General features: G+C 38.9%; 7 protein-coding genes and 2 long non-coding RNA genes across 10 annotated transcripts; 4 read left to right on the plus strand and 5 right to left on the minus strand.

Annotated features, from left to right (window-relative positions):
* The first annotated feature begins 1,438 nt into the window (after window positions 1-1,438).
* On the plus strand, window positions 1,439-19,197 carry LOC124207533. Its single transcript, XM_046605043.1, has 7 exons — window positions 1,439-2,426; window positions 12,740-13,155; window positions 14,864-15,014; window positions 15,296-15,355; window positions 16,747-16,794; window positions 16,885-17,139; window positions 18,739-19,197. Exons 1-7 carry the CDS (start codon window positions 2,291-2,293, stop codon window positions 18,885-18,887), a joined length of 1,215 nt encoding a protein of 404 aa, XP_046460999.1. The 5' UTR covers window positions 1,439-2,290; the 3' UTR covers window positions 18,888-19,197.
* A 2,767-nt stretch (window positions 19,198-21,964) lies between these two features.
* LOC124207702 (regulation of nuclear pre-mRNA domain-containing protein 2-like) lies at window positions 21,965-25,847 on the minus strand. Its single transcript, XM_046605286.1, has 7 exons — window positions 25,554-25,847; window positions 25,296-25,452; window positions 25,147-25,233; window positions 24,866-25,084; window positions 24,486-24,767; window positions 24,006-24,418; window positions 21,965-23,901 (listed from the first exon to the last, which is right to left on the minus strand). Exons 1-7 carry the CDS (start codon window positions 25,844-25,846, stop codon window positions 23,256-23,258), a joined length of 2,097 nt encoding a protein of 698 aa, XP_046461242.1. The 5' UTR covers window position 25,847; the 3' UTR covers window positions 21,965-23,255.
* A 210-nt stretch (window positions 25,848-26,057) lies between these two features.
* LOC124207703 (CDAN1-interacting nuclease 1-like) lies at window positions 26,058-27,566 on the plus strand. 2 transcript variants are annotated; one of them, XM_046605288.1, is made up of 8 exons: window positions 26,077-26,215; window positions 26,283-26,393; window positions 26,468-26,598; window positions 26,655-26,737; window positions 26,808-26,857; window positions 26,928-27,061; window positions 27,143-27,248; window positions 27,341-27,566. In XM_046605288.1, the coding sequence occupies exons 1-8, from the start codon at window positions 26,112-26,114 to the stop codon at window positions 27,468-27,470; spliced, it is 849 nt and encodes a 282-aa protein (XP_046461244.1). In that variant the 5' UTR covers window positions 26,077-26,111; the 3' UTR covers window positions 27,471-27,566. The 2 variants fall into 2 exon arrangements, with proteins under 2 accessions (XP_046461243.1, XP_046461244.1); XM_046605287.1 differs by having other exon boundaries at window positions 26,058-26,215; window positions 26,928-27,248.
* Window positions 27,567-27,831: 265 nt separating this feature from the next.
* On the minus strand, window positions 27,832-33,590 carry LOC124207701 (nuclear pore complex protein Nup214-like). Its single transcript, XM_046605285.1, has 10 exons — window positions 33,406-33,590; window positions 33,002-33,340; window positions 32,754-32,944; window positions 32,387-32,695; window positions 31,127-32,330; window positions 30,933-31,060; window positions 28,564-30,878; window positions 28,256-28,504; window positions 28,046-28,199; window positions 27,832-27,963 (listed from the first exon to the last, which is right to left on the minus strand). The coding sequence occupies exons 1-10, from the start codon at window positions 33,436-33,438 to the stop codon at window positions 27,936-27,938; spliced, it is 4,950 nt and encodes a 1,649-aa protein (XP_046461241.1). The 5' UTR covers window positions 33,439-33,590; the 3' UTR covers window positions 27,832-27,935.
* Window positions 33,591-38,854: 5,264 nt separating this feature from the next.
* Window positions 38,855-41,599, plus strand: LOC124207676 (probable D-lactate dehydrogenase, mitochondrial). The gene is given in 14 exon segments (XM_046605245.1): window positions 38,855-38,974; window positions 39,154-39,290; window positions 39,388-39,503; window positions 39,505-39,634; window positions 39,703-39,844; window positions 39,906-40,009; window positions 40,071-40,126; window positions 40,189-40,388; window positions 40,470-40,542; window positions 40,634-40,689; window positions 40,763-40,981; window positions 41,057-41,168; window positions 41,240-41,280; window positions 41,343-41,599. Coding segments are annotated over 13 exon segments (1,491 nt in total). The 5' UTR covers window positions 38,855-38,974; window positions 39,154-39,182; the 3' UTR covers window positions 41,477-41,599.
* A 234-nt stretch (window positions 41,600-41,833) lies between these two features.
* Window positions 41,834-60,875, minus strand: LOC124207649. The gene is made up of 42 exons (XM_046605220.1): window positions 60,602-60,875; window positions 58,801-59,058; window positions 57,657-57,822; window positions 57,351-57,564; window positions 57,126-57,283; window positions 56,599-57,016; window positions 56,048-56,233; window positions 55,759-55,919; window positions 55,557-55,614; window positions 55,286-55,467; window positions 54,556-54,900; window positions 54,313-54,493; window positions 54,165-54,220; window positions 53,835-54,029; window positions 53,659-53,762; window positions 53,405-53,584; window positions 51,493-51,906; window positions 50,520-50,645; window positions 50,342-50,440; window positions 50,175-50,273; window positions 49,922-50,119; window positions 49,757-49,855; window positions 49,501-49,692; window positions 49,331-49,435; window positions 49,156-49,254; window positions 48,936-49,079; window positions 48,728-48,860; window positions 48,499-48,663; window positions 48,230-48,437; window positions 48,028-48,168; window positions 47,776-47,924; window positions 47,567-47,708; window positions 47,320-47,497; window positions 47,036-47,251; window positions 46,763-46,777; window positions 46,355-46,618; window positions 45,742-46,281; window positions 45,209-45,673; window positions 44,816-45,140; window positions 44,231-44,575; window positions 43,580-44,166; window positions 41,834-43,502 (listed from the first exon to the last, which is right to left on the minus strand). Exons 1-42 carry the CDS (start codon window positions 60,674-60,676, stop codon window positions 42,915-42,917), a joined length of 8,973 nt encoding a protein of 2,990 aa, XP_046461176.1. The 5' UTR covers window positions 60,677-60,875; the 3' UTR covers window positions 41,834-42,914.
* Window positions 60,876-62,285: 1,410 nt separating this feature from the next.
* Window positions 62,286-64,148, minus strand: LOC124207553. Its single transcript, XM_046605071.1, has 4 exons — window positions 63,894-64,148; window positions 63,691-63,785; window positions 63,150-63,286; window positions 62,286-63,047 (listed from the first exon to the last, which is right to left on the minus strand). The coding sequence occupies exons 1-4, from the start codon at window positions 64,064-64,066 to the stop codon at window positions 62,934-62,936; spliced, it is 519 nt and encodes a 172-aa protein (XP_046461027.1). The 5' UTR covers window positions 64,067-64,148; the 3' UTR covers window positions 62,286-62,933.
* A 1,199-nt stretch (window positions 64,149-65,347) lies between these two features.
* Window positions 65,348-67,362, plus strand: LOC124207570. Its single transcript, XR_006880051.1, has 2 exons — window positions 65,348-66,757; window positions 67,041-67,362. It is a non-coding gene; the product is annotated as an uncharacterized LOC124207570 (long non-coding RNA).
* A 33,138-nt stretch (window positions 67,363-100,500) lies between these two features.
* LOC124207018 lies at window positions 100,501-101,304 on the minus strand. Its single transcript, XR_006879727.1, has 3 exons — window positions 101,218-101,304; window positions 101,070-101,159; window positions 100,501-101,005 (listed from the first exon to the last, which is right to left on the minus strand). It is a non-coding gene; the product is annotated as an uncharacterized LOC124207018 (long non-coding RNA).
* Window positions 101,305-109,010: the final 7,706 nt, after the last annotated feature.

The raw sequence follows: 109,010 nt of genomic DNA on the forward strand, positions 1-109,010 counted from the left end.
CAATCTGTACTGCTGGCAAACTATTATATAGTCACCATTATAAACCCGAGCTGTTAACAAAGTTTGTTACGGTTATATGTTTCGATAAGCAGAAATCTGAAAGAAAAGCATATCTAGATTAATTTCTCGAGAATAGATATTTCAATAAAAAGGCTAAATTTATGTATATATTGAGAGCACAGCCCAGAATAGGTACAAATGTGAAATACTATAATGACGAGAATACAAATAGAAGCCATTTTTAAAAATCAAGAGTTTTGTTTGATGCTGTTTCCATTCTGAAAAAAAAAAACATTAAAAAGTTGTCTTCCTCGTCGTCTATATATTCCCGCACCATCTCCTTTGAACATTATGGGTTTGGGAACGCTGCGATTAGCACCGCACACACACCCGCTCGCTTTTTTAAAACAATAATAAACTTGACTGCTAATGAACTCGTAATAATTGAGCAGACGTCGGCATGAATACACGCAGACGCAGCACAACATACACAGACGCCGAGTCCCAAAAGCCATCCCCCAAGAACAAGAGACAAGAGAAAAGCTACAGACATCTCTATAAGATATTAAGGACCAGAGAAGATCACAAGGGGATCATTTAAGTGATACCAGCAGAGTCAAGTCAAGTGTAATGATCATTGGAAACAAAATGCACAGCGCGGCATGATGGCGTGATGATGATTTCTCTTTTCGGAACGACGACTCTTTTGCGCCAACGTCGAGTTTAGATTACCTGCCATCGCTGGTTCAATTTTTTGTTTTTTTATTATTCAACAATGGAGGGGGAGTTTTGAAGTGCTGCACACACTCGTGAGCTCACAAAAAATTCGCCAGCAACAAGAAAGAAAACGTAAATGGTAAAAATTGTCAAATTGAAAATTTGTCAAAAGAACGGCGCGCGTTAGCGAAGACTGGCCGGGAGCAGTGCCACTCGGACACGGTGAAATTACTTTCTCTTTGATAGTCGCGCGCGTATGTACTTTTTCTTCAACTTCATCAAAGGTTCTTTCGCTTGAAATGCCACCGGAGTCACCCGCCAGTCAGCTTGAACTGACGCAGCAGCATATAGGTTGGGATATACATAGAGCGACGAGAGCTATACATATGTCCGATCCCTTTGTATATATCTAGAGTCTAGACGCTAAGATATACTAAATTTTCGTTGGCTGGATGTGTACCGTATCAGAAAGTGAATGCTTAAGCCCTTGTTGGTCGCGTCTCGCGTCCTCCAGAATGTTCGATGTCTGTGCTCCTCCTGAAAAGGGGGATATCCCTATATAATATCGGCAGTGGATTCCGCAGACTGAAAAAGTCAAGAAAAGAAAGGAGAGAGAAATAAAATGATTTGCAGGCCCCCGTTGGCTGTTGTTGGTGTTCAAAGAAGATGCAAAGGAAAAACGAGAACCGAGGGCCAGGGCGCTTGCGCTTGAATCCCTTTCAGGAGCCGTTCGCAGTCGAAGCAGTCGGGTTGACTAACTCAGTTCTGATTGTGCTACTGGTCCCTTTGCAGCGAGCCAGGCCCTGCCATCACGGTTGGCTTCAGTTGACCCGTTTCCCCCCACACACAAAAATAACGCCGAACTATTAGATCAAACATCCAATAGACTGGTAAACCTTAAAGTGCTGCAGTACACGTACTATACACCGGAAATCTTTACAGTGGAGAAGAGAAATAAAACAAAAAAAGAAAAAAAAAAGCAGTGAAATTGTGTGTCTTGATTATTCAATTTTAGTGAAGGGAGAGGCGCGTGCGGAGAAATCAAGAACAACAGTGGGACAAAAAAAAGGGTCCGATGCAAAATGGAATTGTCCGTCGACGGATGAGCGGTCGAATTCGATGACAATCGGTTTTTGACGGCCCTCGACACTCGTTGGTGTGCACAGCTCTGGCAAGTGGCAACCGATCAAACGCGGCATTATATTGCACCCTGGACAAAAATTGGACGTCTCCCGCAGCTGACTGACTGACTGCTGCGAGGCCTGTGAGTAAGCCCATTGCGCTCAACATGTGACGGCCAGAAAAAGAAAAAAGGGAAAATAGATTGGCCGTTCAACGCACAAAGTACCTGCAGAGTTCTCTGGCTGGCGCAATAAACATCAACGGTCAAGTCTATTACGTTCGACTGAGAAAAAAGACCGTTCAAAAGAATTTGTACGAGTGCACTCGAGGTGTGGTTCTGCGAAAACCTCGAAATTTGAACGCTATATAGCGACATGCGAGTGTAATTTTCAAAATAAATTTCTTTTCCAAAATATTTTTGAAGAACAGAAAAACTTGGAAGACGGAAACCATGTTGAAACCCAGTCAAAGTGAAGCATCGGAGTCGAGGCTCGGTTTCAAGAAAGTTCGATTCGTGACCATCACGTTCGCTTTCACCTGGATAACCCTCAGTATGGCGCAAGGGAAGTCTTCGATCTCAGTCAAAGGTAAACCACTAAACCAGTTCCAGCATACACTGGATATGTTGTATATTATATAAACCTTTACATTTATTGCAATAAACTTTTTGCTTTTTAACCCCGAAGCTCAATGCGGATGAATATATATCCTGCCTTCTATATGCACGGTCTAATATTATCAGATTGAAATCGTAACTACGTACTCTACTATGCTGTCTAGGTATCGAACAATGTACATTTTATGGCTGGACGCTGGTGACGGAGTATATTGTTACGCGCATCACCTACGTCTCAGTTAGTAGTATTCATTCCTTCGCTTCGACTCCAAAATATTTTCAAGAAAAAAGGAATGAATTCTCACAAGTTCAGTGAAACCGTATACAGTTGGCTTTGCTATACAGGAAGTCATTCGCTGACGGTAAATAAAGTATGGGTCACGCGTTCGCTTCAATCACACAGACGGGATGTATATTATACAGTTCCCTAACCTGTCAGTTCTTGATCGTTCTCTTTGCCCTCGTTCACCCAACTTCAATCACCAAGAAAGGAGAAAAGGACTGTGATAATCGCCGTCGTCATTGCTATTTCCATAGCAACCAAGCCGTCTTTTTTGCAATCATATTTTTTTTCCTTCCCAGATTGAAAACAATTAAAAAGGGAAAAGGCAGTTTTCCAAAGAAATTCTTCCCAGACTTCAGATTTTCCACCATTTACTAGCACAAAGTTATATTCAACAGTACTACTTTCCTTCCATGACAGTGCACAGAGAACATAGTTGAGAAACATTGATCTATAAGGCCACCCCCGCGGGTTCTTTGCTGGAGCAGAGTAGTACCAAAGTACCCTTATATATTTTTCAGAAAATTGTATGTAGTATACCCATTTCTTAATACTTTCTGTCTGGATTAAGAATCATTCTAAATGGGTCGCTGGTCTTACGGAGGCCAGCTACTGTCCCATTTCGAGTTAATCTGAATTTACGAGAGAGTATTATTCATCAAATGTCAGACGCTCGCTACTTTGTTTGGGCATGGTTATACTGATTAGATATACAGTGGAAAAGTTCCGAATTCATTCATCAACAAAATATCCAATGGCACATAGGCATATATATATTTATATACTAACCACACTGAACTCACCAAGTCTTATTTATTGCCACTATTCGTCATTTGCCATATCATTTACACTCTTGCGCCTCTTTTTTTTTTAAAGAATATTGTAATGCAATTTCACGCATATTTAATTGTAGTTTTTATTCGTTCCCTGTCTCTGACCTGTTTAGATATAAAGGCAATCATTTCAGTTCATATCAAATACCGCACAGTCGACTATAATTATGACAACTCACAAATAATTACCAACAACAAATTAAGCTCTATAGATGCGAACTGACGGATCCATTCAAAGTAATACTATAGCTACTACTCATATTTGGTTCGACTCTAAACTTTAATGAAGATACATAGACTGTCGTAGTTCGATGACAGAGCAAAATATAAACTGAAGCCTACGTGACGATAAGCGTTTGGCCAGACGTGAAGGTCTCGATTTTCTGGCAACAGTCCACGCAGCAGCCCAAACAAAACTATCGCCCCGCCGTGCATAAAGAAATGCAAGACAAGAAGAAGAGGAAGACGTGTTATGAAAACATGACGAGGCGGCAGCTAGCAGCCCAGCAGTCTATATAGAATCTGCCGGGGGGGCCTTGGAGGGAAGAAGAAGAAGGACGATGAGGGCCGTATGTTATTTCGTCGACGCCGACAAGTTGACGGAGCTTGACAATCTTCGTCTCGGTGGTCGCCAGCCCGATTGTGTGTGCCAACTGCCAAAAAGCTTCACAATATCGCAAGACACGTCAGAAATCTGACATTCAGCAGTTACTGTTACAAAGACTCTGCCTTTATATAACTTCAATGTAGATACGCAAGCCAATTCTTCATGTTGTTTAGTTGCTATACCCATTCCTGTAAATTCCCAACGGGTACACAAACAAGAAAGTGTCGATTTTTTGCGCGCTGAAGGAAGGTCAGTGACGACTTTATTTTCTTAGATGCAATATAAGAAGTTGCGATATTAAACTTTTATGCCAACAAAAAATGGCACGTGTCTTGAAGGAAGGTCCAGTCTGTATATTATGTCATCAGGCAGAAACATGCAAGCCTGTATTTCTTTATTATTTGTTCATCGTCGTTGCCACGAAAAAAGAAAATTAAGTTTCCCGAGATTAAATTCTTGTTCAAGCTAACAACGTCCCAGGAAAAATTCCAAAGAATGCGATTTCGATTAATTTTTAGCCCACGGACTTGTGAAACTATTGAAAACTAAGGAGGGCCCCGAAATTCAGTCGGCCACGCATCTTTCTCGAGTCATGTACGCTCGATGGTTTTCTATTGCTCTCTAATTGGATAGTAGAGACCATCTAGAATATGTGCAGTTCTCTCGAGATTCATTTGCTTAATTTTGAATTTTGAAACGGACACTTGTTAACTACGGGAGCGTTCAATTGGCGATCTCTATGTTGGCTGTCTTGTATATTGTCTGCTGGTGTTTCGCGGCGTGTTTCATTATTAATTAAAAACAGGACCGTTTTAATTTGAAAGCTAAAGATGGTGTCCAGCACGCAATTTTGGGGTGCATACGTATATACTTTTATAGTACTACTTCAACAGCGCAAAACTTTTGCACTTGCTGCTGAAGAATTGTATACTTCATTTATTTTGAGAGACTCATATTCACAATATTCTTTATTTTGGGTTTTGATGCTATTGAAAATAAAGTTCTTTGGCAAGAATTTTTTTTACACAATTATGGAACTCTGATATATTGATGCTTTTTTAACTATCTCGTGAGCTGGAGTACCTTACGGAAATTTTACACATAGCAGGAGATATAACGATGGAGGAACTTCCTTAATCAAAACGACAAACGAGAACTCTGATCAAATCATTTTTGTGTTGTTACATTTTGATTATCAACGATTCCACGATCAAAATTGACACATAACAATATCCATGGTCAGTAGTTTTTTTTTATTACGTAGGTCCTGTCTTTCACTCGCGAGCAATCTTCTCTCGAATTGATTCATCGCAATTGCGAAAAGTTAGTTACCGCGTATCTCAGTTCTACCCCACTGTGTTATAGTACTTTTCCCCTGTCTGTAAGTAAGTGAGAGCCTCTAAGGACGTGGTATAATATATAATACCTATTATGGAGTAACTATAAAAAGAAGTTGTTTGCTGCTGCACCGTCGGAAGAGTGCTCCGTGTTCTTACGCCCCGGTGAAGCCGCTTTAGCGAGTGGTGAATAAAGAATGAAACCGCTAGCAACGATTACACCCCGCGGCTATCACTGTACATATATAGAAGCCAGACAGGCCCAGCGTGATATGCGCTAGTCGGCTGATAACGCTATGCACTATGCATCACATAAGAAGAGCGAAGGTAGAACCTGCAGACTTTTCAAGGAGAATGAAACATTCAAATAGTGTTCCTGTAGACAAAAACGCCATTGGGGCAGAGATAATTATCATTTATACTGCGCTGAATGAGCCTCTACTTCCAACCGAGTCTTTACCTTATTCAGAAAAATATCTAATGTGATGTAGTCTATATATATACGATCCGACTTACGTATAAGGGCGTTGCCTTTCTCTTTTCCACTCACGCGAGTGAACACGTTGGAAATGTATAGCTTTCATTTCTTTTTCATTTTTCTTCGAAAGAAAATTTCAATTTGCATCCGTGGATTACATTTTTATTAATTATAGCGACATCAAGTCTATTCACATGTCGTGATGTCTAGCAATTTGAAATGGTTTTTGATCAATTTGATCGCAGCTGTTGATAAAATTCACTTGTACCGGTTTCCTAGTTTTTGAATCGGTCCGTAGCATAACATTCAATAAAGGATGAATGAATTTATACGTTTAGAATCGATTAGGTAACAGTTCCCCCCTCCCCTAGTTGGTCCTCTTGTTTTACCAAAAGGGGGGATTTATGGGCTCGCCTATTAGTTGAACCATTTTGCCGCTGAAATAGTCTAAACGTTACCGTGCGCTATACATACAGGCACTGTCGGATTTCAACCCCGTTATAATAGAAAATCTATATCTATTAGATGAAGTCCCTAGTGGGAAGTTAATTTGTAATCAAAGTAATGTTAGATGCTGTACAACTGGAAACCGATCAATAAATCGATTGGTGATTTTACGTGACACAAAATGCAAATTGAATAACACAATTAGAAACTTATGTAATTAATAACAGATGTGTAGATTATAAAACTACATTAGACATCGACAATAAAAAAATAAAACATTGGATATAACATCGTCATAAAACCGATATATAAAGCCTATATAAAGCCTACTTGTAAATTGTCTAGCGTTGCCGGGAATTGCTCTCACTGTTTTAATCCCAAACTTTAACAAGTTTGTAGATTCGATTCCCCCGCTCCTTCAAACTTGAAAAACGTAACGGCAAAAGACTCACGACATTCTGAGCTCTTCCGGTTCGCTTTCCCCGGTCGGTGGCGCTATCACAAAATATTCCGCTGTTCTTTAATGACATCATAAGAAATAACACTATAGTCTCTAACCTATTCTTGAGAAATGAAAATGTTCTACATAAGCATCCAGGTCGATATCTCATCTCAGACTGTAAATTTTTAGACAACATGCAACTATAAATATTGAACTTTTCATAAAAGATAATAATGCGCGTCGCAGCAAATGTTACATCCATTTCTGTGAGAGAGAAAGTATTTTCTATAATGCAGTTGGAATTTAACCGACCAATTTTAGCTTGTGATAGGATAGGTAGACCTATTTATTTAGCAATAAGTCCTGAAATAATTTTGGCAGAGCTTAACCAGTTGCAATATTCCATCAGATGTTTATAAACGATATCCCCGTCTTTTTCTTGACTGTTTTATCAATCGAAAGTATAAGGATACCATCGGATAAATCTCGTGCTCGACAACTAGCCTATATGCTTTGATAATAAAATTGTAAGAGACGGCGTAATTTATCTGGTACCAAATTGTACCTCTGACAGAGAACGTAGACGAAAAAAGGGGCTTTCATTTCATCGTGTCTGGTCGAATATATGACGCTGTTGCACTTTGGTACCTGCTATGCGGGGTATTACTGGTCTCCTTGATACCCTCAATATACGTATATACGTTTACATCCAAAAATCGATGGCTGACAATTTATGACTCCTTAGATGGTAGAAGCGACGACCAAGAGTACTTCAACTGCTGTCCACCGGACTATATATGATACATTTCTGTGTTATGTCTTCGCTAACCCGTTTATCGTCTGTATATAGACTGTTTGTCCTTCCGCCTCTTACTTCCTTTTCTTTCTCCCGCTTTCTCGCAGGTTATGTGAAATTCAATAATCCACTCGGCATTAGTAACATTTTACCCGCTGTATTCCTACACTGAATAGTAAATAATATTCCGTTATTTATGCCAGTTAGATTGTAGTAGGACGGTATATGAGGCACCAGCTGTATTCCCTTCAACAGTTCCACGTTAGACAATCAATCTATTCTTTTTATAACTCCCCCCTTTGCCGAGTATAAATTCTTGACGATGACAAATAGCTACGCAAGGTCCCGGCAGCTCCTCCTCTTCTTTCCCTCCACCCCCGAGCCAAAGTACACTGGTGCACAAGTATTCGAGGCGATATAGTTTTTCGGGGCCATTTGCTCTTATATATATTCTCCTACGCAAACAAACCTTGTCTTCTTATTTCTCCGCCAGCGCACGGTTCCTTATTAGTTTATCTTCTTCTCCTTCGCCAGAGAAAGAAAAAAAAAGAATAATATTCAAGAGCGAACGTCACCAGAAAGTGCAACAATGCACATGTCTACAGTATATAAAGTATAGTATATGTATGTGTGCAGTCTGTACGGTGACTGAAAGGCATCAATATTCATCGATGTCCAATAGAAAAAAAAGATTCATCACGACATGGACGACGAACCGGTGATCCATCAACTCGGCCATCTGTGTGTACACGTAAAATGTATGCAGTGTGATAGAGTTCTACCCCCGTGAGTCGTGGAATAAAAAGTGTGCCCACAAAAAGAAAAAGGGGGGGGGGGGTCTAAATCATCCAATTCCAGAGGACTAAATCCCCTCTTTTGAGCTGGATATAAAAGCGCGCTAAATCGCAAATTCGAAGGCTACATTTGAATCAGCACATCTCTTTAATTATTTGGACACGGCGGCGACACTCTCATCAGCCTGTTGGTTGAGCGCTTTCAGGTAGATGAGTCCGATTTGGTTGAACGAGATTGATTTGGGATTTCATCGTCAGTCGAGTTGTTAAAAGGAAGCAGCAATAATCTACATCAACTTTTGATTGTCGGAAGTTGTTCCAAATAACAATTTGGGGGACCAAATGGGGCATTAGTTTACAGTATAGGGAGACGAGAAATCCGCTACACATATTTTTATGTAGGCTTACACAATCTATTTATACAAATATCTGGACAAATATGTATACTACAGATGCGGATCTGTTTTTATACTTATTGGATCAGAAGTATCTATCCGACAATCTATATTGAATCGGATGTGTTTGATATTGAATTATTAAACAATAAGCTGTATTTCCGCTGGTGCTTTGCGCATAGCTTCGATATCGAAACTTTTCTTGTTCGCTATACTTCAACACGCTTCAACATATATATAACCAAGAAAATAAGTTTGGACTCGATCGCCGTTTGCGAGAAATACCGGAGAAATTCGGGGAAAATTTGACTTTGCATGGTTCTTTTACCCGAAGCATAATGTCAATTCACGAGCCATGGATACAATGTCCGATTCAGTTGTAAATTCAGCTGTATATCCATCAACCACCGAATATCAACGGTGTAATTGAGTACGCGGTCTCCGCTATGAACCTATTTGATCGATCGATATCTATTTCGTTGGGAGCAATATCGTCGCCTCAAAGGCTCAAGTACATATAGCACAAGATCTATAGCTTAAAGTCTGTCATATCCTATTTTATAGTACTATGTTGCATGTTCAAGCAAATTGAGAAAAAAAAGGTAATTAGTCTAGGTCTAGTCAAGGGATGCTAACAAAATAGCCTATTAAAAACAACGGTAAAAAGAAAAACTCTGCGTTCGCTCAATAAGATATAGGCCTAATGGTCGCCCGCTTGCCCGCTTGTCTTTGATTAAAGTCGAGTGAATAACGGCCTCGCACTGACAACATCAATTAATCATTTCAGATTCAAACATTTTGAGAATTCCACTTTGTTTCGATTGATTCAAGACTCGACAGAATCCTGCGAAAAATATCAGAAAACATCTCGATTAAAAAATGAGAAAAACAATAAGATCTTATAGCGAAGGCCGGAAAAATCTAAAAAAAAAACTATATTTTTTCACGTTTTTCTCGTATTCTGATTAAATTCCTGTGTTTGTTATTCCAGAAAATGCCTGCATGATGCATTTTTGATTTTTCTCAATAATTTTTTCTAAGAATATTCTGAATTTTTTTCCCCATCTCGAACAGAATATCTGCACTATATTTTAAAGTTAAAGTAGAACCCTAGCAAGACACGCTAAAAATTTACGATTTGAAACTAAGTAAATATACTTAGTATTACTAAAACTATTAAGGTGTTACTGCACGATTATTGAACATCACAGAATATCTTCGTTCATTTAGACCGCAAATTTCGCCAAATCTTCGGAAATATCCTTGACGCGAAGGCTCCATCCATTTTTTGGCAAATTAAAATTAGAAGCACGTACAGACGTAGGGTCTTCACAATAAATGCTGTTTTCTGAAGAATTTATGAAGAAAAAAAAGCGACATGAAATAATGATCACAATCGAAGCTTGTCGTTCCTTTATTTCGTTTAATATAAAATCAATTTTGTCCGAAGAATGTTTCGGAGTGGGTGTCGAAACCTCACAAAGCCTTTACTTTAGGAGGCAGACGGAATAAATGTCCCATTTATCACGATACAAATTTTAAACCGAGAAGGCTTTTAGTTGAAAGGACTTTGGCATTTGCATTCATTTATGTGTTTGCGTCACTGACTCTCACCGCCTTGCAGATTAGCAGTCGGATTAATACAATCCCGTTCCAACTTCTGCTCATGGACTAGCCTACTTGTTAAAATACTGGTAGTGTGTTAGGGTTGAATCTGGTTGAATCATAAGGAGATGAAATATTTTGAAAATGTAATAAACACGAAATTTATAATAGAATGAACTTTATGCTTTGTAAAAAGAAAAAAAATGAAAGAATAAAAAGGACTCAATAAATCAGTGGTGGGGCGAATGAGGAATAGTGCCATAACACGACTGCTGTGACAAACTAGCGTAGGCACCAGTGTATAATTATGCCTGTGACGGGAATTGAGTGGTTCATTTCGTCTTGACAAGGAAAATTCACGCAACACGAGACAATCCGTTACAAATGACATCTGTGCTCTATTTTCAAGAAGCAGGGTATCAAGCAGAATAAGGAGTAGGCTAGTTAGATGTTTGATTAGAATAATTAAGAACTTTCTGGTTCTCTTTCACGTTCCACATTCCTAATATGATTTATTTATATGGGGTTTTCTTACATCTCCAGTCAAAGTTTTGACATTTCAACGAGTTCGTTGTATTTAGGTGCGTGTCGCCATCAAACGGCTATACCTGACCTTTGGACCACTCGAAGTTATCCTAAGGCGCTTGAAAATATATTATAAAATATATATATGGTGGGCAAAACTATATCCTGACACTTTGTGGTGAGCACCGACGGTGAGAGCCGATATAAATTGCCGTGTTGTATTTTGCGATGATATAAAAGCTGCCAACAGACTCCCACAATCTTTCGTAGAGTAACGGAAATCGTTGCCGTGTGCCGACCAAACCCCCACGCAGAGGAAGTATTGGTCAAACGTGGCAGAAGATAAATTATGGCAAACTTCAAATGTCAAGCTCCAAGTTTGGACATTCTCAATATTTTTCACTCTTTTTTCAGCATTTATTTTTGTTACTGTTGCTAGGCATTTATAGTCATGTAAATTGTAAGGCATTGCTTTCCCACTTGTCCAGTTTAGTAGAACACCGTATAGTCTCTGAGGACGAGACTCGCAGACAAACTGTTAAAATTATATCAGCACGCCTTTCTGGTTATAATGATTATGAGATTGAATTTCACAGGGTAACACTAAGTGCATCACACCTGATTCGACACGCCGTCCACGTGAGAAGTGAGTGAACAGGCGTAGCCTATAGCTGGTGTTATATAGATTTCTTGAAGAAAAACACTTTGCGTCCTTGGCCTTTTTTAAAAAACTACTCTTTCGTGGTTCAATATTCAAGCTACACGCCTTATTGCGCAGTTCTTTGAAGTAACATAACATTTTGTTTGTCAAAAACAAAAGCATACCTAAACTTAAAAAAAATATAAGAACTAATTTCTTATTATTTCGTCGATGAATGTGGGACAATGACAAAAAACTTTATTGATCGTCGACAGTCTCAGTATAAAGCTGTGTTAATATTAGTATTTTATCGGTCTGTAGTTAAGACAGTAGATATTATAGGCTAATCGACTATCGTACGAATACTGTAGATCTGAGAATTCTGAAGGCTGTAATATAATTTTGGCATTTTTATGTCTGACGGCTAGTAAATACGTAATTCTCGGAATGAATTACTCTTCTGATCTTCTTCATAATTTGATAACAAATATTTTACTATTGGCTGGCTCTTATGGGAATTTTCGACTAGAATGCTAGATGCGTAAGTATTTAATCAGTTTAGAGCCTTTGTGTTTCTTGAGCACTGCAAGGGCTCCCAGACCCAGAATGGGTCGACTAATACGTATAATAATACGTACTAAACAAGCGCTTTAACAGTTCGACACTAAAAGCGGGAAATTCGGTTCATCTTTTACGTTCAAACTGTGCATATATAAATTTGCATGCCAAACCGTCCTACGTTCCAGATAACCTTCTCAGATATTTGTGGGCTATACTTTATATACAAGAGCCCTTTTGCTTTGCATTTTCGAGTATTAACAGCAGTATTATACAATATAAAGCAAGATCAGATCGACCCGTCGGAAACGTTACTACCCAGCGTATAGGTACAGCGTTACTATACTATAACTGCATTTGACAGATGGCGTGGTGAAGGTTGTGCTTCATAACCAAACCAGTCGATCCGGATGATCGGGCTGCTGGCTGGCTCTTGTAAAGAGGGACATTGAGCATTGAGAGTTGTTTCTACTTTATACACATCGAGATTTGTTGCTGGGTTATTTTCTACTTTGTATTGATCTGCGTGTATATTTTTGTTTAGTTCCCGTGACTGCTGGGATCTGGCGGGGTGATGATGGATTGAATCCCGACGGCAGTTCGCCAGCCGCCCAGCAGCAGCAGCAGCAGCAGCCATGGTCATCGGCTAATGCGATGCAGCTCCCGACACAACTACTCGGACCAATGCTGCAGAGTGAATGGAACGTTGACAGCAGCGTGCAGACTGTCAAACGGATGAAGCGGCGCCACGAGCCACGAATCGTAGATCTTCCTTTGCTGACCGCCGGAAAGGTTGCGGCGGAGGTCAGCGGAGTTGACCCTATCGCCCAAGTCGTTCCCTCATCTTCACTGGCCATCAGCAAACCTTATTTCGAAGCCACTTGGCCGACCAACGTCTCTGTCGTTCTCGGACAGCCGGCCGTACTCAAGTGTCGGACGAGGCTCCTCGGTGATCGAATGGTATTTTCCCTCCTTTGAGATTTTTGTTGTTCTGTCACAATCAGAATGTTATTAGCCAACACTCAAAGACTCCAGCACGTTATTGTAGCCTAACTATATTCAGCTCAAAGGGCGGTAATAAGATCCTTCGTAGGGAAATGCCAAAACTTGGCATCGAGTGAAACGAAAATTTAGGTTTATCAAATTTTATTTTTATAATTGAAGGAATATCATAGATGATTTGCGCAGCTTGCCAAATCCATGGGAATTTTCTGCACTATAGGCAAGCTGTATTAGATCTCTAGCCGGGTAACGAGCTGCATACTGTAGCTTATCTGTAACAATAATTCTGAGCTCTAGACTAAGTACTTTCGTTGCACAAACGAGTGTTCAGTCTAGTCCAAACCGGTCTAAAGCATTGGGAAAAGCTCCATCCGAAATCCCCATTGGGGGGCTCTTTGCAGTTGTTGTGTTGCTGCAAACTGATGCGTAGATTAGTGTGCAAAATCGCCCACAGTGCCGCCGTGTGTTCGTCGTAATTCGTTTCGCGATTTGATCCATGTGCTACATAGGACTATGCGCAAGTCTTGATAATAAATCACCAACTATTTGATCCCTTGCCACGATCTATTTCCTTTTACCTCAATTACGTCCAATCGTTTCTCCGATCCTCCTTCCTACCCTTTTTTGTTCCTCCGAACGAAGCAAAAAGCAAAAAGAAAAGAGAAAAAAAGAAAAGAAAAGAATAAAAAGAGCCCGGCCTTTTTGCCGCGATCCGTTGGAGCGACAACGTTGGACGTCTCTATATATTTGTAAATAAAAACTGAACAAGAAAAGGGAGGCGGAGCGGTAAGTTTGTTGACAATGTCTAGGCTCCGATCCGACTGCTGCCTTTTTATAATGGCGGGGGCCGGGTTTGACGTTTGAGTTCTTGATCTCTTAAAGTACAAGGAAGCGAAGAAGGACAAAAGAGACAAAGATATTGATTGGACCACTTTTTAGAGGTCTCTCAGACTCTAAGAAGCGACGCAATGAAACAAGGATAAAGCGGCCGATCTAAATTCTATACCCAACACTGCATGCGCCGTATACACAGTGACTAGCCTCAGAGAGAGAGAGAGAGAGGGGCGAGTGTAAAATCTCCAGAGTGCTACGGTGTGCTTCTTATCTTCCACCACCCCCGTCGTTTCTTTCTCTTTTTTAGGGCATTAGATTCTCTTGAACTTGCGGGACACACAAAAAAGGGCGTGATTGAGTCAATAGCGAGAAGAAGAAAGACAAAAAAAAAAAAAAAGACTCAAAAAGAACAAGGAGCGAATATTTGAAACAGGATCTCTCAATGGATCCAGTCTGAATGAGCTGTGTCTGATGGAAAAATCTAATTAGTGCGATTTTTTATTTCTTTTTTCTTTTTTACTTTCGTTGGCGGAAAAAGAAATGGCTTTGGCGACGGTAGTTGAAGTTGACAGCAATATTATGCAACCTATAAACAGCAGAGTATATGGGCACGATGAACCGAATACTCCTTTTAGCGAAATGAATAAATCTATTCATCTTTTTTGCATACTACTACAGAATCTGTCCTCAGCTATTATGGTTTCGCTCACTGCTGAATATAGCTCTTTGACCTTCAATGTACATGTCCATTCATATTGAAACAATAAGGCTTTTTTGGTGACCACACGGTAACCATAGTTTCTCATTGTGCTTTTGAAATGAACGTGTTCAGTTGTCATGGATCCGCCAGAGAGATCTCCACGTTTTGACGTCGGCGTTGGTGAGCTACACAAGTGACGGCCGTTTCAGCGTTCACCATCAGCCAACTAGTGATGATTGGGAGCTCAGAATCTCGACAGTTCAAGCTCGCGACGCCGGGTTCTGTAAGCATTTTTCAATTATATGATTGTCAGTTTATGCTCTTCTTCATCACGAATACATCTCGCGTTGCACATGCTGAGCTGAGTGCTTTTATTTCAAGATTATAGAAGAGTAGACTTAGAGATCAATCAGTTCCATCGAACGATGATTAAAATATGAATAAAATAATAACGCAAAAATATCTTGAATTTTTAAAGAAGCGTAAAAGTTTGAAGGAGAAGCGTTCTTCTATTTAGTTGTGTCCCTTTACGTTTTATATTGCAACTTTCTGTTTTCAATCCAGACGAGTGTCAAGTCAACACAGAACCCAAAATCAACTGGCCGGTTCATCTACAAGTTCACAGTAAGTATATAATAGTATATTAGCCTATTCGGATGTCAAAATGTTTCAACTGTATCTGTGGTACGAAAGAAAATATTTGTTTGAATGAGCTACATTCCAAATTGAACCTTATTTATTGTAACCAAAATTGTTGTGTAATAGCTGCTGAGGTAGTGAAGTGCAAATGCAGAATGATCATGTCGTGATAATTTATATACTATACAAAAGTTCATTTTCGGGGTCTTCGTAAAAGTCCAGATTTTGGCGGAATTTCAGGATTTTTTTAAACAGGTAATGTCCTTCTTCAAAAGGTTAAACGGTGTAGCGTGATTTTTTCCTATTTTTTTTTCAATCACATTGATGAGATGGAGCTTTATCACGATGCCAAAGTTCGTAGTACACTCGCGGGTTTTACGGAAATGGGGCTATCTACTTTGGCTGCTTGTCAAAGTTGTCGTAGATATATATTACATAGCAAGAGTGGCAAAGATCCGAAAGGCAATTAAAAAGAGAGCTTCGTTAGTCTTGCGATGAATTTCCTTGCCGTCTTAGGTGACTATTCCAATTTTAATTCTATCCTATTTATTCTAATGTCTTCTTATTTATTTCAAATCAAGAAAATAAAATAATTCTGTTTTTATTTTATTTTTTTTATTTTTTATTGATTAAGCAATATGTTGTAAGGTTCAATGGTCAATAAAATATGACGTAATCGATAATATCGATTATTACTATAGATAATTGTTTGAACGATACATTTGAATTATAGTTTCAAGTTTCTTTTCAAATTAAATTTGTTAGATAAGCATTACATATTGAGAAGGGGATTTCTTTGCTTTGTTGGTGACTGGCAACCGAAAGCTGTTTTGGTCGTTTGACCTTTTTAAAAAAAATCACTTGCAATGACGTTACAATAACATCCACCACAGAGTGCTTCTTTTATAGTCTAAAAAAATAAAAAAATACGGATTTAGTTATTTTTCGGAATTATTGTTAGCTACCCTTCACGACACACGCAAAACATTCAATAGAAACCGAGAAAAAGAAGCTTGTGTAAAGAAAGAAAATCAATACAGAAGCAACATCTGATTATGCTCTTGAGGGGAAATGGACGTACCAGTTGAGCCGCATGACACAAAATATTTAAAAACTATGGCCTTTACGTTCTATTTGCCTGCGCTAGCCTCTGCACTACATGCTGTAAAATTTTTTATTGATAATAACTTTAAATTCTCTTCTCCGGTAAGGGGTTTTCATATATACTTACCCTTTTGCCCTTAACCGCCTTTAGCTATGTGCATAACCGTAAATATTAATAAATATTCCTTTTCTTCTTAATACAATAAAATAGTAATAGTTTGCTATTAAACCAATACATCTTTTAAAAGCATGTTCTCTTTTGTATTTCATAGCCGGGCAGGCGCAAATAGCTGGCCCGTCCGAGGTGCACGTTCGGCAAGGTAACCATTTGTTTATTTCATTTTAAATGTACATGAAGAACTAAAAGAGTCTAAAGTTCCTTTTTTCTTTTTAATTATTTAAAATTGAAGGCAGTACATTATCGCTGACTTGTTCGCTGCGGGGAACCATCATTGGGCAAGATTCTAACCTCTCTTGGTATCACGACGACCAACCGGTGTTACTCGAAACGGCTCGAAACTCACTTTCTCTGGCGACTGAACGAAGTGAACATTTTATTTCGTCCCGATTTCTTTTGCCTCGCGCCTCAGCTGTCGATGGTGGAAATTACACTTGCCGTCCCTCCGAAGCTTTGCCTGTTTCTGTCCTCGTCCACGTCCTGAGCGGTAAGATTTTAATTTTTATCAACTGAGATCGTGAATAGCAAATATATTTAATGTTGTAATTAAATAGTAATTTGTAATATTCCTGACATGTTTACGTAATTTTGTAAATAAGAGAAAATTGGACCCCAATTAGAACTATGATGTTTTGCAATCCCAAAAGAAACGACATTTTTGAGAAAGACTGACATGTCCTTGACACGTCTTTGTAATATGCTATCTATCGATTAGTACGCCCACGCCGACATCAACTCAGAAGTGCAGCTACCTTGTACTTCCGTATTGAGTTCAAACGACATTTCCCAGTCAAGAGGCACACAGCAAAAAAAAATACTCCATTCAATCTCAAAATAGTTCTACTTTTGCTGGGGGGCAATTTTGAATTGTGTGTAGTTGCAAGCATTTTGGCTTTGACCGAGTCTTTGTTATTAAGATTTACAGTTTTTTTTTTTTTTTTTTACAAAAGACTGCGTGACATCGCAGCAAACGCATCCCAAATGTGAAAGTTGCCAATAGTTAGTCTGCAGGGAACTACTATAGTCAATCGAAGTGGGAACGACAAAGAATTGGGCAAAGAAAAACACAAACATGGCACGGATCAATACAAAAAAGAAGCAATTTCGGTCTCCCATGTGTGTGCTACTTCATGCATGGTTCTACAGGCTAATTTAGGGTGTTGTTGAATGCTGAAAATGAATTCCCCAAGATTGCTTTAGTGCACTCGCTCCGGTGCATCCGCCGATGCGTCAGGCACGGTCCCATTTCTGGGAAAGGAAAACTACCCGTAATATATTATTCTTATTTTATGAAATGGAATTACGAATTCCAGAGTCAAACAAAAAAGTTCTTGTTTTGTGTTTTTTCTTCGGGTGTCGTTTATACCTGCGGATTTTTTAAGTTAATGATGTCCTATAGTTTAAAATATATGATTTCATAATAATATTAACCTTTTTCCTCTTTTTCTTTTTTTTTTGTTATGTCTATGTTTTAAAATAAAGGATCGGAGACGACCATTATTTTTGGTCACTGCTCTTTCTGGGACATAAAAATCCTGATAGCTACACCATTTTACGACCCGACACTCTTACTTTTCCTGAATTCCCCCCCCCTCCACCCTCCTTTGTGTGTTTTAGTCCGACCGGCCCAGTAATCGAGAGATGTATAGCTCCCGAATTTAAATGTGTAGAAAATCGATCAGAACTGAGAAATTCATGTCTACGCTGTCTATGGAAAAAATATTTGCGTAATCTCATTTTTCGGCATTCAAGAACGAGAATATATATAGACATTCATAAAATGTAGAAGGCGAGGGGGCTATAAAGCACAATAAATAAAATGCAACTGAAATTTAATTATCTATCTCCCGGTATTTTGTTTTTGTCGTGCAAGCGTTTAACATTTCTGTCTTTTGAAACAAGAGCAAATGTATACTTACTATATAAGTATATATAAACTAACATAGCGTAACGTATTTAGAAATTCTCACAACTTGCTGAACAACACTCTGAATCTGATTAAATAAAGAGTACCGTACCTAGACAATGTACAAAATGTTGACGACGAGTTCTTTTTTCTCTTTCTTTTTTAAAATAACATTTACAGGAGAACATCCAGCGGCAATGCAACACGGCAACCGCAGCGGCGGAGGTGGTTCCTGCTTACCCAACACGGTGCAGGTCATGTCCATATTATGTCTAACTTATTGGACACTACACTGGCTCGGCAGCATCCAATTTCTCATGACAAGATGATCAGCCCATTACACAGCACCTCACCTCTACCTTTAATTGATTCTGGATGTGTATAGAGCGTCCTAATATAAAAAGAATGGATCACAAAACAAAACCAGGCGTAACATATTACATCTATAATCTTTTGTCTTAGTGTCGTTTTCTTTTTCTATGCTGTTATTTTAAAGGCAGATATTCAAATTTACTATGATTGATCGAATGTGAAAATATTGCTGGAGTGAATGTTCTTGTGTTTTTCAAGAGTTTTTTTTGTTCTTAACTAAAAAAAAATTCCGACTCAAATGCGTAATACACAGAAGGGGTGTATTTATCAAGTGCTGTTTGTGTTGATCGACTTACATGAGAGTATATAATAAGAGTTACACCTAAATGTGCTAAAATTTTGACCATAAAATCAGCATTACTTCCATTCGTAGGAAATTTCAGGTAACTTATTGTTCCGTAGGATTCTTTTAATTTTTTTTTCTCTTTAGTTTCGATTTATATATTTGAGAAAAATCCAACAAATGAAGTTTAGGTCCTTTCCCCTCTCGCATGATTCATATTTATTGTCAGCCTTAGCTTTCTCTATCGTCAAACGTATAAAGTTGGTGGTGATGATGGTGATGATACTACGTGACGGGCAAAGTAAAATTTATTTGACAGCCGATCGTCGAGTCTTTAAATAAAACTCGGATAAACCGGGATAAACTAAAAATCGAGAATTGTATTGATCAAAATGTGTGGGTTGCTGGAGTCTTCTTCAGTTTGAATTATAATTTTAATTTGCCATTGCCCGCCTACTGGTATTTTTCGACGGGGACAAAATTTGCTAGTGCACAAATTGTGAGCGTCTGTCCTATTCAACTCAACCAAAAGCCGTAAGTGAGATTCATTAATTGCCCTGACAGCAGCAGCAAACCACAACAAGCTCCGTCAAATGACTGCCCCCAAATTCCCTAGGTAACTGCAAAAGTTATTCCTTTGGTTACGAGTGATTGTTAATTGGTGTGGAGCAAACAGAAAATGACGCATAAATTCTCCAAATACATAATGTTCAGGTTTCTTTACGATATTAATAGTTTTTTTTTTTTTTTTAAATTAATGACGAGACGCTCGTTTTACTATTCTAAATGAGTGATGCACCCACACATCTAAAAAATACTGATGACATATATACGTCTTATTACTGCTATAAATACCAGATTTAAAGTTTCCGAGTATTTTCAGGTTTTATTATCAAATTTGTATTTGCGATCTATTAGTCGTCAACTTCTATTGATCGTGCTGTTTCTGTTTCTCTCATTCGTTTGATCGTTCACTCATTCAAATATTTAAGTTACATCATGTAACTATCTGAATTCACCTTCTGACTAAAGATTGATTAACTATGCGATCGTCATTAATATATATCTGGCAATTCGTTGAGGATCTATTCATCTATAATAATTAGATTGACAAAATGAGTTGAAGTATTTGTTTTGTATGATATTTTTTTGTTTATTTTCTAAACATGCGTGCCCGATCGATTTCAGGCTTGGTTCCATTTTTTCACGTGCATCATAATGTTATGTAACTACTAGCTTACGTCTCCAACATAATGTATAAGTTACATATGCACATAACTGTATACATTTATTTTTCAAAGGGGACGCATTCGCTTCATTTTGTCTTTTATCTCTTTTGTTTTTATTAATTATTTCATTCCCGGTGTGATGTTTCACAGGAAAAGATTCAGTCATACGCCAACCTTTCTGCATATTGCAAACCTTTCTTTCAAACAGCCTTTTGCGGTTTTCCCTTAAGAAGCACAACAACTTAAGTGGCGAGCCGTCGCTAAATTCACCAGCAGTAATAAGACAAACTCTGATAAACGGACTTCCCTTATCGCTGGATTCTTTGAAAGAAACCAAAGTTGAATAGGCCTACATTTTATTTAAGTGAAATTTAAACCCAAACTTCCGAGTCTCGTACACTCTGGCTAAGAAGTTGTCAACCCTTCAGCGAAAAGTAAGCTCTTAGCAAAATTTATTATTTCGATAGTCTCCGTTTGGGGCGTTGGGGCCGTTGGCTTACAAAATTGAGCTGCTGCTACACGGCCTCCCCCGGTACCCCGGTATATATATATATACGTATATACTTGTCAGGAAATGAACGCTACGCGGATCCCCAAAAAAGGAAAATGTAAGCTTTTTTGGGTCGATGGATCGATATATGTCTATTTGACTTTGATCTGCGCCCTTCAAGCGCTCGCCATCGACGTCTTTGTCGTCACGTTGCCAGCGTCACCGTTTTCAGTCTGTCGATGGCCTTCTGCGTTGTCAACGCGTGAATTCCAAAGACTCTCTCCAAAACATGAGAAAACGTTATGGCGACTAGAAGGACGAATCACGCTTGTTTGTGATTCCGACACCGATCGAGTGAAATACAAAATGGAAGGGCGTCAAATTCGCATATACTCGCTGACGATAAGTTAGAGAAACCCAATACTTAATGCAGTTGACTGAAAAATGCAAACAACTGAAATGATACATTTGTACACGCGTGTGAACCCTCAACACATCAGGTTGAGGTATATATGTACCTCTCGTATACACGTATCATCTCGTTTAGATATACATGTGTGTGGTTGGCAAATAATATTAAGTAAGCAAGAGTTTTTTTTTTAAGTTTTAAATTTCTGACATCTGACAGTAACTTTTTGATGAAATTCTTTTTCGCAACAGTCAAATGTCAAGTGAATTGTTTGGAATTTAATAGACCGCTGTTTTTTTTTTGTTTCTGTACGTTACCGATTCATAAAAAATGCATGAATTTTTCGTCGAAAAATAAGTTTGTTTTTGCAATTCGTGAAAAATTCTGTTCCAAGAGATACAACACATTTTTGTTACAAGGCAGGCATAAACAAAAATTTGTCATTTTTATTCACTTTCCATAATAGGCATGAAAAATGTATCACAGATTATGTGGCACTCAATAATAACGTGGGTATAAAAATACATTGTCGGAAGATAGCAGATTGCACTTTTTTACATTCCTGAGAGATCGGCAAAACGTGAGTGTACCCAACCGAAACCCAGGAAAGATGTCAGGTCCCGTAATGAAAGGCATCCTTACTTTATTGTTTGCTTTATCACACAATTGGGGAACTTTGAGAACAAAACTTTGGTCTACAGTCGAAAATAACTATGCATAACATATCACCCTTTAGTTTGGATTAAAAAACTTTAAACGAAGCGTGACTTGGGAGATCAAATGTTTGGAGATTTCGAGATAGATGAAGTTTACGAATACCGTAGAAGCAATACGTGGAGATTCGCGGGCTCGTTCTTACTACTTCGTTTCCTTATCTTAAGGAGCAACACATAATATTTAAAGAAGATTAAAAAACTATTGTACGAATCGTTCCATATTGGCAGTTAGCGCGATTCATCAACACATTATTTATTGAATAACGGGGAAAATAACAACGCGCTTTCACTTGTATCTTAGAATCAAAATTGGCCAATCAAAAACAAGAACGAAAAAAAAATTAAAAAATCGGAACTCAATAACGTATTGCACTTGAATTTGACGCGAAACGAAAAATCACTATGCAATACCATTATGTGTTAAAATCATCTGTTCCGCTACGGTGTTTGAATAAAAGTAATTTACATGAAAAAAAAAAAAAAAAAAACAAGTAAAAAATTACCAGAAACGTAGCCGGCGGTCTTTCAGGAATAGACGATTGATTCGAATACGTTGCGCTCTGTTTGCTTTGGCAGTGCAATTTTCACGTAGTACTAAATTTTTGTTGTGAAAATAATAATAATCAAAATAAAATCGTTCATTCCCCAAGGTGGTGCAGACCAACCGTTGGGTAAACGAGAAGTAAATTGCCGAGCAGCTCTGATCAATGATCCAAGTACTCAAAGTGTTTGTCAACCAGCCGGTGTAATTTGACCATACTTCCCTTCCGGAGGGATTTACTCTCTCTCTCTCTCTACTCTGGCAGCCTAAAGAACCGTTTTACAACCTCATAGTATCTGGTTGTCATCTCATTTTGTTTTGTTTAAGGTAAATCAATCTAGTTTACGTGACTATTTAAAGATAGGATTAGTTCTGTCACATACACAACACACACAGGAGGCAAGCGAATGAGGATATATGCCGCCATGTGGCCAAACAATAAGAATTCTTCTCATGATGCCAGAAGCCAATTCACTTGTTTAAGATAAATGACACAAAACAATGCGAGGGAAAAAAAGGAAGAAAAATTAACAATCTAGTCAGGAAGAGATCCGAAATTCACCGACGACCGGTCCTGATGATGTGCTTGTTTATAAAATTGAAGAGTCATGATAACCAGTAGCGTTATTAGACACACATTTTCGATGTCAACAGCCGCTACCACCGTGATCCACGCGGATATGGTGGGCGGGAAAAACGTGCAGGGCTGAACCCACGAATCGAAGGGCTTAAAGTTGACGTTGCTGAGCTGTTGATGCTTCGGGCTCGTGGCGATTGTTGATCAAACGGGTGACGAGTTGCGCTACTATCCAATCCTGCAGTTGTATATGGGGGTCGATCCGGGTACAACACAGTCGCCATTAGGCTAGGTACTTTTGAAGGAGGATCTGGTATAACAGGTGGGGCCTCGCTACGGGATTGCTCACTGCCAACAAAAGTAGTTTTTGATGTCGGCGTTACCCGGGAGTGGTGATTCGAATAAGGATGGTGAGAGTCGATGAGGCTCTTTATCTTTGTCCCTCCAGCTGGCGTTCCTCCCGACACTTGACCGTCTCGCGACAAAAAGTTGCCTTGGTCATGATCGAAAGAATCCAAAAGATTTAAAACTTGCTCATTCAAATCGGCCGGTTTACGCTCCCTTGCTTCTTGTGCCTTTAGAACGTCTTTGAGCCAGCTTGAAATCTCCTCTTCCCCGATAGAAGGTTCGATACTACTATGGGGATCAGAAGTCGGTGGCGAATACTTATCCGGGCCACTTGTTAGCGAAATAAGATTGCGATGATCGATCGGCCGCTGGCCACTTCTAAATTAAATAACAACAATAATAAAAAAGATGTTAAAGGAAGGTAATTAGGTAGGCAACAAATTTAAGCCATTTATAAATCATGATTAAGGGATGATTATAACCTGAGATCAACGTCTTGAGATGGAAAGTATGTTGACGTATGATGACTATTGATTTTGCTGGTTCCGTTGTTGCTAACTGATTCTTCCATACCCCAAGAAGGTATTCGCGAAGGTAGAGGGTGGTGGACCGGACTGTTTTTCGACCAGGGTTTTGGACCGAGTAGAGAAATCGGTGGCGGTGGAGGCGGTTCTGGTCGTGGTAGATCCTGAAATACGGGAGGCGGCATTAAGGGGGGTGGAGGAGGCGGCGGTGGCGGCGGAACCAATAATGATGCAAGGTTGCCAAAAGGGCTGTTGACTGCTGGATAAAATGGATAGGTATCAACAGAAGGTGGCAAGACAGGCTTGCTTGGTAGGCAGGCTTGCACGTTGGGAGTATCCGATTTGACCGGACTTGCCGACAAAAACGATCCCTAATTCAAAATATGGTCATTACAATTTTTTTTTTAAATTTCTTGTTGATAAGATATTGTTACTTACACCAAGACCCTGAGGACCTGCTGCCAGGAAGGAAGTGATCCTAGAATCGAGATCCATGGCTTGCATAACTTCTTGTTGTTTACGTGAACTTTCACCAGTTCTTCTAGGTTGAACAAATGCATCAGGAAGCTCCAAGTCAGACACTGTCGATGATGTAGGCGACGGAGCATCGATATTTGCCATATGAGCCTGCTTTGTTTCACTTGTTTTGGGGAGACTTTGCATCATTTCCTCGAGCTTACGCTTAACACCCTTTATTCTACTTCCAAATTGCTTGTAAGCCTATAAAACATTAGTGCAAAGAAGAAATATACATATTAAAAAACTTTCAATTGAAAACCACAGAGGAAATAAAAAAACAAAACAAGTTGAGATGTTACCGTGCAAACAACTTTGAACTCTCCTCGCTGTGCTTCGTAAAAAAGATCTGCTTGTTCCAGAAAACTTATGAGGGATGCTCTCTCCCGCGTTTCAACTTCTAGGGCTTTAACGTACTCCTCCATTCTTCCGACACTGGTATCGAACTCATTGAAAAAATCATCGGTTTTACGACGCTCTTTAACACAAGCTCGAAGTACGTCAACCTCAGTTATCTTGACCTAATAAGAACTTTTCTTTTGCAAAACCATTTTTAAAACAGCATTGCAATAATTCTATAAACCTTAGATTCAGTCAATGTCCGCTGCTTCAGGTCAGTATCCTCTTCCAAAGTCCTACACTGGTGGATCTTGTCAATCAGATGGCTGGACTGAAAGAATAAAATACACAAATAATTAAATTGTGTTCATTCAAAAGTATTAAGATTATTACTTCAAAATCAGAACTTTGCTTCACAGTAGGTTTTGTTTCAGTTTTCATAGGAGAATCCAATAACATTGATAGCTCATCCACAAAAGAGTTACTGTAGACATCTCTTTCTTCCCAAATTTTGAAAATACGTAACACACGAGTTCGTACTTTCTCCTCTCTGAATGTAAACAAAATAAATAAAAAATTGCAAAAATAACATAATGATCAATGAATTACTAATTGCACAATAACACATCTATTATTAATTTTCCAAAATACCTTGCATATGGAGTAGCTTCTTTCAGTGCAAATTCCCAAGCTGAAACAAGGTCTAACAAGTTCTTCTTTTTGCTGTGCTGGATGACATCATTGGCGAGGTAAAACAATGTAAGACATTGTTCAGGTTTACTCTTTTTTATTGCTTTTAGCCAACATTTGATGATGTGGTTCAAATCTGATTTATGATTAAGACACCATGTAGAGAGGCCTTGAATGCTTTCTTGAGTATCCTTGAGATTGTTTAATTTTTTCTCGAAATGCGAATCGCTGAAGTGAGTTCCGTTTCTAGCCATTTTTCTACTTAGGAAACGCTCTGATTATTAAAAACATTTCACAAGGAAACTACGTCTATAGTGCAAATTTCCTTCTTCAAACAAAACAATGGATTTTTCTTCAAATTTGCTTCAGTTGTACTTTTACCACATCAAATTCACTTCACTAGTATTATTGTCATGCTATTGTCGTCCATTGAAACACAAAAACTGCAACGATGAATGAGGTAGAATGCAACGCTGCCAAATATAACTAACATAGGGCATATGGGGAAAATATTTAAAAATGGCGCGAGTCATAAGCAAAACAACATACAGTTCTCTATTAGATTCTGTGTATAAATTACCATACAGAAATAGAGTTCAAACCCTGCAAAAGCTTTTTCCGCAGTGAGTAGTTTATACAATTGAAGTAAGTCATTAACCGAAATGAATTGAAATTGAAATTGAAATGCAGGCTCTCAGTCGATACGTTGAAGTGTGTTGTCGCACAAGAATGCCAGAGACGAATGAAGGGCTCACATGGAAGATTAACTACTTCAGAAGCAGTTGAAGTTTTGTACAAAAGGCAATTTAAAAAAATATATTTGTTGGTCTTTACACATTTGTCAAATAACTGATCCTGTAAATCTTTTTCATTAGATATACAAACTCAATATCAATGAGTGAAGAACCAGGGATACTCATAAGATTGTCAGATGAAAACGGGTTAACTCCAGCCCTGCTTGCACGATCCATTATAGAAAGGCACTATCAGAAAAGTGACAAGACAAGTAGGATTGTTTTTTTTACAATATGTTCTCCAGGAATAATATTTCCCTTCATCCAGAACCAGCAAAGCTGTTGGTCTCAACATTAATGAAGAATACTGCATTGATTGATGATAGAGACCTGGCATTTGAGACATATCTTGTAACTTTTCATATATAATTTAAATCAACTCTTTTTGATATCTAATGAACACATTTATTGATATGTGTAGTGCTTGCTTGAAGATGATGAATATGGGCCAATAGCAGAAGCTACCAAACAGTATATAATTTTTCATTATCTTAATAACAGTTGAGATTAACCTCTCTAATTTTTAATCCTTTTTGCGTAGGTCTGTAGGATATGAATACGAAATCCGACTTCGAATGGAATTGGAAAAGTGTCGGGTTTCATTTCTTCATGAAGAACATCTAAGAGTGAAGGGATATGACAAAACACCTGACATTAAATTAGAAATCCCTGTAGGTATGTATCTCACAAACATTAAAGATTTGTATGTAAATTATTATTGCCATCTACATCACATGTTTTTAAAATTCTGTATAGCTGTTGATGGGCAAGTGATAAACTGGATCGAAAGTAAAGCTCTTTTCGGAGACGAAGAAGTTCATCGTGGATATTTAAAAGATCAACTCTATAGCTACTGGAACAGGTATGTTTTTGGGAACACATTATAGCTACTTATTCACACCAAAATAACATTATAATTGAAGAATAATTTTACCTTGATTTATAAATGCGTAGATTTGGACCGGGCCTAGTTATCTATTGGTTTGGATATGTAGAAGATTTAGAGAAAATTCACCAGAACCGAATCATTCTTATAAGAGATGCTCTTCCTATGAACATGATTTTTATGGAACAAAATTCATAAGTACTTATTAAAATCTTGATTTGAAGATGAGTTTTCTTAACAATGGTTTAGAAAAGCGCAAGTTAAAAAATACACTGGAAATATTTTAAATACCGATAAGTTTGTTTTTATCCTTAATCGTTCCTGATACGAAGGCATCAACAAAGCGAGTGACCGAAAGGTAATTTACAAAAATCAATAATAAATGGAAAACAGTTATGAAATCCTGCAATAAAATAGTGGGCCTTGCAGAAGTGCAACGACGAAATGAGAGTATTTGCGTAAGCGAATGACTTTTGTTTAAAGGACATTTAAGATAAAAATGAAGAAAGTACTTTTAGAAATATTTCATTATAAACTATTCAATGCCCAAAACAGCGTGTTTACAAAGGACGCGTGTATTTTCCATTTCCAAAATTTCAATGGCAATCTAAAAGAAAACTATAAGTGTAAATTTGGCCAGAATAGAGGAAGCTTTCAACGAATTTAACGCCACGACGAAAAAGAACTTCCCCTAAAAAAAAAAAGTTGTAGATTCAAGTTTAAGCACTTCAATAGAATTTGAAGACTATGCACAAATTATTGTTCCGACTTACCCTCCAAATGATGGTGGATTGCTTGCTGGAAAAGCTGCACCTCCAAAGGCTGGTTGGGCATTACCGCTACTTGCCAAAGTTTCAAAAGATGGTCCAGAGTTTGCAAGTACTCCAAATGTAGGGACGTTACTGGAAGCAGCAAAGGCACCAAATCCTTTCAAGAAACATTATGAATAAAAGAAAATGGATGAATAGAAATATTATTGTTACCCGCTTCTGGTTTTGGCGCAACATTGCTGTTTACGGGAGAACCAAATGTTGCTCCACCACCAAACGTCGGTTTGCTTCCGAATAGCGGGGAACCACCGAAGGTCGCAGCTCCTCCGAATGCGGGTTGGGCTTGTCCAAAGCCTCCAAAACTTGGCGGTGAAGTACTGCCAAACGAAGAAGCTGGAGCAGCAGTAGTAGGTTGAACACCAAAAGAAGATGGCGCAGAAGTCGCTCCGAACGTTCCTTGACCTTAAATTAGCTTAATCGTAAGAAGATGAAAAAATAAACACACATAAATGTTAAATTACCAGATGGAGTGCCACCACCAAATACAGACGATCCGCCGAAAACATTGCGGTTAGCGTTGGCAGAGGTTGGGGTACCACCGAGTCCCATGCTACCAAACAAACCGGCACCAAATCCTTGGTTGGCATTTGGAGCTGAAGAAGTAGGAGCATTCACAGATGTTTGTCCAAATGTAGATACCCCAAACAGCGGTTTGATCGCGGTTGTTGCTGGAGCCGCACCTTGTCCAAAAACGCTCCCTGCTAACAATCCACTGGGTGTTCCACCACTTGATTGCCCAAACACGGAGGGTGAACCAAAGGATGAAGTCGGCTGTACTCCACTAGCCTGAGCTGGTTTGGCAAAGCTTGACTGTCCAAAGACTGAGGTGCTTGATGTAGTCGAAGTTGTTGAAGTAGGCTGGGCAAACCCAATCTGTCCGAAGGAAGATGGGAAAGGTCCGGCAGTCGTTACAGACTGACCGAACAAACTTCCAGGGGCTGCTGATGGACGACCAAAAATTGTGGTGGTGGCTGGTGCTGGCGACAAGGCGGAAGGTGTGCTAGTGGGAGCAACTGCCAGTCCAAGAGCGGATTGAGTGACAGGGGCAGCAGTAGTCAATGATACATTCTGGATTGGTTTGCTTTGGCCAAATAAAGTTGCCACGCCTGAATCGGAGGTACTTGTCGCGGGAACTAGAGGTGGTGCTTGGCCAAAGACAGATGTGGCCGCTGGTGTCGTTGTTGGGACAACGGGTGCTGCTGCTTGACCAAAGATTGAGGGACTGGACACACTTGAAGTATTAACTACACCAAAGGCGACGGGTGCTTTATTTGATGGAGTCAAAGAGAACAATGACCCAGCAACAGGAGTGGAAGAAGGTGCTGCAAATCCTGTGGGTGTGGAACTAGTAGTAGCTGAACCGGTTCCAGAGAGATTAAAAGTAAAAGGAGCAGTAGCTCCTGGTACACTGGTACTGGAACTGTTAGGAGTTTCAGCCAAACTGAAAGAGAAATTTGTCGGTGCGACAGACGGTTTAACGGTGGTAGTTGAATCATCAGTGTTGGAAGTGGTCGAAGCCGGCGCTACAATCGGCAAGGGAGTAGCGGCGATAGCAGAGGTTACTGCTGCTGCTGAAGGTGTTAGGGAGGTAGAAGAAAACGTAAAACTTGAAGGTGTTACTGCAGCCGGCGTCACGGTTGTTGTGGTAATGGAAGCCGGAGCTGCAGATCCAGAGAGAGATGAAAGCTCTTTGAAAGAAAAACTTGTTTTTAAAGTCGGGGCTGGCTCTGCCGGTTTCGATGCCACCAGTGACGGAGTTGAAGCGGAGGCTGATAAAGCTGGTGGAGCAGAGAAGCCAAACGAAGAAGTAGAAACAACCTTAGTTGTCTGCGGCTGAACTGACGTAGCCGGTATTGCGGCACTGGTAACCGGCGTTCCTGAAGTTGAGAATGGTGATGTAACTTCGGCTGTTGGTTTAGATGATGCAGCCGCAATAGTCGTAGAAGGGGATGCAGCAGCGCCAAATGCGGAACCAAAGGAAGATTTCCCGAACAAACTGGTCGATCCTAATCCGAGTGAGTTTAGGTCTTTCTTGGGAGCACCAAACGAAAGCATAGGTGTTGACGTGGGCACTGAAGAGAAAGAAGGTTTGGGCTCGTAAGGTGGTGGAAGCGAAGTAGGCAAAGAAACGACTGGTTTCAAATCGGCCATTTTAGACACCGGCTTTGTATCTTCCACGGTAGTTACGGGAGCGCGCGAGGGTAAACTCAAACTGCTCATCATCAGCTGATTGCCGAGAGATTTGGCCTTTTGGTCCAAGTTAACTGGTGAAGACGGCGGAGTAACATCTTCGACCTCGGAGGGCGGACGTGGAGTAGGTTTGGCAAAATCCACTCGAGACGATGCCATAGAGACCTTAGCATTGAATCCATGATCGGGTAACCCCATTTTAGGCATAGGCAGGTCTGATTTAATCTCCTGTGGCGTCGAATAGCTTACACTTTTGACAGTGGGCAATATGGTCTTGGAAGGAGCTTGTGAAATCTTAGGACTAACTGAAGAAGTATCTTTCTTATCTTCACCGTGAATGAAACCGGTGAGATTTGACAGCAAGCGTGATTCTGCAACTGATTCTGGGCGAACGGCTCGAATCCGAGCTACCGGTCTATGCGCTAATACACTCCTTAACATTGCTTGTTTATCAGGTGATACTTGTGGGATCACAGGATGGTGTGATTGAGTTTCCCCTTCTCCTCTTATACTTGACGACAAAAGAGAATCAGCCAGAACAGCCAGTTCAGACTCCCATTTTCTTGACTCATCACCACTCTTTGGTCTACAGAACACACAATTAATTCAATAATTAAGTGAATTTATGAATGGCAAATACCTTAAAGCTTCGAAGGCTGCACCGGCGAGTTTCAGTTGCTGTTCTTTGCTCTGAACCATAATTCGTTCAACACGAGATTTTAACTGTGATATTACTTTCGTATTGTTTCTAATTGCTTCATAAATAACCTGAGATGAAATAAATCATAGGATGCTGAATATTTTAGAGTAATAATAATAATAAAACAAGCTTACCTGAGTTATTGGGATTTCAATTTTGCGGGTGTCTCTAGTACGGTCTCTGCTAATCGAATCTAGGCTTCGTGAAGCTTCTATAAGCTGCTGTTCTATGTGAACGTGCAAGCGCTCAATGCCGTCCATTTTTCTGCGATTGCCTGGATCTAGAGGCCGTAACTTGAGCAAATGACAGAAATGAGAATTTTTGCGACGAGCACGTCGAACACGGGCATCTTCCAAAAGGGCGGCAACTTCTACCAAATCAGTGCACAAGCCTCGAACTTCTTCGTCTTGCACTTTGGTAGTATCGACCAGATCCACACCAAACTCAGCCAGATCGGATGTCATCTTTAACAATCGTTCTTTCTCCTCATCACTCGCGATCGTAACTTTCAAAGTCAACGAACGAGCTTTGAATTCCTTCAAGTCTTGAACGAATTTGGCCACTTCGTCACGTAATATTGCAGCGGCAGCGCCCATGGATGAATGGATGTTAGATTCATCTGCGATTGGAGTTTGACTTGTAAGTTTGACAGTAAGTGGAGTAGCTTTCGGGACAACCGGAACCGCTTCTATCTTCACAGCTGGTACAACAGGTGCAGTTGCAACTTTCGTCACTGAAGGTAAGGCAGGTTGAAGTTGGGGTTTGTTGCCCAAAAACGAGTCCGAAATAGGCGGATTTGAAGGTAATTTCGTTGTAACTGGGACTGCTAAGGAAGGAGCATCCGCAAATGCAGCAAATCGTTCTCCAAGATTTGTTCTAGGAAATGCAATTTTACCAGCAGCAGGTAATGGAGTGGAAGCTGCTAATGGAGCCGCCTTGAGACCAATTCCACTAAGCGCTGGTCTCTCACCAGTGACCGACAATTCTTGAGGAGCCTGATTGAATTTGGCAGCACCGTTCTTTAGATTGATAACATGAAACGGGCAAAGCAGACCATGAGTGCTGAGTATGAAAAGAATGGGTGCGGGCGGTAAAGTTTGATTGTCATCCCAACTGATTGGAATTTGGCTAGTGGTATCGATGGCCATTCCCAACGGGTTAGTCTCAGCATTCTCATTTAATGGTAGTTCAGCTCGCCATTCACCTTCTAGTGCCCATTGCCTCCATTCAGGGTGATCAGCATCTCCAGCTCCTGTTTGAGCTAGTACGGCAACTTCTATTGCGTTAGCTGAACAAGCCAATAACACATTCCATGGGGATAAACTCAATGTTAGATAACTAAAAAAGAAACAAAATTCATTATATTGATAATAAAATGAAAAAAATTCGTATACCTGTGTGGTCTTTCAGACGGACTTCCGTAGCAAACATCGTCATAATCTATGAAAGTTGTTGCCCCCGATTTTTGTACGTTGACTATGTAGAGGTGGGGACGAGAATTGGGTTCATTTTGATCAACAAACGTTACAAGGAACTGAGTTGTAGAAAGCCACTGAAGTCCACAAACCATTGGCTGAGTCATATGGACATCGCTACCACTAAACGCTATAGTCTTGGCTTCCTTTAAATCAGGCTTATACTGAACTAGTTTACTAGGCCTGGCCACAACTAGCTGTTTTCCTTTGGGACTCCAACAGACTGACCTAATAATTCAATAAAATTAAGAAAATAACATACATACAAAATAGGATATTCACATACTGGGCTCCTGTACTTGATGGAAGGCTATTTATAGTGAATTGAGTGTTGTTGATCTCCACTGCAACTAAAGAGCCATCACTAAGACAGACAGCTACTAGAGTTGGTATAACAGGGTTCCACGCACAATCTTTCACAGTAACTCCATCAGTAGACGAAAGCCTGACTTCCTGGAAGGGATTCCATTCACCTGACTGAAAAAGATTTTAAATCTGTTTCAATCACACAAAATGAAATTCCTTAAATCATACCTGTCTTGCAAATCCACGAACATCATACATCCAACCTACTGAGCATCCAGATTTTTGAAGGCACACCATTAAGGTAAGATTATCAGAGCTCAGTGTTACAAAACTAGGTTTGTTGGGTAAAAGAATTTCCTTGATGGGAAATGATGATATTTCTGATTTTTTTGATGTTGTATTGTCAATTTGTATAAGATCTGAAACTTTGATGACAACAAGTTTGTCAGGTGTCCCAACAAAGATCAGACCAAACAAATTAGAAGTAGCCAGCAATGATGTGGTGTCCTGTACATCATATTCCTTTTTAGTGACTCTAAACTTACACAGCTGTTTCATTTTGAAGTCCTGTTGTTACAAGTTAGATTGGTTGAATTGAAAGAAAACAATAAAAAAATGTATTTTAAAATTACCAAGACTTCAACAGGATCAGGAACGTTTGCCATTATCAGTTTCAATAATCAATGTAATATTCGGATAGAAAATCACACCGCACTTTCAACCTTATTTTGTTGCAAAGCCAAAGCCGGTCGAAATTTTATGAAATGTCTAACTGTTTGAGTGCCTCACTGCCTGTCTGCTTGTGACAAGTGAACGCCATCTATCAAAGCAATTTGAATTTTTTTAAATTGTAATAACTCGCGGTTCTTTTTTTTGAAAGGGTAGGGGCTGAGGGGTAGTGTTTCCAATTCTGATCACTTTTGGGGCTATAGTGGAGTTAAGATATTCAAAAGGGAAGGCTTACGTGATACGTCAACCAAATTGCAAGATACAATATTTTCATCAACTTGGTTCATTGAAAACCCTGTTCAAAACGATTAAACAATAAACATTCGATCAAACGAATCATATTCGAGGAATAAATTTACAAATAGGGACTATATAATATACGATAAATCTGATCGTGGTGCACGGTCTCTTTATACGGCAAATAGTCTCTCTTTGAACTAATTAACAAACAAAATTAACTTAACTTAACTTCTAAATAACTTAACATCTATAAGTAAGATAAACTGGCACCTTATCTATTAGGCTACACATTCTGGTCGGTCTGCTCAAATCTGGCTCGATTGGACATTATTATTTTTCAAGAGATTCAATTGGATGATAATTCATGTAACCTTAGTCTAGCATAATTAGACAAAGAATATCCAACTAGGACAAACTTTAGATCCGACTCACTTCCTCATCCCAACCTGTGTGTAGTTCATTCATCTCGATCCCTTTTCTTTATCAGTCCGCAAAAGATGGAATTATTTTTTTTTAAATTTTCTATTCAAATAAACAATTATTGGTTTAATTTGATCAGATTCAGAAACAGCGACACAGCGACGCCATACGGCCGTAGCGCATAAATTCATTTTTAAGCGACGCAGGGAGAAAAAAGATTACTGCTAGTAAACTCTGACTAATCGTTTATTTAAAACTTTTATTTCTTTATTTGTATCAATTATAGCAAGAAGCCAGGATATGATATTTACTTGGTAGTTCGGATAAGCCGGAGATATGGATGCGGGCTTGTATGCAGAGGTTTGTATGAGGAGTACGAAAGGATAGGCTGGGCTAGGGTAGGAAGCTGGTTTGTATGCAGCTTGTTTCTCCGTCGTGCCATCCAAAAATATTTCCTTGTAATAATGATTGTCAGAAGTGGGATTTGAACCCACGCCTTCTATCGAAGACCAGAATTCCTATTTACCAAGTTTTAGTTTGGCAAGCACCTGCTTGAGTCTGGCGCCTTAGACCGCTCGGCCATCCTGACATATGTTTTATGATTGATTGGCTATATATATTACCTTAAGGGGAAGGATGAATGGAAAGGGAAAGCCAGTATGTCAGCAAGTCTTAGAAAAAGGTGGAGTAGTTTAAGTAAGTTTATTATTTTTGTGTAACATATATCCTGACTCTGAAAATGAAACTAATGTAGAAAAACCCGAAGAAAACCCGCAGACACCGTTTCAGGAAAAAATATAATATAATATGTACAGTACCTACACAAAGTTTGGAAACACGGCGAGTGTTTCCGCGCTTCTAACACGGCGGCTTACGGACCAAAGTGTCTCCCTTTTTTACGCGATAACTCACGTTTGAGCTATCGCAAAGCAAATTTAAAAAAATCTTCTTGGTGGGGAAAGAATTTCCTTTCACCATGATATTTGATATTTGTAGATTTTATAGTGAATTGAAGTTTATCCCCAAAGTGCTAGATATAAAGTTTGGAAACATCGGCGCTCTCGCCATATGTTTCCAAGCTAAAGTGTATGCTACTTTAAAAATGATAAAAAATCCAAATATATCAATAATTACTTGAAACTTGCACAAACGGAAGACGACATAGTCGTCGGATGACGGAGACGAACGCTGTGGAGACGGTCCGGAAACGCTCGAAACCGAGGGCGAATGGGAAGACGACGATTCCTCGTTAGATGATGAGTCGCTGCCTGACGACGAATGCTCGTCTAACGACTGGGCCGATGAGTGGGAGGGCGATGAATCCGTCTCCTCCGGGCTTGCTTGGCTGGATGATTCCGTGTCTGTGCCTTGTTTGGTGACGTAGCGGTTCATCTGGGCTACATGGGCATTGAACACTCGCCACCTGGTGGCCGTTCGGCGGGATGGAAGGTCTTCCACCTCGTAGGTACTTGGGCCAAGCTTCCGCACGAGGTGGAAGGGACCGATGTTGCGCTGCGAAAACTTCTTGCACACCCCCTTTTTCACCTGCTTCCGCCGCACCGTCACGAGATCCCCTGGTTGGTATTCTAGCCCCTCCAAAATTGTCCTGTTTTTCCCCTACCAAAATTGACCTCGAAGAATTGTCGCTGGCGCAACATGCAGACCGAACTTTTAAGACTGCAATCGACAGGCTACAAGGAAGATCCCCGCAAACCCAAGACGTTTTCCGACTTAAAAAGCAAGTCCTGTATCGACGGAACAAAAGGAAAAGCGGGCATTCATGGCTTCTTTGCGTGCCCAAGTTTTTAAGAGGCCAAGTCGCGAGGGCGTGTCATGTTGATCCGTCCAGTGGCCACGGAGGCCAAACAAAAACTATAGAGAGAATCCTACAACGGTTTTGGTGGCCAGGTGCTACAAAAACAGCCCGACGACTGACGCGTAGCTGCCATTTCTGCCAATTGAGGAAAGTTCAACGTAGGCGACCAGCGGGCCTACTGAACCCCATTCCCCCGCCTTGGCAACCATTCACGAGGTTGAGTCTGGATCACATAGGGCCATTTCCAATCACTCGAGCGGGGAACCGGTACATCATTGTGGCCGTAGATTACTTCTCTAATCTAGTTCTTGCCCAATCAGTTCCGTCATGTGCGGCAGGACCCAGCATTAAATTCCTAAATGATTGTGTTATTATCAACCGCCATGGGGTCCCGCATCACATCGTATCTGACCAAGGCTGCGCCTTTACTTCAGCAGCCTGGCGTGATACGCTCTCATCAATAGGAATAATACACACGCTAGCGACCACGGAACGGCCGCAAACCAATGGCTTGGTAGAACGGCAGAACGCCGTCATAATGGACAAACTCGTGGCGTTCGAAGACAAGAAGGAAAGCTGGGACGAAGGCCTCCAAAGTTCAGTCTTTGCAATCAACACCGACGTCCACACAGCCACGGAATTCTCTCCGTTCGAAGTCGTATTTGGATTCTCGGATGAGCCCCCAGATGTAACGAGCGAATGCTCGTGAAATGCACTTAGATTTAGAGAGAAGACAAGCAGTTTATTGCAGCCAAAAAAGATGTGTGCTCGTTCACTTGACAGAATCAACTTGTTCCAACAACGGGCGACGCGATTCAGGACAAGAACACGAAAATGTCGGCCGATCTTAATTATGTCGATAGCATGGTAGATTATACGAGATACCAGGCAGAATGCGAAGAGCAAGGCATTGTTGCCCTTTCGTATGCTGTTTATTCTCAGAACTTTAAGTTGTTTTTGTCTCACACATCGGTCTCCCCTCCTCGTGCATCTAACCATGCTGTTGCTTCAACTTCAGGCAGAAAAAGAAATATTGAGAATTTCTTAGCAAGCCAGGACCAATCACATAATAATCGTGTAAACTTCCTGCCTGCTAAAATGTCAGACAGAGCCAGCATGCGTGACAAGGCCTTGCGAGGTGCCAGAACTACTTCTGCCAAACAGATGAGTCTTCTTCCTGTCCAAAATGTGACAATAAATACGTATCTGTATGGTGGTCCAAACTGGTCAGAAGCGAAGGCAACAGAAACGGAGAGAGCCAATATTAAGCAATTTTACAATGCGTCTAGACAACTTAAATTGGCCGTTACTTTAAACGCGTTAGATACAGCCAAGAAAATCAGATCGGCTTATTCCGATGTAGGACTCAAAGAAAGTTCCGAATTCACAATGATGTGCTGTAGAGGCAACTCAAAGTCTCTTCGAGTCTTAAAGCATTTCGATTTCAACGCTGATGTTATGTATGTGGACGTTAGTCGACTGAAAAGAAGCTTTGGCATTGTCCATCTAATACCTAAAGAGTATTTGAAGGTCACTCATAAAGACAAAGACAAATCGTGGTGCCCCTACTGTTTTGAAGTTGATGCTGATCACAGTTTAGATGAATGTGATCGAGCACCACAAGAAGATCAATCTAAAGAGTCTTTTGACAACCAAGAGCTTGATCAAGATGACGCAGAAGATGAGGATAAAACTTCTGAAAACGGAAATTGTGACAGGAAATTTGAAGAAATGCCTCAAAGCAATGAAGAGCCTGGAGAGAAGGTTACAATGGAAGAAGACGCAGAAGTTGAAGATACATTTTCTGAAGCCAAAACTTTTGACATGCAACTTGAAGAAATGCTTCAAACCAATTGAGAGCCTGGAGAGAAGGTTAAAATGGAAGATGATGAGTGTCTTGGAGAAAACAAGACTAATGATTATGCAGATGGTACCGAAGAATGGTTAGAAGATGTTATCCCACCTCTCCTTTCTTCAACCTCATCAGCGACGAGCCCTGGAGCGACTACCACATCTCTCGTTCCTTTGGTCAGTCTAGAACAACGCAGAAGAAGTTGTCTATTGGCTGCGGAACTAAGACAACAGCTAAATAACACTGATTGTGAAGAGATCAAAGGAAACCAAAAAAGATGTGTGCTCGTTCACTTGACAGAATCAACTTGTTCCAACAACACATTGTGTTCTGTATTAAAAACTACAGAAAATACAGAAAATAAAGAATTTTTAGTGGCTTAAACAATTTTTAAAAAGGGAGGGGGGGTATCTGACTTTGTGACGTCATATTAGAGGGGGGTATACCTACTGTGATGAATTGTGACGAAGGGGGGAGGGGGTGTAAAATCGTCAAAAAGTCCGTGACGTCATATGTGAACGGCCCCTTCCCCATCCCGGTTTCAGGGTAAACATAAGCCGATTTTAGAGATTTTAGGGCGGGGCCTGTCAGAATTTTGAAGTGGAAACTGGAAACAGAGCCATCTAGGCTCTCAAAAGTAGCTGAGCGTAGTAGCTGACACACTCACTAGAGCGCTCATTCCAGTTTCCAAATCGGCTTACGTTTACCCTGAAACCGGGATGGGGAAGCCAACACAGCCGTGAACCGACCAGGAGTCACGATTTCATGCATCATAATCCCATTAGTTATTTTCCAGTGGGTTTTTTATACAAAAACGATAAATCATAATAAAAATTAAAAAAACGAAACAATTCTTAAAATTATCCAAGCAGTCGACGTAAACAACGCAAACAAAACAACTTTTCGGTAAACTGTTTACTCTTATTCTATTGTCTATCGATCACAGCTGAGCAGACGCGATCCATTTCATCAAGTGATGATCTCAGTTGAGAAACGCTGAGATCTCAGCTACTTGATACGACCCAGGACGCAGCCAAGCAGACGAATCTTACTTCGTGCTGTTAGAACGTACCATCTATGTAGTAAAAAATTAACTTTGAAACGTGAACTTTGCATTCATGTTAAGTCCAAAGTATTAGTAATGGTAAATATTGCCGTTTCAGTGGTTTATTTTAGTTTCGACACGATTGTATATAATAACTAGGTTATTAGCCGCTTGGGACTCAGTATCAAAAGCAGGCAATAGATTGCGCAAGTTTAAAAAAAAAATACGCAGTTTCCCCAGCTACACAATACACATACCAATAATAAAAGTTATTACAGGCTACCGTCTTTATTCAAGAGCGTCAGCCATGCAACGAGTGTTGTTCATATCTCGGATCGTGCAATCTTCAACAGGCAGTTTGCGTCGTTTCCATTATTCAAAATTTTTGTTACAGTCTACAGGGAATCGTCCTTCGGTACGACACAGTTCATTTTAAGCCGATTTTCCATTTTAAGGCAAAAACTGTTGAAGGTTGTTTTCAGACAATGTATAAACATTTGTATGCAGAACAGGTGGAACTAATCAAAGCACTGAAACAAGATTTGATACGAGTGCTAGGAAACGATGGTATTTCCGATAGTGAAACAATCTGCAGACAGCACAGTCGAGATGAGGGCGTCGACAGAAACAGATTTGGTTGTTTGGCCTCAAAGTACAGCAGAATGCTCTTTAATTGCTTCAGCTTGCTATGAGAAAAAAGTTCCTATGATTCCCTTTGGCACAGGAACTGGTTTGGAGTCAGGTGTTTGTGGTGTTTATGTAATACAAAATAACTTGCAAAATATCATTATTATATTAACGTTAACAGTTTTTTATACTTAAAAAAGGGAGGTGTAAGTGTCGATATGAGTAAAATGGATCAAATTGTTGACTTTAATCCGGAAGATTTTGATGTTACTGTTCAACCCGGAGTCACAAGAAAAGGACTTAATCATTTCCTAAAAGACCACGGACTTTGGTTTCCTGTTGGTAAGATTTGCCATTTTAAAAAATTAACATAATATAATCTTTAAGACTTTCAACTTTACAGATCCTGGCGCCGATGCGTCTCTTTGTGGAATGACTGCAACAAGCGCTTCTGGTACTAATGCTGTACGCTACGGCACCATGCGAGAAAATGTATTGAATACTGAGGTTAGATTGTCTCTTTCTCTAAAAAATGATTCGTATTGACATATAATTTTCAACTTTCAAGATCGTTTTAGCGGATGGTCGCATATTTTGCACCGCAGGAAATGGTCGTCGATCCAAGTTATTTAAATTTCATACTAAACAAATCGATTATAAAATGTATGAATGATTTCGTTTTACAGAAAGTCATCGGCCGGGTTCAATTTGACCAATTTGTTCGTTGGATCAGAAGGTAGCCTTGGATTCATAACGAAAACAACTCTGAAAATTTATGGCATACCAGAAATGATGGTGTCAGCTGTCTGTGCTTTTCCTACGGTAAAGGCCGCAGTGGATGTGTGCGTCCAAGTTTTGCAATCAAATATTCCTATCGCTCGAATAGGTGGAACATATATAATTTTACCGTTTTAGTGTTTTCACAAAAATTATGTCGTAATATCTTTGGTTTTCTTAAACTAACTAGAACTCATGGATGAAGTGGCCATGGAAATGTGCAATAATCACAATAAGTTGGATTATGAAGTGGCTCCGACATTGTAAGACGTTTTTTTCTTTTACCTCTTGTTCAACAAATTTTTCTGCAAACGCGCACTGGTGCACAATTTTCTTTTATATATTGAGCAACAGGTTTTTGGAATTCCATGGAACCGAAGAGTCAGTCAAATCTCAAGCAAAATTTGCAGGTAAATAAGTGCCGAAAAAATATTTGGGGGTATAACACACACAGCTTAAAAAAACCTCTTTTCTCATTTCCAGCTGAGATTGCTGATTACAATGGAGGTTCCCAGTTTCGCTGGGCATATGAAACAGAAGAGCGTAACCGGCTATGGAAAGCTCGCCACGATATTTACTGGACAGTTCTTCAATCTAATCCCGGCTGCCGTGCAATAGTTACTGATGTCTGCGTTCCCATTACTTGCTTACCTGACCTTATCGCTCAGACGAAATCTGACATTCAACAGTCTGGAATAATTGGTATAAACCATTATCAGTTTAAATGTGCGGTTTTTTTTTTTTCACAAAACTTTTTATTTTTCTTCTTCTTCTTAGGACCGTGTCTTGGACACGTCGGCGACGGAAACTTTCATACTTTCCTTGTTTTCAATCCAAATAAACCAGAGGAATTTAAAAAGGCTGAAAATTTGGCATCACGAATGGCAAAGTAATAATCGATAATTTATACAGATTGACTACTTCATAATAATTAACATTTTAACAAATTATGTTGGGCAGGAGAGCCTTAGATTTGAACGGAACATGCACAGGAGAACACGGTAACTATGGGAACAGTACTTTGGATTCAAAGATTGTTAAGTAATATGAATGCGTTAATTAGGAATTGGAATCGGGAAGATGGCCTATCTCGAAAAGGAAATGGGGCCCTTAGGCATAGAGATAATGAAATCAATTAAAAGGACCCTTGATCCACACTGGCTTATGAATCCCGGTAAAATTTTTTCATCCGCGTGAATTCTAATCAAAAAGAAGTATTTTTTTCATATTATACTGATGAGTATATGTAAAGTGTAAACAAAGTAATTAAAACACTCGAAATTCTTGTATGATGCTATCAATAAATGGCTGCCAAGAGTTTTTCAATTTTCCTTACTAGTTTATTTTTATAGCTTCAGATAGTTCCGGAAGTTCTCTACCATTCAAATTTTGAAATTTTTTACAATATAAACACCATTGTGAATTATACTTCTTCATTACACTGTACACTCATTACAATCAACGGCATTTTCGGTATGTTACTTAAATCACCCGCGGCATCAATTTCCTTTAACAGTTGCCTTGTTTTCTAATAAGGGAAATGGTAATCGTTAGTTGGAGTCGCATTAGAGTGTATTATTACAAGAGTCGGCAGGACGAAATATTTGTTTTCGTGGATGTTGCAACAATTTACAGATGTTTCATCATTTCATAGGCTAGCTTAAATAGATATTCACAAACAAAAGGAAATAAGTAGGTTTACCAAGTTTAACTCGCGTCCTTTCAAAATGACAGTCATTTATGTCATTTTATTGAACTGCAATTATTGTCCTACAATTGTAATTATTGACTGGTTACGTTGCATGCATGCATTTGTCAAGAGAAGGAAATAAATGTCAGTCGAAATGAATCCATGACAAACAAAGGAAACTAGAATGGGATTAGGAAAACAAATGCACGTTTGAATATGAACGTAAAGTGAAAGTAGGATGGGTCACCGGGAGAAGAATACGGTAGGTTAAAGACTTAAAGGTGATGCGATCATCTCTCAATTCCATCCAACGTAGTCGCTTAGTAGGCGAGGTATAAGGCGCATATGAAGCAAAAACACATATACACACTCGAACTGAAAGTTATGCGAAGCACTGAACGTCTTATGCAAATCGGAATTTCAGAGATCAGCATTTTGAAAAAGACTTTTATGATGAAATTATTACGATCGAACTTTTGCCTATGTAAACAACATCGACAAACGCTACAAAAGCGAACCATTTGGTATGGCCTGTGTGCCCATTCTGGTGAAATTTGAAATTATTAAACGGCTTTTGAGTGCAACTCGCTTTCAAAGATTGTTGAAATCTTTATACTGGCGTCTAGGAAACGTACATTGACTTCTTTTCGAAGTGGCGGTTGCCAACGAAGTAGAAAACCAATGTTCTACAAAGGTCAAGGATATAAGGACTTAGTGAGCAAAGCCAATTCGAAGGAAAAAAAACTGGAATCAAGTTGGCTGCTCTTATAATACTCGTTAACTTCCTGTAACGATCTAATAAGGAATTATCTCAAGAGATTGTTCTAAGAGGTAATGATGAACTACAAAATAAGCCAGAACCTAAAATTTCAAATTAATTTCTAGCCATTAGATCGAGTATATAAGGAACAAAAAAAAAAAACAAATAATCACTAACTGCCGAGGCTAATTGGCAGTTCCCGATTGCGAGCTCCCACTGGATTCTGCCTTGCTTGGAGCGGCGGTCAAGACGTTGGCAGCATCTCCCATTTCATTCATGGCCCTGTTGAGCATGAGCGCCAAAGAATTTTCTCGGCGACTGGTATCAGTTTTGGGTATAACTGTTTTGTAGACTTCGTTGTCAGTAGTGTCCAGCGGACTGTCTAGGCTTGATGTGCTGCTCCCAATGGGCGAGGCGAGACTGAGCTGGGATCCAGTCGCAACCGCAACACCTTCCGCTTGTTGAACGTAGTTAATGGCAAGATTTGAATTGGCGCTCAGAGGGCGAGATTCTTTAACTGCAGCTACTGCCGCTTTTGGAAGGACACGTCGAACATGATGGGAATGTTCTTTGGCCATCATTAGCGGAGCATCTTCTCCGTCTTCGTCAGTATCGTCGGAGCTCTTACCGCTAGAATGGCGGCAGGAAGGTAATCCTGCAGACGTTTGCGCATGAACTCGAGACTGACCACTACGCCTCACTCGTTGTTTTGAAGGAGAGCGTAAATTCGATTTTGACGATGACTTCTTGTCAATCTGCAGTTTAGCAGTAACCTAACGTAAAAAACGTAAACGTCATTTGTTTAGAGTAATCAACATATTTTAGATTCCCACAATGTAAATAACAGTACCTGGTCCGGCAATAGCTCAACATTTGTTGTCGAGAAGCGCTTTTGAACAATGACCGGAGAAGTTGAGGTAGCAGTTGGTGTACCGTCTCCTCCCTGAACTTTTAGTCGATTGTCGCCGTGATGCGGGCTTTCAGGAGTGTTAACAGGTTTAACTAGCCACTCATGTGGGTTGGCAGAATCGCTCAATACAAGAGAGGCTGGACGTCGTGGAGACCCTTGTTCGCTGCGCCAACCACTTAAAACTGCGGGACTGAATCCAGAACTCGTTGGACAGCTGGATTCTGCTGTGTTTGATGGATCCACTGAGACGAATATGGGCTTGGTGGCACCCAGATCTGAAATGGAACGTTGGGAATCGCGGCGAGACAATCCATAGCTCAGATCGGATGCAACGACACTCTTTTGAGATCCAGCACGGAAGAGACTGGTACTGGAACTGAGCCGTGAACGCAAACCACTGTTCAAGGCAGAGGCTATTTGTTCAGGCCAAACCACTTCCGTTATGGTCCGTTGACGAGCAGGAGTTATGGTCCCTCTTTCGGCCAAGCTGACTAAGGAACTTCCTAGGCTGACAGAGTCCTCGTTTCCTAAATTCAGTTGAAATATTTGTTAATAAATTTAGACTTTTTGCGATAAAAACACATTATTTACCAATTAGGGCACGAGAACCGAAGACGCTGTTCGCATGTCTTAAAGCGGGAAAATGCAAATCTGGAACGACTGAAGTCTGCAGATAAAGGACATCTGTTTCAGCTGGATCACTACACGTGGACAAGTTGCTTGAGTTGTAGCCGTATGGGTTCGCCATCAATTCATTTCCAGTCAGGTATTCCGTTTCCCGCTCATCTAAGACATCCTCCATAGCCTCTTCATTGAGGGTCTGTAATGCTCCACATATAGCTTGATCTTCCAATGTGACTTGCTTTTCAATATTCGTTTGACGTTTGTTGATCTTGGGAGCTGACAAACTCGCATCAACTTCAGTGACGACTTCACCTGCACACAGAATTGACAATTCATTAAAACATGTTGCGTACGATTAGCTTTCACTCATAAACTGAATAAGCTGGGAATTGTCAACAACTTTAAACTGAAATTGAATTAAGGATTCTTTATTTAAGGGATTTTGAAACCTTCCAGAACAAAATCTTCAATCGGACATTAAGGCTAATAATTTCCACACAAAAGGGTGGAAGAAACAATTGCATCAAAATAATTTATGTAATCGAAGACAACCTGTAGCGACGCCAGCGAATGTGTTACTGCGTAGGCTGCTACTCCTAGATAAACGTCCATCGTAGTCCACATCCAATAAATTATAGTTCCCTGAATGCTGTTGACTGGCGCTGGTGTTTCCGACAGTGGACTGTTGCTGAGGGTTAGGGCTAAGAGCCACGCGCGGATGGTACTCGCGATCCCTTAAAGCAAAAATCGCTACACGGAAGAGCTCCCAGTCGCCAAAGGACATACCACTCAAACTTTTTAGCTCGTCCAAGTTGCAGTTAAGCAAAACGCGTCCGCTAATATTGCTATCAATAAGAGTTCGAGAATATTGCTCAACCTGAAATATTGACACAGATTCCAAATTAATAAATCAACTAAGAAGCTAAGTATTTCATCAGATGTTACTTGTGCTGTTCTAAATCCATCCAGATGTTTTAACAGCTCACTGACTTCTTCGGCAGTAAGAGAACTGAGTACTCTGTCCTGAAGACGACTAGGCAAGGTAGGCTTGAAGCACAGTTGATTGGATGTTGGTACGTAGGGGTTAGTTGGCATAACTCCATAGTTACAGTGGGAAATAGTAGGCACCATGGACGGATACTTCGGGTATATGGTCGGCTTACTCTGATCCGGGGTAGGCAACGTCACTGTAGTCCAAGGCTGGCCATTCCAAGGAACATGCATAGCTACAGGAGGATTAGGCTGTTCATGGATAACGTTGCCATTAAGTTTGATGTCCGTTGTGGCAGCGTTAGGTACAGGTGCTCCTGATTGCATTGCCAAGAATGATGAACGTTCTTCTTTGATCACTTTACGTAAGTAAGGGTCCAAATGAATAGTGAATGGCATAAACATTTTTAAATGAAGAACCTGAAATGAAGAAAGGATACTTAGATGGTAAAAAAAATATATTACTCATAAATTAACAAAGAATTAACCTGCAACGTGTTGCGGTGGAAACTGAGAAACGTTTGAAACTTTTTCTCGTCGCGATCAATCTCCAAATGAGGTTCGACTTCTTTTGATATGGGTATGAATGGTTTTGCGCGTTCGTATGCAACTTTGAGAGTAGTAAAGTCATCCAACTTGTCCTCATTCACTTCGCAGTACAAAATAATCCAAGACGTTCGATATGGCCACTGTTCCGTAATGTTGACCCAAGACGCCAGATGATACCAATTGAATTCAATCTGAAAGGCTTTGAGTAGACGACCCGTAACGTAGATGACGTTCATTAAACGGCGCATGCTTCTCGGATTGACGTCACTGAAGTAATCATCGGTTAATAAAACTTTGGTGAGATCTTGAGCAGCCATGACGCGATTGTTATTGCCTAGAGCTAATCCACTTTCCATGCTCTCACTGGGGCGAAGCTTGCGATGCCCCATGGGTGGAAGGGCATTACTGAGCTTATGAATCCGATGCAATCCTTTGCCTTGGGGGGCAGACGATTCAACCGACATTCGCCGAGGTGACATCTAGAAAAATATATATGTATGTTTTAATATACATTTTCAAGTAAAAAAATAAAAAAAACAATTTCGTTTGTACCGGAACTTTATCACCGGCTTGTTGATTGTTGCCGGTATCTTCTGATTCAAGCCAGTTAAGTACAGCAGCATGGTTGCTGTTCGACGTTATCATTGAACGTGCTCCGGCAGGATTTTTAGACATGAGGGCCGCTTGTTGAGCTGCTTTCACTTTTCGCAGACCAGCGTTCTGAAGAAAGAAGGGGACGTGTACCAAATTTCGGAGGTAATCGTGACCCCCGATGTTGGATTCGTTGAACATCCTGTGTAAGTTTAGCTCGATTGCCTTTAATGAAAATGTCAAGTTAAAACTTAAAATCAATTAGAAGAAAATTTAAAATTAACTTAAGTTAAGTTTTTTAACAACAATAGAAGGAAAACCATCAGCAAGAAGTTTTATCACGACAGCCAAATTAATTTTGGAACCAACCTGTGCGCTGAAAAACTGTTGTAGTAGCGTAGCAGCAATGAATTAATGAGAAGCCAGAAAAATTTAGTCATGTCAAAAGGAAAAACGTGCATACTAACGTTTAAGGTCATTCATTTTTTTTTTTTTTTTTTAGATCTACTCATTCAGTCACTCCACGTGCAAAGTTAATTACTCAATTAATACAAATAATAATGAATTGGAATTGGCACGACCATTCTGAATTCATTCGGTTAGGAAAGTGTAATAAGTGTGATACCAATTACGCCCAAATACCTTGATAATAATGTGCGGATCGATGGCGAGTAAGGTTATGAATGGTGATGATTGTTCGGTGAAAAGCAAGTGCACAGCGTCGAGGACGTAGAGAACTTGATCTTGTTCACAACTATCTAAACCGTCAACTACCATCACCAGTCGCGTCTGTTGACCACTGTAGGCGTCGAGACATCGAACCATCTCTACCATTATGGCCACTTCCCTTTTTAATGCCTATTTACGGTGAAATGTTAACGGATCGTGAAAATAAAAAGTGGATTGGCAATAATAAATTTAAGTACCTGCAAATAGCCCTCGGCTCTGACGGACTGGAGCCGACCGATGATCCGTAACAGCTTCCTCCGTTGCGAGAAAATCAAGGATTTCACAATTCGACTCCATGTGTATACATTGGCGATGACTACAACACCCAAAACTACTCCGATGGCTATAAGTGTATAACTGACGTGATTCGAATTGCTAAAGGGGTAATCTGATGTCAGAATTTCCAATTTGTTTAACCTTCATAAAATTGTTGCATTGACTCACATTATCCGATCCTCGATTCCCTCCTTTTGATATATTGCCAGAAACACCAATCCAGCTAAAAGAATGTCGACACAAATAAGGAAAATGGCTGCGTACGGGACGCAACAAAAGCGGCGAAATCTCCAGGGTGACGTAGATTTCACTGCTCAATTCAAGAAAATCAATTAAAAACAAACAATCAGCAACTTGTAAATCAGTGCACGACTTACCTGGCTTCGGCCTAAAAGCACGATAAAGTCTGGTAGCCACTACACCGTAATCTGCTTCTATTGAATCCAATAGTGAACCAATCATCTGAACAACAGAATTCTCGCCTCTTGTAGACCGCGAAACTTTGGTTTGATCCGTGAAGTAGAATCTTATAATTACAATTTAAATAAATTAAATGCCTTAGTTTGCTAGATAAATTATAACTAAAAATGATTAAAAATAGAAAACAGAACAACACAAATAAAACCTACCTAATGGGTTGAATGCGGATACTATCACCTCCGAACTGTGGACCCGGTGGAGTACAGAATGTCACTTGTAACACCAACTTTAACGAATCTAGTTTTCTAGCTAATGCTAGTCCAAAATTATGTGCCCAGTTCCAATTAAATCTAAAAGGAAAAAAAAAATTTTTAAATAAACGAAAAAAAGAGAAATATCAAAATATAATACCTTTCATATCCCCAGTATACTATGTACAGAAATGTCACCATGAGGAAAAAACAACCTCCGCCAGTTGCCAATCCTGCAATCCAAGAATCAAGCGAAACGCCCAATATCACACCAAATAGTGTTGCAATGTGGAGCACCATGATGCAGAGAACCACTGAAAACTGCAACTGTGGCTCAATCCATTGACGAGCAAAGCCCTTCATTTCGTCTGACGAATTTAAAAAAATCATTTTATGACTGAACATAATACAACAACAGCAAAAAACCACCTCGTAATTTGCTGAGGAGAAAAGATTTGCCAGACCCCCACTTTGCGTAAAGCCCAACTGTAATGGGCATTGAAAGTGACGGTTCGCTCAACATGTCTGCAAGTGCGCTACTGTACAGTTCATAGCCCAGCATGTTTTCATTGTCCTCATTGGTGTTTAATCGTCCTATCATTAATGCAAAGGATTGAAGACCAATTCAAATTGAAATAAATGAATCTCATGAAATTACGAGCTCCGAAAATTTGGCCAAGTATTGTTTTTTGTTGACTTATATCAATATTGTATGGTGTTTCACCGCTCCGATTTGGCCGGTATAGTAACTGACTGTGTTTGGGATTACGAAGTAGAACTTCCACTATTGCCTAAGCGGTAATAAAAAAAAATAATTATAAATAGTATTCGCTTCATCGAAGTAGTTGTTAATGTTTAGTACTTACTTTAGATCTGGCTCTCATAGCGATATGCAGAACCGTATCGCCTTCTTTGTCGGCTGCTGTAACGCGTGCTTTTTTGTCCAGTAAAAGTTGTACAATTTCAATACTTCTATTACGAACGGCTCTCAACAACGGTGTATCGCCATCCTATATAGTAATTATTATTTTTGATTTTACCAATAAGAAATGCGCCGCCCATGTTACTGGGAACATGTCATTTTACCTTGGTGGATATTTCTAGATTCGGATCTGAGTTAAGAAGTGATTTGACCACAGAAACATGATTTTTCTCAACAGCCCAATACAGAGCAGTTTTCCTTTCCTGTTTAATTATAATAGGGAGAAAAACCATAAGCCAAAATGTATCACTCCAAGTGTTTCTCAACGGCTGAAAGCACCTTGCCAGTCATGTCCACGTCGGCGTATTTCTTCAGTAAAGCTTCAACGATTGACTTGTGGCCAGCCTTAGCGGCATGGATCAAGTTGGTATCACCGCTTCGATCCTATTCGACAACAAAATTAAATTAAGATTGGAAAAGAGAAAACGGTTTTGAAATATAAGGCTTACTTGTAAGTTAACGTAGGCACCAGCATTGAGCAAGGCCATGCAAATGTCGTGGTAACCTTCTTTGCAGGCTAGAGTAAGCGCTGTGCAGCCGTCTTTGTCCGTGGCATTAACATTAGGTTTTCTATCGAGTAATTTGTTGACAATCTCAGATGCATTCTCTTTGGCAGCAAGTAGTAGTGGCGTCCAACAATGCTGAAAAAAAATGGAAATCAGGAACACACAATTTTATTTTTTAAAAGATAAAGTCATCCCATACCATTCCAGATACTTCGACATTGGCTCCTGCTTGTAGTAACATATCGACAATTTCATCTTGCGATTTCCTGCATGCCCAGATCAGGGCCGTGGTTCCATACTATAGTAAGATCATTTCTACTTAACAATTTGGATTGGCATAAAGATTTGCACGGTAATTTGCTACCTTATCTCCAACGTTCACTTTAGCCCCGTGTTCTAAAAGAAGACGGACTATAGCGACATGACCTCGGCCCGAAGCCCACATCAAGGGCGTGATATGAAATTGGCCGTGAACGTTGACTTCGGCGCGTTGCTCAATCAGCAGACGCGCCGTCTCTAAATAGCCCTTATAGCAAGCCCATACGAGTGAAGTCCATCCTCCCTATAAAGACGGTGAGTTATATTGAGAATCAGACATCGACACAGACAAATAATACCATGTCCCGGTGTTCAATGTTGGCGCCATGATTGAGCAGCTCGACGCAAATGGATGTGAAATTCTCTTTTGCAGCGCAGAGCAAAGGTGTCCAGTTATCCTGTAAAATTTTGCCAAAAGCGATAAGATTTCTGTCACAATTTAGTATCAAAAGAGAAAAATATGTACGGAATCTTCGACATTTGGATCAGCTCCATGAGCGAGTAACTCTTTGACGATGGCATTTTTGCCTTTGATCGATGCCAACACCAGTGCAGTAGCTCCGTTCTATAAATAAAACAAGAAATCCATAGTCATGACACGAAAATGTGGGTCTATCCATCATAGAAAGGCAGCGGGGGCTTACCTCATCTCTATCGTCGACGACGACATGGCGGTTTTCGAGAAACACACGTAACCCAGCTAAATTGTCTTCAACTATGTAGTTGGCAAAAGTGCGGTAGCTTAACGACACCATGGACTCGGAGTGATTCTATAAAAAGAATTTCAATATTTGTCGATTAGCGGGATCATTTTCAAAATTTACCTCCGGTTTACACATTTGTCTAGAGTGAAACCGACGAGAAAGAAAATAGAAGGAAATAATTAACTCCATGCCAAAATAGACAACATGAATTGGCTGTTTATGAGTGTATCAGATGGAAGTTGGTTATCGAGAAGGATGAGCCATTCATAGCGGCCAAGATCAAAGGTTGGGATTTGAGGTATGATGGCGCACGTGTAAGCATGCTTTTTTTTAAAATAAGGTTTTTTTCTAATATATTATCCATTTTGGCTACAACCGCTTTTTCCTCTCGCGGGATACGGCAGACAACCGGTGCTCCTGGCCTAAATCCAATACCTTTTCTCCGCTTTCTGGTTAGGTGTCTGTTTTCTTCACTTCAATACGTTCATGTCTGTTCTCGCTCTTTTTTTTTATGTACATACGAGAGCTTCGTAGGATGCACTTGTTAGCCCAACAGATCTTTTTTCGTCCTATTAATCGTTAGTGCACTTTCGGCTTCGCGGAAGTGGTGGTGTCATGTATGAAATGAATTATGTATGATCGACTAATATCGGTGAAGACGACGAATCAAGTTAGTTCATTCGATTCAAGCACAAAGCTAATAACCGGGTTATAATAAAGTCGAATGGAGGAAATGTCAAATTCTGGTGGTTAGTTGTTACGTGGATGGAAAGAAATTATTCATTCGATTGCAATGCATTGTGAATATTGTTCCAAGAGGCTCAAAATAATTTTTCCAACTACAGATTCAAAGGGAGGGGCGAGAGTCGAGCGGCTCATGCGGATGTTTTGTCCTGTCGGACGACAGACTGACCGCCCAATAGCCATGTCTCATGGAGTGGGGTATACTGAAAGAGAAATTCCGGGCAGCAGCGGCAGAGAGGAGTGACGAGATGGAGGGTGTAGGAGTCAGCGGCGAGCTGCCCAATGACGAATGGGTGAAGATATGCGGGATAGACAATCTTGGCCCGTGTTTGGTCGGCAATTTCTTCCCTTTTGCCGCATTTTGTAATGGTAGTTTCAGTTGACTACCGCTCAGCTCACTGTCCAGTCCAGTCGCTATTGTTTCTTCTTCCATGGAAGGAGTTATGCAGACGGACGGAGGGACGATAGTAAGACTGTGCGATCGTCCTTTGGTCGACCCTGTTCTGGGCGATGGCGTAGAGCCGACATTGACCTCGGCCAAACATGAGCGATTGCGTGATTCCATCGAACCGGAACGTTTTCGCAATCAATCACTATTGCTGCAACGACGTCAGAAGGAATTGGATTGCTTAAAAGAACGCCAAGAATTCAACTACTCCAAACAGCTCATTCATGTACCACAAATAAATGGTGACGAAATGAGAAAAAAAAAACTGAGGGCACAAGCTCAATAACACTACATTCATGAATAAGCCATTTTTAAACAATATGAAGTAATATCTGATGCAAAAGAGGGCTGCCTTAAGCAACAAAAAAATGTAACAACACCCATTGAATTTGGCTGTAATGGTGTCTAGGAAGTAGTAATTTATGTTTTAATCAATATCTCAACAACTTTTTTAATTGGGCAGAACCAATTATCAAGTGTAACGAGATGCTGATTCAATGTAACACACCCTCAAGAAGCTATGATTCACACCGATCTTGGCAACAAAAATTCACTCAAGGGTTAGCGAAAACATAACTATGATTGACCAAACAGTTTAGCTGACTAGCTGATGCAGTGTTTTTACAAACCATTTGACTGGAATAGAAAACACAACACAGAAAATTATTATCAATAAAATATTATCATTTGCCTTAATATATAAACCACCAATCCTTTAAAAGATGATTTGATTTATACAAAATGAGATTTAAACAGTTATTGAAAATCCAAAGCTGAGTTACACCGATAAGATCTTTAAATTAGACCACACATAGCCTAAGGATGAATAAAGCAAAGCAGATTCTAGAAAAGTCAAAACAAAGAGTTTGTGACTTGATAGTGAATAGATTTTGGGTGACAGTAATCGTTACACAATAACACTTTGCGATTATTACCTTACAACTCCGTTTTCAGAACGTTTCATATCACACCTTCGAAACTTTGTACAAACTCTACACAAACAGTTAGAGAAGACTTGATTCACTTGACTATCAGCATCAGCTGATGTACTGACACAAATATGTTTCCGTTAGTCTCGTTCGTGACTGTTATTGTGTAACACTAACAAACCCATGACTTGACGTATGTCTAGAGTGCGGGTAGCCAGTTGCGGAAAGCAATCTTTACCCCTATAACGCGGGATTTTATTCAGCAAATAAGCAGAATCCTCTTTGCCTTTGCGGCATTTGTTTTTGTTTTGTTTTTTAACTTTTTTTTGCATTATTTTGCGCCAAATTTCAACTCATTAGTCATTATGATTCCTTTCATTTTTACAATTTTCCTATATCATTCACTTTAACCTCACACTTAAAATGAATGTTTTTCCTCAAAGAGATCATCGACATCGAGACTTCGAGAGCTGGTTAGCTGGAAAGACGGGATGCTGTATTTGTATCCCACAGTTTAGCAAGTAGCTGAGTGGACTAACGGTACTGCGTTTCTAAGGATGCGCTACAGAATATTTTAATGGAGACGTGTATTTGAGTGACGAACAATGAGTGCAACCAGAGCAGTGAGTTGCAAACAGTTTATAGTAAAAATAACAACAAACAATATACATGACAACGATTAAGGCAATTAGGGTGAGTTTTCATCGCCGGACAGTTTGCATAACCCAATCAGAAATAGACGAAACGCCTAGGTAAATTCGACTCTGTGAAGGGTCGTCAAAACTCCGATCGCAGTGGCGGTTCTCGTTAGACACACCAACCAAAGACCAGGAGCCGCCATCATTCAATTGGCAAAGTAGTGGACTCCCGGCGAACTCATCGTTCTGCGTATTTTTAAACCGCGTTAATCTTTTGAGTTAAAAAAAAAATTAATTTGACTCAATTTATGTTTGCATACCCGACAGGCGTCCAGATTCGATAGAACATCCGCACATAGCATTGTGACGTTGTCACATTTGGGATTTTGCACGACTTTGGCCGTCACTTCATGCAAATTGTCTCCTAAAATGATAATGAATTTATTGTGATTGGTGATTCGCGTGAGTTAAGATTAAAAAAACTAAGAGAACTGACGGTCTTGGCCCCATCCGAGGTAGAGACAACGAGAAGTTGGACCGGATATCCAAGCTTCGTGGTCGCGGGCTAGACACACTGGCCGGACAAAATCTGAATAAATGACGGGTGATTCCATTTTTATGAGGACCAACTGGTTGCCCTTCATGGGCGATTTGACCATGCCGATAATGCGCCTCTCTTGTTCCCAAGGTGCTATAAAATAATCAATAACGACGACAGTGTAAATAAATTATATGACAGTGACAACTGGCGGCATGTGTTTTTGAATATCCAATGCTATTCAATGAAAAATATGCATGCATGATTTTGATCGAAATTTTATTGTACCGTCGGATGTCAGACGAACAGCAGCGAATCTTGCAACCCAATGAGCTCGACTTTGCCTAGAATGATTAATTATAAAAGACAATATTATTTGATAAGCCATGTCGAATGAAATAATGTGGCAGAATTATTAATCCGCCAATGAAAGTACCCATCGAAACAGGAAGATGCGGTCAGAAGCCATTGATCGGCCACAAGCGTTGCATCGCAAGCGTGAACGCCATCTCGGATTAATGCCGAAAACCACGGCCAGTCTCCGTGAGCGGACGGAAGGAGGGTGAGATCAGTGCCAGGGCGGTCGGGATGCATATGGACTGGTCGATTGCCGCATTCTGAATCGATGCCAAAATGAGATAAACATGTCTGATTAGATTGAATGAAACGTAATGATTACCTAGTCCTGAACAAGAAAGGTAGAGCACTTGACGCTTGCGACAGGGAGCCCGAAGGAAAGTGGCCCTCCATCGGATGGGTTCGGTCAGATGGGCATAGTCTGCGGAGCGCTCGTTGTCGATACGAATTTCGATGCGCTCCATGATTCGGTAGGACATGGAACGACAGGCCGACTCGCCAAAGATCTCCAAGAAGCTCTGCTGTCGAGCCGTCGACATGAGCGATGACGAGTTGAGAGAATCGACACATATCTTGCCGGTGTTGTTGCCTTCGGTGAAGACGATGTAGCCCTCATGGAAGTACTGATGAACGAAATTAGCCGCCGCCATGTCCGGCGCAACTGTCACTATATTCATGAGAAAAGAACCAACCGAAATGCGGGTATGATGAGTTGTTATTGGTTGGTTTCGCCAAGAAAAAGGAGAGAGAGAGAAACTCTCAATCACCATCACTGTCTTCCATTTCTAAAGAAAACTACGAATCAAAACGCAAACAGCGGTTGTTGGCATCTTGATCTTGATCGTCCTCCTTATCACACATTTCGAATTGAAAATAATTGCAAAACCTCGTCAGCAATAATCCCCGAGGAAAGAACAACGACAGTGCCACTTTAATCAGCGAAACAATAAGTGGACCACATTATTTTGCATCGAAAGCAAGTAGGCAATAAGAGAAATCAAACAGAAAAGACGAAAAAACTCAAAATAAAATAGGTTATATATATAACTCACGGCAGCCTCTTTCGTCGCTCCCGTTGGGACAGTCAGGGAAGCCGTCACAACGCTTATTGACGTCAATGCAAGCGGCGCCAACTCCACAGTGAACCTGACCCTCGGGACAGTAATTGCACGCCACCTCGTCGCTGAAATCGTGACAGTCCATCAGCCCATCACAAATGCGGGTGGTGTGTCCACTGGTAGTTTGGAGGCGGTTCATAAAAAGGTGAGATGATATGATTAATCCATGATCCATCTCACATTGCGCGAAAATGAGTTCATTTACCTGCTGGTCATAAACCGGACGCATTCGCTCGGATCGGCCTCCATGACGTAGTTCATAGCTGGTCAAGTTTGATATAAAAGCCGTCAGAGGTGATTCAATACAACCGAAGCAAAAGACAAATAAATGATGAAATGGTATTGTTATAATAAAACGAAGCTTATTTATAATTGGATTCTGTGATCTAAGATTTAAATGTCATTACATGGTCTAGTGGTGCAAGAATCCATTCCGTCGTCGATTGGGAAGAGCTCACAACGAAGTAGATCTCTCAGGCCGGTTGCGATATCGCTGCTCTGCAGTTTGTTACCTGCCAAATCTTGCCGACGGGAGATTTGTTGGCTCAGACCTAAACGGGCCTTGCATCTGTTATTACGAAAACATACAAGAGGCCATTAGTATAAAGATGGGCCACATAAGGAAGCCATTAGCCCATCTTCATTGCGATCATGAATTAAATGCGGAGTGAGGAGACGTTATAGTAATAAACTTACGATGTCATTACGGCCATGCAAAGGCTCCGACAGGGCGGAAGGTGATTCGGAATACGGGGCATCAGCGATAATGGAGGCGGTGGAACGAATCCGCCAGGAGTTGGAGCACTAGGGTCACAAGGAGGTTGCAATATATGGCACAGCACGTGCACGATGTAGGGCGAGCATTCAGATTCCACCAATAACCTAAAAAAGAACAACAACCAAAAAGTTAATAGGTTAACTTTTATTCCCGGTCTTGGAGGTTCACGGTATGCTAGATCCTAGCTATTGTTGAGGTTTCCATTGTAATTGTTAAATTTAGAAATGTCTATAAATGTCGAATCAATTAACACCAATTCAATGAAATAGTTGGTAAATGGCAACCGATACACCACCACAGTTAGGGAGGAAATAGCAGCACGCAGCAGTTCCTATAAGTCTATTGCAACGGATCATTTGCTCACCTTTTCAAGTGAATGAACAGTTAAGTGCTGGGGCCGTGTTGAGGCAATAGCAGAAGCAAATCGAGAAATTTCGGCTAAAAGCGTAACACTGGGAAAGTGACTTACTTTGCGGCTTCGTTAAGTCGGTCAACTTCGCGAGCCCCGCGTTGTCCGAGCAGGTTGGGGAACGAGGTGAAGTTGTAAGCCAAGTGGCGACAAAAGCTAAGCGAAATAGGCACACAACCCGAACGTTCTTGATAGTCTTGCGGCTGGAAAAACGTGTCGATGGGAACGAGTGGGCCTGGCGAAGTCACTGCCGGCCGAATTGTCGACGACGTCAACAGAGGCCGGGACTGGTGCCCTTTTTTAACACCCGCCGCGGAGTCAATGCCGTTAGAAGAAGGATGTGTCGGATAGGGTGGCAGGTAATTCGACAAATCATTCTCGATTGAACGGCCGTGAGTACGCTCCGAGGCAGAGTCAAGGTCCGTTCGCCTATCAACCAAGTCGGAACTCTCGTTGGCTGACATCGCAACCGACCGAGCTGAACATGAAAATGAATTATACGGTGGAATTCAAAAAATTGGGTTACTCTATAAGCTATACAAGTCAAATAGTCATTCAGGATTTCCAAGTTGAAAGGTCTAAATTACCTCTAACTTCGACCGACGACGGATCGATGTGAACAGTCACCGGAAATCTCATAGCCAATTCTTCCCTCAAGATGGATTCCATTTCCAAAGCGTCGGTCGGAGTTTTCTTCGTGGTGCAATACAAGTTGAAGAAGACGGACAGGTCGTAGTCTTCATTACTGTCAATTTAGGCCAGAATCAGTCTTTCCCTATTCAGCGTTGTTATTTGATTTGAATTTGACTAACCCTTCAAACGTCAGGATTTCTGAATGATGATAAATGTCTTTAATCGTGCTGTTTTTGAACATTTCGTCCAATTTAGCCTCAAAGTCACGAGCTTTGAGACTAAAAGCGGTGCTTTTGACATCGGCTAGATTGGGCTCGAACCAGTCGCCATCCGCAATCCGGAAAGTTCCCCGATAAGCAAACTCGATCAGTTTCTCCTGTTTGCCACTGATCACTGTGATTAAATTCAGTCTTAGATATTTCCGTCAAACGAATGGCAAGCGTTTTAACATAGGAAATGGCGTGAAAAAAAAACGAGTTATTTACGTCCGTAGTAGATGCCAAAGGCGAGTCCCGTGCCTAATAAAAAGAGGGTTCCCATCAGACAAAAGCAATGGTTACTCGGCCATCGCCTCCCGTTTTTGCTGGCGTCTCGCACTATATCATCGTAGGAGCTCAGACTGTAGGAGCTTGTTGACGGTGCACGATCGCCCTGTAAGCGATCAATCAGAATAATCACCAAATAATGATTATTAATTAAAAGATGAATTCCCGTTTTCAAGCGAGTTACATCACAGGAAATGATGAGCTTCCTTATTCAAAGCCAATCAATTTTACCTACTAACTAGCACGTGCAACGAACGTGAATTTTCCTTTTCCCCCTTATTTCTGCTTCATTGTGATTTTGTGACGGGACTGTGTAACGAATGACTGGAATGAGGAACAGCGCCACATATTGCCCGGCTATACACCTCAAGTCTCACGGTGTTGTTCGTCTAAATTGTTACAAGAAGTTCTCACACAACATTTCCTATACCAGAGGGGGGGGGGGGCTCCATATTCTCTTCAAACTGTGACAAAGTGATTGAGGCCTATAACACCTTCTGGTTGTCGGTGCTGTGGAGATAACACAATTTAGAACCGCTTGCCTTTCGTTCTGGTTTCTAAAAGTAATAGCACGAAACCTTTCCGTTTGCTGATATCACGCGGAGCTATACTGATTTGATGAACAGCCAAGAAAGAAATGTCCGAAACCAGTGAAAAATCGGTCGCGGCTCAATTGAACAAATTCGCACGGTGCGTTCACCTTACCGGTTAGTGAGGCATCATCCCTTAAATTGTTTGGCTATTCCCGTAAAAAGAAAAAGAATATAAAAACTCCACATAATAAAAAAAATTCATCATGGCAACTCAAGTCTGACGTTCGCGGTGCGGCCATCTCCTCTCTCTTATTGGCGAGCTCCCTGAACCGTTACGCCGGCCGCGGTCCTGGGGGAAGAGCGGCACTGTAGCGCGACGAAAGAGGTTGAAGAAAGCGGAAATAAATTTCTATCCTTTTTGCCTGTGGTCATTCTGACGTATTTTTACAGGTTCTCTCAGGTTGTTATTGGCATTTTTTTTCTCAAATGATATGCAGCAGTGAGTCCCGTCGTCGTCGTCAAAGAAATAATAAAGAAAACAAACAACATACCGCGCGAATTTTGTGAGTGGTGTTGAAAGGTGAAATGGAGGCGCCACGTATGCTGGCAGTCCCGTCGTCCATCCCGTGAAGCAATCCGCTGCTTTGCTGTTGAAGGCCTGAGGATGACGAAAGCACCAGCGGATTGCGCAACTTGAAAGTCCGCTCCGGCCCAAGCACCACCATCGAATCTTTGACGAAGTCTTTTTTAAAAGAAAAGTTGGTGGAGCGGCTTGCTCCTATCGTACCGTGCAACTGAGCTGTCGTCGTCTGTGAAACGAAGTAAAAACATAAATAGTTTTATGTATAGTTTTTAAAAAAGTGGCGATTCCGTCGTCCAATACTCTTTAGACTGTCTTTCAATCCATGAAATGTCTATCCAGCGGAATATGGGTTTACGCTCAACTTGAGTATCTGTGACGCGCGACGACGACAATGGGCGAAAGAAGAAAACTTGGTGGTCGTTATTGTCTCTCATCGGCAGTCAATGAGACAAAACGTTGCCGAAAAAACGTACGGGATTTTTATCGCCTACCTATTTACTCGCATGAGTCTACGAAGAGAATACGGAAATACTTTGGATGCTAAAGGTGTTCTACACGGAGCATGATTTTATCTTTTTTCTTTTACATTAGTTTTATGTTTTTCTTTGTTTTACTGGAGAGATAAGATGGTCCAATTACAACATGTCGTATTGATACAGCTTATGGTAGAGAAATGTGTCCTCTATCAATGCTGTGACAAAAACGATAAACAAATTCGAAAAAATATTTCGTGAGAAAATATCAAGCGTACCGCATGAACCTAATCTAAAACTACCGCGTGCTATACAAGCGTACATACAAATAAAAATCAGAATAAAGAATGTGAAGAAATAAAATAACCGGCTCACAATGCAATTTGAATGCAGATTGTCTGATTGTGTCCGCCAGCAGTAACGTTTCACATATTTGTCAAAAATTCGCAATTAAGAAATTGCTTCTTGTCATTTGTATTATTATTTTAAAAAATGACGCCACAAAATCACACGACGAGGTTGGCAGTGCCTAACGGAAGCTTCCGCTTTCCACCTGGTGCCTCGGCCGTTGTATGGGAGATCATTGTGACTTACGGTTTTCCCGAGATTTTTGCATTCAAGGAAACCCCATCTGTATTTAGTATTTTCAGCAGGTAAAAAGTGTGGACTGAAGCAGCAGCAGCAGCTGTCTGAAACAGCGAAGAGCCTTTTATTCCGTGCCGAAATGTAAAACAATTGATGAAAACGGAGCTAATGGCTCAACAGCAGCAAGCTTTGATTCGATATTTCGTGCGTGAACAAGTAGAGCAGAGGCATAGAGACTAGCAAATTTGCTTTCGTTTCGAAATACTTGTGTCAAGGCTGAAAAATTAAGCAGGTCGCCGTTTTAAGCCGCGTTTAGTCGTCGCCATAAGTCGGTCATCCGTCCTCGCTTACGTCGAAAGAAAAAGCTTCAATTTCTTCGAGCGCCTCCACCCAAATGTCCCGTCGTAATTAACTGAAAACGGGCGTTTCTAGACTTAACGGCACGTTTCCTATGTTTCGTGGAAAAAATCTAAAAAAAAAGTAGCCTTGCTCCAAGCTGCTTGATTTACGAGAATACGAAATAAAGGAACCGTTGGCGCGACGTGACCACCTGTTACCGGCAAGGTCTACCCAACGCGCTACTCAAATATTGCGTCTCGTATATAGACGATCCACTCGTCTAATGATAATTGACACGAGTTAGTCTATACGGCAGCTGAAATAGACGCCGGACAATTATCCTCGAGTTGAGACGCTGTAATTGTGACCCACCTGAAACACGCCGTCGTCATCGTGTGACAACCGATTGGAAAGCTTCTTCCTCGATGGCTTCTTGGGCAAAGACATGATGATGATCGTTGGTTGGGAGAAGGGGTCGATCCAAATTCAATCACTCTCTTCACAGCATCGGCACTGGAGTTGTAACGAACAGTATTCCGTGCACAGTCAATACGCGGGTGTATATCTTCGAATACAACACGGAAGAATGAGGCGAGCAAGGAAAGATCCGTCCTGTCTGGATGAAGACGGCCAACAAACTGGTAACAGACGGTGGCTCAGCCAACGACCATATCCCGTTTAGTTTGCCGGTCCTCCTCTAAAAACCGTCCACACTCCAGCAGAGCTCCCCCAACTGCTTTCCCTTCGCCAATGGGTACCGTTACTTCCTGGATTATTCGAAAGCAAATTCACTGTTATATTACTCCCCATTTCAATGAAATCATTCTCTTCAAGGACCCCTTTCCCAACTTTTGTTGTTGTTTTTACAGTTGCAAGGGAAATTTAAGATTTTCCTACTGTCGTCTCCAACTTTTTCTTCTTCTTTATTTGCCTTATTAGTTATACACTTTAGCATTTTCCATGGCTCTTTTATTTCAGATTTTAAAGATAAATTGCAGGGCTGCAATGAGATAAAAATTCCCGGAATTTGATTAAACTTGCTGACCGAATAACCGGATGGCAACAAAGTTTGTGTTAGTCTGTGACTGTTACTTAAAAGATTGCATAACAAGGATCAAAATGGTGGCCTTTTTCCATGGGTAATCCCATATGTAAACAGATTGTTGGCATTATTGGGGAAAATTGCGTCAAAATAAAAGGACGGAAAAACGGAGGAGAAAAACCCCGTGGTGCTAAACAAAAGAAGCCAACATAGCAAGTAGACTTCTTCAAGAGATGAGAGAGAGAAAATAGATCGACACGGATTAGGTATATCTGAATTCCGGCAAAGGAATTTCAGATTTCGAAATAATGATCGAAAGGAAAAGCCATCGCCGCTGCGTACGCCTTTTTTTTTGGTTAGAATTCCGCGTGTGAAAGTCGAGGTGTCAACCATTAGAGAAACTCAATGCATTTCGTTTGGTCAATATTGGTTTCAATTCCGCAACGATTCGGGTCGTAACAAGATGCGCCCCGGCCGCGTGAGAATCGGACGAAACCGGCACCCCAGATAGGAAAAGTAGACGTTCGGAACAGATGTCGTGTAGAATTATTTTTGTTTGTGTTTTTTTCTTCTTTTTTTCACGTTAAGTATAGTCCCTTCCGGCACACATCATTCCCCCAGCAGCTCCAGCAAACCACAGTAGATCATTCCGTCCATGTCGAGATTAGTATAGCCTATATAATCATTACACTGGGACTTTAGCGCAGAAAGTTTTTTCTTTTTTCCTTTTTCTTCCTAATTTCTTACTTTTTCGTACCCCCATATAATCAACTACTCCACATGATCTACATGTTTGTTTATTCTTTTCACTGGCGGGTGACCCATTTTGAAAGATGCGTCGACTCTTGTTGTTTTTCTCCATTCATCCATTGGCCGGTCGCGGACGCATGTGTGCGGTCCGATTGCTTGAGTTTCGCTATTTCATTGTAGAGACGAGAGAGCGTACACCAACGATTACATTAGTACAAAAACCTTGGCATTTGAGGTTGAATTTTCACGTTTAACCACTTGAACATCTGTTGATTACGTATATTAAAAGAGTCAAAGGACTCTTTGCATCATCTATTACATCGAACTGTATTGTCAATTATTAAGTAACGAATGGATGCTTAACCAGTAAGATAGCTAATGCTCGCGTTGTAAAATAGCTATAATCTTATTGGGTTCTCACAGTGCAAATCCTTTGACTGTTTCACAAATGACGGCCATATCGACTTGATGTTGAATAAGTAAACTACGCAAAACAGGTACTTATCTTAATCATCATCATTATCTTAATCGGAAAAAAGGTGGAAGGTATTGTTTTTTGGCAACTGTTGATCACCTAGTAGACTGGCTCGCTCCCCTCTAAAAATAAAAATAAAATTTCGAATTGATCTTATTTCTAGTTCACGCCCAATGTAGATCAACGGAACGAGGTTGCAGCAACTTTCGTCAATCAAAAGCGTGAATGAGGTTCTTTTCAACCCACGCAAGTCAATATGCCCACGCCAATCGGTTGTAATCACGAAATTGGGAATGCATTGATATTTCACGAAGATCGTTATTCAAGTAGAAAAAAACTTCAAGACGCCACGACTTAATGAACACGGAGATAAAGGAGCAAAGGGAAAGATGGCTTGTGTTTGGTCGTGCGGGGTAATCCAGTTCAAAAATTTCATGTCATGACTTCTCGTCGTGGGTCTCGTCGCTTGAATCGACTAGTGGCAATTGATCGACCTCATTCCCTTCATTTGTCGCCGTCGTTATGGTTGTGATGGTGACAACAGTTTCCAGCTAGATCATCGTCGATAAATGAAATAATAATAAAATGCAAATGAATAAAAATTGGGTTCAGACGAAAAGCCGGAATTATTTCGCTTGAAACTAGGTGATTACCTCAATTGTGTCTCGGCGTCTGAGATCCATGATCGATAGAGCGGTGAATGAGGAAGAGGACGACTCGCGACTGAAAGGTTGTGGGGCGGGTCGTTTCTTCCTACGTAGTGACGAGGTACTGGTGCGGCACTTGGACTCTGTGTTGACAAACAATCATTTTCAAAAATGTTTTCGAAAATTGGAAAGTTATTCGACTTATCAATAGAGGGAAGAGGAGGATGGCGGAGGATTCTAGATTTCCATTTATTGTTCGTTATCTTGTTTTCGTTTTTTAAAATATAAAGACCATTCTTTTGTAGAAGAATAAATCGGTGTCATCAAGTCTTACGACTTGATTCAAGAGTTTAAATTTCAAATGTTTTACAAAATCACTGTCATAAACTCAAAACTCGAGGTCCGCTTTACTTTGGCTACATAGCAGACCTTTTTTTTATCATTTTTCGTCGAGTAAATATTTTGTAAGAGAAAGACCAAATTTAAATTTTTTTTCTCAAACTCATTCTAGGATTTTACGCGGATTTTACGCGCAGACATTACTTACCAATGGGTGTAGTATCTCGAGACATCTCACGGTGAACGTTACAACTTGGCAGCACTTCCTCATCTACAATCGGTTCGAGATTCTCTGGCTCTGTCCTGTTTTATCGAATTTAAAAATTTAATTACAATTTAGAACTTAACTACAACTAGCTACTTAACTAATTACAAAGTAGAATTTAAAAAAAATGTACAATAAAATATTACTTTTCCCGTACTGCACTAGTACTTGATGGTGCGCGTTTATGACGAGAGAAAAAGATTTTGATAGGAATCCATTTACTCTTTTTTCTGTTATTGTTCTCTTCCGATCTTGCATTCTCGGCGGACGGATTTAACTTTTCATTGTATTGATTTTTCTTGATTACGTCAGAAAACATGATAGACACAGTTGTAGAGAGATATAATTCAAATATTAATAAGCACCAGGTTCCAGCCAAAACTCAATTGAGAGAATCAGAGAAGCATACAGCGACTTTTATACTCTCGCTCGCTGACATGTCTAAATACAAAAGTGACGCACAGCGACGGAAAGAAATTAATGGGTTAAAATTTCGCATTTTAGACCGCAATGACGCACTGCAAATGACTGTATGTATAAAACTGCCGCACGCACTATCTTGGTTGACAGGATATTCGATTCCGGCTACGCATTTACGAGAGGATGTTTTTCTCGGTTTTTTTCTATTCTGCCTTAACGCAAAAGTTTAAATTAAGGAATGAATATGTTTAGGTCTAACCCTATTCCGCTTCATTCTGTGAAACTGATTACACTAAACAAAAGGAAACAAAACCCGTGGGTTTTCCACTAACCAATTGCTTCGCAATCCAACCTAATGTATAACCTTGTAGTTCTACGGTAATACCGCAACTCCCAAGGACAACGTTTAAAAAACCAATGACATTTATTGTCTGCATATGTTGTGGTTTCCGTGCCAGATCGAACAAATTTGAATTCCGGTCGTGCTGCCAGTAGAAGCGCTAAGAGGAGGAGTTTTACACCAAAAAAGGTTTACAATCCATCCAACGGATATCGGAGACAGACAGAATTTGTGGTTTTCGGAAGGGTGTCTCAAAAATGAAGTGATATTTTTTAGATTTGTGTTTAAATCAATAATTTATTCACAATCATCATATCATCATGTCATCGAATCTTCTTCCAAGCTCGGCGAGCATTTAAACCAAGATAATTGCAGCAGATCGACAATAGCATAGCCACATAACGACAACACAGTATTTCAAACAAAGTGCTTGCTAAAAATCAAATTTTTTTAGTCTATTGAACAAAATACCTGGTTTGAAGGGAGTGACAAAGGCGTGTCCTCCGCTGCGAGGCACTATCGTAGTTGATTGTGCAGCCTTAGATGGTTTATATTGCGTTCTGTTTTTTTTTATGATGGCCTACGATATAATGTACGTTCGGTTGTGATCTACGAACGAACGGAGACGACAGGCGAATCAAATATTAATCAGGATCGATTGTAGAATAAAGAATTTAAATCCAGTTCTGCTTTCGAGATCTGGTTTTCGACGCTTTCGTATGCGAGGACAATATCACAATATAATCGATCCCATATGGCAACAGTTTAAAACTGAAAATTTAATTAATTTAAAATTTTTTACTTTAGATTTTGTTTTAATATTATTTATTAATTTAAAATTTTACGTTTGTTCAATAGTTTTTGCATAAAGATCAAGGGTAAATTATAGGAACATTTTTTTAACCAGGAGGTGTCGATTTTGGACTTTTTGGCGTCATCAGGTCCCTCTTTGTGTTTTTGTTTGTGTGTTACTGTGTGTTACTTACTCATAACCTAAATTCGATCATGACCACTAGATGGCATCATGTATTTTTATGTTTTGTTTTTATACCAGCCGATAGAGGGTTGAGGCGGAGGCAGGGAGACTCACGAAGAAAAGCAAAGTTCCCACTTCCTTCTTATACGCCAAGCTGAGAGGGCAGCTTAGAAGGAGCTTTGAATTATCAAAGCTCCCTCTTATTCGAAGCAAACCTCCAACAATAAACCGGCTAGCTATCCGAGATAGCTGCTATCCCTTGCGAAAATTGTTAGTAGAAATATATATTTTTAGAACTTCCTATTTATTATTATATCTATTTAATTCTAATCTCATATCCCTTCTTGGTGTCATCCACAACACCACATAACTAAATCATCCAAGATTTGAAGGGAAGGACATACTTTGGATAGGGTTTGCGCCAATTTGTTGTGGGTTGGCTTTCGGAAAACAGATTCGCTTTTGAAACACTTTTTATCAGATTTCCCCCTTCTGAAAACCACCAATTCCGTCCGTCTCCGGAATCCGTTGGATGGATAGTAAACCTTTTTTTTTTGTGTAAAACTCCTCCTCTTAGCGCTTCTACCGACAGCACGACCGGAATTCAAATTTGTTCGATCTCGCACGGAAACCACAACATACAGACAATAAATGTGCATTGGTTTTTTAAACGTTGTCCTTGGGAGTTGTGGTATTACCGTAGAAACTTCAGTAGAAACTTCAACTTAAGTTTCTACGGTAATATTAATTAACAGCTCCTAATTTTGAATAGGAGCTGCTGGCGCCAGATTGTTATCGAGGACTTAGAGAAAAAGTGAGGAACACAAAAAGAAAGTATTTGATGAGAGGGGATTAGGGGGAATGTTTTTTCTTGAAATTGTGAAATGTCATTCTAGCTTCTGACGTTTTGATCCAGTTGGCTCCGCGCCCTCCTCGCTCAGTCTTTTGACCTGGCGGCCTTCATCCTCTAAAATTCCAATAGATAAAAATTAGTTTTTTAACAATTATTATTTAAATGGAAAATTTACCTTCAAGCAAATTAACGTCTTCATCCATTGTCAGATCTATCGTTGACGCTGAAAAGCAAAAAAAAAAAAACATTTTATGTATTAAAAATTTTTAAACTAATCATTTTTGAATTTCTTACCAGCAAAAGATCTTTCCAGCTCGGCTATGCTATCATCATCATTTACCTCCTCAGCAACAACATCGTCACGTGGAATCCACTTCCACTCTCCCCACTCTTCTCCATTTCATCGTTTTCATCTGTAAAGGTATGAATTAGTTTTTTAAATTAAAGATACAACAATTTTAGTTACCAATGTAGTGTAAATCATCCAAATCAATAAGCTGGGCTCGATCTCCTTCGTAGAAGTCTTCTTCTCCAGGTTAGTCATAGTAAAAAAATGGGGACATGAAAAAAGAATTTGAATTTAGTGAAGATATGATTTTGAAGATGTGAATTTTTTCATTGCCCTTTCATGTGTTTTGCTTCAGGCTGCCCTTCGTTCTCTAAAATTGAAATTGAATTAATTAAAACTTTCTCTTTTCGCTTAGGCTACCCTCATCATTCTTACCTGATGAATTTTCAGCAGGTTCTTCGCCTGAATCATCACTACCACTCTCCCCAGTCTCCTCCATTTCCTCGTTTTCATCTGTAAAGGTATGAATTAGTTTTTTAAATTAAAGCTATAACAATTTTAGTTACCAATGCTGTCTAAGTATTCCAAATCAATAAGTTGGGGTTGATCTACCTCGTAGTCCATATGATCTCCATCGTCTCCAGGGTAGTCATAGTTCAAAATTTGCGCGAATACCTGTTTCCGATTCATCCACGGTTCTGTGTCTGGTGACAGTTAAAAAATAAGAACCTGGCAACGGTGGTCAAAAAGCGGGAAAAAAACTGAGTAGACGACGTCGAAATTACCTCATCATTACTTGAACTATCTTCCATCCTTTCTCCTTCGTTGTCAGTTTCTTTTTCTCTTTTAGAATCCTCGCGCCTTTGTGTTTTCTTTATTCATTTCAGTTCGCCATCTCCTAGATTGCTATCTGGAAGGCAATTTATTATTTTGGGTTAGATCTATTATGTTGATGTTAATTTTCATTACTTAAAACTGTTATCATCAAACTCATCGTCGATGGTTTCGTTTGCTTTCCCCATGACTTCTTGTTCCTCTACAACAGAACTAATTTCATATTTTCTCCCTAGCTCATTCTCTTTGTTTCCCAAAAAATATTCAGTAACCTCCATAAAAAACTTAAAGTAAAGGTTTAAAAACCCATTTTAAATGAAATTTTACCACAGACAAGGAAGTGAAAGACTACGAACGGCCCTTTATGGCTGAGAAGATTCTTCGAGACGATTTTTTAATTATTTTATCCAAGTATTCAGTATGTATTAAGTCAACCAATAAATAAACTTACAATTTGTTGTCGCAACTCTCAACTTCTTTTTCGAAAAGTTTTGTGTTTTCAGGGGTCGAATTCCGAACGTCGACTTAGACTTGACTTGGACTTGACTTAGGCGTTTTTCCTACTTGACTTGAAAATTTTTTCAGACTTTAATCGAAGTTGAATTCCGAACCAAAAATCGTTAGAAAAAAAAGAATAATTTTGAACTTTAATGACTTGAAGTCTAGAACTACATGAAATTTTAAGTTACCTTTTATTACTCCTTCTTTATTCATGAGTTCAAAGTCTTGTAGTTCCTCACTTTCATTTGAAAAGAGTGTTAACACAGACTGAGAGTAAATTTTAGCTTCTATTGATTTTAAAATTTTAACTTACGATGATTGGTTTGTGGATCGCAAGCAGTGTTCGAAAAATGGTGCATCAAACCACATCTGAAAAAAGTGACAAATTATACTCTCTTATCTGGGAAGTTTTATTTGTTATTTAACTTACTTTTCAGAAAGATATACAACTTCTAACAAGTTCTCCAAGTTGTTTTCAATAATTTCAAAAATTTTATAAAATTCAAAAAGCCGTTTGTAAAAAAAAAGAAAAAGATTGAAAACTTGGGGTTCAAAAAGTCGAAAGATTTGCAAGTTTTTTAAATTGGTAAGTGAAGGGTGCCGGCATTTTTACCGGTATGATTACCGGTCTCACCCATGTATGGAATGGCCAGAACAGCCATTTGACACCAAAGAAATTGTCATTAAATTTGTTTTAAATGAACTCTGTAGCAAAGTAGTTAATAGATGCATAAAACCTCTGAAAAAAGTGAACCGGAAAAAATGGTCATTTTAAATACATGATTTTTTTCAAAATGATTGTAGCTAAGTAAGTGTGGTTCTAGCCGTTTCCAGTTTCTTTCTATCAGCACACCAAGCTGCTGCAAAATGTTTATAACCAATACAGAGCGGTGGGCATTTTTTAAAAATTAGCCTTTATAGACATTATTATCTTGTAAAATAACACGCTGCCAGAAAATAAATTATTTATTCATATGAAGTAGTTTGTCTCCATATTCTTTAGAATAAAATAGAGGGAGGGTTAGTTGATGAAATGTATTAGCTGGACTGAATCTAAAATTTCTGGTATCCCAATATTCAATGTGTTAAACACAAAAATAGTTTTTTGAGCGAAAAATAGATCATTCCTTTTTATATTTTCAGAAATAAAACTTCGCATGATTACACAAAAATTGATATACGTTCAAGGTGCCTATTGTAATGTTGTCGGTCAATATGTCGAGTTAAAGGTATAGCTACTTGACATTTTTTCCGCCATCCTGTTGTTCGTATTTTTTCACCTTTTTAGATGGGCGCGGTGGTATTGAAATTTCTGCGAGTAACTAACAGGATTCTTCTACAGTAACACCTGAAATTTTTAATAAACATATATGCTGTTAGTGTCCTTTCTGTTAAAGCCCAACATTTTTTTGATTCGTCTCACCAGCACAGTTATCATTTGTAACCAGTGTGGTAACATCATTTAAATCACAAATATCCATGGCGATTTCCGACTGAGGAATGTCTTCTTCAGTATTGGCAGCTGCTTGTTTCATTGACAAATTTTGAAGAAAGGTTATATAATTTAATCAGTTTACCAATATAAATATTATTCTTGCCTGGGCGTCCTATTTTCGGTGGAGTGTCCACCACTTCCATTATGCAACATTCCGCCTTTCGTTTTCTACTCGGTTTTCTACTTGTTGCTGATTCGCAAACAACATCTGGGATAGGAGGAAATTTTGTCAGTACCACAGAACGCTTCAATCTTCTTCTATTAGGTTCATAGCACGTTTCTTCAAAATGAGCTTGGCAGATAAAAGTATTATCGTAGCCTCTGCCGGTCTTTAGTTTAAAGGTTCCCTCTCTAAAACCACTGTTTGCATTAATTAAGTTGAAACATTGCAATCTTAATAGAGGGTCACATGGAATTTCATGATAACTAATTCCCCTAGTTGCATTTGAATTATTATTACAATTTAATATGTCACAATACCAAACCATTTCTTTTCAAAATTATTTATTTTAAGACTATGTCCTAATTGACTTACTGCTAAATTGTTCTGCTTGTGATTGCCACTTTGTTTCTTTTAGTGATAAACAATACATTATTAAAAAACGTGTATTTGCATTCAATTGAAAATATTGTTTTCATTTTTTTAAGATTTAATTTTTAAAATTTTTAAAAATATGTTTATTTGGGATTCAAATTTATTTTTGCTGTTGAGAATGTAGTTGGCGATCTGAGCGCTAGAGGCGCCACCTCCCGGGAAGATTGAACGGAAGGGGATGGGTTGAAAAAGCTACACTACAGGGGTATGGCTCGATCTCCGGCCTAGGGTTAAGTAGGCCATGGCTGACGCATCAGTTATGACAGTGATTTAGGGGTTTGGAAAGCCATAGGTCATGTCTAGTTTGCACAAGACGGGAAAATTCTTGAAGCAAATCATGTGATCTATAACGAAAAAGCTAATTTGCTTATTGCCCGCGTTAATGTGCGCCTTCGAGAAAGCAACGAAGAAGTTCTTTTAGCAGAATGTGTGGAACTAACGCGGGATTTAAAGGAAGGTGTTCTGCAAGAGGTACGTTACCTAGTGGCGGATAAAAGCCGCCTAGCAGCCGTTACCGCAAGAAGATCTGAAGAAGGATCCAAAACAACATTTACGCAAGGCGTTTATAGTCCCTGCTATCCTTGTTAAACAGACAAAAATCGCTCAAGCGCGAGAAGTGGTCCGAGATCATCTTGAGAAAAGAATTACGGCAACATATGTGCATATGGAATTCCTTGGCGTTCCCATTTTTTATGCCCCTTACCTAAGCTTACCAACAGACGTTCAAGTGGGTTTTTAGCCCCCACTTTTACAGCTTTTATAACCCTTGGGACTTCGATCGGCATTCCCTATTACTGGGCCATTAATGAGATTAGTGATTTAATTCTCACTCCTTTTATAATGACGAAACAAGGTGCTCTTTTGGGGGCCCAATACCAACATCGGTGGGTTAAGGTGGCTTTGAATTTAACAGGTAGCATGAGCGGTACAAAACCTGTCAAATTCGTCATCGCCGACGATGAAATTCAAAAAATTTGAAGTTTCGGAGGTCATTTTTTAGCACAAGGCCATGTCAATTTTAATGAAAAATTACGTGCCCTTTTAGCCGGTAAATATGTCAGCCATCGAACCTAATTTCGCTCTTTCCGGGAGCTTCCGCCCTTTTCGGGCATTTGGGGTGCTCTCTTTCTTGACTCGGATTTGAAGTTGGAACGCTTTTCACAACGAGATTATTTTTTAATGGAAGGAATCTTATATCAGGGCCTTCAAGATGAAAACATCTCAAGACAAACCCCCATACTGGCTCCTGTCCTCACTTATCACCAAACAACAGCTCCTCTGTGGAGAGGAACTTACGCCACGTTAGATTCCAACTTGGTTTCTCTTCACCGTAAGGAAGAAATAATTACCAGCAAGCCATTATGATTGGAAGCTTGAATATTCCCATACATGACCTCTTCAGGCTAATCAAATGCGTGATTCAAAGTGCCTTTAGAATCCCAAGGGCAGACCTTTACCATACTCGCTTCACACAACCCCATTGAACCCTCTCAAATCATGTCAAAGGGAAATGTCTGACGTTTTTTGCCTCAAGCAGGGGTTAAATGTCGATGACCTTTATTTAATTAGGCGACGATTTTTGAACCCCCTGTCCAAATCATAGGTCACCCACCCTTAAAACTTCTTCTCAAATTCCTGATAAAGACAGCAAAGGGTTTGAGTTAAATGACGCCAATCTTTTCCAACGAAGCCGTTTTCCAGGGTTCGATCTTATCGATGATGGCTCTTGCGTCACCTATGGTGCTTTTTTATGCCTCAAAGAACCTTCTCTGTTAGGACGCGGCTGTTTATAGGCCAAACACATTGTTTCTCTAAACCAAATCCCTTAGTCCAGGGAACAGGTATCTACAAAGGTGTTTCTGATTATGTCGGTCACCTGCAAGCAGATCCTCATCCCTGGATCAGTCTTGACGGACGCATCAGGCTGTCTCGTGATGAATTACAAGCTGTCTTTAGTGAGGCTTCGGCAGAGTTAGGACCTGAAATCAGTCGTGTGGGCCTAAACTACATCCACTTGTCCCCCTCTTCTTCATTAAAAGATGAAAGGGAACCTCCCCCTCGAACAGCTGGGCCTAACCTTGGGTTCGCGTTTCAACAGATCCTGGTTAATCACTTTAAGCTAATTCCGTGGATTGAAAGAAGGTGGACTTTTATCACAAGTCGCAGAAATCATTTATAAAAATGAATGTTAAGTGTACGAGGTTGTCTTGGACGCTCTTATTATTGGGACAAAGATATTCGCCAAGGCACAATCTTCATCGTGACTATCGGCTTTAGAAATCTGTGATCAACAGGATATAGTGGCTTTTCCCAAGGTGCTTTCACAACACCAGACGGAAAGTGCTTGAAGAAATCAAATTTTAGGAATGTTTTTTTTCCTTTTCTCCTACAAGGTAACCCAGGTATAACCTATCAGATGAACAAGAAGTCGGGGACAGTGGGATTTTGGGACGTAAAATTCACAAATGAATTGGCTAGGGTTTAAAAATAGCAAAAAACTCTCAGCTGCCCTCCGTTCTGTCAAGTTTCCATTGAAATTCACAAGCCATAGGGTTAAGTAAAAGGACGAATTACTGTATCTGCTGGTCGCTCTTTCTATGGAAGTAACGCTTTTTTGGTTTTTCTGATACAGTAAAGAAAAATTCTTTCTACGAGCTGGATTGCTTTTGTTTTGATTTTTGCTTTTTGAGTCGTCGAAAGCGCGACGGATATTTATATCCCAAGCATGCCCCGACTTCTCTTAGATTCTAAAACCTCTGAAGAAAACGTAGGCCTCACCATTAGTGCCAATTTCTTTGTCCTCTGCCTTATGGGCCCTATCTATGGCCTTTTTTCTGATGCTTTAGGACGGCGCAAAGTCTTTAGTGCAGGCATGCTTTTCTTCACCCTTTTTTCTTTTCTTTGTGCCCTCCCCACAACGATTGGATCCCTTATTTGTTTTCGCTTTCTCCGGGGATTAGGATCTAGCGTGGCATGGATCTTGGGCCTGTCCATCGTCAAGGATATTTATCAACATCAAGAGAGCTTTAAGATGCTCTCTGTCATCGGCTCTGCAATCGTTCCAGGGTTGGCCCCCGTTGTAGGACGGTATATCGCTATTTTTTCGGGAATGGCGTCTGATTTTTTTGGACAGTTGCAGGCTTAGCACTTCTAGCTCTTTTCTTTCTCACCTTTACATTTCAAGAAACTCTTCCTCCAGAAAAAGACAAAAAGTTGATCTCCGAGTTGCCATGAGCAACTACTGGCGTCTTTTGCGAAATCGTCGTTTTGTCTAACATGTTTCTATTTCAGGACTCATGTTCTCAGGCCTCACAACGAATGTTTCAATCTGTCTTTTTTATTATATCGGACGTTTGAATATTTACTCTGAAAAATACGGTTATTCGAACCGTGTCTAAATGCGGTCTAGGTGATACACCAAATATTTAAGCATCTAAGGCCAATTGTAAATCAGGTTGACCAGCAATGAGAATAGATTTACAGACAGATATTTACAGACTTAATAATGCTAATTTTGAGTTTCTTTCTTAAGTCCAATCGATCTGTTCCTTCTCTCCCTTTATCTTAAAATAATAAGTAATAAAATGTTTTCTCAAAGTACCGAAATTCTATTGCCGATAAAATTTTGTCTCTTTATCGTACAACACTCCAACTTAACGTATCAACAATAAAACTTTAAGCTTAAATATCTAGAGACGTTATTTTTATTCGAGATAACAACCCTAAAAAAACGATCCTTAATTAAAGTTACATTAGGAGGGTTTAAAAAATAAATTAAAGATTTTATATGCGTGTACTCTTTTGAATTCCCAACTACAGATGAAATAGGAAATTTTTCAAAATTTGCTGTTTTGATGTTTTTTTAATAATTATGGTTTGTTTAGAAGTGGTTCATTTGAATAAATTTACACCAGAAGAATGCGCTCAAGCTACTGGAGGCACTCATCGAAATTCTCCCAATCGAATCCATCCCTGCTGTAATCGTTAAAGAAGCAAATCTCATTCCTTCACTAGATGATGACTATAAGGAACAGGGCATTGGGCTTGAGGGACTTGTTTTTGCTGGTGGGGAAGTGAGAGATGGAGGAAGTAAAGAAAGTAATGTGGGTGAGAGGATTGAAGAGAATAGAGTGAACATGAAAGTGAAAAAGAAAGTGGAGTAAATACAAAATAGGGAGAATGCAGGGAAAGTGAACGAAATGGAGGTGACGTGACCCTCGGTATACGAAGCCGTCGGCGTTGCCGTTCACCGGCAGGCACAATTTCTGCAGGACGTCGTCAGGTACATCAAGACTTTCGAGAAACTACACAGCAATAAAGATCATTTCGTAGTGGGGTTACCAGACGTTTTTAGGGTTTTTTTCCCACCCACAACAGCAGCCATTCAACTTCAAAAACACCAACATATTGAAATTCAAATGAGATATCTTGCATCTCTTAGAAGTGAAAATTAAGCCTGTACAATTACAAGAAGATCAACAGTATAACTAGTAAATATAGAGCAAGATTCGCCTACAATTTAACAAGATATGAAGCGCAAATTTCAATGGCTAAACGTCAAGATGAAATAGAAGTGATAGAGTGTGGTGACTTCTCACTGTTAGAACCATCCCACCTAGGACATATGCATGTGCGCACTCCTGTGTTCTCTTCATATTCATGTGGATTCATTATGTTTGACGAACAGAAAGAATGCTCATTCCATTGGAGAGTAAGATCTAATGTCAATCGGAAGTTAGCCTTTGCATTTGCATTCCACCGAATGGGGCTCGGTCTCAACTACAGCATCACAGTTGAAAAGAAAAATGAAGATCTACAGGTCTTAAATGGATTTCCAATGCCAAGCACTTCGGCATGATCCTACTCTGAAATGAAATTATGGATTGAATGATAATATGAAGGCAGAAATGGTATGACTGAAATGGATAAATGAAGCATAATGTTGATGAATTGTTGCTGTCTGCCTTCACCAACTCGTGACTTAAAGATTCATTTTGCATCGCCGGATTCAATCGCAAAATATTTTGTTTGAGAGATATTAGATTGATACGTGGCAAATTGCCAAATTGAATCAGTTGCCCGTTGTTCACTGGAACTATAGCGATCAATGTAACCCAATTGCCATCCACTGACTTTCTTGACCAATGTGACTGCGTGTCTTTCCGGTAAAGCTGACGTTATTAACGTCTCGCCAATAACATGGATGATACTGGACAAGTTGTCATCCGTTGTGAGCCAGTGTGTAGTTCATAAAACGTATTTGATATTTGCATTTGGTCCACTTTGCTCCAAATGTAACGTGAAATGGTACTCAACGAGACAGCTCAACTTGTGCACCGAATACTTTTAATCATGATCAATTTGGTAGGTAAAGTTGCGTGACCACCTACCAGTCATTACTTTTCGCACTGAGGAGTATGCTATGACGTGTTTTTACCGGTTTTTACATTGAAGGTCTAATTTCACTCCTATGAAATCAATAATTACAATGAATAATCAATGATTTCAATTATGAAATCCTTATTTCACTCCTTAAATCGATTAATCTGGTCCATCGCTTCATTAATTCATTTTCATAACCTCTAGTTATTGGTGGTGAGCTGCTTGCTGGATTTCCGCCGCTAAAGAGATTGACTAGCACTTATGTAAAGAAAAAAAAATATATCATGAACGATTCTTATCATATATAAAAATTTATTCCTCACCAAAGATGGATTTTCAATTTGTTTTTCTCCAGCCAACTTTTTGTTTCTTTACCAGCTCAAGTTTTGATCAGCAAATTAAATTTGGCCCACAGACCAACCGACATGACGAAATGACACGCAGTGAACACAGCATCCTTAAGATCCTTCCCACCGAACTACTTTGTAGAATTATGAAAAATCAAAGTAAAACATTATCAATTTATTTTACAAATGATGAAAAGAATATCAAACTCCTCCAAATGTTCCATAGACTAGTATCTGGCCAACAAAAATCTAAACCTTCTGATAAATGTATTAGAAATTGTCCCTTCCGGTTATACATCGTTTCAGGGTTTCACGTTAGACTGTCACTTAAAGTGGCACTTGCATGTGAATAAAAAAATCGCGGCTGCAAAAAAGAGCATTTTTCTCGATTAAATCAAGCTTAAAATCCTACTGGTTCTACGAAAAAAACGACTAAAATTTCTCTATGTTACAGCTATTAGCCAATTGTACTGTATGGCTGCTCCGTTTTGGCCCTTTTTCTTTTCACTAACAAGAAAATTAAGCAGCTGCGATCCTTCCAGTGCACAATTATGCTTATCTCGACCAGTGCTTTTTAAAACCGTCTCCTCTGAAGGTTGTTTTTTTCCTTAACATAATTCCTATTGATCTGCGTGTACGTGAGATTAATCAACTTCGGTACTGCACTGCATCTGATGGTTTGTTTTCAGTGGCATCACTTTACTGGCTTTAGGCTCCCGCCTTGTTCAATACCCTTTCCAAAATCCGACTCTCACACCTCACAGTCTCACAGATAGAATGTTAACTATTCTTTGCCACCGTATATATTTGCCCTTGAACTACTCCGTCCGACGATTTTTATTTCACTTTAGCTCTCTCTGCTTCGTCATATCGATACTGCCTTCTATTGACTTGCATTACTCACGTTCTTTATTTTAATAGTGCTGCTGACTCTGTTTTTCTTGCTATGCAGCTTTCTGTCTTGCACGCGATAAACAGAGCCTGCCAAGAGATAAGGGGTGGGTTTACTGCTAAAACGTGCCCAGCAACACCAGAGATTTCGATTTCGTCCGCTATGGCTCCACGCTTTCTGAGTCTGTCGCGACTATGTGTAGACTTGCTGGCATCACTCCGCGATAAAATTTGAATTTTTAGCAAGTAAAACGAAAAACTTCGGCTAGCCACCATGGGATGCTGTTTACCACGAGATAGTTTTCAGGATGTAACCCAAATCCTACCTACCAAAGCCTCCTGTCATAACGCCATAAAAAGTCTGACTCAGATCATGTGACTGATAGAAAGGCAGACCTGCTCAAATGTTCATTCTGTCAGGGAATTTTTTCCCTCAGTCGAATCAGCTTGTGAAATTCCCACCTACCAGCTTTGTGCTGAAGTGACGTAAATTCTTACTGGTCACTCGCTCCTGTACACCCATCAATATCGATTTGATTTCCGTGTTGCCCATGCAGTTATGTGCCGGAGACGGCTGAACACTTTTTTTTTATTGCCTCTTCTCCTCTAACCAGCGTCTTCTATTTAGGTTGGCGTATGGAGTACAATTGAAAGCAATTCTAGTATTTTTTTCTTATATGAACAAGAAGCAATGGCGTATCATAGCTATTGGCTACTGAAACAATATTTTACCTTAAAATCCACTTTGTTTCTTTATTATGCGATGATTTAAGGGAAGTGCTTTATGTTTCAATATCTTGTTTGCTTGTAGAAATTCTATTTTATCTTCTACCGTTGCCGTATCCCATTTTTTTGTACCATCTTACTTATACATTTATCTTATCTCATACCCATATATTCTGGGTATGAGATCCTTATCCTTTCCTGGTATATCAGTGGTTCAGAAAATAAGCATCTACAGTAAGTCAATTCGGTTTCTTCCGAAGGCGACGAGACGGTCTTTGAGATGTGTCCCAGTAGTTTCCAGTTGATTGACTTTCCGACATTTTTCTGCATGCTTTTAAAATCAACAAAACGGTTATGCGCAGTGATGACACAGTAATTTGCAGGTCAATCTTGCTGATTGATGGAACTGTTGGAATGGGACACTGTGACACGTAAGTTTGATGCACCAGAATCCCTACTCAATCCAATTCTTAAGAGAGCTTTGATGAGATCAGTATGAGGTACTGCTTCTAGAGAGGAGATTTTTATGAAACATGGAATGCTTTGAATTATATTTTCTTCTCGAAGAATACTCCCTCATTTGTAACTCCTTTTTTGTCTCTGATAAGACGATGAATTTACATTTTTAACCTTTTGAACGTCACAGTAAAAATAATTAGCTAAGATACATTCGATTTTTTCTTATGCTACGCTTGATAAGGTCTCCTAGACGAAAGTGCAATACGATTGAGTAAATATAAACAGTGGTTCCTGCAACTTCAGACCAGAGATGAATTACTAGTGTTGACAAATGCAACATACTTTTGGTGGATTCCAAGATTGTATTGGTTTAAGTATTGTATTGTATGGTATGTATTGTATGTTTGTTTTGTATTGGTATTGTAGGGTTTTAGTACCCAGCCACTCCAATCTGCTGAGGAGTTTTAAGTGTTGCTGGTTGGATTAATAATTCCTCATTCAATCAGATCTTTACTTGTATTCGACACCGTTGTCAGGAAGTAAAACGCCAATAGATCTTCATGTCTCCGTTTTAATATTTTGAATTTGCTAATTTTCATCTGATTTCTGGCAGTACCAAATCTAGGAACGCCCCCCCCCCTAAAAAAAAAATATTTATATGTAGACGGAACCATATGGAGACGAACTAGGAATTGGTTTACATAAATGGATGATGAATTGATGATGAATGAGGTTGTTTGAATGTGGCCTAACGTAAGGAAGTCCCCACAGAAAGGTGTTGGACTAGACGAATTTTCAATGTTTAGTCCATCGATTATCTTACAAGAAGAAGATGTGATGTACCTTGGAATGGCCAGCATGACCTCAGCACTCTTGCCAGATCTGCATTGAGTTAAAGATATGTCTGCTGACCAGTGCTGCAGTGTGGTTGCATCGGATACAGCGTATTTTGTATCCTAGAACTAAAATTGGGGAAAATATCGAAAGAAACTGATGTGGTGTGATGATATTTTTTACAAAGAAAAATGCGTAAGGGAAGAATGCATCGTGACAACGGCACCCAGAAAAGGCTAATTTGCCGTATACCTTGGACACAGACGATGGGGATTCTTGATCACATTGGCCTCGTCGCTAATTGAAAGCTGCCCTTATCGGGAAGGTGAAACACATAGTCACTTGTTGAACATACTCAACGTCGGAGTGATAAAAATACTGATAGGTTGCTGTTGCTCGCCGCAATCGAATGAATCGTTTTTTTTCAAGCGAGTTTTCCGAAGGATTTAAAAATAAAACAACGGGTTACTGGGAGGCAATTCACGCCTATAAGAGATTACACGACAACCTCTAATTGCGTCAACAGGTGACATAGTCACTGGAACTCGTGAGAAAGTGAAGGGTATAAGAGACACTTAGCGTAAATGTATGCAACGGCTGAAGAACGTTGACTCAGTAAAAATCAGATGGCTTCTTATATCAATTCGAGGATCTTTCGGCCTTCGACCGTGTGAGAGTGCGATGGGATGGTCCCCATATCTTTGGTTATAGCTTTCTTTTTCCTTGATCGTGGTAGCTGCAGGCGGGCCATCGGCAGCCTCAGGGAGCAGTTCATTGGTGGAGCACAAACAAGTGTGTGGGGTAAGTCGCCGGAATAGAGGGACTGGAAAAACACCTTTCCGTACACGGAAAAGACATGATAGAGGAAGAACCGGCCGCCACTGCCTAGTATCAGCCATCGAATTTCTTTTAATTCTTGGACGTGGAGCTTTCGGGAGCGTCGAACTGCAAACTGCAAACACTAATACTGTTACTGAAAAACACTATAAAAGCTAAGAAAAAGGAGCTTCTTCCTCAGTCTTGTTTGTTCAGTCATTGTTAATTGTAACAATAGTAATACACCTAGTTAACTTGAACACGCCTCGTTACAATATTATAATAACACATGCTGTATATCCGTAGGTATAAAAGCGCGACTGAAACGGTGATCGCGCACGTATTTGTATGCATTGCCATTATTGTATTTGCAATAACCTTGCTAGTGTTATAATACAGGGCATCCTTCCACAAATCGTTTCTCCAATTTTTACCCAACACCTTGTAACACGCTTGTTGCAAATGCTATATTTTTGGCTATAATACTTGAATTCGTCAATAGATAATCTCGTTTCCTGCTCTATGATTATCTCGCTCTTGCTCTTACTAGAATGCATAGTAACGCCTACAGGTTCCAACTTATGATCCTTCATCAAGTGTGATTCTGTTTGTTGTAATTTTCAGTAATGATTACATCATCAGAAAATAATTGCATTCAAAATTAAATCGAATGATAAAGAATTTGATATGATCTTATTGTTGTTATGAATTTTTATGAAAGTATCCCTTTTGTAAAATTGGGATTAACGTGAATGAATAGTGCACAACTAATTTAACATACTTGTCAAAGTTCCAGACTTTTTTAGTATAGAAATTTAGTGAATTTTAAATTAAAATTTGTTTTTTTTTTAATTTTAAACGATTTCTCCCTTGTGCAGAGTTGTCGCATCTTCCCAGATGCGAACTGAACAAAAATAAAAAACCAGAATGGGAAAAAATTAAGGAAATTTAAACCTTCCTCCTATAACACTAACAAAATACAGGTTTGGGATAATGCGACAACTCTTCACTTAGGGAAAAGAGGGGAGAAAACGGTTCAAATAAAAAAAAACGATTTTTAATTCAAAATTTATTCGAGTTCTATTAACTCAAAAAATCTGGAACTTTGATAAATTCCAAAGCTAACGCAGCTCTTCATTTGAAAAAAAAAACATCACAAGGGCCACCAAATTAGGCCTTTTTGCTTAAGGCTCTCTCGCGTGTTCCGATACTTAGGGCTTGGATTAATAACACCCCTTCGTTTGATTAAAAAATTCTTTAAAAATATTATCTAGAAGCTGCCCCTTTAACTCCCAATAAAAATATGATCGCTTTCCAACGAAAACTCTGTATTTGGGAGCGCCGAGAAAATTTCCTTTTTCCATAAGGTTGTCTCATACGTCCCCGTACTTTAGGTAGCAACTGTATATTTTGTTATTGTCTCATTTAATTCTTCACCAGATCACTGACATCGGCATTGGGATTGGTAGAGGCAAGACCCGTTAAAGGATAAAGGGGTTAGGGGTAGAATTTATGGAGCGAGAAAGAATGTGACTTTCAGAAATAAAACATATGTCAAATAACGAGCATCTTTCATTCTTGAGTTTTTAAGAAATTACAATTTTATCATTCTGCTTACAATCCCTTTTTCGAAGGCATCATGCATGAAATTCTTGGAGGTAGGTTTTTTTTTAAGGTCAGTTCCTTCTAAAACTCTGTTTACGTCAGTGGATGCATAATCCACCCCAAGTTGGTCTGAACCGAAGATTGAAATTATTTAACTTCTGTGAATCAAAGAATATACCTTCGGCGAAGTTCACAAATACTGCACTATAAGAAATTGGCATCAATTACAACACGAGCAATAGCAAAAAAATTATTTCTTAAAGCAGAGTTTGCTGAAAGTTCAATATTTTTTGTAACCCTAAACTTAAAAAAAATATAAAAACGTAAGTAAATAATTGTTTTTAAAAATTAAGGTTTCGTTTTTTTTCTTGAAGGATGTCAAACATCAGCGAAGTAATGTCCAAATTGCTTGAATCCTCGACATCGCAACTGTAGAATAGCTGGAAGTATGCATTTATAAAGCGGATTGAGAAATAAGCAATATTTGAATTGTTGGTTAATAAACCTTGTATGTTCTAAATGTTTTTAGTTTCCTCTAAGTGTGTTTGTGTTTCTTTGATTGTATTGTTCGATTGTCTTTAGTTCAGCAGCACTTTGTAGCAGCTACAACAACAGCATCCGTTCCAATGGAAATCTACAGCATCAGGATCAACATGGATAAGGGGAGAGCCCTCATTGCTAAAGAAGCTGCAAGTAAGGTTGTCAGGTAAGTTGAACTAAATTTGTGTTTTTTAATAATTAGTATTTACAGTTTTGTCTGATAGGGATATAGTTAATGCTCCCAGGTGTTTGCCGTTGAGATGGAAGGTAAGGCTGCAGAAGAAAAAGGGTGTGATATCGAAACTGCATTGCTGTTAATGTGCAGTTCAGCTTCGAGCGGATTGAGGAGGCAAGAAACAAAATTGAATTGATTGATCAAAACCTTTTATTGTGTTGTTATGAAAATGCAGAAGAAAAATCCGTAGTTTTCTTGCCATTGTATGAAGGTATATGGTAGGAAAGTATAAGGTGGTAACAATATCACAAGGTAGAGCAGTTGCTCTTGCCTGCCATTGTAGATGTAGATAATATATGTGAGGGCAACAACCCCCAGCTATTCCAGATAGAAAAAATAGAGCATAGACCACATAGTAGGAGCGTAGAAGAGCACTTCTGAACAACCTTGTTCCGAATACGTCACGGCAGAACACGATAATTCAAAGAATTCTTCCATTGATGGATTTAAAGACCACAAATCCATGAACAATCAGGTGAGGAGGCAAAAATATTTAAAGTTGTGTCGCAACCTCCACATTATTAGGATTGGGACTCAGAGTGTCTTGCATTTTTTTTAAATAAGAAAGATGGGAATCGAGAAGTGCATCGGCCGTTACATTATTAAATTCCTCAGCATGTAAATCGTAAGGGGAAGCTGTCCTTGCAGATCATTAATGCTTGCAAATTATCCATTGTGATTCTTCAATAGGGTAGTAGCATCAAAAATAATTAATTTTTGCTTTGAACCCTCCCAATACAACTTTTCACGACGAATCTTTTTATGTCTGGGTTGTTACATCGAAAAGTGTATTTCCTTAGATGTTTAAGTTTAAAGTTGCATTAAGCTTCTCCCACCCAAAGTTGGCGGTTCAGACAACTTTTATGGGAAGAGCCCAATAACGGCCTTAAACAAAGACAAAAAGTTATTGACTGCCAAGATTCTTTGTTAATTAGTAAAAAATTGATTTAACAATCGATTTACAGAAAAACAAAAAAAGTGGCAGTCCATAGCTTTTTAGCCTTTTAGCCAAAAGTTTCTCGACACTTGAACAAAACAGGGACTACTCGATCTCGCAACTTCTCAAACTACCGTGTTTTGGGACCGGTGACTGAACCTGTTGCTCTCCCTGTTTATTATATATCATATATTCCTTTAGTTTTCCATTACGATGACCCAAGAGTTTTATAAAGAGGAATCTATTTTCTTACGGAATATTCCTCGCGTTTTAGAGTACCAAATATTGTGTGCATATTCCTGATTTCTCTCTTTTGTTTACTTTGTTTATCAATCAATTTTTTTCACCCCTAGCATGTTTTCCTTTAATTTTTTTTATTGATCTTCTTTTGTTTTGATTCTCATATCCCCCGCAACCACGTACCCCTTAACGTGTATATGCCGTTTCGACTCCCAGATGTCGTCGTGTATGGTTTTGTGTATGTTTGGAATCCGGATATTCATTCACGACCCCCAGATGTCGCTGTATATTGTTTTGTAGGTGTTTTGAATCTTATATCTACCACAATTACGTAACCCTTAACGTTTATACAATCACGATCCCCAGATGTCATTGTGTGTTGTTTTTTATGTTGTTTGCATGTCAGCTGATAGAGGGTTGAGGCGGAGGTGGGGAGGCCCACCAAGCAAGGTGAAAGTCTCCCACTTCTTTCCGATCCATCGAGATGAAGTCGGTGTTTAGAGAACCTTTGGCGATCCTGGCTACTTCTCGCAATAATTGTCAGCGAAATATATACTTTTTCAACTTGCCTTTTTCCTATTTTATTCTTATTATTATTACTTGTTGTCTTCTCTTATATCTTTTTGTGATCTCACGCAACCTTGGGAAAGGCATTTAAACATTTTCAAAATAAAATTAGCTTTTAGTTAAATCGGTAAAATATTAAATTTAAATTTTGCTTATATTTTGGGAATGCTCGGGATGGGACCAACACTGGCAATAGGGATAACTGCACTATCCTGAATATGGCGTGTAAAAATTACTTAAAAATCAATTTTTTGTGCAAGCTCAGGCTTTGGAGATGGCTGAGGTGAAGTACATTACTTAGTACAAGTAACAGTATTTGTGGTGATTACAAATATCCACTGTGACCTCAGCAGGTGGTTGAGCTGTCTCAGACTTTGGTGATGGTGATGGCTTTGGCGATGGTGATGGCTTTGGATATGGCTTAGACGGTGAAAACGGTTGAGTGCTCTCCCTTTTTGGTGGATAACCGAGCTTTTTCATTGCTGCTTTAAGCACTGTCCACAGATAAAACTTTAAGAGACAGGCCACTGCGCATCCAAACAATCGTTTGAAGTTCTAAACGGGATCTTTAGAAAAAAAAACTTCACCGCCTTGTCCATGACTTTATCCAATGCATTGTCCATCAGGCTTTCAAACACCTTCTCCACAGTTTCTTGGGAGATGTTGGATAACGTCTAGCTGGAAAGCTCTGAGGTGGTTGAGCTGGCTCGAGCTGCGGAGAAGGATATGGCTGTGCTGAGATGTGGTCTGGCTGATGCTGTGAGCTCGCTGATTCTGATCTGGATGCGGCTGTGGTTGAGTTGGCTTGAGCGTTGATGATTGTGGGCTGCTATTGGGTAGATAATTAAGCTTTTTAGTGCTGCTTTTAGTAGTGGCCATACGTAACATTTCACCAGCGCATCCAAAGAGACCCTTTAGACACCAGATGGGATCGTTGGAAAAAAATCCACGGCTTTTCCATAGCCTTATCCACAGCATTTTCCACCAGGCTTTCAAAGACCCTTTCCGCAGTTTGTTTGGTGATGTCGCATGACATCTGTCAACAAACGAAAAAATGTATTTTCAGCCTATATGTTTTGTTATCTCTTTAATTGTAAGAATTAGAAAGCAGACCATTGAATTTGTGAAAAGTGACATACAGTTTCCATGCAAAACTTGCGTAATCTAGTAAATTACATTTAATCATTACGTTTTCAAACTAATTTGCAGATTTTCAGTTTACAATTTCAACAACATTGTTCTTTATATATAAAAATGTAAAGCAAATGGCGTACTTTAATATATCTAATATTTCTTATCACTTATTTATACAATTTTGCTTTCGGAAACAATTCATCGATTCTTAAAACATTTATTTTTTATAGATACAGAAGCAAACATTGTATTGATTAATCAATCAAAATTTGCTATTCGTATGCGAATCCTGTTATTCTACCCCGTCACCACCACGTTTCACAACTTCTTTCAGATTGTTAGGATGACCGTATGCAAGTGATTTAATTAATATTTTGTATGGTGTCCTTTCCGTATCCTTCCCGTATTTGCTAACCAGGCGATCGGAAAATGGCAGGCAAGGGGTTCTGAAACGCAGACACTGGTGACAAAATCGTTCAAACATCTTCCGTGTGGTTTTGCGGCAGCATCAAACACAAGACGTAAATCCAGCCCCCCGGCAATTTTCGGCACTCCAAAGAGCGGAAGGAAATGCTTGCTTGGGCTTCGCTGAATTTTTTCTGGCGTGAGCCGTCTGGCATATTTTTCACTAAAATTTGTTTCCATGGCGGCCCGGTAGTAAGCCTCGTACGTCCTGGGCTGAGGCCAAATTTATTCAATAGACTCTTCAATCTTCTTCAATCTTCGTTTGCGTCGTACGGCGGTTATCAGGGATTTCAGGAGGGACATCGTCGATCCACAATACCGGTGCCGCATATCCTACACTTAGTTTTTCCGTTTCCGTCTCAAACTTTGTCACCACTCTCTGGTGTTCAGCCGAAATACAATCCGACTTGAATTCAGTGCCGAACGACTATGTGTCACAGAATCGTCAGACTTGCTTGACTAGTATAAAAGTACAATCAGCTGACGCCTGCACGTGCTGATCGATCCTAACAATATCAGTTCCGTTATGGTTGCCACTGCTCCCTGCAGCGTCCATTCAAGCCAAGTCTTTGATGCGGTCGGTTTGTCATCTCTGCCGTATCGAGACTCGCACGCGGTGATTAGGGATGCATGGTCCAAACCGATCAAGATGTCCACACGGCAACTGCAGTCTCGCAGCGGCGGTAAGTAGACCATGTGACTCCATCACCCCCGTAATTTCTCCCACTCCATCACTGCCACTCGTTTGGTGATGGATGGATGGCTTATTGCGAATCCGTTGGACCAAAGTTAGTGAATATAATTCAATAATCGCTATATGCCTCACCCAGCACATAGCGTAGAGCGGCGCATGGCCGCCATGGCCATAGCTATGGTTATTAAGTAGCTCGTTGGACTATATAATCCTATCCTCCACCAAGATTTGTTATATTTTACGTAACTTAAACTTTTAAACCTCCTTGTTAGTTTTTTTTTGCTCTCTTCGTTTATGATAACTAATAGTGGTTCGAAATGCACGCAATTCGTCCACCTGAATTTGTTACGCGATTTAGGTAAATTTTCTCCAGAATAAGAGGTTTACCTGCGCTCTTTTCACATCCTCAAAACAAATTTCGTGTTAAGCCGTCCATATGTTAGGATTCCAAGAACTGAGAGCAGACACAACAGCCACTCTACCGCGTTGTCGGCGGGGGACAAGCCAACCAGCTGCTCAACAAGTCTCATAAAGAAGTGCAAATCGGTTATATTTTCCAGGTCAACCCAAACCCGAATCCAGGAAAGGAATGGCCTCTTTTAAAAAGATATAGTGGGAAATCTATTGGCATAACCGCAATCGCAATTGATTGAAAAATAAAACTTTGACAATATCTATGTGAAATCAATAGAAATGAATTGACCAGTTCTGCAGTACTTGGCAAAAAGAAGTTATTTATGCAAGATGCAAGCACACAAACACTAAATTTTTCATGAAAGAGTTAAATATGAAATAGTTAAATTTGCTATTTTTAATTTGATGTGGTTTTATTTTTTCGAAATTCAAAATGTAATGCAGACAGTTGTGTCTAACTTGTCTATAACGTCGTAAGTAAACTTGAGGCTTAATGGCGATAGATTTAAAAAAGAAAGATTTGAAATAAAGAAAGAAATATTTTCAAATTTAATAACAATAATTTCGATGCTACATCACTCAAACAAGTTGTAGGCATTTAGAGCATTATAAGTTAGGTGACGAAACTAAAAAATATTACTTTTAGAAGTTTTTTATTACAAGATATCATTTGGGTTTACATTCCACTCTTCATACAATGATGTACTCCGAAAGTATTGCAATTTGCAACTGCGATGTGAATTTTTGGAAATTGTTTTAGGGCCAAGAAACAACTGAAGTGTAATTGCAACAAATCCATCGTAATGGTTCACATATTTGTTGATGTAAGTAAGTAACTTTTTTACTGCACAAAAGCCACTTGCTTTAAAAGAATTTGGGTATTATACCATCTCTTTATTTTACGTATTACAAAATTTCATTTGGGGTGGAAACCACTTGAGAAATCCTTCTCAATTTAGAAGTGTGACAGGCAAGTTGTCTTGCCGAAACAACCGACATTTTTTCCTCCTGACTAAAGTTATCATTTCGAGGTGACTGCATGAGCATCTCAATTCCAATATTTCTTTAAAATTCATCATCATGGTTTATTCTGGAATGTCACAGAAAACTTGAAAATAAATGGTTGCTTGAATTTTTTAAGTTGTTCGTCTACAAAAAATTTTGAAATTAAGACTTTGGAAATTTTTGAAAAACCTTCACGGTGAAGAAAAACTTGTTGGTGCCAAATAGTTTCCACAATCTCTTTGCAGTTACAAATAAACCTTTAAAAAAAAGTAGGAACAATTCGAAGAACCAATTGCTGTTGCGTATAACTTTGAACGGTAAGTTTTAACCAACCTGGTAACAGAACACATGTTTTTAATCGTCGTCACAATCATTAACATTTATTTTTTATTTGTAGAAAAGAAAAAAACTTGCTAAAATATAAAATTCTTGTGATGATAATTTAGGCTTCGAGCATGGTGTTATACCAGATGATGTCGTATTGTTCTCAGAAAATGTGGGATTTTTAAACATCTAGGCCGTTGCTACATGAATGAAGAATGAGTGAATGCTGAATCACTGAGTATAACTATTTTCCAAGCGTTGATAAATCAATCTCACAATATAAATGGAATGAAATTTCCTCTGCAGAAAATTGTAGAAGAACTTGAATGGTGTGTAATTTCTAAAGAAAAACTTTTGCGTTCAGTACTAATACAATTATTTTCATATTAGGCAAATTAGCCCATTACGCAGAATATTGGAAATTCTGCAGTCTGAACATTTAGTTAGAAAGAAATCACTGCTAATTGCTGGTCCATATTGTTAACTTTGTGAATTGGAAGTCTCGGGACTTGATACGTACACTGATTGTCATAGAAGTACCATACCTTGCTAACAGTGATTCTCATAAAAATTTAACTTGGCCTCCTGTGGTGGAAAAGACAAACAGGAAAGCTGTAATCTTAGCTTTCTTGTGTGCCAGATTATCTGGAACTAATGAACCTATTTATGCCTGCCTAAAAATCTGATAATATCGTTAGAACAATGCGAAGAGTGAGTGCAACATCTTTGAGAACCTTTGTACGGAATCTAACATTTTTGTTTCATTATAGGAACTCTGGTCTTTATGGTTATTTTAACATTCCTGGTTATCCAAAACCAATGCAAGTTGTGGGAAAATTTTGTTTTGTTCTAATTCTGAAAACTCCAATCCAATCACAATGTACAAAAAAATTACAGATAAAAACACACATAGAATTTACTTGTTGCTTGAATTAGTATTCAACCATTGCCAACCTGGGGCCGTATTCTGAACTTTTATTGAAACCCAATCCAGCTTAGGATTGGTAGTTCAATTCTAAGTATACTTCAATCTCTATTCTGAACAGATCTGGGTTCAATCCAAAGAATCACTGGATTCTAATTTTGACCCTTCCAATCTAATATTTATTAGGAAACATTTTCCTCCCTTTTCACACCTAATCATCCTTCAAAAGCCTGTTTGGCACACACAGGCAGTCGAACTTTTTGTTTGGCGTGTTGTTTACTTTAATGCAAAGTGAAAGTGAAATTCCTGTGTGGCAATGTTTCAAGTGCCTTACATTTTAGTATGAAAACATATGGCGGAAGAGCCAATGTTTCCGAACTTAAAATCTATTAATTTGCGAATAAAGTGCTTTTCACCATGATTAAAAAAAAAACCATGATGAAAGCTTGTTATTCCGTCTATAAGAGGATTTTTTTTTGTTTTTCTTTGCGATAAACGTGAGTTATCATAAAAAAAGGGGAACACTTTGGTTCGTAAACCGCCGTGCTAAAAGCGCGGAAACACTCGTCGTGTTTCCAAACTTAGGGATGGGTACTGTACATGCAAGTGTTAGATAAGACAAATTTATAAACATTTGGGCTTGATGAGAAATAATCTAAAAAATTCTCTTTTTCAGAATTATATTGTTATGTTATGTTATGTTATGTTTCAATTTATATAGCGCCTTTTCCACTCGTTTCCAAGTGCTCAAAGGCGCTTTTTTCCAGTTTATCAAGATGTGATACACATCACAGTATGTTTAACGTCATGTTTCTTGAAAGCAATCAAGAAACTGTGTTGGCGTGCAGCCGCTATAGGGCGCTTCTAACAATTTTTATGACGGGTTCAGCAGGGATTAGCAGATATTGGTCTGTTTTGTGTTAAAAAATATTGCCTCAGCAAGAAAACAACCAGATTTTGATGATAACATCGAAGAAGACAAATTGTTTGAATGCATGATGCCTAGGACAACAGTGCCTGGAACTTCCGTTCAAAAAGATGCTCGAGCTCGAAGCCTTAGCTTTAAAAATAGAAAAAAAAATGCTAACAATGTTTTTTGGAAGAAAATGACGACACATGATTATGAATCAATTTATCTCTGGTAATACCGTTTATGAGAATTTATTCTCTTTGTTGTCATGAACATGGAAAATCTAAGAAGCGAATATCCCCCATGATTTTCTGGACAGATTGCCATTGGTTGCCAATAAAATTTTGTTATTTTCCCTGTTCGCAAATGAAGCATCTTGAAAGGAGAGATTTCTTTCACGTAAATAATTTAACTGAGAGTCAAAAATGTTTATTTCTGTCGTGTTTTTTCACGTATAGTGGGTTTTAAATGGCCAATTGGGAATTGCCAAGATGTAAACAGAAGAGGAAGAAGAAGTAAACAAAGCAGTGGAAGAACAACAGGTATAGCCGGGGAAATACATTCGGTTATTTTTTTCGTGAATTTCTCTTTAAATTATTTTAAAAAAAATTCCACCCTAGCCTCCATATCACATAGTAGGTTGTGCAACGGGTGCCAAACTGCCTCCTTCTATATCTTCTGCCGTACCTAAAACCAGGATGAAAGATGTACTCACTTTCCAATCTTGTTATTTAGCCTTTAACTTAGTTATCTGATTTCGTTTTTTCTTGAAAAAAAACCCGACACAATGAAAGAGCTTTATTCCTTTCTTCAACCGTCACGTTGGCCTTCCTATTTAGGTCACCTTGAAGGGTCAGAGAACTCGAACCCCCCCAGAACACGGATCTTTGCAAGGTCATATATCAGGTCTTATAAAAACCGACATGTCAGTTTCTCCCTCAGTCCTTTTCCAGCGTAGACAAGAATTGACCTGTGCTTTCGTGGCAAGATGAAAAAACGTCAAACAAAAATTCTTATTTGTGACATGGATGTTTTACGTATAGTGTAAGCCTTGATAATTATTATCACAAGTTAGAATCTGTTGCTCCTTACGATGCAAAATCAGCATTTATTCAACGCATTGCAATCGAACTCGTGTCAGTCGTACGCAGAGCCCCTTTTTCAGAAGTTTTCTGCATCGCATTCCATATATACGAATACGACAAACGTATTTCAGATGGACTTAAACGACAGCCTTACATTCACGTTTTCTGGTATTCCAGAGACTACAAGGTCAAAAAAAAATTTCTAAAAAATTTCTTCTGTTTTAGGAAGTTTCCAGGTAAGCAATAAAAGCATTTCATTGTTAATATGTAATTAAATGCTTGTGTTGTTTGCAGGTCACTGGACTTTCAGCAGATGTACCGACTCACATGGGTGCTGAAAATATCTACATCGCGGAAGGGGACGCGGGATTCATCAAGAAAACATGGTGTTATTATCGAAACTCATAACCTGTCAAACCTGATAACAGTAAATGTAAGAGCACGAACAAAATGTCATATTGTCCTAGACCTTCACATGCCGCTACCACAGGGATCTCTAATGATGAGATTCAGTCCCAAATTTTAACAGCTACTGAGTCAGAAGTTGCAGGATCAGCAGGTGGTTTGGCAACAATATCCGCAGGTAGAAGAATTGCAAACGAGTCAGGCAAAATAGACGTCTCAGGGTTACGACAGTGGATTACAGCGAAACCGGAGTTATGCCAGGAATTCCAACCGTTATTACATTCAATAAAGTTCAAGGAAGTAGTTGAAGAAGCAATCGGACTTGTAAATGAAGATTTCAGATGATCTAATTGGGAAACATGATTAAAAAGAAATAAAGATCATTGTAAATACGATAATTCATATTACGACGTACACGTAGACACTTCAGTAATTTGGCTAAAACATTTTAACATTTCATGGTATAGATAAAATACGATTCTTTGAAGAATTAAAAGCAGTAGTGGATAAATCAGTAATTAAAATTAACAAATTATGGTTTTATAGGCCATCAAACGATGGAAAAAGTTAATTTTCCAATAGCATTGTAGAATCATCTAGATTCTATTGTGATATCATGGATTTTGACGAAAAAACTTCTTTTCCATTGAATGATGCACCTGTTAAACGATTAATATTGATTTATGAACCAGATATTGGAGAACTTAGAATAGAATTTGTTGAAAATATTATGGAAGGACAAACCATAGCAAGTAATAGTAATTAATGTAAAAAATAAAAAAGGGGGTTACTTTACCACGAACCCCTTTAGTATTTTGCTAAAACAAAGCATTATATCACTATTGCATGCAAGAAGCAACAGTTATTAAGAACCGTTGCTACATGTTTTCGTTTTTTACTTGTGATGAATTCATCGATTGTAAACAAAATTACATCCATTGCTATAAATAAAAATTTTTTATAATCAGCCAACTGACTTGACAAAACAATTACTAAATTCGGTAATTTTTCATAGAAATTGGAAAAGTGAGATGTTTACCATCAGCTTTCTGATTTATATTTTTTAAAATCACTTTTGTATGGCCCGTTATGAGTCAAGCTAAATTTGCCACTCCACATTTCACTCATAGTATGATATCTAAGTCCTACAAATTAAATATTAGCTACTTGTTGTGGAGTATAAGTAGCGTCTGCATCTTGCCAAGTAACAAATCATCAAAACAAAATTCTTTTCTTGGGTTTTTACGTGGTATGGCCAACCCATAATGGGAAATGTAAGTGGTCTTTCGGTTAAAGCTTGGTCTTGCATAGATTCGTAAAGACGGCCACCATTACAATTGGTACCATCAATTCCATCCATGTCTGTAGATAACTTATTTAATTATGGAAAAATTTTTCTTGGGGCATTAACATTAAAATTACTCTTTTTTTGACCAACACGCACTTTTCTGCGATCATAATCAGATTCATTAAAAATGATACTGGTGTCCAACCTTCAGCTGTATCCATTCCAACGCCTGCAGTAATTGGCCCAATTTGATTTTTAGCGTCGTATATCCAATTATAATCTCTTTCTCTGTCATATATTTTCCACATAATGTTTTGATCAATGTTATTTAGGCCAGGTCCACCATCAGTATACGCTAACCTTGTTCCATTGATTGTTTGATTTCCTTGTGTTGATGTGCATGAATTCGAATTGAACCACCTCAAAATTTACATTTGTTCTTAGTAATTTTATCCAAATCACATTTTCCTTTGTTATCTAAACACATTGCAGGTATACCTAACGAATACATTGGGCAGCAACCCTTTTTGCGTAAATAAATCTATCTAACTTATTTTAACCTCCATCCGCTGTAGATTCTACAATTCCAGTACGTTTTGCCCATTGTCCTTCAAATATAGAATCACCAACCGACCAATTCAATAGATGAAAATCACGAATAATAACATGATGTTATATTTCTGGTGCGTTCCTGGTGGATGACAGCCGAAGCTACGCTTTCCTGGCCTTCACTTTAGACCGGGGGCATACTGTAGGCCCTTTCATATAGTCTATTGACCGGCAATATGAAGCCCGAGGTGCAGAGAACTCGTATGCTTCGGCTGTCATCCGCCAAGAACGCGAGGGAGAGTGAAAAAAAATGGCGACTAGGCTGGGTGGGAAACTTGTCAAAATTACACTTTACTAGATTGGGAATAACTCGGCCAATCTAATCCATAATGTAAATTCCTTTTGGATTCGTATTGAGGGATGAACGATCAAACTTTTAGGAGAATTTGTTTTTTTTAAAGGTTAGCATTTACCCATAAAGCGATACCAAAGACCCCCCAAAATTGTTTGAAAAAACCCAAACTTTAACATTAAATATCTCCCGAAAGGCAGAGAATATTTAAATTCTGCAAAAACAGGTGAATCCGAAGTAGAAAACTGGATATGCCTGAATTATTTCAGATTTTTAGGTCCCATAGCGGAATGGGAAAAAAAGTGGGGTCCATGGATTTGGTGCACTTGAGTGGTGGATTGCTTGTTAAAGTGAAATAAGACTCCTTGTTGGCCTAAGATCAATAGAAATACAACCTACCAATTGCATTTCTTTGGAAGACTTTAAAGAATCTGGAGTTGAATTAGTTCTTCTTGTTGTTGTTGCAGCTCCTGCTGGTGCTGCAGCAGCGGCAGTAGAAGCTGCCGCTTGATTATTTCTTTGATTTTCACTCATTTCCTCAGATCTTTGTCTGTCTCTAGCACTCGATAGAGCTTCTTCTCCTACACGGCTGGCTGTCTCGGGGCTTGCAGGACGAATAACCTCTTCTTCATCGGGTCCACGAGTTACTTCATCAGGATCAACATTTTCAACATATTCTGTCAACCGTGGTTTTTTTCCTCGTATTCTTCCTCAGTATTATCTGTTCTTGAATTTTTTTAACCATTCTACCAGGTTCAAGTGGTTGCTTTGCTATTAACTGTTTTGCTGCAGCCTCTGCTTCTTCTGAATTTCTATGGATTGTCTTGATGGATCTTCTAATGTGGACCAGAAAGAGTAAACAGGTTTCCAATTCATTCCTTTTTTTATGATCCCTTGATTCATAACTTTTATGGATTGTATATGGGACATTTGGGACATCGTATTAGGATTTTGACTTCAAGACCGTAGCACATCAGGTACACGTGATCGTGAACGAAATAAATTGGCTAAATTTTGCCATCGTCTCCGTGATAATTTATAATAAACGTACCAGCCGATTTAATATATTGAAACATAAACATTCCTGGTACCCATTTCTCTATTAAAGTTTCACCTTCATATGTTTTGTATTCTTTAAAAGCAAGATATCTTACATCTTCCTGGCCTGTAGCTTGGTGTTTTTTTCACCATTCCTTAACGTCATCAAATGTGTCTATGGCATCGTTAACAGAAACTTTGTCTCTGTATTCTTTTCTATTTAATCTTGTCTGAGAAAATGTTTTATTCTATTTAAAATTCCCTAAATTAAAGGTATCATCTTTTGTTTTTCGAAATATTTTATTAGTTTTATTAGTTTGTACGATTATTGGTTTGTGGATCGCAAGCAGTGTTTGATGAATGGTTCATCAAACTACATCTGAAAAATTACAAATTATTCTCTCTTACCTGGGAAATCTTATTTGTTATTTAACATACTTTTCATAAAGATTTATACATAAATAAACATACTTTTCACACTTCTGACAAGTTCTCCGAGTTTTCTGCAATAATTTCCAACATTTTTATAAATTCAAAAAGCCTTTTCTAATTATTAAATATCTTGGGATTGAGAACTTGGGGTTCAAAAAGTCGAAAGATTTGCAAGTTTTTTAAATTTGTAATTGAAGGTTGCCGGTATGATTACCGGTATGATTACCGGTATGATTACCTCCTGTCTCACCCATGTATGGTATGGTCAGAACAGCCATTTGACACCAAAGAAATTATCATTAAATTTATTTTAAATGAACTTTGTTTATATCAAAGTAGTTAATTGATGTATAAAACCTTGGAAAAAAAGTTAACCGGAAAATTTAAAAAATCGTAATTTTAAATACTGGATTTATTTTTCAAAATGCTTGTAACTATAATTAAGTGTGGTTCTAGCCGTTTCCAGTTTCTTTCTAGTTAGAAAAGCATCAGCACACCAAGCTGCTGCAAAATGTTTATCACAAATACAGATCGTTGGGCATTTTTTTAAATTAGCCTTTATAGAGTTCTGAACGTTTTGTAAGGGTTTAGTTGGATATTTCAAATAAAAATGCACAAAATTTCGTTTGATACTGATTGAAAGAAAAATGCAGAAAGAACAATTCCTGAGAATCCTAAGTTTAACACATTACTCATTAAAAAAAATTATTTCGTGTATACCGTATGCCCATTAGGGAATGAATAATTAGGTATTATATAATGTAGTTTATTCAATATATATATAAGGTACGAACCGTATGCTGAACTATATGCTTTATGTGCCAGGAATAAAGCAGAATCCAGTTCGGTTTCATTCAAGTTCACACTCTCATTATCTTCGGGGGAGTAATCACTATCTGTAGCAAAACCGTCGGACAATAAGTCATCTTCATCCAAGATTTCTTGATCCTCTTCTAAAGGTATGAATGTTAAAGAATATCCTCAATATTATCATGGATTTGTTATACCAGGACAATCAGGACATCTTATGAAAATGGAAGAATAATTTTTTTGTTCTTCAATATATGCATTGTTTATGTTTGAAATTGAAGAAAAAATTAATTATTTGTGTTGAGATTTTAAATTTAAGTGGCATACTAAATCTTACCACACACAAAAGAACCATTATAAAAATTTTCACTTTCTGGAAACTTCTGTTCGCTGTCAGTTTCTGCAAATAAAACTAAGGTAATTGTTTCAAGCAAAACTTAAAGTTTGACATTTTTTTAAGGTTTTAAAGTACGATTTACCAGATTCATCTTTCATCTGACCTCTACATCTTCAATTTATTATCTTCCAAACTCCTTTTCTTCAAGTTTCGCCTTCCGATTTTGTCACTTGATTTAAAAATGAAGAAACAATGATTTTCAGAGAGATTTTTAATTGTGAATCTTTCGTTATTTTGTACCAACTTTTGTGTAATCATGCTCAAGTAATGTTATCAAGTTTATTTCTAACAATATAAGACGTATGATCTATTTTTTGCTCAAAAAACCATTTTTGTGTGTAACACATTGCATATTGGGATACCGGAAATTTTAGAATCAGTCCAGCTAATACATTTCATCAACTAACCCTCCCCCTAATTATTTCAAAAGAATAGGGAGACAAACTATTTTTTTTGAATAAATAATTTATTTTCAGGTAGCGTGTTATTTTACAAGATACTGATGTATCTTGTCCAGAAAATTGAAAGTCAAAAGGCAAATATAAATAGATTGGAAATAAGTAAATTGTTAAAGTGCCCATGGTACGTCTAGTGGTTAGGGCGTCAACAAAGTAGGATGCTTGAACTATAAACAATATGATGCATGGGATAGTGACAAAGTGATCATTGAGTTCCCCCTAATGATAAGTGGGACACGGTTTGTAATATAGATACGAGTTATAAAACCAGTGTGCTTCTTTATAAGCGAACCCGTTGGAAGTGAAACGGTTGTTGAAAAGGCCCCATAAAGTGGAAGTCTTCCAACGAATCGAAGGAGCAAGAGCTTGTCTTCGCATCCATCATCACATTATTGAAACTGAACTTCTCATCTAAAATATTCGATTGTTTTTATGTTTATTATTATCCTATTATCTAAATTTCTTCAAGAATATGGGATGTATACGATAATTTCTGAAAGTATACCCATCAAGGTTCCTTGTCAGTGGTTCAAATCCTTGAATTCGTTATTTTTTTAATCGTAGACTTAATTATAACCATTTTAATTCGATTCCTGAGACATTAATAGGCTAAAAATAAAACATTTAGGTTTTTTGGGTAAAAAAATCAATAAATAGATAAGCTGAATCAGCAGCAGAGTGCAACATTGATTACTTTGTGTATTTACAAATGATGAATGCGAAGCTTACTGCAAAAGGTTTGAAAATGAATCATCAGACTCTGGGGATGATTCTAAAAACAATGATCATCCCATCAAAGGTACACCTGTAAAATATTTTTTTTTTAAATAAAAGAAACAAGGAATAATTAACTTAAAAAAACAATGCAGATTCTCAAGAAAAGGAAGAGGTGGTTGACTGGTAAAGGAAGATGGGGTCAGCATCACAGAAGAGAGCCAAAAGGATTAAGTGGGAGAAGAAACATTTGGATAAAGTTAATCATCCAGCCAAAAACGCACCCAGTCCAGCCAAAACTTCAGAGGACTTTGAGGAAAGTGAGTTATGCAACAGCTTCTCGGATAATTGCAGCACGAGCGAGGAGGAAGAAGAACAATAAAATTGAAAAAAACAAAACAAAACAAACAAAAAAGGAGAATTTTTTCTCTTTTTTTGTTTGTTGAGCCCTACCTTATAAATATTTTGAATAAGCTACTTTATATAAGACCAATTTACTTTGTGTAATTACAGAAGATGAATGTGAAGCGTACTGCATAAAGTCTGAAATGGAATCACCAGACTCTGTTGATCCTAAAAACAACGATATTCCAATCAAAGGTATACCAGTAAAATATTTGAAAAAATTAAAAGCAACAAGAAATAATTAATTAACCAAACCAATGCAGATTTTCAAGAGAAAGAAGTGGTGGTTGACTGGAAGAGGAAAATGAGGTCAGCAACACAGAAGAAGGCAAAAAGGGCTAAGTGGTAAAAGAAACATTCCGATAAACTTAATCATCCAGCTACTAGCCCGCCCAGTCCAGCCACAACTTCAGAGGACTTTGGGGAAAAAAATTTATGCGAAAGCTTCTCGGATAATTGCAGCACGCGCGAGGAGGAAGAAGAACAATATAATTGAAAAAGCCAAACATAACACAAAAATAAGAGAAAAAAACGTTCAAATTCCCGATTCAATCTTTTAGATTTCTGTACTGGTGTTCGTTATATTGTCAAACTTCCTCCAGTTATTGTTTACTTACATATTTTCAAGAAAAAGAAGTGGGGGTTGACTGGAACAGGAAAATTAGGTCATCAAAAGAGAAGAGAGCAAAAAGGGCTTAATGGGAGAGAAAACATTCGGATACAGTCAACAACCCAGCCAACCAACCAACCAACCCACCCGGTCCGGCCAAACTTCTAGGGAATTTCATGACAAGGAGTTAAATGAACGCTTCCTGCTCATGAGCAGGAAGTCACTGCAGTGACAGAATCGGAGGGCAAAAATTCAAGAAACGGAGTTTGGAAGATGATAAATTGCTTAATTTGCTATTTTAGCGTAATTTGTTTATTTTTTGCGTTATTTCCGCATATTTGCTAGATTTGCACATATTGTGCGTAATTCACGTACTTGTTCTAGTTTTATTATTTCCGTACTTTTGTCACAAATTTTTTATTTACTTTCAGTATGGAAACTTGTTGAAACCTAGCTTTTACTTGAGTTTTATTTAATTTCGTATATTTTTAATTTTTGCCATGCAATTTGCGTAATTTGCGATTTTGCTTAAATTTTGCGTATATTGAAAGATGAGAAACTTTGCTAAAATTAACCTCATTCGGGCAAGGTGTACAGAAAAAAATTCAGTGTTAAACCAATCGGTGGCTTGCTATTTTGGTTTTCCCATTGGGAATTTGGGTGTTCAAATGCTCCTTTTATTGACTAAGAACCGCTAAGAACTTCGTAATCAGCTTCGTAACGTACTAGCACAGACAATAATGGATAAGAAACGCATCAGTAAAAGCAATATTCATATGTGACAGCAATTTCCATATTGAAAAGCAATATAGAATCCATACATGAGGGTATGTTTTTTGCAACTGAAAAATTACATGACAGAGAAAATTGTGTGTGAAAAGTTTTTGCTCCTCCCCAAATCTAGAAGGTCTTAATTCTAATCAAAAAAATTCTTCTAACTGCCCCGTTGAACAAAGGGCTTGAAGGTGGTGAACATGGCCAGTACGAGAAAAGGGGGTGGAGCAGTGGTGCCAAATTAGGGGACGATTTAATTTCAAATTAATTTTTTTTTATTTTAGTCGTTTTCTTCCTTCATTTCCCCTCTTGCAGAGTTGTCAAATCATCCCAAATCTGTATTTTGCTAATATCTTGAAATTTCTTTTATTTTTCCCACTTTGGATTTTTCATTTTTTTGTTACAGTTCAATATACCCCCCCCCCCCGTCAATCGTCAGTTTCAGTTTTAGTAATCAACACACTGGGGGGGCTTCTTGTTGCAAAAGTTGCAGCGGTTATGACATTTGGGGGGTCTATAAAAACATGAATACCTTACAGAAAAAATCGGCCCCGCCGACTAAGATTGTATTTTTGGGTCGTTTAGGTTACAAATGGGAGAGATTTTAAAACTTTTCGTTTCCCCATAAGCGCCATGTTAAAACGCGTAAAGAAATTTTCGACGACTCACCGATTTTTCAATAGATTTTAAATTTTTTTTAATACTAAATTACATTGAAATTAAACAAAAATTGGAACTTAAGTTAATCTTGCAATTTTCTTTAACCCTGTATTTTTTAAATAAAAAATTTTAAATAAAAAGAAACCATTTAGCAGATAGTTAGTTTTTAAACGCATTTTAATATGATGCCTTTATTTTTTCTTGGGCGGGTTTTACACAGAGTAAGAAAACATCGGTATAAATAAAGCTCATTAAAAAAATCGCTTTTAAAAATTAGTTTTGGGTGAAAATGTTAAAATGACTGTACTACAAGGGGATTTGGGATGATGCGACAGCTCTGCAATGTTGACAGAAAAATGCAACAAATTCACATGTTTTTGTGGCTTTTGTGGCACAGTTTTAATGCGTGTTGGGCAAAATGTGATGCCAAGCAATTTCGTGCCATCGTTAGAATTAGAATTAACTCGATTCTGAATATATTACAAAGAATACTAAATATTAAAAAATAATATAAAAAATACAAATATATATTACAAATATATATTTCTGTCTCGAGTATCACCAAACGACACAAGTAGGACATGTTGGTTATGATTAACCGATATTGACGAACCAAAAGTGTATAGCAGCGCATTGATTACGCAATGGGCCAATGACAAAGGTTTGTGAAGGTTAATATTAGACTTTGGTTGTGTTAGTAGATTTAGTCGATAAATATGGGATCATGATAAAAATGAATATACGTTAATGTTTAAAAAGGCTTTCTAAATATGATAACAAGTTTGATCGTGAGACTATAAAACTGACTTGGCAATTTATCCTTGCATTACGTTCATTGGTTTTGTTTTGTACGTTGTCATTTTGAATTCATTCGCAACATTTTTTGTAAAACTTTTCAAAATGAGAATTCACGGACCGGTCTCTTGCATTGGAAAGCAAGTTTAAGTTGGCAACAAGCAGTAAAGGAAGATGAGCGTGGCCAACCCCACCAGAAGAAAAAGAAGAACGACGCCAATTCTGAGGTGAGTTTATCGATCGCTATTTATTAGTTTCAAGTTGAAAACACAGGAGGAAAGAATTTTAATTGAACAAATGTGACGCCAAAAAAAAAGGACCTATTTACATGACATTGTCAAATTCTTCCTCAGAATCGGTGCTGCAATTATCCTCAAATATTTTGCACTAATCCGCCAAGTTTTTAGCCTTTTCCTCCTTTCTTTGTTTTTTGGCAATTTTCAAAAGATGAAGGGATTTCTTTCTTCTTTCCAGAGAACATTCATTTCGTCCAGAAGGATTTGCAGCCTGATCCACTAGGGGAGGAGTGGCTGCTACGACAGCAACTTCATGTTTGACAACTGTTTGTAAAAAATTTCATATATCCACACATTTATTTTTATCGATGCTTTTAAATTAATAATACCTTGAACCTCACCAAATGCAGGTTTATCTTCTTCTCCCAATTCATCATCTGCTTCGGACAGTTTAAGGTCATCATCAACTTTAGCTACGGCAGCATCATGTTTGACAACTGTAAGTAAAAATTTCATATATTCACACATTTATTTTTATCGATGTTTTTAAAGTGACAATACCTTGAACCTCATCAAATGCAGGTTTATCTTCTGCTACTCCCAATTCCAGTTCATCAGCATCTTCATCCAATTCAGGTTCATCAGCATCTTCTGCGTAAATAATTGAGTTTTACAAAAGTGTCATCTTGGATCTTACATTTTCCTTTACCTGTTAAAGAACAGTCATGCGAGTTCCAAGGATAAATTAAATTCCCGCACCTGGATAAAGTTTAAAAGAAAAAGAAGATTTAATGAGGTAAACTAAGTTGGTTTAAGGGATTTATTTTTTTACTTTTTGGCTTTTTGCAATCCTTTAAATCTTTAAAATCAATCTTGCCCGTACGTTCCTTTAGCCTTTCGTCCTCGTAGTCAGATAAATCAAAAACAGACATCCTACTTATAACTTATTCGTTATTGCTTCTTAGAAGAATTCTTAGAATTTGCTTGGAGTTTCCCTAATTTGAATGTGTGTTTTTAATTTTTTATTTCATTAAGTTAGAATTTCATGTCGTCAGAAAATGACGAATAAGCCTCCTTGGATGGTTGATCACTTATTTTGAAGGAATTTAATAAGTAATAACCTAAATTAAAGCATTTGTTTTGTTTTTTAAAAACAATTTAGCAATAGACAATAACAACAAGTTAACAATAGATTTGTAATAAAGTTTTAGACGGAAATTATGAAGATGCTAATAAAAGAGGAAGAGAGGGTTGGTTGCGAATGAAAAAGAAGAGAGCTCTTCAATGAAAGAAGACAAAAAAATTAGAGAGGAAAGACTAAAAAAACCAGTCCATTCACTCAGACAGTCCAGCCAAAAATTATAGGTATAATTCAAAGTGAGGAAAGTTAACAGAATAATGAATTTATTCTTGTACAATACCAGAATCCAAGAATTCCCAAAAATGAAAACAAGGCAAATATTATTTTAAGAAAGTAGGGTATATCGGACCTATGTTGGACAGTTTCACTTTTCCGTTTTCTCTCAGCTCCTTAATGAAAATATGTGTGTTGTTTTTTAAATTGTTACTCCTTTAATCACCCGGCCTGGATAATTTTAAAAACTATAGTTTTATGGTTACAAAAATTATCGGAAAGTTAATGACAGGCTCTCATACAGATTTAACAGAAATTGGACTATTATATAGATTAACAGTGGAAATAGTTTTTAAAGTAGAAGTTTTCAATGTGGGTGATCTTGGGCCATCAGCATTCATTGTAACAGATGGGGCTGGTGTTTGTTAATGTCCCCAAAGTATATTACACCCTCATTACGATTCCACTAAACAAAAATTTAAGATTAAAACCAGAAATCAAAAAAAGAGATTTAAAGGGAGTGATCAACTGAAAGTGACTGGCAGGAGTGACAAATACCGTAACCGTTACATCTTGGGAAAATAAAACAAGCAGACGACGTGGTCTTACCACGGCACCGTTCTAACAAACTAACAAATTTCAACAAATACATCAAATGTTTTGAGCTTTTCAAGATATCTAAATTTATGGAAAAAGCCATTTGAACTTCTGCAAAATTTCAAAAAGTTTGCAGAAGATTTAGAGCATATCGATATCGGCGAGCCATAAGTTGAAGGTGATTGTCCCAGAGGGAAGCTCAGGACGAAGATAAAGTCTGCGAGATGAGAGAGGGCATTGTTTATATTTATTTGTGTCAATAACAAGGGTATAAATAAAGTAAATTTTGAATGAAGGTATCTGAAGAGAAAAATGGAGGCAAGTATGAAGATGAGTTAATGGAGGAAGTCGAACAAAGTTTAAGTGTTTCTGAAGAATTCAGAATGGTTAAAATGTAAATTAAATAACTTAAAATATGTAAAATGAACATCGTGTTAGACAAAAGCTGAATTTAGTTGCTTATAGATAGCAATCTTGCTGACATTGATGAGGTGAAATGAAAAAAAAACATACAGATTAAGAGGGATATGAAACGAGCCAAGAAAATTGAGAAACAAGAGCGCAAAGAAAATTAAGAAGAAAACGCAGACGGTAATGGAAATAATGAAATGGATAACGTTTGCAAGAAAGAGGCCGACTAATGCACTGCCAGTACTACTCCTTTGTCGACTAATGTGATGACTAATGACGAAAGTCACGTCTCTTGGTCGTCATGGTTTCGAGGCGACAATTACTGGTTTGCATGGACACTTTATAGATTGAGGAATTTGCCTAGAAGACGATTAATAAATTTGGGAAATCTTGCTGATTTAAAAATGATGCTAATGAAAAAAGACAATAAAGGGAGAGAAAGAGGAATTTGAAAAGAGCAAAAAAATTGAGAAACAGGAGAAAATGCAGAAAATATGTAACAGAAGTTGTGGGCTGACATTACTGGAAAAGTACCGTCTTACTCGCCAAAAATGAAAGTGCGATTGCAATATTATGAAATCTTATTCTTTGTTTTAAGGGCTCGGGAAAGCCTATCGGTCAGCATGAATACGTTGCTGGATTGTGTTGTCCGAATCGACGACACTAAAGGAGAAGTACAAATCTACTATGAATGATGCTAGTATACTTCAATCAATGTCCTTATCAAAAATTTTGTTTCGTTTCTTTACATAGCGCCGTCATGAAAATTTCCGGGCGTCTGTAAATAAAAATGGCAACCGCCTATTTCTCTTAACAGCTTATCATTACAAAGAAAAAGGGCAGCATGATAACGGCAACCCGCCCCAACAAGAAAGTAGCAAGGAACTGCTCCTCTTTCCGACCATTTTGCAGCAGTGATCCAATATCCTTCGACGGAAATGCCTGATAATTTACGAAATACGTCTGAAAATTTTGGCTCTGTGGTGTGAGTTAGTGTGAGTTGGGTGTGAGTTAAAATTTTACGGAGTAAGGAATTTTTAAGGTTAAAACTAGAAAAATCCCTTTACTAATTATATCAATCGATAGAGAATCGAAAGATCTATAATATTAAATAAGGTTTTGTCGTTATTTTAAAGAATTTTCTTAAATATTTATGAAAAAAGAAAAACTGGCCAAAATGCGAATGTCGGACAGTTGACGTAAATTCCGGACAGAAAATTTTGAAATTCCTTTGTTTTCATGTTCATTAATCGACGCAGAATTTTGAGTCTATTCGAGTTATCGGAACCTCAGGCTTAGAAGCTTAGAAATTCATCGTGTTTAGATTGAACGTTTTGTTGAACCAACCTCCCTTTAAAATACCATAATTTCGAAAAACTGAAGAATGATTGTGTTTTTCTATGCATGTTGTTTGGAAACGATTTTCTCCGCGGTCTCCAGATGTTTCTTTCCCGTCGGAGTTTTCCCTATCGATTATTTGCCTTAATTAGTGCAAGCACTTCTTGAAATCAGAGTCGAGGCTCGGGTTGCAGGTATGGAGCACAATGATAGATGAACCATTAAATTTTACTATCATGCTTTGTTTTACTTTAAGTGACTTTTACTATCACTTCCCGGAGAGAATGCCATTCACTTCTCTTCTGTTACTTTGGTGGAATGTGTGTGTTATAACAAATTAAGTTGACCAAAAGATTCTGTCTGAAATACACGAAAATTTCGTTGTTTTTTACTTCTGATAGTCAAAACGATTAATCTTAAAGTTCTTTCGAAGGCGAAAGGAAATGCTTGTAGCAAATCGTTGGTCAGCAGCAGAAAAATTTTGGTGAAAGAAATTTTGGAAATATTTCAACGTGATCCACAGCGGAGTCTTCCGGTGATTGCTAACATCGTGAGAGCGGTACAGCGGAAAAAAACAGTCGTTTTATCTGAAAAACCTTACTTTACTTTACTTTGAATGGGGTAAAAATCTTGTTAAATTTATACATTGAGTGTAACTTTTACATAATTTTTATACAGGTCCATTTGAAAGAAGCATTCCAGATGGGGACTTCCGTGTCGATGTAGTGTTGGAGACGTCCAGACGCTATGCCCGTTACCACTTCTTCACCACCGATAAGCAGCTACATCTTTTACGCAAAGCCAAAAGATGGTACGGCGACGGAACTTTTTTTATCTGTCCAACTCCTTTCTACCTGGTTTTCGGCATCCATGCGTTTATATGTCATGGACATCTAGATAAACAGGTAAGAAAGTTTTTACAAGAACTCAAACCTTTGAGCTTAAGAATGGTAGTCTTGAATGACATTCAAGTCCGTCTTTCAGGCTCAATTTTTGCGACGTTCAGGCCCAATAAAATAGGTTCTGAAATATGCGGACCTGAATAAGTGGGCCTCAACGTCGTACACCCTCAAAATGTTTTATAATTTTTTATTTGAGATCGTCAGACGCCAGGAATCGTTTTTGATGATGAAAACTCAGCAAGATCTTGTCTCAATTAGTAAATATTTTTTGACTAGTTCTTAAATCTTATCTTAATTTTAATCGGTCGGACCTATTGCAGGAAAAGATGGAAAAGAAGTTTACTCAAAAAAACTCAGTTGAGAGCGTACTTTTGCAATCAATAAGTACAATTCAATACAGTTATGAAAGTCATTCTTAAGAAACTTTTCTTTACTTTCCCAAGATACCATCGCTACCACTACTCATTGAGCCCATATTCCAAGCTTCACAATATAACAGACAAGTGAGTCAAACGAGGCAAGGGAGACAGCTGCCAGGCAGCATGTGTAGCAGACCTACCACTGCACCTGAAAAGACAGTAAAAGAAGAAGAAGATATACTCTTCCACAACAGTACTATCGTGGACGCCTACCGAGCCACTTCTGGAACCGCTGCAAAGAGAAAAGCATTGCTGTTTGAGGAAGCTGCTCTTCTAGAAGATAAGTCTCGGATTGTTCAAAAACGCGAAAACTTTCTCGGCAAGCAACGTAGAAACGACGAAGGGCTAGCCGTGCATTGTAACGCGGTAGCAGTTCACACGCCACCAGCCTCCACGAATGTTAGTGGAGTGGCGAGCAGCCTGAGTTTAGGCATAGCACAAAGCGTCAAGAGTTGGTCCAAGAATTCTATCAGAAGATACTTCAGCCACAGTCGCAACAGCCAGCGCTGGTCCCAGAAGGCATAAGCCCTACAGCGACAAGACGAGTCGCCCGATCAGCTGGACACATTTCCGCTCGGGCAAGATAGTCATTTGGTAAGCTCCTTGACTTCTGCACCAAAATTTTAACTAACCCGATGGCTTCGCCGATTAACCCGATCGTTAGCAGCAAAGGTAACAAAACTAATTGTCAAGCGAATCTTGATTAAAAATCTTCTCAAATCTATGTAAAGCGTTGCGGTGTGGAGCCGTTTCCGCGCCTAACAACAGCTCCACAGTAAGATCAAAGGGAGTAGAACCGCCCGACGCAGAAAGACGGGCGATGAAGAGATGTTAGAAATTTTGCAACCCCAAAGAGACGTCTACTAACGAAGCAGTGGTCTGGAAAAAGAAAGAATTTAAGAAAGATGCACCGGGTGAAACCCACGGCAAAACCAAACAAAAAAGGAAAAGGAAAAGCGTGTTATACCCCTTTCATCGACGCCACCAACAGCCGTACAGAACAAAGATCTGGTGTGGGACCTTTTTGGTTCTATTACCGACGAAGATCAGCGACTTGCAGGCTCCCCGTCGGCTCCTCAAATCACGTTAAACAGGGTCCAGGGTGCAGAGACGGAGCAGTCTGGCCCACCAGCAGATGACGTTGAGCTGGAGTTGAAGAAATGGAAGGAAGTGAATTGGAGAAAAGGAGAATCTTTGTGGAAAGTAAGTTGATTACAAACAAAACTTACCAGAAAAGAGTGCATAATTTTTTTAATTTTTTCAGATGTGGTTTGAAGCAGGATTCAACAAATTCTGCTTGTGTTTTACTTGTTTTACTCTACTTGTGCTTGTCTTTGTCTGTTAACAGTCCCTTCAGATGATACCGAGGAACAGCAAGTATTGGAAGTCATGAATGAAGACGGAGGAAAGCAAGGTAACTTAAAATTCTTTAGCTCTGGATTTCAAGTAATTTTAGTTCAAAATTATTCTTTTCTTTTCTAGATTTACCAGAACTGACTTTGGAAATTGGTGAAGAATTCGATGAATTTAAAAACCTTGATGGTTAGTTTGTAACAACTAATAAAAAATTAACACTTAGACTACTAGGTATACGTACCCCCCCCCCCCCCCCCAAACGTGGCACGGACACCGTCCCTCTTTTTTTGACACCGACGACGATGATACCTGAACGTCCAACTTCCGTTTGAGATACATCTCAAGTATAAATTTATTAATCGAATCCGTTCATTATTTGTAAAACAGGAGTTGGTAATAAAGTTATTCAAGCCGACGCATCTTTCCTTGAACAACAAAGCTCATATATTCAGTTTTTAAATATTTCTTCTTGATTTGAAGAAGGTGTTTTTCGTTGATTCAAAGGAGCCCCAGCGAGTAGGAGGAAAGAAAAACTGTCCGCGGGACTCTCTTTTAGATGTTTATGGACTTTTTTCTTCTCTTGTGGGGGTGGTTAAACTAAAATAACTAAAAATTTTCACGCTTTCAGATGACAAAATCATTCTGAAACGAAATGTGAAGGAAGACTACAGGATTGAATTTTCGAAAAACAAACAAACTGGATAGCATGAACGCTAGGGGAGACCGGACCCATGTTGGACACTGTTCCAAGTTGGACAGTGTCTTAAAATATAGTAAAAATTGCTTTAAAATTCTAGATTTCACACGAATTGTTCTAGATGTGATGATGCTAGATCCTGTGTAGTTTAATTAATTTCCCGACAGTAGAACGGGAGTTATAGGAGGAAGAAAAAACACGATAAATTATTGCAAAATTTTTAAACACATCAGTGTGTAAAACTGTTTATCCTTTACAATTGTGTGTAAGAAAATTATTTTTAGGTGCTTTGGTGTACCTACAATTAATGAATTTGCGGGGGGCATGATTTTGAGGCCATTTTGGACAGTTCCAAGGGGTAATATTGGACAATGGGTAATATATGGACTTCAGCGCCACCTACATTTTTACCTATCTCGCCCCATATAAAAGTTGTTATTCTTTCCCTTGAAGAAAACTTTTTCAGTTTTAAAGATATAATTTCCAAAATTTGTTTGGGGTTAAACTACATTACCATCTACATTTCCTGATTTTTTCATAATTTTTAATTCATACTATCCCTCTTTTAATACCCTGTCTAACTTGGTACAGGCCCCTGTCTAATTTCAACCCGGATCGGTAAAAAAACACCGAAAAATGGAAATCAATGTAAATTCTTAAATTTTAAAGTTACACATTTTAAAAAAATCAAGTGGGTGGGGGCAAGGCTAAAGAATGACCTTAGCAAAAAAAAAACTCTTTTGCCTAAGGGGATCGGGAGACATGCGGGAAAAACCGCGACTGTCCAAGATGGGTCTGGTCTCCCCTACTTACGTTTTCAATCGTCAGTATCAAAACAGTAAAGATGGTATCTCAGATGTTGGAGAAGGTGGTTTTGATTCTTCGGGCAGTAATGATGGAGAAGATTACGGAGACGATGAAGGATCCGAAGAAAGCAGTCTGTGCAGCAGCATGTCCCACTGCACGACTGAATCGGAGTCCGAGGACAATGAAGAGTTTCTTTAATTCACTTTGTAGCTGCTTTAAACCCTTTTAAAATTAATGTAAATGCCCTGTTTTTGTACTGTTGAACACAACTGATGTAACTCAAAAAAAATCGTCACTGATAAATTGAATTCACTTGGTTAGTCACTTCATCCATTTAGTTTATGAGTCAGCCATCCTTTTCGATGCAGCTAGCTCATTTTTTAGTATTTTATATGGAATATTATAACATATTGTTTCCAATAAGTGGAATCATTTTTAAGCTAAAAATAAACCTTATAATAATTAAAATAGCTAGCATTTTGAGAGCGTTTTTATCGGTATTTTCGACGTTATAGTCCCCTCCCTCTTACCTCATTATTATCCCTCTTTGACCTCCGATTGTTTGAGTTGCTGAATAGGCTCCGAGGGCGCACCTGACAAACCTAGTTGCCAACGAACAAA

The sequence above is a fragment of the Daphnia pulex genome, chromosome 11 (genome assembly GCF_021134715.1).
Source record: "Daphnia pulex isolate KAP4 chromosome 11, ASM2113471v1".
NCBI lineage: Eukaryota > Metazoa > Arthropoda > Branchiopoda > Diplostraca > Daphniidae > Daphnia > Daphnia pulex.

Coding starts and splice junctions, on each gene's coding strand:
- LOC124207533 (XM_046605043.1), top strand. CDS start 2,291: ATGTTGAAACCCAGTCAAAGTGAAGCATCGGAGTCGAGGCTCGGTTTC. Junction 13,156..14,863: donor GGCTCCTCGGTGATCGAATG/GTATTTTCCCTC, acceptor GAACGTGTTCAG/TTGTCATGGATCCGCCAGAG. Junction 15,356..16,746: donor GGTTCATCTACAAGTTCACA/GTAAGTATATAA, acceptor TGTATTTCATAG/CCGGGCAGGCGCAAATAGCT.
- LOC124207702 (XM_046605286.1), bottom strand. CDS start 25,846: ATGGCTAGAAACGGAACTCACTTCAGCGATTCGCATTTCGAGAAAAAA. Junction 25,234..25,295: donor AGCAAAGTTCTGATTTTGAA/GTAATAATCTTA, acceptor TTATTCTTTCAG/TCCAGCCATCTGATTGACAA. Junction 24,768..24,865: donor AGTTCAAAGTTGTTTGCACG/GTAACATCTCAA, acceptor AATGTTTTATAG/GCTTACAAGCAATTTGGAAG.
- LOC124207703 (XM_046605287.1), top strand. CDS start 26,112: ATGGCGCGAGTCATAAGCAAAACAACATACAGTTCTCTATTAGATTCT. Junction 26,858..26,927: donor ATAGCAGAAGCTACCAAACA/GTATATAATTTT, acceptor CTTTTTGCGTAG/GTCTGTAGGATATGAATACG. Junction 27,249..27,340: donor CTCTATAGCTACTGGAACAG/GTATGTTTTTGG, acceptor ATAAATGCGTAG/ATTTGGACCGGGCCTAGTTA.
- LOC124207701 (XM_046605285.1), bottom strand. CDS start 33,438: ATGGCAAACGTTCCTGATCCTGTTGAAGTCTTG. Junction 32,945..33,001: donor TTCGTGGATTTGCAAGACAG/GTATGATTTAAG, acceptor AATCTTTTTCAG/TCAGGTGAATGGAATCCCTT. Junction 31,061..31,126: donor TTGAAATCCCAATAACTCAG/GTAAGCTTGTTT, acceptor ATTTCATCTCAG/GTTATTTATGAAGCAATTAG.
- LOC124207649 (XM_046605220.1), bottom strand. CDS start 60,676: ATGTCTTTGCCCAAGAAGCCATCGAGGAAGAAGCTTTCCAATCGGTTG. Junction 55,615..55,758: donor TTCTTGCACCACTAGACCAT/GTAATGACATTT, acceptor AAACTTGACCAG/CTATGAACTACGTCATGGAG. Junction 48,169..48,229: donor GTATACTGGGGATATGAAAG/GTATTATATTTT, acceptor TTTTCCTTTTAG/ATTTAATTGGAACTGGGCAC.
- LOC124207553 (XM_046605071.1), bottom strand. CDS start 64,066: ATGTTTTCTGACGTAATCAAGAAAAATCAATACAATGAAAAGTTAAAT. Junction 63,786..63,893: donor ACTAGTGCAGTACGGGAAAA/GTAATATTTTAT, acceptor TCGATAAAACAG/GACAGAGCCAGAGAATCTCG. Junction 63,287..63,690: donor TCGAGATACTACACCCATTG/GTAAGTAATGTC, acceptor TTGTCAACACAG/AGTCCAAGTGCCGCACCAGT.